Below are 144,179 nucleotides of genomic sequence, written 5' to 3' on the forward strand. Positions count from 1 at the left end.
CCTCTCCCTCTCCTCCTCCCTCCTCTTCCTCCCTTCTCCTCCTCCCTCTTCCTCCTCCTTCTCCCTCCTCCTCCTCCTCCTCCCTTCTCCTCCTCCCTCCTCCTCCTCCTCCCTCCTCTCTCTTCTTTCCCCCATGCTCTTACACCTTCTTCCTCTCCCACTCCTATGCTTCTCCTAAACCCTTAGTTCCTCAACCCTTAATCTCCATGATCTACAAGGGAGACGAGTTCTCCACCATGTACTCTACTCTAAACCTTGGAACCTCCTCTAAACTTTGGAACCTCCTTCTAACCCTGGAACCTCTTCTAAACTCTAGAACCTCCTTCTAAACCTTGGAATCTCCTTCTAAACCTTGAACCTCCTTCTAAACCTTGGAACTCCTTCTAACCCTGGAACCTCTTCTAAATCCTGGAACCTCCTCCTAACGCTTAAACTCCTCCTAAACCTGCAACCTCCAATGAAGATGAAAGCCTTCATTACCTCAATCATGATGGTACACGTTTCTTTTACACATACATGCACTATGTTTGCTTACCATACTTAAGCCTACGTCTCTCACTGGAATACGACTCGAGGTCCTAAGCTACACATATACTACAAACAACAACCTTGATATATCTGTAGGTGACAAAAAGCCTCAGAACCCTACATATTGAGAATACCCTGCTCTTCCTACGGAAGCCATGGAAAAGAGCCAAAAAAATATGAAGCTTTGGTATGTTCTATTTAAAATCTTTATGCACAGGTAGAAGCCACTATATGTAAGAAACCTGAACATCTAGAAATCCAATTGTAATGGATTGCCCCTCATAGGCTACAAGGTACAAAATCCTCCATTGCGAACATTGACATAGTAACAAGGGCAAGCTACTAAAACCTCCATAAAAAACCTTGAAACAACTCTTCACCCAAGTGAAGGAGATTGTGTTACCAAACTTAGAATCACTTTCCTCTAGTTGGCAATCTCCATTGTGGATTAGTGTTTAATCATTTACATTCAATGAAGTAAATAAAGGTATACGGTAAATTTCTTAAATTGATGGGCTAGATATAATTATGTGAAGACATGTACATAATAGCTGAGATAATACCTTGAGGGGTCACTCATAAATATGTAACATAGCACGGTCATGCACGGAGGGGTATTTATTCAATAGGGACACTTACATGCCGTTTATATACATGAGGAAATTTGTACAATAGCAATTTAGTGTAAATTATACGTGTAGATTTATGGAGGGGTGTCTAAATTCCCAAATTGAAAAATGTTTACACGCAAGAACGGGTTAATCATAATAGTGATCCTTGTGAATAATACACCTTACCCTCTTTTGAAGGCGAATGATAGTCTTATACGAGTATGAGTAAAAGTTAGTATTTTTAATAGTGGGTTGAAATCTTATTGGCTCTACTACTAAATTGTTATCAATTGATACATTGACGACATCATATAAATATAAAGGTATATCGCATCTCTCCCATTGTCCTTGTTAATTCATTAATACATTTATGAATTGTCGAGCTTTGGGTTCGCTATTCTAATGGATAGAAAGGAAGATAAGCTTTGGATTTTATTTGAATCGGTTTGGTTACTTTTATATACTTAGTTTGCCTTTCTTGGGCAATAAAGACTCAACCTTAGAGAGCATTCCCACGACTTTTAGTTTTCTTTGCATGCTTTCATGGCTCCAAAATTTGCAAGACAACAGGGGAACAACACGAAGGTTGGTCTGGAGAAAATTCAATGGCTTTCATGCACCGATCAGATGCTACTCATAGCTTGAAGGCTTAATCGATTGGCTCCAATGTGTCCGAAAATCTCTCCCTTCCAATGTGTTTGAAAATCTCTCCCTTCCTATCTTCACTGAAATGTCCGATTTTAATGGAAGCCTAGATACAATCGATGAAGAAAGCGCATTGAGTGGAGAATTTCTATTCTTTGGCTTGCCGAAAAAATAGCTCAGAGAATTCCCCTACATGGGAATGTCCTCTTAGTGTGTGAAGGCTTAATGTTGCGAAGACAAGGGGACTTGGTGCTATTTGAGATTTTCAAGGGAGATTTTAAAAAAAACTTCAAAATAAAAATAGAAGAGAAAGCATCTAACATGTGGTAGGAGATTCAATATTAGAAACCCATTTAAACTCTCCCACTTCATTGGAGAGTGTTGACAAATGAGTCAATTGTAAAGATTCTTATTGCACATTGGTGTGGTGCCTTAAAGGCTTTTGGAGAAATTTTTAGCCAGAAAAGTGGAGCAAACGTGGGAAAAAGGCTTGGATGCGAGTTCTTGGAGTCCCCTCTGGACATTGAGGTCTTAGGTTTGATTGGTGGAGACGACGCGACAAAACCTGCAACTCGAGGCTAATGTTGCCGAGAAGCAAGCTTTGATGCTAGCTCTGAAAGTAGGGAGTCCTTAAAATGTGCCATAATTTATAATTCTCCTACTTTGGGAATTGCACTTGGTTAGCTAGTTTTTGCTTAACCACGATTTGATTAAAGGTAATTGCTTGAGTTAAGGCACGAGTATTTCGTTTGTTAGAAGGAGAGGAGAAGGCTGGCTATGGCGGGAAAGAGACAGGCACACAGTGTGCAAGGCGTGTGAGCCGCCATCCCGCACAGGTGTCTCCGTCTAACGACTCTTCGAATGTGCGCGCGGTGAGACAGAGTGCCCTATTCGTGAGAGAGGGAGGGAGAGCGGTGAAGGATAGAAGACTCTGAGAGAGAGAGAGAGAGACAGAGTCGCTACGTCTACGGGGGATACGAATAAGAGAGACGGAGAGGGGAAGGGGGAGAGAGAGAGAGTGGCGCTGAGGATACGAATAACAGAGAGAGAGAGAGAGAGTGTGGCGCCGAGGATACGCATGAGAGAGAGAGAGAGAGAGAGAGAGAGACAGTGTGGCGCTGAGGATACGAATAAGAGAGAGAGAGAGAGAATTGGCGCTGAGGGTACGCATAAGAGAGAGAGAGAGAGAGAGTGGCGCTGAGGGAGAGGGAGAGGGAGAGGGAGAGAGAGAGAGAGAGAGAGCGAGAGGGAGGGAGAGAGTGGAGTGGAGGAGCGGTGAAGCAGGGGGAAACGCAGAGAGAATCGCAGTGCGCACCCTTTGGTCTCCGCATGCTCAAGGACATTCGGCCACACAGCAGCTTTCAAGGCTCCCTTCTATCAGAATATATCCTCACTGCCCTACAACGCCTGCACCAGCTGAGAGGAAAAGCTGTAACAATGGACGGACAAAGCTCCATGCAGAAAAGCTTTTCTAAGCTGTAGAGCGCCGTTTCTGCTCAGCATTTGAGTATCCCGTCGCCAGCAAACAACAGAACTTGGAAGTGTGCTGAAAAAAATATACAAAAATAATCCAACGAGCACAAAGACAGTGGGCTCGGTCAGGTCAGGTCCTACCATGGCCGTTGCTTCGCTGGTGAAGACGTCGGCTGCTTGGGTAGCGCGCCATGCTTCGCACGTTTCCATCAATCAATCATGCATGACATACTCCTTCCCCCCTTTCTTGTCTGGAGTGTCTCGGCAGCTCAATATTTTAACGCTTTCTTACCGAGGTAGCCGCACCCACATGCAAAATTGCGAATCTTAGCGCGTCAAGGATGAAAACAAAGCCGTCTTGTCATTGTACGACGTCCAAATTCCACTCTCATCTCAAAAGAATCCTAGCACGATACACCATTTAAAGCTTCAAGCTCCAGCTTTCTAGTCCGGACATAACAGTATAAGAAATGAAGCGTTTAGGTGCGCTTTCGATCTTGACCCCCGACCTCTGAATCGCTGGCTGCTAAGGGCCTGATCATGCGGAAGGGGGCAGTTTGCAGACCGGTTTTTGAGGGAAAACCTTGAGCCCTGCTTTGAAGTAGGGGCAGCAGAAGTTGCTGGTCAGCTTTGACACGGATAAGGTGGTTTTCAAACCACCTTCCCGCATAAACAGCTCTAATTGAAAGTTTAGAGCGCCTCTATGGAGGACTTTGATGACTTTGGATGACTTTGTGGGAAGTCATATTAGCTAGTCTATAGTTTTACCTATCCTCGCTAGTCGACACTTTCCGGAATGAATACAAGGCTACCTCAAGGGAGAGGGGTAGCATGTACTATGGATCCTCTAACTCCCAACTAGGTTGCCCTCCTAACACAATGCACCAAAGATTGTGGGCTTCATTCCATTATGGGGTATTTATACAAGTGGGAGAGATTATCCCTCTGTATGTAAGAGTTTTAAGACATTTTCTCTCTACATGTAGAAGTTGCATCTAGAAGTTGCATGTAGGAGTTGCATGTTGCATGTAGGACTTTCATGTAAAACATGCATGTAGGAGTTGCATGTATGATTTGCTATAGGCTTTGCATGTAGGAGTTACATGTAGGAAACATATGTAGAACTTGCATGTAGAACATGCATGTTGGAGTTGCATGTGGGACTTGCATGTAGGAATCATATGTGGAACTTGCATGTAGAACATGCATGTTGGATTCTTAATAGAGATTATTTCTAGCCTTATGTAGATACAAGCAGAGATTCGTCGCTACTTTACACACACATTCTATGCTACTTAAGTCCATGTTGACACCAACATACTCCCGGATCCATTTTATTACCCATCCTTGGGTTATGGTCTAATGTGATCAATGAATTGGAATACCATGCATGTAACCCAGTGGCGATGGATCTTATGGCATGTAAGTTTATCATCTTGTAATGTCACTCATGTCTTACAATGTCACTCATGTCATATAATGTCGACTCTATTTTTAGGAAGCTTGTATCCACTTGAGGAGAGGTAGACATCTGTGAATTTTGGAGAGGATCTTATTGCTAAGGCTGTAGAATCGGTCACTGAATCTTCTTGAGAAGAGGTTGGTGGGTGGGGGTCTCGTTGGTGAGTCTATTGAATCTTTTTTATCTTTGGCATTTCTTGCTATCTTTCATTCATGATAGATTGGATTGCACCCAAATCATTGAACTTGTAGATCAGTTTGTAAGGGGCCTTAGCAATTTGTGAGTTTTTTTTCTGTGAGTTTTCAACTTACAAATATATAGCTTGTGGCTAGCTATACATTTTCCCTAAATATAATCTACCCTTATTCAACTCTTTAGCTCAATAAATAGCAAGATTTTATAAATATGTATTGTGACTCCTGCATTAATTATTTCCAAACGATGGCAGGACATGTCAAAAGCAATACACTTGCAAAGAAGAATTCTACAGCACTATTTGACACCACATTATTGGCTTGCACATCATGGGCCTACACCTCCTTTGTTCAATGCATCCACTTCCTCTTGGCTCATGTTAGTTCCATTGTCAAGTGGCCATTGTTGAAGTGGCACTTTGGGTGGATTCACATCATGGGCCTACACCTCCTTTGTTCAATGCATCCACTTCCTCTTGGCTCATGTTCGTTCCATTGTCAGCTGGCCATTGTTGAAGTGGAACTATGGGTGGGTTCACAATGTTCTTGTTTAGTTGCCACGTATGAGTCACATCATCAAGGCAAAACCACATGAATTGCATTGTCTCACCCTCCACTATAATCCCACCTTCCAAAGAATCCTAGGGCCTTAATGTTTTCCATTGCCTTACCCAAGGGGATAGCCTTCCCACATTTGTTCTTGCCATCGCTTGTGCCCATGCAGATGACTTTACTACCACTAGGAATGCACCTAATTTCCTGGAATATTTTGTAAATCTTTCTTTTCACCATAGATTGTACCAGCTAGACATGATTCCTTAGCATTGTAGATCTTCGAGCATGCCAATGTCCAATTCTAGTGCCATTTTCATGTTTACGTCTGGTCCATGTGAAATGCTTGGAGAAGCCTTAAGGTAGTCTTTTTCTCCCTATGGTGATCCCATCCCCATCCAAATCCTTTTTTTTGGCACGCAAGAAAGCTTTGTCATCAAGAACATCATGAACAATATTTACAAGATTAATCCTTAATCTGTAATCACATTAGGTTTTCCAGAGACCACTCACTATTCCAAGTTTCTACAAGCTCAATCCCATCCCAATATGCCTACCCTTTATGTGAGATGCATAATGGGAAGTTTGTAGAATTGAACCAATGATGTCACCAACACAAGCTTCATATAGTCCTATCTAAGCATGGTTTGACATAACAGCCAACCAACTCCCATATTTGGATTCAAACATGTTTATAGTAGGCATGTTTGCCTACTCTTCTTCTCCCAAGGTCTACAAGCTTGAGTTGATACTGACAGCATTCATATATAGTCTCTAATGATAATATCTCACATGCCACCATGACAGCCAACTATCCAAGGCATGCAACTCTTGGGGGTATGTGACACCACTTCACCAGAAGGGTTAAAATGATAATATTATATTTTGCCTTTGCATCTTCTTCATGTTCTACATTTCCCCATGCTTTGGTATAGTTGCCAGCATCCATTCAAAGACTCTATTACTCCAATTTTATCCCCCCCTCCATAAACGTAGTTCTATATGCCTATCTCTCTATACATTGTTTGGTATGCTTTATTAAAATATCTTTTTAAAATGAAACAAGCAGCTTATTTCCCTACCCAGTAGTGGTGTAGATTGGTCTTTTCCATAAACTTGCTACATTGCATTCCAATTTGCCATTGTCTCATCTTCCATCAAGCCATGGCACTAAACGTCCATCACACACTGATTTCTTATCCACAAGAGTTAATGTTTCCTGAAAATTTTGTCTATGCTATTACATCTTCTACTTTCATTTCACAAATGGCTACTATCTATAAACTTTAAGTATTGTAGCAACAAAAAGTAAATAGTTTATATTCAAATGAAAGAAGGGTGTTCAATTTGCATACCTTAGGTCATAGACATGTGCTACCATTGTAGACCAACCATGCACCCTTCACACATGATCAAAGCACACCCACGAATGTTCCAAATCCCCTTCTTTTTGCATCCTCCTCACACACCTCATGCTAGTTCAATAGTAGACATTTTAAAAATACAACATCTTTCATTGGCAGTATCCTTTAGTTGCCCAAGAAATAGGGAAGCATGGAAGTATCCATATTGAGGCTTTGCTTTGAGCTTCAAAATAGAATCAATTGAATCATCAACTGGATTTGAAGCCACTTTGAAAGTCTCTATCCATCTTCGAAGTCTAAACAAAGAAAATTGTTATCAATCATTTTTATGTGACATTGATAATGAAATGTTGCAAGGAGATGAAAGACCCACATACCTACTTTGATTATTCAAGGGCTCCAAATGTGATAGCAACTCAGCAAAGGTTCCATTGTCCATCAACTTTGTGGCATTGTCACCCACATATATTATGCTATTGAATATTATATCCCTAGCCATCTCTTTCTCAAGCCTTTTTCCTCTTGCTCTAAGGATCTTTTCGACATAATCGGCCTCCAAGTTTCTCACGACATTGACATGCTCACTGCATTCTCATCTTTTCAACTTCATGACTATAGCTACCGAAATGAACAATCAATCTTATACCTCACATCAGATGGAATAACATAATATATCCTAGATGCACCTTGCAATTAACATAGTGGCCTTTGGGTGCAATGAAATCAACAAATTCCTCCATATTTCCTTTCCACCCTACTCTCAAGGCAAGGAATATTCAATCTCCCTTTGGTTTATCTTCTTTCTCTCTCTATTCCCTTTCCTCATCCCTATTCCTCTTAAATGTCTCTACCTTTCTCTCCCTTCTCTCAACATCTTTCCCACGTCTCCATTTCTCTCTCACTTCTCTCTTCCTATTTCTCTCCTTCTCGTCTTTCTCTCTCTTCTCTCTTTCTTCCTTCTCTCATCTAGTCCTCGCTGCCTCTCTCTATCTCTTTCCTCTCCCTTTGCTCTACCTTTCTCTTCATTTCTCCCTCTTCTCTCTTTTACTTCCTCTCTGATGGATTTCTGACTAACCAACTCGCCAATCCGAAGTGACAAGACCTCCTTAAAGTTTTTTGGCACTCTTCAAGGCATTGCCAATGAACAACAAATGTAAGCTTCCATCCATTTCCCAAGCCATCTAAGTAACTCTTGGAAATTTTTCATAAGCACCAACAAGCTCATAAGAATGCACAATGAGAAAAGTTATCTATGTACTTAGCCTTGTTCACACAATAGCTATGGAGTTTCCTATCATGATATCGTCTCTCCATAAGGCCAAATAAGTTACGAAATCAAATAGGGCAACTACAAGTTCTTAAAGACTTCCAAGACAAAAAGTTTAACGAGGGGAAATGAGAATTCTAACTCTCCCATATTTTTTGCAAGAATTATCAATTCGTCTTCAAACTTGCCATTAAGGTATTTGCCACCACCACGTTTGGGGTCTTTTTTGACAGGCCGTAGGCAAAGCAGTTGTGGAGTAACATGTTTTCACAGCCAAGTCAACAAGAAGCTGAGTTGAGGGAGCAGAATAGGGATGGCACGGCAATAGCAAGTACCAGAAGTAGAATAGCCAATCCTAAAATGATCAACACACCACAGAACCAACACCAAGGCTTTGAAATTCGAGATGGCTGATTCAGCACGACTGAATTTTTTGGACCCTCAATCAAGCTACCTAGCTTCTCTACTTACTTTTATGGCTCAACGTAGGTCCTTTCAATGTGAAATATTTCGGTTTCAACATCAAAATTTTCATTTCATGTATAACGAGAAAAGGAGACGTGAGAGTAGAAGTGGGATATATGCATAATACTCTATGCGATGCAATGGAATGACTAGCAAGAATTTGCCGCATTGCCAATGCGCACTTGAATGAAATAATCTATGGTTGAATTGCTCACGGAATAAGCAGCATAGCAAACCCATTGAGGAAGTCTTTGAGCAACTAAATGCGCAAGGTAGGCCTTACTACTACCGAGATGAAGATTCATCTATAGACCTTTGGATTGAACAAGCTTGTGGAGAAATCAGTAAGTAATCGTTATCCCACAAATTACAGGTTTTTTGCCTTATGGTGAGGGATTGTTGGAAGACTTACAAGTTGGCCAGGTAGACGACAAACAGAGCTTCATGCAAGAAGACTCGAGCTGGAGTAAACTAGACAAGTTGGCTGGTAGATAGTTCGTGGCATGCAAGCATCGAACAATGGCTAGATAAACTCCATGGCATCTCTTAAATGTTGAGCAGTAGCATAAAGCATGGAGCTAAAGACAGTCACGCGATGACATGGGAGCTTGGGTGGCGGCCAACAACATAAAAGCTGTGTACACATCAGAGATCTCTCCAAGCTAGAGAAAGGCTCGAAGGTGCAGCCAAAATACTAGATGAGCTAAATGGAAGCTTGGATGTAGAGAAGATATGCTACAAGTAGGGGTGTCCATCTCGCACATAAGGCGGCTATGGAAGAGAGCTAGAGATGAAGGAGAGCTTGGTTTGAAGTTGCAAACAGAGAACAAGCAAGAGACGAATTTTTATAAGGCATGCAATTCTTTTTAAGGCACCCTCTCGCATAGCTCGCTGGATGGGTGCATTATTTTTATAGAGTTATAAAAAATTCCCCCTCTCTCAGCTATGTCATGTCAGATTGATGCATTATTTTTATAGAGCTATGTCAAATGGGTGCATTATTTTTATAGAGTTATAAAAATCTAAGTGGAGAGGGAGGACTTAGATTACAGGCAAGGGAAGGTAGGAGGAAGGTAAGCACACAAAGTACAATTGTTGGATCTATTGTAATTTGTGTTGATGTTGTGGTATTGTTTGATGCATTGAGGAAAAAAGAGAAATCAAAAGGGATTGATGCTATTAAAGATTTCATGGTGTTGCATGCAGGGCATAGATCAAGGAAGGGGGTTTATAACTCTTATAGTGCAGATGTAATTCTATTGGACATGCCCACTAGCATGGTGGTTGAGGGTCTTGATGGCTTGCTTGATTGGAATAAGTGGTCCATTTTGATATGCCTGAGGCAGTGCTCAGACTGTGTAGCCATGTTGGATGACTCAGGATGGCTGCTATTGATTTCCTCTACCACTCATGGATGGGAGACAGAGCTACAGACCAAGAGACATGGCTTACATGTTCATGACCACATACATTTTCAGGGCATGGATCCTTTTGGAATGAAACTTGATGGGAGACACGTGAAGCTTACTTGTTTCCTTTCATTTTATATCTTTGTTGTAGAGACATACTATTTTTTAATCAATTTGTTGCATGGAGTACCCATATCTATTTTCCTTTCATTTTATGTCTTCATTGTAGAGGAACGCTATTCTTGCATTAGATTTGTTCCATATTGTGCATGCCATTGCTCTAGAGAAGTAGACATGTCTACGTTTCATTTCATTTTATGTCTTAAGAGACATACTATTTTGGAATTCGATTTTGGAGTGCATAGCACTCATTTATGGGATTTAATTAATCAATTTTAGACTAGCAAGTCACGGAATATATGCATTAGGTTGGCTAATTTTGGGCTTTTGTTTTCTCTAGTATAAAATTTAGGTGATCTTATGGCATTGTATTTTGGGATACATTGTTTTGTTATGGTTTGTCAAGATGCTAATAATTGGATTGCCTAGGAGAAAAATTATGCTCTTAGCTATTCATTTGAAATAGGTTTTTGCAAATTGGTGGGACGATTGCATTAGAAGTAGATATTTGTTTTGGGATTGCATGTTACACATAGATAGCCACTAGTTATATTGTTTGTGGCTGTATTTTGTTGAAAAACTCATGAAACTCGCAAAAAAGAAACTCGCAAAATATCAAAACCCGTTTGTAAGCAAGGGTGATATTTGTGCATGATGCATTTGAGAGTTTTTCTAGTTCATCATAGACCATGGTGCCATATTTTGGATTTGTTCTATATGGTCCACATACCTTGGGGTGGGCACCTTCCCTAATAGGTATCATGTGTACTACCACTTCTAGTGAAAATTCCCTTCATTTCCTTGTATGACCATGCTAGGGAGTCTCAGTATTCCGTTAGGAGTGCTTTTAGATTTGTTTCATCTTCTTGTGTGAGCTATTTCCCAATGAATACCAATTTCTCTTCCTCCCCTTCAAGGGCGAGGTTTATTGTGCAAGTTTTAGTCGCTCCCTCATAGATTGGAGTCTCTCCAATGTTATCAGTTTCTTGCACTTTAGGTTCTCATACTAATCTTGGCATTGCGATGGGGAAACTACCACTAGTGTAGTTCTTAAAGTACTTTGGTACTTCACAAAGATCATCCTCTGATTGTGTGGAACTAGCCTTACATGGGCTATGGCCACTGGGTGGCATAGTATCATTAATCTGTTTTTGAGGATCTCAGTGTAGACTTTATTTTTCTAGAGTCTCATTATCAAGCTTCACCTGAACCTGTGGCTTAAACTTCCGAAACTCTTTACATTGGGAGCTGTGGGGTAACTTTTCTCTAACTTTTCCATTGGCAAAGTATTCCCAAGTAATGGTTCATTTGTTGTGCATATACTCCTTCGAGTCCATCAAGGGACCACTCAAGAGGAGGTGGCTTGGATTTTGGGAGAGCTAGCTTGGTACGATACAACTTTACAATCCTAGCTTGGACTCATTCAAACTCATTGATGTGGTCTTTGCGGCAATGTCCTCCAGTTTTCTTGCGGGGTCTTCTGCTATTATGAGTTTTGATTTTGGGAATTCGACAGCCATTAGGGCATGGAGAATGGCTAAATCATTGTCAAATACATGGTATTTAACTGAGCATTTTCAGCCTTTGTTTCAAGGTCCCAAGGAAAATCCGCATCCTTATTGTCATATAGCATCTTCAGGTCACTATTCCATTCAAGGTCAACCATAAAGAATGGAACTTTTGGATCAATCGGTTCTTCATGTGTGAGTGGAGGGTTTACCTGCATGACCTTAGCATCAATTTGTGAGAATATTGGATCTAGTGTATGGTAGTTATCAATGGTCGCCAATACTTGGATCCAATTGTTGACATTACTTTGTGTATCTCCAGCTAAGGCATGTTGTTGTGGGAGGGCTGATTTGCTTGATATTGTCATTGAAGCTATTTCATCCAATGCACTAGGCACAATGGGTTTTATTGCTCCTATCTCTACATTGACTCTTTTGGTGGTGTCGCAATTTTGGATTGTCAATCTATCAGTTCCCCAATCATGGAGGACTGATGCTTCACGCAACCAGGGACATCCAAGGAAGAGTTGATAAGATTTCTTGGGGAGATCCAAGATTGTGAACTGAAGAGTAAAGCAGACTATTGCTATCTTTGTGGATACTCGATTCACTATTCCCAAGAGCTTTGCATGTGAATCATCTGCAAGGCATATATTGAAATTAGCTTTTTGCATTGGTGGAAGACCCCATTAATCATAGAGATCGTTGGATAAGACATTCAATCCTGGTCCACCATCCACAATGGCTTGGACTTCATCATATGCTTTATGGATCAAAGGCTTGGCGATGTTGAGTATGTCATCTCTTTCACCCCTACGCACAGGGATATCTTCTATGTCTTCCATAAGGGGAGCAGGATTTGCTAATTCAATCCATCCTTTGCAACTCTCTTAGAGATTGTGACAATTTTATAAGAGGATTCCAATGGGAATGGACACAGGAAAACTTAGAATTCTAGAGAGTGCGGCACCTTCAAGTTGGCATGGTGGTACATTATGTTGTGGTTCTTGTTGGCTAGAACATAGGCTTGAGTACAGTGTCAATACTTGGTGAGGCCAAGTCAAGGATTGGATCTTGTGCTTGGTTCTTAGCCGGTTCTTAGCCTCAAATTGAGCTTGTTCTTTTTCCACCCATTGTTGAAGTGCGTGATGAAATGGAGACTTCTCCACTTCTTCATTAGGGTATGGAACTTCTTTTATTTTAGGATCGGGAGCTGATGTTGATGAGCTGGGTTGCTCATTGCTTGGCAAAGGGATAGGCACTTGTGCTTTCTTTTGGATAGGTCTTCTAGATTGAATGGGAATAATAGCTCCATTGGTTAACTCTTTTTGCTGGCATGTAATTACATTCACAGATTGTGATAATATGCTTGCGGGCCCTAGACTTTAACTATCCACCCCAATAATGCTGATTAGGACATCAGGCTTAGCCTCATTTTGTTGTGGGACCTTATTTTTCATGGGACAATCCATACAGAGTGGTTGGAAAGTAGCAGGGTACCACGATGAGGGCATTCTACGATCTGGTGGTTCTCTCCATGACCATTACACTTGATTGGTGCTCGATATGTGTCGGGATGAACTTGATTTGCATAGACAGGGATTGAACCTTTTCCTCCTTCCCCATAGTACATTGGGTACTTAGCTTCATACTCGAATTGTGAATCCACTTTCTCGAGTTGAAGATGTTATATTGGAGCTACTGGAGGAGCTAGATTTTGCAATCTTGGATATGATCATGGATTTGGATTTCTAAGTAATTGCAGGACTTGGGTCCGGATAGGAATAGGATTCAAGCTTGGAGCTAGGGGTTTTGTGCAAGTGCTGGTTCCCTATACATTGGGATGTCGGGGCGGGTTGTTGTGCATGTTCAAGATGAAAATATTTTCATCATGCCCACCGATGATTGCGTAGATGTGGAACCACAACCTTGGCTGTGGATTGGCTTGTGCATTGATCCTAGCTCTTAGGATAGGGCATTCATATGCTTCGCAATTGACCATGCATGGTGGACATTGTACATTTTCTCACCTTGGATAAGTTTGAGGTGGCGGCTGAGACGTGAAGCTTTTGTTCCATGGCATGCATCATTTATTCTCTGAGCTTGGCCTCTAGGTGATCTTTATTAGATGTTTCTGCAGTGGACTTGCCTTTTTTCTTTCTAGAGTGCTTATCTTGCATAGTGGCTCTTCAGAGTCTATCATGCCATCCTTGATGTCAATGGTTGCCACATGAGCAACACTGAATGTTTCGTAACTGCTAATTTTTTTCATGTCTTTGTGGATTTTCTTTTCGAGGCCTGCAATGAACCAGGATGTGAGGTACTTATCATTGGGGCATGGGTCACATTTGGCAATTAAGCATTTCATCTTGCCCAGGTATGTGCATACATATTCCCAACGACCTTGTTCGAGCTTGCTTAGTTGGAGATCAGGATCATCTTATAGTCGCTCCGTTTGGAACCACCTCTTGAATTTGGTTTGCAGCAGGTCCCAGGTGGCTCATTCCTCCATTAGGAGATCTAGGTACCATTCTGAGGCTTCATTAGTTAAGGCCATGAGGAACCATGCTACCTTAGTTTCATGGGATTGATCTAACAACATAACAAGCAATACTACCTGCATGTGTCATCAAAACAATCTCGTACTCTTGTCCCACTTCCCCTTGCTCCATTCCAATGAGGTCTTTCTTCAAAGTAATTCCATGTAATAGACAAGAACTCCACGTATGTAGGATGTGGCACTAGTGTGAATGAAATAGTTTTTGGTATGGATCTTGAATCTAGTTTAATTCCTAGTCAAGTACATTCAGAGTACCTGTAATCTCCACATACTAATGGTGTAACTGGTTGGGGTTTTCATACGGTCTTCACCCATGTGTCTTTTTCTTTTGTCAACACCCATGGTGCCTTTGATAAAATCATCTTGCGATCACATTTTTCTTTTGGCCAGAAGACACTTTTGGTTTCCATCAATTTCAATTCCTCTTGTCTTTTTGGGCTATCTGTATCCCCAGTCATATGTTTCCACAAACTTTTTGACATAAACTTGAATATATGCATGGTCCAATCGATATGCGACTTTATGTTGCCTCCAATAAAGAAGTGTGTAAAATATGGAAAGATGTTGCATGCCAAGTGGAGGTGTTTTAACTTCTAGATCATGCCAAAGTTGCTCACAATTATTGAACGTCATGACTAGAGGAATAGAAGCTAGTTTTTTCTCCCAAAAGATGCATCCACACAGTATGGATAATTGATAGGAAGAAGTAGCATGTGCTTCTCATATACCATCTTTGAAATATTTTTGGAGTACCGACTGCACAAACTATCTCTACCATTTACACATGCATGGTCTCTGGACACTTGGAGACTATTAAAATGATAGGACACAGGAAGAAAGTCTTGAGAAGTGAAATAAGAACACAATAAATTGCAAAATAATTTTGGTGAATCTAGAGGAATAGAATTTCTATACTTGAGCAATCATGCAATTTGGGACAATCATGCATGATCCACATCAGAATGCATTTTACTGGAAAATGACATTCCAATGAATCAAAGAAGAGATCTTTGCCATCATATTTTATTAATTATCCCTCATTAGCATCAAGGAACTCATTCTTAGCTGTACTCAAATCAAAGTGTAGTTTAAGAGATCCTCTTGGCTCTAGGAAAATGTTTGAACTATTACCCCCCTCCTTTCCAAGCTCTTCATCAACTTAACTGCAAACCAAATCACATGCAAACACACATGGCCAATGAGGAAATCATAAATATAAATGCATCTTGCTCATACTTCATCTGCTATTCACATAACCTAAGGATTCACCCTCCATGCTCACAAAATTGTCCACCTTTGGGTCTGACTCCTTTGGTAGCAACTCACTAGGCACGTCCTACTTGATCTCTCCTTGAGACTCCCCATCACGTCGCCAAATGTGCTAGATCTTTCTTCATCAAGTCCTTGTGAACCAACTAGATCGTCCACTGGCACCAAGTATGCATTTACTTTTTCCTTGCCTGACCCTATGTCACTTGCAGTTTCACCCAACCAAAGCATGTCAATCTCACAACTATCATTCATTTCTTGAGCATATCTAAAGCTTTCTTTACTATGTTCCTCAACACAAAAGGATTCAAGTCCTCTTAGCACTTCCTCAACTTCTTCCTCCAACTCTTTGTGATCCCTAAGCTCTACTTGCCATTCATTATGACAACTTTGCACTATATCTTCCTCTTCAATCATTGGCTCTCAAGAGACCATTTTGTGAGCAGCATTCTTCTTCACAAAAGTGTAGCCATTCAACAATTCTTCTATAATGCTCACATACATCCACTATGTTCTTGTCCAAACCACATGCATTCTCATCTGCATTATCATTTTCCTCTTCTTCTTCAAAGAAGTCTTGTCCCACTAAATCCAATTGTAGTAAGAACCATATCTCATGACATGCATCCCTTCCCACATCTTCTTCTTTAAAAGAGCTAGCAAAGGTAGCTCCACTTCCTTGCATATATCCTCAAAAGCCAATGTGCTATTACCTACAACACTCTCTTTTAATTCATGGCCCAAATGCTTCTCCTCTTTTAGCATTGTCAAAACCTATTTCTCTCCATTTGGGATAAAATTCAAACAACATTTCCCTCGAAAGAAATATCCAATTGATCTATATCTCCTTGGGTATTCCATCATACCATCTTCCAAGCTTGTCCTTCCAAACCTTGGCAAACAAACATTGCTTTCCTTTTCTCTCTATGTACATCTGCTAGCTTGCACCATCTCTTGGCAAAGTTCTACATCTTCATTCCTGGTCCCATAAAAGCATCAACGCTCCAATTTTTTTGGGCTAATTCATGTGCTCATCTTGCTCTTTAAGAGAAAATCTATAGTCATTTTGGCTTGGTACTAATTTATGGACTGTGTAATGCCTCACTTCAATATCTCTGACTTCTTCATCCAATAATCCTTCTAAAACCCTATGCCGAGATGGCTCAAGTGCCTTTGTGATGGGAAGGGCAAGATGCACACTGACCCCCCTATCGGGAGATCTTGGATAAGACGACCTCGTTCCCTAGCTAGCTAGTCTGAGTAGAGGACTCCATGCCTTTGATAGAGACCCACACGATCTAGGGTGGATTTGCAAACTTGCTCTAATTCCCAACTTGTGGTGCTAGCTACAATCCCACAGTCTACCTTTTGGGTCTAGGATAACATTACCTGCAAAACATAAAAGATCAAATAAAGGAAGACACAGAAAAAAAGAAGTCACAAATAGATATTCCAAGTGCAGACTCTCCTCAAAGACATCCATGATAACCCTTTGGTCAACTCTCCAAAACTTATCATATATGAAAAAGATTCTCCTATGACATGACATTCTCCTTCTCAATCCTCATAAAGACCCCTCTTTAATCTTCCAAATAGCTTGATAGCTCTACACTTGAACACAATTTCTTTTATCATTTAACCATTCACATCTCAATGGATGCAAAATACTAAAATAAGAAAGCATGCCTCTTTCTGTATACCATAGACATATGAAATTACTAGGACATGCCCCAAACGAGCATCATGAAAATATACATAATTTGAACCAAACCTTTCCCTTGTGTCAAATATACAAGTAATAATGAGTACACCTCCATCTGTAAAACTATTCATGTCACTATAACAATAGTCTCACATGTTATTGCATACATAATGCAGAATGCCCTAAAAATTTTAGGACTTGTTTAGGTGATTACTCCATCCAAAGTTTATACAAATAGACAATACCCCTTGAGATTACTTTAGAAAGTATTCCTGGCTCTAGCCATCACCTAACATCATCTCAATCAAATCCTCATAGCCAAGTTATGACCACATGGATTACGTATCAATCAAGCTTGGAAAGACTTGCTCCCAAATATCTTTATTATCTCATTACAAAGTTGACATTTTGGGCATCATCAAGAAGAATATCATGTAAAATCAAATGAATCACACGTCGATGACAATACCTTCCCTCCGTCTTCAGGATGCAATAGCAAATTATTGCAAAATGTGACCTTACTTTTGAAGCTGTAAACAGACATAAGACTTGGTTTTTGACTATACGAATCCCTCTCATGTATGTGATCCATTGTGCCTCATTTGTCTCACGAGCATGAAGTATAATGTATAATATTATCATGTAAAGTATCTTGAATAAGAAAATTTTCTTTGAGTGCTCAACAAATGTGTGCGAGATTCCATATATGGGTATCAACAATGTATACATATCATGAGTGTTCTACATATTGTCCATGATATTTCTTCCTTGAGCTAAAGGGGACTCAAATAGAATCCATCATCATAAAATTGTGCAAGAGTAAATCTTTTTCCGACTTTATTAAATGTATGTCTCATGCTTGTGTTTGATGATAGATTCTTCAAAATGTCAAAAACTAAAATGTATTGACATTTGCTTTCCTCTCACTATGTCTTCAAGGTGCTTTCGAATGCTTCAACTTCTATTTAACATTCACTATTTGACTCCATAGTAATACAAATATCATATTTTCCCATGTTTCCTTTCTGAAGCGCAAAGCATGACATACCTTGCAACAATCAAGTCTCCAAGCTCCAAAACCCCAATTGGATAGATTTTTATTTTTTGGAAAGAATGATAGAGACATAGTCTTCCTTCTTCTCAACAACAATATATTTCAAGGTAAAAAACCCTCTTGTAGTTCTATCCAACTTGTTTCCTCTATGAACATTATATCTCCTTGAGTCATATAATCATCTTCTTCTTCTTCCCATAAAAGGATAGCACAAAACTGCTATACCTTAGCCACCAAGCCTTGGTTTTTAGAAAGAGTGACCCAATATGAGAGCCTTCATTTTGTATGCTGGACATGTGCCCATTGAAAATTTCATCATCCAATTTGAGATGCCCATCATTCAAATAGCCTTCGAATCTTGATATATAAGGCTTATAGGTATAAACCTTAGAGATGATTTATGGAATGTCATCATTCAAGGTCAATTTTGTGGATTGTGTATAGTATTGAGTAGCAAATTGATTGCTCAACCTAGTAGAAATTTTGAAAATTTTAGGTCATGATGATTACGTCAGGCATGGGGTCGAGCTTTACTAGTATGCGAGCTACAAACAAAATGCAACCAATATTTGACCTTCTCGTTGGCCTTCTAGGGGACTTGGCTCAACTAAATAGGAAGCCTGGTTTCCCTCAATGTATGAGCCCTAGCTCAGCCTTTGCACCCATGAATGGCATATCCCTTACGTTTCCCAATGAATGCATGGTAAGGCAACACTGAACATAAAGGCTAGGGAGGTGGGCTTGTCAAACTAGAAATAATGCATGGAATTGGAGAATAAGGTGCCAAATGTCAATTAACAAGGTCGATCAGTAAAACACATGGTGCTATTATAATTCCTTGCTATCAGATGGCACACTCTATGATTACCTCTAGCTCCATAGGGTCATGCCTCTAGCTATGCAATTGGAGCTCTCTCTTAAATCCCTAGTATAAGTGAATTACCAAGAAAAGGTTTGTCTAAAGTCTCATGACCTTTGGACACATACACCTATGATACATGGATATTGATGCACAATTTTTGGCACTTATGATGCATGCATGGTTAAAATTGATCAACTACACATGCCTCATCTTATAAACTCTATTGAACCCATAAGGAAATTTGTGAGTATATAAAACTATCTCAAACCAAGCTCTGTCCAAAGTTTCATAAACACATACACATATGCTATAAAAATTCCAATGCACAAATTCTTAACTTGTATGCAATGCATAGTTGAAGTATGAAACTATGCATGCGCTACCATAGAAACAATGTTTGACCCTTATGGAATTTTTTGATTACATGAAATGTACTCAAACAAAGGTATATGCAAAGTGCCATGTCCCTTAGGCCTATACACTATGGTATAAGAATACCGATGCACAAATTTTTGGCACTCATGCACATAACATCGAATTATGAGAAAATGAGCATATATCACCATATAGATGATGTTTGTTTCTTATAAAACCTTACAAGTATATGGGCTTGAATCCTTCAAAGGTTTGAGAAAATTTGGATGGAAATCCAACACATACATGTATGCATAGTTGAAAATAATAAAATGTGCAATTGCATCATAGTCTGACCCTTATGAATTGTTTTGAGTATATGGAACTTACTCATAAAAAGGACTATGTAAATTTTTCTGACCATCATACACATAGACCTATAGTATATGTATATCCTTATGTGCCATGCATGGTCAAAAATGAAAAAATATGCATGCCATACCATACGAACAATAGGTAGCTGTGCTACTTGGATTGCTCTAACACATGGGCTTATCTACCATGTGTTAATTGCAATGAGGGCTTGATTACCATGTGGCCTATATGGAGGTAGCTTACCTATGTGGAGGAAGTTGAGGCTATGGCTCATGTGGAGAAAACCAAGGCTAGGTCGTTGGGTTTCGATGATGGAGCTTCAATTGATTCATCTTCTATTTTACATTTTGCTTTGGTGTTTTTCATTGTGAGTCATTGCTATGTTTCTTACTTCTTGCATGTCTGGTCAACTATTTTTTCCCTTTTGCATTGTTGTGGCTATCACATGCATTGCTATGAGTCTTGCTAGTTGATCACACCTTGTTGCTTGTTTATGCTACTGATGATAGAGTCACCATTCTTTGTTCTAATGTGGCCGATTGCTTGTTGTCATAAAATGGGACAAAAGAAAGGATGGAAGCTTCAAGTTGAGGTTAAAGGAGGTTGCAAACTTAAAACTTTGAAGCCTTCATATGAGTCATCCACTATCAAGAGGGGGAAACGAGCTGAAAGAATGATTCTCATTACTTCTCATAAATAATGCTCGCACCTATCTCTTGTGCACCCCCCCCTTCTCTCTCTCTCTTTACCTACAACGGTGCCCAACCCTTTGTAGAAAGATCATAAGCCCTTGGTTTGTTAAGGCACAAGCCCTTACTTCCATCAAGATCAATAGGAATCCTCATTAAGTATATTCTTGAAACAAAACAACACATCTCTCTTTACCTACAACGGTGCCCAACCCTTTGTAGAAAGATCATAAGCCCTTGGTTTGTTAAGGCACAAGCCCTTACTTCCATCAAGATCAATAGGAATCCTCATTAAGTATATTCTTGAAACAAAACAACACATCCAGTATATGTGCTCCATTTGATCTACATTCACCCCACAAGGCCTTATATAGGAATTACAACAAACAAACAACACCACTTGAAAACATCATTCATATAAATAGTAAAGAAACGTTAAAAAGAGTGCCAACCCCACCATGTGGATGGCACCATGTGTGCAGTGAATAAGGTGGTTGTTACATAGTGCATGCATATAGTATATTACAAGAGCAAACCCGGATGAGGTGGCCACCATCTTTGTGCCACTTGCCCTCCTAGATACTTTGTGTTCATATTAGAATAGGGAAAGGATCCAAGGAGGTGATTCATCCACTATTGAGTTAGGGGATAGGATCTTAATTTATGTGGAAAATGAGGCTAAGGGTTGTTGCACTCCATTTGAGAAGTATTAGGCAAAGATGCTCACATGGGAGATACCACCATCCACCTTGTGCATGTGGGATGCCAATTAATGAGAAAAGAATTTTCTATAAAATGCAGGGCTCTTGAGCCTTGCTTGATGCAACATTCTCCCACATAGGCTCAACTCTTTATACATACTTTGGCCTCAATGCAATATGCCTTCCACATCTTTTCCTCATAAATTATTCTTTCCCATTCAGTCCATCCTCTCTTTCTTCTCCCTTACTTCCCCATTGTGTCTATTTCTCCTCTTGTACATTCTCGCATTATTGAATATCATCCCTTTTCTCTTTCCCTCTTTACCTTGTAAGCACACTCTCCCTCTTTATTAGCTTACACCCTTGCACCCCAATGTCCATATTATATCCTCTACCTCACTTTTGGTGCTTCTAACATGCCACCACTATGGATGTCAAAGTGATGCCACAATGCTCTACAAAAATCTCCAATAGCATATGCAAGGATGTGTCCACCTTAATGTTAATCACAAATCTAACATCTACATCATAGCTACTTGGTCAACAAAAGTTCAGACTCATATGTAAGGAACTACTCGAGCTCTATAAAGGAGGGGATTCTAGCCACGAAGAAAAAGTATCCTCTGCCCCTCGCCAACTGTTTGAGATCTGGCTTGACATCCATCACCTCAAGTTCACATGCACAAGAATGTTTTCTCCCACTCTCAAACCATCTCTTCCTCCCTGCTTCTCTTGACTGTCATGACACCTCAGCATGTAGTATCACTTTAGCCTCACCTCTTCGCCATCGAAGTCAATTCCTCTCATGCAAATGATTAAATCATTAGTCAAAACTGGTTTGTTCAAGGGGATTGCCTTCCTTCTGGCAAATAGGCTACTTGCTAGCTATTTGTGGATGATATGGTGGTGAAGACTAGCAGAATGTTAAGAACCTCTTCAATATCCTAAAGGATTCATACCTTGCTTCCATCTTGCAATACAGTATGCACAAAACCTTTGCCTTAAGGTCTGGCTTCAATGCTCCCCCTGATTGGGTAGGACTTGAGCAAAGTAATTTTTTCACCACTTGGACATGCAATGCAAAGGTAATTTTTTTCAAAAGCAAATGACCACCAACTCAAACTTTGCATTTTTGGAAGTTCCTTTTATAATACCATCTCTCCACCATGCCTAGTAACATCTCTCCACCATGCCTAGTGGCAAATCTCTTTAGTTTATCAATCTCTTTAAACCCACTAAAAGTTGATAAGATTTGCACATACCAAAAATGTCCCCACACAATAGTAACCCCAAAATTGAATTCAATGTTGTATCATTGAGCACTCCACCCAAACTCTGCAGTCATTTTCATTCCACTGACACTTTCATATAAACTAGGTATTTCATGCATTGATTTCTCAAAATATCCTCATCCCTTAGCCATGAGACTAAGCCATCTAAGTTTTGTACTTTAAGATAGTAAACTAGTAGGTCAACATGAATTGCCACTATTACTGTAAGAACTAGTGTTGCTATGTTTACAAGTGCAATAAATATGTTGTCTCTGTGCTAACATGGACTTAGGTAGAATAGAATGTGTGTGTAGAGTAGCGGCAAGCTCCACTTGTACTTGCATAAGGCTAGAAATAATCCCTCTTAGAAATCCAACTTGCATGTTCTACATGCAAGTTCTACATACGAGTTCTACATGCAACTTCTACATGCGAGTTCTACATGCAACTTCTACATGCAACTCCTACATGCGAGTTCACATGCGAGTTCTACATGCAACTTCTACATGCAACTCCTACATGCAAGTTCTACATGCAACTCCTACTTGCGAGTTCTACATGCAACTCCTACATGTAACTCCTACATGCGAGTTCTACATGCAACTCCTACATGCAACTTCTATATGCAAGTTCTACATGTAGAGAGAGAATGTCTTACAATTCCTACATGCAGAGAGAGAAGCTCTCCAACTTGTATAAATACCCCATAATGGAATGAAGCCCATACTCTTTGGGGCATTGTGTTGAGTTCTACTTTGGTATTCCAAGCAATTGTCTCACGTGTCCATGCTTCCTTGCACTCCACATCCAAAAGCATGTCCTAACCTTGCAACTCCTCCTCATCCTCTCCCTCTCCTCCTCCCTCCTCTTCCTCCCTTCTCCTCCTCCCTCTTCCTCCTTCTCCTCCCTCCTCCTCCTCCTCCTCCCTTCTCCTCCTCCCTCCTCCTCCTCCTCCCTCCTCTCTCTTCTTTCCCCCATGCTCTTACACCTTCTTCCTCTCCCACTCCTATGCTTCCCCTAAACCCTTAGTTCCTCAACCCTTAATCTCCATGATCTACAAGGGAGACGAGTTCTCCACCATGTACTCTACTCTAAACCTTGGAACCTCTTCTAAACTTTAGAACCTCCTTCTAACCCTGGAACCTCTTCTAAACACTAGAACCTCCTTCTAAACCTTGGAATCTCCTTCTAAACCTTGAACCTCCTTCTAAACCTTGGAACTCCTTCTAACCCTGGAACCTCTTCAAAACCCTGGAACCTCCTCCTAACCCTTAAACTCCTCCTAAACCCTGCAACCCCCAATGAAGATGAAAGCCTTCATTACCTCAACCATGATGATACACGTTCCTTTTACACATACATGCACTATGTTTGCTTACCATACTTAAGTCTACGTCTCTCATCGGAATACGACTCGAGGTCCTAAGCTACACATATACTACAAACGACAACCTTGATATATCTGTAGGTGACAAAAAGCCTCAGAACCCTACATATTGAGAATACTCTGCTCTTCCTACGGAAGCCATGGAAAAGAGCCAACAAAATATGAAGCTTAGGTATGTTCTATTTAAAATCTTTATGCACAGGTAGAAGCCACTATATGTAAGAAACCTGAACATCTAGAAATCCAATTGTAATGGACTGCCCCTCATAGGCTACAAGGTACAAAATCCTCCATTGCGAACATTGACATAGTAACAAGGGCAAGCTACTAAAACCTCCATAAAAAACCTTGAAACAACTCTTCACCAAAGTGAAGGAGATTGTGTTACCAAACTTAGAATCACTTTCCTCTAGTTGGCAATCTCCATTGTGGATTGGTGTTTAATCATTTACATTCAATGAAGTAAATAAAGGTATACGGTAAATTTCTTAAATTGATGGGCTAGATATAATTACGTGAAGACATGTACATAATAGCTGAGATAATACCTTGAGGGGTCACTCATAAATATGTAACATAGCACGGTCATGCACGGAGGGGTATTTATTCAATAGGGGCACTTACATGCTGTTTATATACATGAGGAAATTTGTACAATAGCAATTTAGTGTAAATTATATGTGTAGATTTATGGAGGGGTGTCTAAATTCCCAAATTGAAAAATGTTTACACGCAAGAACGGGTTAATCATAACAATGATCCCTGTGCATAATATACCTTACCCTCTTTTGAAGGCTAATGATAGTCTTGTACGACTATGAGTAAAAGTTAGTATTTTTAATAGTGGGTTGAAATCTTATTGGCTCTACTACTAAATTGTTATCAATTGATACATTGACGGCATCATATAAATATAAAGGTATATCGCATCTCTCCCATTGTCCTTGTTAATTCATTAATACATTTATGAATTGCCGAGCTTTGGGTCCACTATTCTAATGGATAGAAAGGAAGATAAGCTTTGCATTTTATTTGAATCGGTTTGGTTACTTTTATATACTTAGTTTGCCTTTCTTGGGCAACAAATGGCTCAACCTTAGAGAGCATTCCCATGACTTTCAATTTTCTTTGCATGCTTTCATGGCTCCAAAATTTGCAAGACAATAGGGGAACAACAAAATTGCAACATCTTTCATGCACCGATCAGATGCTGCTCATAGCTTGAAGGCTTAATCGATTGGCTCCAATGTGTCCGAAAATCTCTCCCTTCCAATGTGTTTGAAAATCTCTCCCTTCCTATCTTCATTGAAATGTCCGATTTTAATGGAAGCCTAGATACAATCGATGAAGAAAGCGCATTGAGTGGAGAATTTCTATTCTTTGGCTTGCCGAAAAAATAGCTTATAGAATTCCCCTACGTGGGAATGTCCTCTTAGTGTGTGAAGGCTTAATGTTGCGAAGACAAGGGGACTTGATGCTATTTGAGATTTTCAAGGGAGATTTAAAAAAAAACTTCAAAATAAAAATAGAAGAGAAAGCATCTAACATGTGGTAGGAGATTCAATATTAGAAACCCATTTAAACTCTCCCACTTCATTGGAGAGTGTTGACAAATGAGTCAATTGTAAAGATTCTTATTGCACACATTGGTGTGCTGCCTTAAAGGCTTTTGGAGAAATTTTTAGCTAGAAAAGTGGAGCAAACGTGGGAAAAAGGCTTAGATGCGAGTTCTTGGAGTCCCCTCTGGACATTGAGGTCTTAGGTTTGATTGGTGGAGACGACGCGGCAAAACCTGCAACTCGAGGCTAATGTTGCCGAGAAGCAAGCTTTGATGCTAGCTCTGAAAGTAGGGAGTCCTTAAAATGTGCCATAAATTATAATTCTCCTACTTGGGGAATTGGACTTGGTTAGCTAGTTTTTGCTTAACCACGATTTGATTAAAGGTAAACGCTTGACTTAAGGCATGAGGATTTCGTTTGTTAGAAGGAGAGGAGAAGGCTGGCTATGGCGGGAAAGAGACAGGCACACAGTGTGCAAGGCGTGTGAGCCGCCATCCCGCACAGGTGTCTCCGTCTAACGACTCTTCGAATGTGCGCGCGGTGAGACAGAGTGCCCTATTCGTGAGAGAGGGAGGGAGAGCGGTGAAGGATAGAAGACTCTGAGAGAGAGAGAGAGACAGAGTCGCTACGTCTACGGGGGATACGATTGAGAGAGACGGAGAGGGGAAGGGGGAGAGAGAGAGAGTGGCGCTGAGGATACGAATAACAGAGAGAGAGAGAGAGAGGCGCTGAGGATACGAATAAGAGAGAGAGAGAGAGAGAGAGAGAGAGAGAGAGTTGGCGCTGAGGATACGCATAAGAGAGAGAGAGAGAGAGAGAGAGAGAGAGAGAGAGTGGCGCTGAGGGAGGGAGGGAGAGAGAGAGAGAGAGAGAGAGAGAGAGAGTGGCGCTGAGGGAGGGAGGGAGAGAGAGAGAGAGAGAGAGAGAGAGAGAGAGCGAGAGGGAGGGAGAGAGTGGAGTGGAGGAGCGGTGAAGCAGGGGGAAACGCAGAGAGAGTCGCAGTGCGCACCCTTTGGTCTCCGCATGCTCAAAGACATTCGGCCACACAGCAGCTTTCAAGGCTCCCTTCTATCAGAAAATATCCTCACTGCCCCACAACGCCTGCACCAGCTGAGAGGAAAAGCTGTAACAACGGACGGACAAAGCTCCATGCAGAAAAGCTTTTCTAAGCTGTAGAGCGCTGTTTCTGCTCAGCATTTGAGTATCCCGTCGCCAGCAAACAACAGAACTTGGAAGTGTGCTGAAAAAAATATACAAAAACAATCCAACGAGCACAAAGACAGTGGGCTCGGTCAGGTCAGGTCCTGCCATGGCCGTTGCTTCGCTGGTGAAGACGTCGGCTGCTTGGGTAGCGCGCCATGCTTCGCACGTTTCCATCAATCAATCAGGCATGACATATTCCTTCCCCCCTTTCTCGTCTGCAGTGTCTCTGCAGCTCAATATTTTAACGCTGTGTGTGTTTCCCCCTCGATTTGAACGCTTCCTTACTGAGGTAGCGCACCCACATGCAAAATTGCGAATATTAGCGCGTCAAGGATGAAAACAAAGCCGTCTTGTCATTGTACGACGTCCAAATTCCACTCTCATCTCAAAAGAATCCTAGCACGATACACCATTTAAAGCTTCAAGCTCCAGCTTTCTAGTCCGGACATAACAGTATAAGAAATGAAGCGTTTAGGTGCGCTTTCGATCTTGACCCCCGACCTCTGAATCGCACTGTACTGGCTTTTGGGTCTCAGACGATATCTCTAAGCATGGTTGCGCCACGTTTCCTAAGGACAGAAATACGTGATCAAAATCCCTGGCTGCTAAGGGCCTGATCATGCGGAAGGGGGCAGTTTGCAGACCGGTTTTGGAGGGAAAACCTTGAGCCCTGCTTTGGAGTAGGGGCAGCAGAAGTTGCTGGTCAGCTTTGACACGGATAGGGTGGTTTTCAAACCTCCTTCCTGCATAAACAGCTCTAATTGAAAGTTTGGAGCGCCTCTAGCCCTGCTTTGGAGTAGGGGCAGCAGAAATTGCTGGTCAGCTTTGACACGGATAGGGTGGTTTTCAAACCACCTTCCCGCATAAACAGCTCTAATTGAAAGTTTGGAGCGCCTCTATGGAGGACTTTGGATGACTTTGTGGGAAGTCATATTAGCTAGTCTATAGTTTTACCTTGCAGGTGCATATCATGAGGTTAGATGAAAGGAAGAGAAGTTTGAAAGGAAGGAGAGAGAGAGAGAGAGAGAGAGAGAGAGAGAGAGAGAGATGCACTAACATTTGCGGGAGGTCTCGCGGGCATATGACACAAACCATCTCAATTGAGGTTTCACCTATTTGTTCTTTGCTTCATATTGGCCCTAAAAAGGGAAAATTCAGAATCTCGCCATCCGGGGACGGATCCATCTTGGGTGGCAGGCGTGTACTGCATCCGCGATTTAAGCAACACTTGAAGTCATTGCTCCCCATGTAAAACCCAAAACCAAAAGGTAACTCATACAAGCCACTTAGGGCTGAAGCAAAGGGCTCAATAAGGCCCTTGCTGAAAGCTAAAGTGCTAAGCTAGTGAACAAAATAGTAGAGTAGCAAAATATCATAAGAGTGTCAGGTGCTCAGAGCTAACGCTCCTAGTACATGCCCAGGGTTCCATATATCCAGGTAACCTAGTGGCTCTTTGCTGAGATGTGAGAAGCTCTCGTATCTGTGTGTGTCAAGCTGTCTCTCGATGCGGTGGAGGGCATGGTCTCCTCGATCTATGTATTTGAAGAGCTACATCAAGGGTGACTTGTCGTCTCTGGTGGTCATCTCCGGGGAGGGCTGAAATGGACCGGACCTCGATCGTGCGTGTCCCTCTCCGTGTCGCATGTGGAGCGCGTGTCTCTCGTCTGGCAACATCGTGGTGGAGACTCCCATTGCTAGTCCATGATGCTTTCATCTCATCAAGCTCCTCTCCCTGAGCCTTGTCGGAATTGACTCAGATGCATAGAAATCTGTAACAAGTGTCTGTGCTTTGTTGATTTCGGTGCCCTGTGGCCTCAATCCCTGCCGCTCTTTGGTCTGTCACATCAGTATATCTCTTTGTTGTTGCATCTCAATTAGATAGAGCCCAACACAAAAAATGGATCAGCCGTGTAAGTGGACTAAAGCTATGCGCCTCTTGGAAGAGGCAGTGATATCGTTCTTAGATCTCATCATAGATTGGGCAGATGCATAGAAAGTGCTTCTTTGTCTCGATCTCCTCCATTTGGCATAGTGTGCAAATCCTTTGCTCTCCTTGCCTCAATCCTTAGCTGATGTGATGAGACTCGCAATTGACCGATGGCGATCCTCAATGCATGTGAGACTCTCTAGTCCTTGAGGTATTGGGTTCTGATGACAAGACCATGCTCCGAGACCCTTAGGAAGTGGTCATGGTAGAACTGGATCTTGGTAGGGAACTCCTCTCCCCCCCAAGCCCTAGATGTATGGAGCTGGAGGAGGTCCAACTGTATGATACAATTGATCTCATCTCGTGGTATCATCTCGGGTGGTGCATCCAAGCTATATTGAAAGGGGGAAGTCTGTCCATCTGAATGCTGTGACTACCAAACCATGTGGATACGCGTGCATACCATGTTGTATCAACACCGCTTTCTGCTAGTTGCCTTGAGGACTCCAATGCTAACCTCGGTAATCTCCACTGGGGTAAGGCCCAAACTTTGTGGAGGAACATCACTGTCTGAGAGATGGCATCAACTTGGATAGGGTCATGGCGAACTCTGCCTATATATTTTGATGGGGGACTGAGGGCTTGCTCTGAATCATCTTGGATCCCATAATCACTTGTAGCCTCTCAAATCTCCTCCACTCTGTCGCTGAAATATCACTCCCTCAGAAAGGTGCTGCATACACGTTAGTCGTTCTCACCAGCTTGTCAAAAAGCTAGCCCTTCGTCGGAGGGTCTTGGAAGTGTGCTTGGAAGCATCACCTCTCTAGTCAGGTTAGAGCACCTCGTCCTCGTGTGAGTCATGTTGTACCTGCATGGATCATCGTGAAACCTGGTCCGGTGAACACTACCCCCAAATATGTGTAAGAATGCATTATCTCCACCTAGCTCATCATGGTATGTGAAGCTATGGCGACGGGACACTGCTCGCGAGGTGTTGAAGATCATAACCTTGGTTTTTCCAATGTTAACTGTCAAGTCTCTCTCTCTCTGTAGAACATCTCCAGAGCAGCTAGATGTTTCTGCAGTCCCTTTGCTGAGGATGATATGAGGACTATGTCATCTGTGTACAACATATCTGCACCATCAGGTCAGCCGAAAGTGAATTCTCTCCATCGTCAAAGGAAGTGATCTCGTCGATATAGAGACCGAACAGAATTGGTGAGAGGGGGCAGCCTTGTCACACTCCGATAGTGCTCTCAACCCAGTCTGATAGGCCTCTTGGGGCATGTACCTTCCCTCTAACGGACTCATATAGACTCATGACCCCCAGATCATGATCTCTGGGAGCTGCAACTCCTATAACCTCCTGATTAGGCGAGAACGTGGGACACTATCAAATGCCTTACAAAAGTCTACGAAGAAAGTGTAGACTTTCTGATGCCTCGACTTTGCCTCCTCAATAATAGCCCTAAAGGTGAATATGTGGTCTAGTGTGGAGTGCTTTCTCCTAAAACTTGCTTGCCCAAGAGCTCGCTGCCCGTGACCCTCTGTGTGGCTGTTGATCTTTCTCTCTAGATTCGACCCATATATCTTAGCCAGAGTGTGGCCAATCTTAAGAGTGCGGTAGTTCCCAATGTCCATGGGATCACTACTGGTATGATGGTTGTGCTCCAGGTAGGCGGGAAGCCATGGCATATGGCATGGTTGAACAGCTGTGCTAGGATGGTCAAGATCTCCTGTCCATGTGCAAAGTGCTCAGTGCATAGTCCCTCATGATTTGGTGATCTCCAATTATGAAGTTGGAGGAGGGCAGCCCGTACATTCTGCACAGTAAACAAGTGACACGTAGTGGGTCTGGGCAAAGAGGACATAGCAGGTGGTGCCTGACTTGGGACATCATATAGAGAGCATGCATGTGTATGCTAGACTGTTGGATCTGTGATGGGGATGGGCGACTTCCCCTCCGACAAGAGTCCCCATCCTGTAGTAGGATCTCCCTTGCGAAAGGATCTGATCACCTCATCCGTCCTATGTATGAGGAAAGCCTGCTTCTTATGTCGTGTCACTCGGCGTGAGATCCGTTGTGCCTCTGTAAGTCAAATGTCCAAGTGCTCATCCACGTGTGAGGTGGGCTCTCATCTCTCTGCACTCATTGTAAAACCAAGGGTTTTGGGGCATCTTCCCATATGGGACACTTTAGGATCTATGGGTTGGACACCACTATCAAATAGATAGTGACTTGTACATCCAAAAATTTTGAGAAAAAAAAACATACAAAACTTGCGAGAGAGAGAGAGAGAGAGAGAGAGAGAGAGAGAGAGAGAGAGAGAGAGAGACTAACGTCCTTGGAAGGTCTCACGGGCCGATGGTACGAAGTACATCAAGAGAAGAAACTAGCCTCTGTGGGCGACCACGCTAGGGCCCTTGTTGAGTGCCATGCTAAGCTAAAGAGCTCAAGAGCTCAAACTCAAAACTCAAAACTGTAACTCAAAATTCAAAACCTGGTGCCGTGGTTGCTCTTTCGCTAGGCAGCAAAGATGTCTCGGATCTTTTGTCTGTTGGATTGTGTCTCTTGTTGTGGTGGCGGAAGACGTGGTCTCGAGGACCTTTATGCCCGATGGGCCATGTCAAGAGCGATGCCTCGACTCTAACGGTCTCCTCTAAGAAGGTCTTAGATAGACCATACCTCCATCGTGTGTGCTCTGGTCACTTTCTGTATCATGTGTGGTCTCTGCATCTCTCCTGTTGTCCACACTGCCCTCATTTTAGCTAGCTCCTCCACACCACTATGTCTTAGAGTTGACTCAAATGCATAGAAGTCTGTGACATGTTACTTTGCTCGGTCTATGTCAGCCACCTGCAGCGCGGTCATTCTTGCTGTTGTCTAATCTGTCTCAATAATGTCTCTCTGTGCCGTCACATCTCAATCAGATAGAGCCCAATGCGGACCTAGTCATGGAATTGGATCAACCATGAGAGTGGACCAAAGCCGTGCCCCTCTTCAAAGAGGCAGTGGTATCGTCCCCAGACCCCATAGTAGGTTGGGCAGGCATACAAGAAATGCTCCTTTGTCTTGACCTCCCCCAGTGTGCATAACCTATAGATTTGCTGCTCTTTGGGTGTGCTTGCAGCTCTCCCTGCCTCAATCCTTAGGTGATGGGATGAGACCCGCATCTGCCCAATGGCAACCCTTAGTGCATGTTAGACTCCTTTGTCCTCTGGGTATTGTTGTTTGATGAGGAGTCCATCCTTCGATTGATGAGGAACTCTTGGTCCCCCCAAGTTAGAGACGTATGGAGTGAGAGGAGACCTAACCGTATGATATGGTTGATCTCATCATGTGGAATCAAGTGGGGCGGTTCATCCATGCTGTATTGAAAATGGGGGAGCCGGTTCATCTGAAACCTTGATTGGCAAACCATGTGGATATGCACGCATACCATGCTGAGCTGATCCCACCATTTGCTAACCGTCTGCAGAACTCTAGGGCCAGCATTGGCAGTCTCTAGCTAGGTAAGGTCCAAACCCATTATTTGAAGGATGGCACTTTGGAGTGGTGTCAAGGCGAACTCTGCCTGTACTATCTGTTTGGGGACCGAGGGCTTACTCCGAATCATCCTAGACCACATAATCACTTGCATTTGCTCAAATCTTCTTTAGTCTGCTGTCAAGTGATCACTCTCTCAAAAGGGTGATGCATACATCGCATTCGGCCTCACTAGGGTGTCGGAAAACCAGCCATTCGTTAGTGGATCCTCGAAGTGCACCCAAAAGCATTGCCTTTCCAGTCGGGCCAAAGTTCCTTATACTTGTGTGAGTCGCGCCCTGGCTGCGTGGACCATCGTTAAAACTGGCCGTATAAAGACTATCCCCAAGTATATGTAAGACTGCACCATCTCTACTAGCTCACATCGGTAAGTGAGGCTATGTCGGTGGAGTGGTGCATGTGAGGTGTTCAAGATCATAACCTTGGTCTTCCGGGGTGGGCGAACCCACATCTCTCTCTCTCTCTCTGTGTGTGTGTGTGTGCCTCTCCAGGGTGGGCAAACCCACAAACATGGCCCTCACTCCTCACATGGGCAGGCAGATCCACAAGCAAGGTCCTCACTCAGTGAACTTGGAGATGACACCTCTAACAGTATGGATATCCTTTGTGGATTTTGAGAAATACACAGTTGGAGTTAAGTGCAAAGGTTCGTCTCAAAAAGCAAAGAAGAGCAAAAAGGTTTATTGCATGCATTTTCGACCAAATTGTGTAAGGTCAGCTTGACATTGGACGAAGTGGATTCAGAGATGTTATGGGCAGTTTGGTCATGAAAAGCAAAAAGATGCTTTTGTGAGAGTGAAATGTGCGGAAGCATGTAGGAGAGAGAGAGAGAGAGAGAGAGAGAGAGAGAGAGGCACACAAAACAGGGAAGAAGTACAGCTCCAAGTGATAGTCTGAAGGGAGTGGAGCAGCCCTATAAATAGGGCAAAGGGTGAGGCTGGGACAGTCAATTGGAGGCCTGACATCAGCCCCAGTCCTCTATAAAAGAGGCTCGAAGGCACAAGTGAGCAGCCTACTGGCTGGCCCACAAGCCTCTCCAGAAACCACACCCCGCTTCTCGGCCCTTTCATTGACCAGGCCGTGTGCGCACCACCCAGCCAACGTGGACCTCCTTGCCAAGCAACACTCTGAACCTCGTCCTTGGGCTAGAGCTCCTCAAAACAGTGTAAAGAAGGGTGCTGAAGAAGCTCGGGGAAAGGACATACCAAATCGCAGCATAGATGTGTGGAATTACCCCTCTAAAACACGTCACAAAGCCTCGGAGCCGATTGCATCTATTGTTGCCCTCTCTGGCTCTGTGCAAACCTGAAGTCTGAGTGTGAAATGTGCGGAAGCATGCACACACACTTTTTTTTTTTTTTTGGGGTGAAACTAAGAAAATTATATTATGAAACATCCATTTTACAACAGGGCAGTGCTCGAGAAAAGAGCCAATGCCCTATCCATCAGAAACAGTAAAAGAAAAGCTGAATGCAAGAAACATCCAAATCTTCCTCATGCAAGGCATCATATAAGGACTGCCGCAATGAGGCCCGGAAGAACTCATAAGGGTGCTGAAGGGGTGAATTCAGAAGTGCATGATTTCGTTGTAGCCAGAGGGTCCATAAGGCCCAGTATCTGGTCCAATGGAAGAAAAGAGAATACTGTGACAAAGAAGCTGATAATCTGCCAAACATCCAGAAAAACCTCAAGAACCTGTGTGCAGGAAATCTGAGAGAGAAAAAATAGGAGATCTTGTCCAGAAGGTCTCTGGAATATGAACAAAACCACAATAAGTGCTGAATACTCTCAGGAGTATGATGACATACATCTTGGACAAAGAGGAGAGGCAATCCTTCTTTGAGCCAATTTCACTCCCACTGAAAAAATACCAACAATACGTCTCCAGAGAAGGAGTCTCTGCTTCAATGGCATTTTCAACTTCCATATCAATTTCAATTTTCCTTTTCACCAAGTTAAAGACTTATTCAGATGCTAAAGAGAATTTGCATGATGAGCAATCCATGGAGGAGGTAATATCAATCGATAAGCCTGTATGGAAGTCCATAGATGCAAAGGTTGAGAGGATAATCCTGGACTTGAAGAATGAAGATGCCAATCTTGAAGCCTGTCTGTTACTTCAATGTTGGAATCGGAACCAAAGGAAGTAAGAGATCTGCAATAGCTTTCCATATGGGTCTATGATGCATCCCAAGATTGTAGTGTTGGCATGTTGCCGGAAAAGAGAGAATATGCTCCTGAGTATCTACCACATCATCAATGAACCGGATGCCCAACTTCATGAGATTGTGAGCTCTGATTGGTTGTTGTACAGCAAGAGGAGAGTAAAAAACAGCACTCCAATGAAGGCTTTCCATTCGAAGCGAGGAAGCTGTAGAAGCAAGATGGGCAGACCATTTGATGCGAGAGAGCACTTTCTTCCAATCTTGAATCAAGGCAGTAGAAAAAGGATAACCAGGGATTTTACCTTGAAACTTGCCAAGTACTACTTCCGATGGATCAACTAGCCAATGTCCATAAGCATTTGTGCGCATCTGGCCACACAAAAATGCCAACATGATAGACCAAGGCTGCTCTTGCTGAAAAAAAGTCTTGAGCATAGTGATCTTTCTTGCCAACACATGAAATTTGATGTTTATAATATTCAAACCACCATGCATTCTTGGTGAGCAAAGCAGGTCCATTTTGAGCAACCTTAAAGCTTTTTTATGAAGCTTAGTTTTCCAAAAAATCTCCATGGCTTGAGACATAAAAGAAGAGAGATCTCGAGATGACCAATGTAATAAAGGAAGGTAAAACTGGACATAAGCTAAAACAATGGACTGGACAATTCGAAGCCGAACATGCAAAGGCCTAGTGGAGATCTTCCAATATTCTAATTTGTCTTGAATTTTGTTAAATACCCAAGACATTTGTTGCTTATTTCTGATTTTCCAGCCAATTGGATAACCCAAATGTCTTACTATGTTTTCCGGATGAATAATCTGGCCGGGCCAAAGGATAGCATGCTAGTCGCAATGCTTGAGAGGCAAGAGTTTTGATTTCTGAAAATTAATTTTTAGACCAGCTGCCAACCCAAAATCAGAAAGGGTATCCATCAATAAGCGAAGCTCCAGAGGACTATTCTTTGGCATGAAGAATGAATCATCTACATAGGCTTGTGCAATGAAAGGTCATGAGCCAGGAATCTGAAGCCCTACTAACTGTCCAGTATCAACCAGATGATCCATATAAAGAAGCAAAGGATGTGAAGCAATAGCATAGAGCAAAGCATTGAGTGCTGTCGAACTGATCATTCAAGAGTCCAAGACTCAGACAAATGGTTCCCCATAAAGCATTGAGCAGTGGAATCTGAGTAAAGCCAATCTATGACATTAACTAGCTTTGGCCCAAAACCAAGTTTAGACATGATTTGAGAGACATAATCCCACTGTACGGTATCAAATGCCTTTGCCACATCCACCTGCATGACCAAAACATCTTGAGTTGAATATTTAGCATATTCCATTGCGATGAGGGTATTGGAGATATTATCATGTATATTCCTTCTTGGAACAAAACCATATTGCCTGGGATGAAGTCCATCATGAAGGATATTCTTTATCCGATGAACCAACATTTTAGCAATAAGTTTATATATAACATGCATCAAAGTGATGGGCCTCCAGTCATCCATAGTCTCACATAGGAGTTTTTTGGGCACAAGCTTAACCAGACCGTGCTTCCAAGCTGAAGGAAGATGTTGATGCTGCTAGGCTACATTAATGAGCTTCAAGATTGGACCCTTCAATTCAGCCCAGAAGGCTATCAAAAATTCAACCGTCAAACCATCCTAGCCAGGGGATTTATGTTTACCCAAATGTTTGAGGGCTTCATCCAATTCAATATCTGAAAAAGACATTTCCAGCATTGAAGCTTTTTGCAAAGAAAAAATAGGAGAAACAAGCTCAATAAATTTGCTCCGAGCCAATTCAACCTGAGGAGTAGAAGAAGATGGTTGAGAGAAAAGAAGCTGAAAATGATCCAGACATTGTTTTTCTAGCTGAGATAAAGTCTAGGTCCAAAGATCATCAGGTTTTCTGACTCTCATGATAGATTGACTTTGTTTATATGCATGTAAATTCCGAAAGAAAGATTTTGAGAAACAACCCTTATCTAGCATAGGCTTAACTCGAGCCCTTGTCTGCCATTTGGAAAGCTTGCGTTTATCATTAGCATCAATTATGGAAGAAGCACAAGACAATGAACTCTGCTCAGAAGCAGAAAGGGACCTTTGATGGCTAATCTGTACCAAGGACTGCTTCTATGATTTTTCCCACTGGATATGCTGCCTGGTTTTTGCCATGTACCATCTTCCATATTCCTTGATGACATTCTGAATACGATGTACAAAAGAGTTCCAAGCAAAGTCAAGATCCTCTTGAGCATGAGATAACAATGGCTTGCAAGCCAATCGAATCATTAGCTGGAATTTTTCATGAGAAAGATATAATTGATTGACTTGTAAGTGTCTTGACTGAAGAGAGCTGCATGTCATCCAGAGGCATGCCAAATGAAAAGTTCAGCCAAAGTGGAGTGTGATCAGATAGTTGTTGAGAATAGTCAGTCCACATTTGACATGTATAATCATCATATTTCTGAGCATGAATAAGATGCCATCTATCAAGCCTGGCCCAATATTCTGTAAAAGCATTATGATGATATGTAAATCCCAAAACTGAAGGGTGAGTTGCTGTCCATAAATCTGCGGTATGAAGTGATGAAATCATATGTACCCATTGCTGAATTTTAGAGGGCAGCATATGGGATTTATGTGTGGTATTGTCTTGCCAGTGAGGAGAATTATTGAAGTCACCACAAAGTATAGCATTTGTGGACCAAGGATATTGCTTTATGGAGTCCCACATTCGAGCTCTAGAAGCTGAAGTTTGAGAGGCATACAAGAAACCAATTTCAAAAATCTCTCCATTAATCATACATTGGATAATCATCCATCGGCCACAAAGATCATTATATGCTACCCAGGGCTGCAAATCATGTCTGGCTAGAATACGCCGAGCCTTGGACTTATCCAACGTGCCATCGGACTTGTACTTGGTCTTGTACACCCACTTGGTACTGATTAAAATATGCTGGCCAGCAAAAGAATGCTGATTATGCTCTTGCAGACACACAACATCTAGATGAGTTTTATTTATATAGTGCCAAAGGAGCCTCCATTTATTCGGGTTGCAGAGGCCTTGTATATTATAAGAAACACATTTAAGAGAAGCACGCATGAAAATATGTACAAGAAATGAGTAGTCCTTAAAAAGAAAGAGAGGCATCAGGCCTTTGCCATTGCCTCAGGGTCTTGCTGACCCTCAGAATCCAATTCCCTGACTAGATCATCTTCTTCACAAAGCGGAATACCCTTATTGATTGCATTAACCCATGCCTTTGAGATGGGGCTGTCCGAAGAGGTAGATGGTTGACCAGGAGAAGGAGCAGAAGCATGCCAATTACGAGATTGGAGAGGTCTTTGTTTGAGAGGCATTGTCTTCTTTGCAGTCTGCCAACCCTCGTGAGAAGATGAATTATTTTCCACTAGCTTGCTTTTTCCTTTATCCTTGTTTTGAGCTGAACTGGCTTGGCTCCCTGTATGAACTGAAGGCTTTGCTCCTTTGGCTTCAGTCTTTTCCACATATGTCTACTGACCTCCTTTATTAGATGGCGGAGGAATGGCAGCTGGAGGAGGTAGATGAAGGATAGAGGGACACTCAGAAGCTAGGTGCCCAAACTTGTGACAAGAGAAACAAGCTCCAGCAAAAATGCCCCTTTTCAAAGTGAAATATTTCTTTCCCAAATTAACACCCTCAATCTCAATTGCAATAGGAGGGGGGGTTGGTCTATCAGTATCCCATAAGATGCAAAAACGATTTTTATTACCTGTAGGATGAGGGGGACAGATCACTTGTCCCAATGTCATCGCTAAGCCAGGAAGCTGTGTTCTCATGTAATCTGGAAAATCAACTACTTCAACCCATGCATGGCAATGATGCTTGATGAGATTCTGATAGTCCTTATTAGGAGACCAAGGCATGATGTGCACCATTTGACGACCAAAATATAAGGGGACATTTTCAGCATCTTTTGTTTTGTCAAGGCATCCAAGAGATGAACTTCATAAAATCCTTGGGAGGCAAAATAAACTCGTTCCACATAGCATCCACCTAGGAGGGAATTCACCCATTGTCCCACATCATTGGCTGAGGGTATTTTCCCTGGGAAAAAGATGATGACTGCAGTCTGAGAGAGCTTCTTCAAAGGATGCAGAAGAGAGGGCAACTTCATTTTGTCAATGAGTTCCGGAGCAGGTAGCATCCATCCTCTTCTACTTTGTTGAAATTCCTCATTCAACATGTCAAACACATAGGAAGCATCTTCAGATGAAGGAGCTATGGGGGGCAAAGTCTCCCTTGTTGACTATCTTTTAGGTTCTGGAGAGAGGGCTCTCTTGACATAATACTTATTTGTTTCTGCCATTGAAGCTAGTCGATTTAGTAGGAAGATTCAAATCAGAAAAAAGGCGGCGACACTATATCAGTTGGGCACGGGATTTGGATAGAAGGGCACGAGACCTGGACAAGAGGACACGGGAACCTGTTGCGACAGAAAGCTTGCAGGAATACTGCCTTACACACAACTAACTAATCCAACGCACTGGAAAGGTGGACAAAATCTGAGAGGAAACCAATAACGAGGCGCTTAAGGTGGCACGAGAGGGCACACAGGATGGCGAAACAGGGACGGAATTTCTCGCGAGCAGAGGTAAGGGCTGCGAACAGGCTGCACACAGTCCAAATGAAACGTGGAGCAGATCGTGTTGCTCACAGACACACAAACGGAGAGCTGCAGGGAACACACGCACACAAACGGGGAGCTGCAGGAGGCTGAAACAAAGTGGAAAAGCGACCAGATGGAGCTCTAGAAAGGTGGCTGATAGCAGCGAGCAAGCTCAGGAGGATGAACGGATCGTAGGAAGCAATAGGGACAGGTCGGGATCACCAACAGGGCCGAGAGTCTCTGTGTGTGTGTGCGTGTGCGCGCGCGCGTGCTCGAGAGGGCGCACACACACACACACACACAGACTCTCTCTCTTATTTAAAACGTAGAATAAGAGAGAGAGAGAGAGAGAGAGAGAGAGAGAGAGAGAGAGAGAGAGAGAGAGAGATGTTATTCCTGTTTTTTTGGAAGTTTTTGTTTCTTGACTTGCTTGTTTATTTTTGCTTAGTCGAGAGAGAGAGAGAGAGAGAGACTCTCTCTCTCTCTCTCTCTCTCTTATTTAAAACATAGAATAAGATAGAGAGAGAGATGTTATTCCGGTTTTTTGGGAAGTTTTTGTTTCTTGACTTGCTTGTTTATTTTTGCTTAGTCACCTTCTTCCTTTCTTCTTTATTTCTTGTTTTCTCTCTCTTTTGTTTATTTGAGGTATTTTAGTAAGCACTGGGTTTGCCCAAGAGACTCTGCGTGTCTTTAGAAACCCAGTATAGCTGCTTATGCTTGGGCACTGATGCGACATAAGTGTTCCTTTCTTGCTAAGTATGTCTTCCTTTTCGTTTTTCATAAAAGTTTTTGTTTGCCTCTTTTTTCTTCTCTTTCATTTTCTCTTTTATTTTCTGTGTAGATTTTTGGTCTTTAGAACAACAAAAAATCTAAATTTGTATGATTGGACATATTCTAGTTTTACAAAGGTATACAAATGATAGAGGCAAAGAAAATCGTGTATATAGCAAGGGAGCACACCCAAAAAAGGGGAAGAATTACAGCTCCAAGTGATAATCTTAGGGGGAGTGGAGGAGCTCTATAAATAGGGCAAGGGGGGAAGCTGGTACAGCCGACTGGTGGGCGGACATCTAAGTTGGCTCAGCCTCAGCCCAGAGGGCACAAGTAGGCAGCCCCTCTCCAGAAACCACACCCTGCTCCTTGCCCCTTTCATTGACCACGCCGTGTGCACACCGTGCAGCCTGACGTGGACCTCCTTGTCAAGCAACACTCCAAACCTCCTGCTGATTGCGTGGGCTAGAGCTCCTCAAAACCGCCCAAGCAAGGTTGCTGAAGCATATCAGGGAAGGAACAGACTGAATAGCATAGATCTGAAACATGCTTGTAGGAACAGACCGAATCGCAGCATAGATCTGAAACATGCCACAAAGCCTCGGAGCAGATCGGGTCTGTTGCTGCCCTCCCTGGCTCCATGCAGACCTGAAGTTTGATACCATGTGAGAGTGTGAAATGCGCGAAAGGATGCAGCAGAGAAAGAGACAGAGAATAGACACTGATAGAGGCAAATAAAACTGTGTATATAGCAAGGGAGAACACCCAAAAGAGGGAAGCCGTACACCTCCAAGTGATAATCTGAAGGGGAGTGGAGGAGCCGTATAAATAGGGCAAAGGGGAAGGCTGGTACAGCTGACTGGAGGGCTGACATGAGGCGACTCCAAACGACTGAGTTGGAGCAGCCCCAGCCCTCTATAAAAGAGGCTAAAGGGCACAACTAGGCAGCCTTATGGCTGGCCCACAAGCCCCTCCATCTGGCCTACATGGCCCTGCCTCTAGCCCTATACTCTATCTATCTCCTCTCCCTAATCTAGCCTGAAAGGGGGTGGGCACACCACATAGAAGCCTAGATCTACGCTTGAGATGCCCTCAACTCTATCAGCTTTTGTGGTCTAGAGTCGAAAGCAAGCTGTTTTTAAAGTTCCAATGTTAGAAAACGTTTTATAAAAGATTTGCTAAGATTAGCAGAGACTATGTGATTGACATCTAAGGCTAACTATCTCTTTCATGTTTATTAAGTAGGTTTATGTTATTTGAAGACCTAACCCTTGTATGGAATGCAAGGAGAAAACATGGGTTGCTTTCATGAGTTTGTTTTAGGAGACACTATTCATGAGTCAGAAGCTCAAGGAGCATGAGATGCTCAAGAATTGGTTATATGGCAGTGGTTTATATATTGATCATTGGCCAAGTCTTCTGCAAATCTATGGCTCCCTTTCTTTGGGACTTGATAATTGGCTTTAATGATCGTTCATACGGTTGATATGGACAAGTAGAAAGAACTTTAAATAAGGCGTGGGGGAGGGAGACCTAGGGCAGGATGTGCCCAAGAGAGAAGAAAGAGAGGGGGCTGCCACATGGGCGGCACCTCACAGAGACAAGCATGGCTGCAAAGGACGGAACCTGTGGAAGGAGCAGAAGGTGGGGACAGCAAGCCGTAGATCTGACCTGGCAGGGTGCGATGACATCAGCAGCAGTACAGTTCAGTACAGCACTGCACACGTGGCTGGAGAAGAGCCTGGCAGAGGGCAGAACCAGCAGCAGCAGGGTGAACAGGCGCTGACATGGCTGTGGGGCCTGGTGGAGCAGCAAATGGGGCTGCCAGTGGGCAGTGGCATGCCTTATATAGGGCTGGGCCCTTGCCTAGATTGGAGGGCCAAAGGCCCTAGAAGTGTGGGCCAAAAGGCCCCGGGTTGTGAGCCCTTAAAGGGCTGGACCAGCCACAGTCTGGTCGGCCAGATTAGGGCAGGCTGGTCGGTTTTTTGACAGGCCCCTAGGGCCTATATAAGGAGAGGCTCTTGGTCTCATTTAACATCCAGCAGCCAGCAGTTCCAGGGCAGAAAGGACCAACAGGAAGCCTACTCTCTGGGCCTATCTACAAGAGGTGAGAGAGTGCAACAGGTGCTGCAGACTTAGCTCTAGGGAGAGGCTGGACCTTGGCTGCCTTCTAGGGGAGCAAGGTGCTGAGATCATCACACCTTCTAGAGCAGCTATTCACAAGCAGGTTGGAGCAGTGGAACAGCTATCTTGGGGCCTACATTCAGGAGGACCAAGGGGACCTGTGTGCTGCAGACAAAGCTTGGCAGGGGCTGCCCACCTAGGCTGATTCACAGGCAGTAAGGTGGAGAAGAACACACTGGACGGAAACTCTACAGACGCTCGAGGTGGAGAACGCGGGCTCGAGTCTAGAGATATCCAGCAGATAGGAGAAGGACCTCGTGGTAAGATCGGAGGACCACACCATTGGTGGGACTCTGGATCTATCTCTTTTGTATTGTGTCCATAGTTTTGGACGGAAATATATATTTTGGTGGTTTCTCTATCTGGCTGGTTCATTGTCTATTGATGAGTCTGCACACCTATTTTATGCACATTAAGTAAAGAAGTTTGTGATTCCACACCCCACACGCACACTGTGTGAGCTCTTGGGCATTACTATTAGTCTTCTGCTGTGCTACCCTCTGTTGGGTAATTTTCTAACATGCAAGACAACTTGACTTTCCTGAGTATCAATGCTCAAGTCTTAACAAATGATCTCAAACTTGCTATTCTTAAAAGATGGTTAGGATCAAAAGGCCTTAGACCGGATTTTCTAGCTTTACAGGAGGTTAAAGTCTCAGGGACTAAGTTGCGTTGGCAGCTCAGTCAAATTGATGGGTATTGCACTAACCATGAAGAAGGGGGAGGCGGCACAGTCCTCAGAGTAGCAGCTATCTCCCCCAGGCAATCACTCGTCCTCTCGTCACTTTTGAAACTTTCAGGAGAGGAGTTGATTTTTGCCATCCTCAGTTGAATTGTTAGATCTTCTCTGTCTACGTCCCTAACTCCGCAAGGGAAAGTGCTCTTCTGTGGGACGGCAAGTTCCTGCAAAACAACACTATACTTCTAGGTGATTTCAACATGGTAGAGTCTCGGAGAGACAGATGGAATGGACTAGGAAACGCTATCCAGGGTAGTGAATTGTCTTTGTGGAATGCTCTTAAGGACTCCGTGGTGCTTGTTGATATCTCGACATATATCTCTTTCACCCGGTCTAACAATCAAATTGGTCATCTCCACAGAAAAGCAAGGATAGATAGGGCCTACTTCTGAAGAGACATTGTAGAGTTAGCTCTTTGTTATAAGAGCGAAGCACTTGTTTCTCTTTCTTTTTCTGACCATAAACCAATCATGATCTCTTTGGATAAGAGTCAGGGTAAGAGAAGGAAATCTTGGTTCAAAGCTAACCCGTTTTTCTTTCGCTTACCCTATGTGCAACAAAAGGTAATCAGGATTTGGGATAAAGCTTTTGAGGACACGCCAATGTTACTAAGAAATGGATCAGGCTACAGAAAGAACATGTATTTTTCTTAAAGCCATCAAAAAGCGAGTAGATATTGCTAGATTTGAAAGACACAACCGACTCGAGGAACAAATCAAGCACTTGGAGGAGGACGAGTGACCCCATGGTTAAGAAAAGATTAAGGCTTTCAGGGACAAGTTGAGAATATAATCGGTCATTGAGGCTGCGCAATCCAAAATATACACAAGAGAATGGTGGGCAGGAAAAGGCGACAGACCCAATGAAGATATGTTTTGTAGCCTCAGGAAAAAACAGGCACTGGAATCTATTGAGTCTTTTCGACACGAGGATCGCTTAGTCCACGATCTGGAAGAGATTGGGAAAATCGTCGCAGATCATTTCAAGAGCATACTTGGGGACCTAGAGATCCTCACCACTGAGAAAAGCAGAGCTAGAGAAAAGTGTGGTCTCGAAGGTTTGACTCCATCTTTTTGGACAGGGACTTGTCCCTGAAGGAACTAAAAGGTGCTGTGTTAGGTTGGTTGACTTGACCTGGTTGGGTGCTCTAATTGAGCCCCAGCCCTACCTATTCCGAGGGCCTATTTGGTCTCTATCAGCCATCCTTTGATAGGCCTCCAATTAGCTTGGATGCTCTTGTCTACTCTCTCTTTGGGCGAGCACACCCACGAAGAAGCTCTCTCTCACTATGAGATGCCATAACTTTAACACCACCTCTACAACTCTTGGTGAGCAAAATTATCTGAAGAAGCAAGCTGATGAAGATGCAACCATGGACCCTTCAGCAGCGCGCCTACTGGATTCACTTGGATGACAGTCGCTAGAGCTTGGATTGTCGAACTAGAATGCTACCTTGAGCAGCAAATGAGATATCCTCAGCTTTGATTCCCCATACTATTTTGCACTGAGTTCCAAGTGTGGAATGATGAGCTGTGGAACAAACCATGCCCAATATTCCCTGCTGAACACATTAGGTCCAAGAACCTCAAACAACAAATGTCGGTACACACCATGACCATAGTCTTTGCAATGTCAAGCAATGAACTTTTGAACATATCTGGTCCATAGCTCCACAGCCTTGTTTTGCTTGCCATACTTGCGAATGACTGGAGTTGTAATCACCTCGATTTTGTGTCAACGCACCCTCTGTGGCTATGACAGGTTGGGGATGGTTGGTACTATCCAACATTCCTTGGCAGTAGTCGCTGCCTTGGAAGCACTTGACTGGTCAGAGGATGAGTCAGATTCCATGTTCTGGTCCTTAGCTTTGCCTTTGTTCTTGGACTGGCAATCCTTGGTCAAATTCCCTCTTTTCCCACAAGAATAGAACTTAATCCACTTTTTATTGTGCGTTGAAGAAAGTGCCTCAACACCACCTTGAGTAATCCATAACTTTCCTTGAGAGAACTGTTTCCTTCTCTAGGAGAAGGGAGCATAGGTCATCAAAGTCTAATTGACTAAGAATGTCCTTAGCTACTCATCAAGAATGGCTGCATGGTACTCCCTGTGGGGAACTCAATATTGTATGATTGTCCGTGCAAAGTGACAGCTCGCATAGTAGAGTCTTTCGCATACAGATCCTCCAATTTAGACCATAATCAATGTTTGCTTTGCGGGAGAGACCTCCTTTGTGATCGTCCAGACCAATGCTGAATGTGCCTTGGAGTCCGGGCTTCCCAATCTTGTAGCTCCTTTTGGAACGCATCCTCTTGGATAGCATCCCAATTGATGGAGCTCTTGGGACATTGAGACTAATGCTCGTAGCCCTGAACTATCTCCCATAATCCCTTGTGAATAAACCAAATCTTCATGTTCAGCTTCCAGTCATAGTTTGTGCTGTTGAGCTTGTCCTCCTTAATTGTAGATGGTAGTCCCATGGAACTATTCTGGGCTCCCACTCCTCGCTGATGCTGAAAAGACACCCTTAAGGGTGGAGAAGAAGAAAGGGAAAGTGGGATGGAGGTGTGGGATAGAGAGGGAAAAAAACTGCCATGTTGACTTCTTCAACAGGATCCCTACCAGCCTCCCTTGCTACTGTATACTACAAGCTTCCTTGCTGCCTTGTTGTGGACACCATTGCTGTTCTCACTCAATTGTCTACCTTCTCTGCCTCAGGTAGGCTGTCCAAACAAATGCCGATCAATATGATGGGACCATGGTTTGGAAAGGCTGCTCAAAACAGAGTGCCGACCCACAGAAGGTGTCCATGCCTAGGGTAGGCACCTTTGAGCAGCTCCCTGATACCTTTGCTTCAACTTGCCTTGAGTTGGAAGCAGCTAGCACAGATCGGCCCTTCGAAATGCCTCAAATCCATGTACTAATGCCCTTTGATTTGTATCTGTTCTTGTGCTCTCCTGGTCCCTCACCGCCCATGACATCTGATACCATGTGGAAGTATAGCTTGAGTGGAAGCATGCAAGGAAGAGAGAGAGAAAAGTAGACACAGAAGTAGGTAATAGCAACTGTATAGATCCTGGTAACCAACCTTAGCCTAAGTAATACAACAGTGGAAAGATGCTCTAATCCCTGTGTGAGGTAGGGAAGAGTGTGAGGAAGGGTGCCTCTTATAGGCCCCTACCCAATCTGGTCGGCTCGCAAGAAGTTGACTGATTGGCCGACCTATAGGTCAGGTTGACTTGACCATCAGGTCGGGTTGACACGACCTAAACAAGCTAGGGCTAAGTCAATTGGCCCGGCGTGGCTGGGTGCCCTAATTGGGCCCCAACCTTGCCCAATCCTAGGACATGTGTGGCCTCTGTCAGCTAGCCTTTGGTAGGCCTCCAATTAACCTGGATGCTCTCCTCTACTCCTCTATCTCCTAACAAACACCGCCACAAAGAAGCCCTCTCTTATTATGATATGCCATAACTTTAACTGGAACAGGATGATGGGGGTTGGCCATCACACTGTTAGCTGGGCACTCGAATGTAGCAAGTTGATGCAAGAGGCAATGATTGGGCAGTAGTAGATGGCGATGATGAGAGAGGCAGCCAGTCAGGCAGAGGCCTAACTAGGCTTTGCTATCAATTTTGAAGAAAATGTGAGCAATGAAAGGAGGCAAATGCTGCGGAGGATGAAGACGAATATGACTTCATAGTGAGAGCATCAAGTATACACTAAGAACGACATACTTTATTCATGAAAGAAAGCTCGCAGTTAGGCTAAGGATTACAACAAATTACATCGTTGCTTTGATCAGCAAAGCATGTCATGATCCACCAACTTCTCCTTGATTCTCTCTCTATCACCCCTTGATTCAAGCTCTCACCCCTCAATAAAGTCATGACCTACTCCTACCTCGTGGCTTACCTCACTTGGAGATACACACCTTAATCACATGAATTGTTGGGGACATTTGGTTATTGATATCCCACAATCATATGGTTGCCATCATTGATAGGACAAAATCTTTGACAAGGGTCCACATTTTTGTGCACATGATCATGTAAATATGACCACTCCACTTTCATGGAATGTAATTTCACGATTTTTACACTAACATTAAGCTACATGTTTTATAGAATTTCAAGGTCAAGTTATATTTTGATGTGAAGTTGGAAATGATGTTTGACTCCCTTCGCTAATTAAATGATAATTTGTGCTTCAAATGCAGGGATAGAGAGAGTGGCGGAGGAGTTGGATGGGAACTTACGTGTAGATATATGGGATTTTGAAGGCATTCACTATTTTGATAATGGCCCATTAACCGTCCAATACTTGCTTGTCTTGGATGCATTGAATTTTTGTTTTTGGCCTGGTTTGTTTACTGGACCTCTTGCTCATTATTTTCAAAAAGAGTGATGAATTCATAATTAAGAAAATATGTGGTGATCAAGAATATGATGTCAACATACAAAAGACACTAAATTTGGACTCCAACTTTTAGGACCTTTTTAAGATATTATCTTGGGATTTTTTAAAATCATATATAAATATAACAACAATAATACACAAGAAAGGGTGATTCTATTGTGAATCATTGCATTGTGATAGGAGTGTGCGAAACCAAAGTAAAATAATCCATGATTGATATTAAGTTGTGTGCAATTACATGTTTGGACATTCAATGTTTGCAAGGAAATACTATCAAGTTTACCTTTTAAATAAGGGCTAGTCAAGGTTGGCTTCTAAAGGGTAAAGAAAAGAAAAATAGCTCCTGGAGCTGTTCCCGTTGCCCCTGGCTGTCCCGCTGCCCCGCCATCTCCGCCCTTCTGCAGCCCTCTCCGCCTCCCCCCCGCCCTCCTCCTACACATCCCCCCGTTGTCTCACCCACCCCGTCGCCTTCTCTGTCGCCTGCTCCCGGCTCCCTTTTGCCATCTCGGCTCTGCCCTGCTTGCTCTTCTGTCCCCCTCGCCACTTCTTTCACCTCTCCCCGCCTTCTCTTCTTCCTCCCGTCGCAATCCCCTCTTCCATCTCCCGTTGTCCCCCCTGCTCCTCCTTCCGTTACCCCCCTACCGCCTTCTCGCCTTCCTTGCCTCCCCCTTGCTCTCTCCACCTCTCTCCCCCCATCTCTTCGCCTCCTCTTCCCCGCCATCCCCCGCTGCCTCTCTTCCTTTTCCCGCCTCCTTTCCTCAGTTTGCCCTCGTTTGCTCCCCGCCTCGCCTCATCTCTGACTCCTCCACTGACATCTTTTTGTCTCACGCTCCCTTATTTATCTTCTTCCTCCTTGCAGCGGGAGTGTTTGTGCTTGTTCGGTGAAGGAAAATCTTGGTGGTGACCCTTGGTTTGGCTAGGGAAGCTCTCATTCGCTCCCCGCCTTGCCTCATCGCCGCCGCCTCCTCTGACATCTTTCCGTCTCACCCTCCCTTTTTTATCAAATTCAGTGGGTCCTTGGAAATAGTGAATGTGCGTCCAGTTACTAGGTAATTAATTCTTAGGGCCAAAGTGTGCAACAGGAGGGCTAAAAGAGTGGTGCAATAAAAAACTGCTATTTTTAGCATAGGACTACAAAAGGGGCCCAGAGCCCTTATTTTGGGTTCAGTTGGCAAAATCAGTTTCATATCATCAGTTGTGAGCTACCTGAGTTGGCTAGGAGTTGATAGAGCAAAATCGCAGATTACTAGGAGCTTCAAGAGCCTGCCAGGGGAAAACGTCACCAGTTAGGGCTTGTACCAGCACATCCGGGGCTTGCGAGAGGAAAACGCACAAGATCTAGGGCCTGTTGCAGATTGCAATTTTTGCCAGGGGTGTCGGTTGCAAATTGCGATCCAGTTTCAAGGTCCTCCGGGTTATGCCAGGTGACTGTGTCTTGTTCCAGGTATTTCCGGGCTGCTACAGGGATTGCAATTTGTTTCGAGGAGTTTCCAAGCTGTCCAGGCTGTGCAGGGAAATTGCGATTCAGTTTTTGGGCTGTCCAGGCTTTCCAGGAAGATTGCGATTTGATTGTGGAGGCTTCCGGGCTGTGCTACCTGACTTTGGCAACTTTCCAGGCAGGGGTGTTCACTTCTAAGCTGTGTTTGGGGCTGTGCTAGAGCAAAATCAGCTTATCTCCGCAAGATCTTAGGTTTTCTAGCCAGGGTGACCTTTCTTCTGTGGATTCCAGGTAGAAGAAGGCTTGTCTTTGCCTGTTTTTGCCGTTCCCAGGTTGGTTGTTGGCTTGTTATTGCGTTTTGGTTTCTTTCCTCGCAAAGAAGGGTTGATTTATGTTGTTGGGCAGTGGCCAGGGAGGCTGTAGATTGAGGCAACAATGGGAATTGGCTGGTTGGACACTTGGATGTGCGATTGCAGGAGTGGTTCAGATAGTGGATGCTATTGGGGTCTCTATTGCATGTTTTGGTTGGCTGAGGATACAGGATTGTCTAGTGATTGGATGTTGTTCACCGTCTAAAGTTGAGCAGGGAATTACAGGAAGGCTGAGGGCGTTGGTTTGCCTGTGGAGCAACTTCCCAGAGACCTTTGTAATCAGCCTCTTGGCTTCAAATGAATGTTAAATAAATATTGCAAGGGGCGCCAGCGTTTGGGGCCAATCGGTGTCTTTGTTTCTGAGTAGGAGTGCTCTAGCTCCCCTGTGATTTGTGGTGTGCTGCAAATTTACTTCTCTATTTATTCTATATGCTGTATTTACGCGGATCCTACCACCCTTTATGTTGTTGAGGCTGGTTTCGGGGAAGAGGCTCGTCCTCCCGGTCAATTGCTCCCAATTTTCAGCGTGGGCATCCCTTAACACGGGACTTCTGGAGAGTGGGACCGTGGAATTATCTAGAGATTCCAGAATGTACCCTCTACCCCTGGAGGTAACGCTTGTGATCTTGCAGCCTCGTAAAGGGGCTTTGTTCAGCGTAGTGGGTTCCCAGACACACCCAGTTTGTAGATTCTAGTTCGCCTCCATAGGGTTGGAGAAGTGGTCCCCAGAGGTGTTTGATGCTATACTAGGAGATCAAATCTCACACATGATCAAATCACATAAGGCAGTCTTTCTGGAGTAGGCACCCACTCACAGAAGAGCCTTGTTTTCTGCATCCTCGTCCTCATGAGCTGGACCTTAGTGAGTTGGAACGTGCACGGGCTTCATGACCGTGCTCGTAGCCAACCATAGTACCCGATCCTTCGGCAGGAACTGCAGAGGGCAGTGGTAGGGCGGACAGTGGACATTCTTTTGATTCAAGAGCATATGTTCTCAGCATATCAAACATTAGGTGGCGACACCACCTCCTCCTTGGGAGAGGCTTAGAGGTGTGGTCCCCCGCAGTAGGACGGAGCGGAGAGGTCTGCATCTCGGTCTCACAGATAGTGGCTCTAGAGGTTTATGATTATTTTTTGCCGAAAAAACAGTGCTAATTATATTACAAGATACAAGAGGTCAGCTTATAGCTGACGGGCTGCGTTCACAAACCGGACACAGCCCTAAAAGGTAGCATAATAAATCATACTCTCACGGAGGGATATGCTGAGTGTGAATGAACAGCCATCGGGGTGGTGAGTAGTGCCACCGAAGGCCCTGCGTAGTCTGCTCGAAGAAGAGGCTCTGTGTGTCCCAAGCCTGGAGGAAGCGTCTCCGCTTCTCCTGACCAGCCCGGGAGTCTCCCTGAATCTGGTCCCACTGGCCTCTGAGGGTATGAATAATCTCACTCCAAATCTCCGCCATGATCTGGGCAGTCGATAAGGAGGTGCCACCGAGGATCTGCGCGCAGCGCGAGGTCCAGATGTGCCATCCTGTAATGCTGCTGATAATCTCCCAGACTGGTTGCCTCTCCCGAACTCCTGTATCAGCCTCTGCTAGGTGCTGTGGGATACCCTCGAGCGGCCCCCACGTCCCCTGTGTGATAAGGAAAGTGGGGTCCTGCTGGCATGCCTCGAACAAGTGATGAAGGCCAGGTGCGGTGCTGCACCAACAAAACGCGCCCCAAGTGATCACTCCTAGCTCTGGTGCTGCGCGAGTAAGAAGCCCGAAAGTCCACCTCCACACTTCCTGGGCGCGCGTGCAGCTCCACAGGTAGTGTTTTGGTGACTCCTCATCCGCATGGCAAATCTGACAGCAACCGTCCTGGCCTATCTGCCTCAACCAGCTCCCCACTGGAAGACCTTTGTGGGCAAGAAGCCACAGGAAGTATGAGATCTTCCGCGGCCGCCAGCTCTCCCACAAGGCCTTCCAGAATGCCTGCAAAAAGAACCTGGAAATACCCTGTGCGTACCAGCTAGGTCGCTGGGTGGGGGGGCGGCTCTGCATCCTCCCGAGAACTCGCCTGCCCAGAGTCGTGCTGTAAGCGAAGAAGGAAGTCGGCCCCTGTCCTGTCACAATCTCTGGCCACCACCACTCTCCTGGGTCCCACTCAAGCTCTGACAAGGCCCGCCCCTCCCAGAGCCAAAGACGCCAAAGCTGCAACTGGTCCTGCTCAATACTAGGGTCGGTACGCCAGACCTTCCCCAGAAGGCCTACGACCCTAACCCTCTGCCACTGGAGTAGGGGGTCGATGAGCGCATCCTCTCTCCTGAGTCGTCCATCCCCTGAAACCGCGAAGAAGGCGATAGAGGAGTCATCCAAACGTCCTGCGACCACCAGTGGGATGCCACGGGGGGTGAACTGTCCCAGCCAGCGGGTGTCTCTAGGCATGAGGACCTGAGGCTCAGGTGGAGCCAACCAAGCGGCTGGGATCGCACCGTCGATCTCCGTGCGTCTCGCCTGGACTCCGCGTGCACCTCCAGCTGCGTCTGCAAGATCGGCCATCTCCAGATGTCTGTACGTATCCCTCCAAACTCGAAGGGACCGGGCTGGCCCCCTCATCCAGCCGTCCCACTTGATATGTGATCTCTCCCCCAACTGAAGGCCCTCGGCGTCTCTGACCTGCCCATTCCAGACGAGCGGCTGGCGATCGATCTCCTCCTGACAGCTGGGCTGGGACTGAATGAGACTGAGACGGAGCCGCCTCCAAACCATGAGGAGGCTACGAACGAGTGGGGAATGGGGCGGAAGTGAAGATCCACCTGAGGGACGGTAGCCACTCTCCACCTCGGCGCGGGACACAAGAGCCGACTCCCTGCTGAAGTAACATCTTCCACGTCTGCCCCCTCGGGGTCAAACCGCGGATGACAAGCTTGCCTAACAAGGCCTGACTCTGAAGCTCTGGATCGATAACCCCCAGACCACCCTCAGCCTGCGGAAGAATGACTGTCTGCCAAGCAACCCTGGCTTTGGTATCTCTAAGGCCATCCTCCTCAGACCAAAGGAAGTTCCGAACCAACCTCCTGAGCTGTGCCACGCTGGATCTCGAGAAGCACCAGCAGGAAGCCACATACCAAGCCGTGGCTAGAAGGACTTGGTTAACTACCAGGGCACGACCTGCAAGAGACAGCTTAGCAGTGCTCCAGAAAGCCAGCTTCCGTCGGATGGAGTCTAGCACCGAGAGAAACTGCTGAGCTGGCGTGATGGCTAGGCCAACCTGGAAGCCAAGGTACCTAGCTGTCTGTCCCCGTGGAATCCATCTGAAACCCAGAAATCGCCCCCACTGAGAACACGCCCCAGGGTCTATGAGAAAACCAACTGACTTGTTCCAGTTGATTTTCGCACCAGCGGCCGAGCAGAAGACCTCGAGGGCCATCCGCACCCTCTCTAGCATCCTCTCATCGTCCTGGACATAAAGGGCTGTATCATCTGCGTACTCCGAGTCCAGAAGCTCCGTGTCCTCTCGAAAAGGAAGGCGAACCCCCCTGATCCCGGTAGACCTCGCCCGAAGGTAGTTAGTCATGGCCTCGGCGAAGAAAAGAAACAGGTAAGGAGCAAGGGGGCAACCCTGACGCACTGATCTCTCCAAGCTAAAGCGCTCACCCATCCTACCTCCAATGATGACCCTGCTAGACGCTGTCCTGTACAAAGCTGAGATACCCTGAATCCAACCTGCCGGGAAACCTAGCCGCTCCAGAGTCCCCTCCAAAAAGGACCAGTCCACGCGATCGTAGGCCTTCTCAAAGTCGAGAAGTAGAATGGCAAGGTGTGATCCACTGTGCTGAGCCCACTCCGCCGCCTCTGAAAAGGTGAAGACATTATCCAGGATACTGCGATCCTGGACAAAGCCTGTCTGAGTGTCATGAATGAGGTCTGGGAGTAGAGGCCGAACTCTGGCACTGATCATCTTGGCGAGGATTTTGTAGGCGGTAGTAAGGAGAGTGATCGGACGCCACTGGCGGATCTCCTGTCTATCTCCTCCCTTCGGGATGAGGCAAATGAGTCCCGAAGAGAGGCTCTCTGGCATCTGACCGCTGCTGAAAATCCCCTGCAGAGCTGCAAGGAGGGGTTGATGGATCTGGTCCCAGAAGGAGGTGAAGAATGCTCGGGGAAGCCCATCCTCTCCTGGGCATTTCTGTCCGTCGATAGCCATCAAGGCCTCCAGCATCTCATCCGAGGTAAACGGCGCCAACGTCGCCTGCATGCTAGGCTGGACCAGGGATGGAATGTGCCTCCACACCTCCTCACGGGCACGACTAGCACGAGGGGCAAGCAGCTCCTGCTGGAAGAGGGTCCTGTAGAAGTCAGTGGCCAACCCCAGGACCTCCCCCGGATCCGTAACGATGTGACCATCCGCTGTCCTGAGACTCCGAAGCTGATCACCTGCAGCTCTCTGGCCATGCGTCCTGAAGAACTCCCTGCACATCCGGTCACCCTTCCGGGCCCAGAAGGAGAGAGAGGCGTGATAGGAAAACTCTGAGCGGCGCTGGAGTGTCTCCTCCAGGAGGGCTCTGGCTCGAAGGACCTGGATCCGAAGCTCCTCCGAGCCCGGGGAAGCCTGCTGGAGTCGCTGAATGGAGGCGAGGTCCCTCCGAAGAGCTCTCTCTCTACTCCACCAATCCTGTCGAACTTGTAGGGCTGCTAGCTGGCAGATCTGGCTGGACTCCTGCAGAGCCTGCGCAACTGAGTCCACCAAATCCGTGCACTCCCCCCAATCTCTGTCCCAAAGACTGCAAATACTGCTGCGCACGTCCTCCCTCGAGAAAATGGAGTCGGGAATCTTGCATGACCGGGGGGGAAGGGTCTGGGCTGCCGAATCTAATGAGAGGAGTACCGGCGCATGGTCGGAAAGTGTCGTCCCTGGAACTATACCCGCCAGACCGCCTCTACTGATGGCCCAATCACTGACATAGAATCTATCAAGCCTGTCCAGGAGTCTGCCTCCTTCCCTGCGGAAGCCCCAAGAGAAGTCCAGGCTCCCGTGCCAACGCCGGAAGGACGGGTCTCTCCAACTGTCCCCACCTCCTGTCGCGAAGATGAAGGAGTCCCAAGCTGACTGCTCTGCCTGAGCCATACCTGTGAACTCCGGACCTCTGCCCTGCTGGTCCTCCAATGTCTCCAGATTGTTGAAACAATCCAGGAATCCATGTCTGGAAGAATCCCTGTAAGTGTCCTCCAGAAGGTGGCTCTGCATCGGAGGTCTGTAGGAGCGTAAATGTTGAGTATTCCAATTTTGGATCCCTCCAAATCCAGGCCTACCCAAAGGGCTCGGCCTGGGATCAACGTGCCATGACCGAAAACTCCCTGGGCTAACTGCTCGCACACGGAGGTACAGACACCCCCACTCCTCCCCTGTGCGCCGATCGAGGGCTCCCAGTAAGTGTAGGAACGTCCAGGGAGAACCTTCCCGCAGCTACGGGAATGAGCCGCAGAGAGCTTGTGCTCCTGGAGCAGAAGTACATCCAAACGACCAATCACTGCAGGCTGAAGTTCCTGTCGCAAAATGAGCTTCCTGGGACCACGGGTGCCAGAAGAGTGAAACCCGTTCACATTCCAGGATACGAGGTGTAGGCTCATGGAGAGGGATGGGGAGCTGTGAACAACTGTCTGCTCGCGGTCGAAGTCGATGAAGAATCAGACATGTCGGAATGGAGGCGCTGCCGCTTATGAGAAGGTTTGGAGGGGGAGACGGGGTCGTCCTGCCCGTCCTTCAACACCTTCAGCAAAGGCGAGAGGCCTTTGGTGCCATGAACAAATGCTTTCTCGAGCCAGCTCGAGATCTCTGAAGTGGTCATCCCATAGAAGGTTCGGAGTTTCTGATGGGACCAAGCTCTGACATCCTGGGGGAGAGGCCATGACAGGGTAGGTCTGAGGATCACAATCAGTCGGAAGCGTTTGGCGGCGCAACGCCACCGCAGGCGCACATCGCCCTCGGAGCACTGCGTCTCGAGAAGCTGCCCACCGGACGGGCCTATCCAGGAACAGACCTGGGCGTGTGTCTGCTCTCTGAGCGCCTCCCAAACCGAGTCGTCTGTCCAAGTCTCGGTGCCATCGCTGAGGAACGTGAAGGCGAAGCTAGGGCCATCCCTAGGGGCCAAGGCGACAATCTTCCCATCCGCCCCTTTGCGGAGCAGGAAGATGCTGATGTCGAGATAAGCCGGGAAGGTCCCAAGGTCGGCCACGTCCAAGTAGTCCCAGGGGCCAGATCTGTAAAAGTCTCGAGGAAGCGCTCTCTCTTGAAGCTGAGACCCATCAGAGTCTGCCACTGAGGGGCTAGCGGCCATGGAAGCCTGCTCCAGTGGTGGTGTAGACTCCGGGTGTCCTGCCAGCGGGGGGGAGGGGGAGGAGGCTGAGGGGTAGGCGACTCGGACTCCACGGAGGCGACTGGCGGAGCAAGTGGAGGAGGCGGAGCGGGGGCTGCCCTCGGCTGGGAAGCCGACGGTGCAGCTAACACTGTAGAGGAGTCGAGGGGAGCGGAGGGAGGGAGGGGATGGGGACGCCTCTGGAACTGGGGCTGAGAGGGAGGAGGAGGAGACTGAGGAGGAAGAGACGGGGGCTGAGGCTGTGGGTCGGGCGAAGGGAGGGGAAACTGGGGAAGGGACTGGGACTGAGTGGAGAGGGGCGGGGGAGCGGGAGAGAGGGGGATCTGAGGCTGTGAAGGGCGGGCTGCCGTCGACGAAGAAGCTCTCCCAGGTCCTTGGGGCGGCTGCCTGTCAGGTCTCCGGGGTGCTGCTGTCGGAAGGGTAACCACTGTCTCCTTGCCTTTATCCGAGATCTTCTTGTTCTTTCCTCTTTTCCTTCTAACCTCGGTCCAACCACCCACTAACTCTGGACCGGGCTCCGACTGCCTCGGCTCCTCCTGACGTGACTGTCCGGGGGGGGCGGGGGCGGGGGGGGTCGAGATGAGCTGGCGAAGCGTGGGCACGCAACCGCCAAGTGCCCAAAGCCGTGGCACCTCAGGCACTGACCTGGCTGTCCGGTGACTATCATGCTCTGGGTGATGCTGCCGGCATCTGTCACAATCTCGATCACTGCAGGGAGGGTCGCAGGGTCTGCCACAGCCACGCGGACTCGGGGGGCTCCTGCCGTGGTCACCGCATCGGCGAAAGTGTCGTGCATAACCCATCCAAAATGGGAGCCCAAGTCCCTGACAATCGGCCGCAGCTCAGCAGCAAGCCCTGGAAAAACTAGTGTCACTGGGTGGCGAGGTATACGGAACCGAACATCAAAATCTGCTGCGCTGAATCCACGGTACCACGGGACTATCATGATAATCTTTCCATCCACCGATGTGGGGGAACCGGCAATCAGGTTGCTCGCAGCTTTCTCATTGGAGAGTTTGAGCCAGAAGATGCCCCTTCCCATAAGGGCCACCTCCTCAATATGGCCATCCTCTAGCAGGAGAGTGGACTGGAGCCAGTCCCTGATGGCTGATCTGGAGGGAGAGTGTCCAATGACTCTACCGTAAACAGAGGTACGGGCAAAGTCAATGGCAACCTCCTGAACACGAGATGATTGTTGCTCTGTTAGGATAACGCGGTAGGCATCTGGAGAGGGAGGGTCCGACTGGGCCTCCGGATCTGGGCAGGGGGCCGCCATACCGCCAAGACTAACTGCAAGCTTCCGATGAAGAACAGGCTGCCACCCCAAAAGGGGAGACGAAGCGGGAGGGTGGCGCCTGGGTGTGGAGGGGATGGTGGCGGAGGCGGAGGGTGGAGGCGGGGTGGAGAAGTGAAGCAGAAGGGCGGGCGAAGCGAAGTGAGGGGACGGGGGGGGGTCGGGGCGAGGCGGGGTGAAGGGTGCGGGGAAGGCGGGTGGCACGGAAGGGCGGGGGGGGGGCTGAAACGGAGGGCGGGGGAGCGGAGGGGTGAAACGGAGGGCGGGGGAGCGGAGTGGAGGCGGGGGGGGCGGAATGGGCGAGTGGAGCGGAAGGAGGCGGGGGGGAGCGGAATGGAGGCGGGGGGGGCGGAATGGCGGAGTGGGCGGAGTGGCGAGCGGAGGCGCGGAGGACGGGGGGAGCGGGATGGAAGGCGGGAGAGCGAGGGGGTCGGGTGGGGTGAGCGAGGCGGGTGAGCGAGGGGGTCGGGTCGGGTGAGCGAGGCGGGTGAGCGAGGGGGGCGGGTGAGCGAGGGCGGGCGGGGGGCGAGGGCGGAGAGGCAGGGGGCGGGGGCTGGGAGGTGGGCGAGCGAGGCGGCTGGGGATGGGAGGCGGGTGAGCGAGGCGACGGGTGAGGGGGAGAGCGAGCGGGAGGCGAGGGCGGAGAGGCAGGGGGCGGGGGTGGTCGCGGCGGGGGGGGGGGCTAGGGAGTGGAGGTAGCGATAGCGATGGGGGGGAGGGAAGCTCGCAGGAGCTCAATCCCCTTGATACGAGGACTGAAGCAAAGCCACAATCTTAGAGGTTTATGATTAGGGCGAGCTTATCCCAAGATGGGCAGTTTGGATGGGAGAGTCCAGGATTGGGATCCTGAATGTGTATGCCCCATTGTGTAGATAGCACCATCCGGCCATTGGAGGACGCTGGCCGAGTGTCTTCTGGATGTAGATTTCTGGATTGTTGGAGGGGACTTCAACAACCTGGAGTTTGGGGAGGACAAGTAGGGCGATGCCCCCTTCTCTGAGATGCTAGCAGCAGAGCGGAGCAGTTCATTTTCATGATTAGTGGCAGAGACCCGTGGCGAGAGTAAGAGTTCAGCAGAATAGTTGGCAGCCTTCTCTTCTCTTTTGGACAGAGGAGACATAATGGATTGCTTGAGAGGCTAGACCGCTTCTACATTGGGGGCACTGCACAGAGGTGGCTCTACCGGAATTCTGGCAGGCACCACGATGTCAGACTACTCTCCAGTAGTACTCCACTTAGAACAGCCCTGCAGAGGTCTTCCCCAAAAGGGGGTCCACATCCCAGAGGACCTCCTGCAAGACGAGGAGATTCAGCAAGTCATGGCAGAGATTTGGTAGCAATTAGAGACGGCACCTTGCAAGGGTTGGGCTTCCGATGCGATCTAGAGGAGCAATGAGGAGTTGCGGGCTCATGCCCTTAGGCGGAGGAGGGCTCTTCAAGAGTGCGAGCGGGTATTGCGGAGAGACCTCGCCTCCATAGGGAGGCTCAAGGAGCAGGACCTAGGATCCCAGTGGCTTAGTGGCAGGTGTTAGAGCGCGCGCCTTGAGCTCCTAGACACGGAGAGTCGGCGGGTCGAGTTCTCCTATCACTCCTCCCGGGCCCGGTGGGTACAAGAGAGAGAGAGGATGACTAAGCAGTTCTTTCAGACCATTGGGCCCCGATCGGCAGGCATGTAGTTACAGTGTCTTCGTGATCCGCAGGCCATCATGCACACTGATTAGAAGGAGATTTTAGACTTGACCATAGGTTTTTACAGCCAGCTCTACCAGACAGAGAGGACGACTCCAGCTTGTTTTGTGGCCCACGAGGTAGTTTGGGATCACGTTCTGACAGTAGTCTTGCAGGATTTGAGCAACAGTCTGGAGGAGCCCTTCACGGATGAGGAGCTTTGGGAAGCCCTCAAGGCTCTCCTGACCCAGAAGTATCCTAGCGAGGATGGCTTGACTCCGACCTTCTTCCAAAACTTCTGGGAGATCATCTCCACCTCTTTCCGCCTAACTTGCCAGGAGATCTTTGACACCGGCTCCCTTCCCCAGTCCTCCCTGAGCAAGGGGTGGATATGTTTGATCTCGAAGGGGGGAGATAGGTTAGACATCCGGCAGTGGAGATCGATCACTTTGCTCGATACTGCATACAAGATCCTTGCCAAGTTCTTTAATTTGCGGTTATTACAGCCCCATCTTATTGACATCATTCACGACACATAGACCGGGTTCGTTTAGCAGCGTAGCATCGTGGACAACATCTTCACGTTCTGGGAGGCAGTGGATTGGTCCAAGGAGGAGTCACAGCCGTTGGCCGTCCTCTTAGATTTTGAGAAGGCTTACAACATGGTGGAGTGGTCTTTCTTGGAGGGTACTTTGCTCGATAGTGCACACAAGATCCTCGCCAAGGTCTTCAATTTGCGGTTATTACGGCTTCATCTTATTGACATCATTCACGACACACAGACCGAGTTCGTTTAGGAGCGCAGCATCTTGGACAACACCTTCACGTTCTGGGAGGCAGCGGATTGATCAAGGGAGGAGTCACAGCCGTTGGCCGTGCTTCTCTTGGATTTTGAGAAGGCTTACGACATGGTGGAGTGGTCTTTCTTAGAGGGTACAATGCGGAGATTGGGTTTCTCAGACAGATGGATTAGAGGAGTTTCTACGCTTTATGCGGGGAGCTCTAGTTAGATGCTTATCGGAGGACACACAGGCAAGGTCTTTCCTCTCTCTCGTTCGGTCCGCCAAGGCTGCCCCCTCGCTCCCTTTCTCTTCTTGTTCTTGGCGGAGGCTTTGGGCTACTACTTGAGATCACAGGTGGCGGGCCTCACAGGGTTGAGGCCCCCAATCAGACAGGAGGAGCTGTTGGACTCTGAGTTTGTCGATGACACGGCCTTGTATGTAGAGGTCACCACGATGAGTTTTGAGAGACTCAGGGGAGCCCTGCTATCTACTGTGAGGCCTCGGGTGCGCGGATCAACTTGACAAAATCCATAGGTTTCTTCACAGGCTTTGAGGGAGAGACAGGAGATTCGAGAGTGGGGGAGAAACTTTGGCTTCTGATGGATACTGCGGGGCTCGGCAGCGAGATACCTCGGATGCGAGGTTGGTATTGATATCATGGCAGAGCAGCAAATCACTCCTGTCTTTGAGAGTGTTCACCGCAGGCTTCTCTACTGGAGCTCGGCCAAACTCTTCCTAGTGGGCCATGCCTTAGTGGCAAACTAGGTTCTTGCCACGGCTTGGTATATCGCCTCCTGCTGGTGTTTTCATAGAGGGTGCATTGGGCAGCTCCGACGGTTGGTTCGGAACTTCCTTTGGGCAAGATCGGACGGCACGAGGAATACTAGAGTCCGGGTCGCTTGGCAGACGGTGATCATGCCGCAGGCACTGGGAGGCATAGGTATCATTGATCCGGAGATGCAGAGCAGAGCCGAGGCCTTTTGGGTAAGTTGGTTGTTTGCGGCCTCACCCCAGGTGTAGAGCCTTGGAAGCTCCTCTTACAGCGAGGGCTTCTCCGGAACATCCCACGCACCGAGGGGTAGTGGTAGCAGTCACACATATGGATCTTCTCAGAGGTCCCCCTTACAGGGAAGGATTCCCCCTTGATGAGGAGCCTCCATAGGGTCTGGCAGAGATTAGCAAGGGGGCTCATTCGTGCTCAGCCCAGATGCAGAGAGTAGTTCGAGCGTCAACCTCTTGTTTGGCACCTAGACATAAGAGATCAGGAGGGGCATATGCTTGGGCAGTGGACTCGCATTGGTTGGGCACAGTGGGACAGTGGATTGGTCGGCTCCTTTGGTAGATGGAGTAGATTACCCATGGAGGTAGAGGCGAAACTTGGCGCTTTAGCGGTTTTGCGAGGGACAGGGTAGCGGATGTGAGAGATTGACCTAGCCATCCCTGAGTCTTGATGGGAGGGAGCAGCAGTTGGTTGGGCCAGTTTTCTCGGACTAGTGTTCCCTTGCGGATGATGATGCAGTGATGTAGCATGCCGCCTGATTTTTCCCATTTAGGACCTGGAGGCCTACTCCAAGGCACATTGATCCTCCTAGTATCTCAAAGCAAGATGCCCCCAGATGGTGCCTTTGGCTTTGGGAGAGTAGGCCCTTGAGGGAGGTCCAATGGGATCCGGGAGAGTGGTTCTGGCCCTCCAGGGGCAGCCTTGTTGAGCATGTGGACGAGGTGCCCTTCTTTTCCTACATCACATGGATTGATAGGAGGCTTCAGATAAACTCCTTGATGTGGACCCCTTTGAGGGAGAGGCATTGGGTGACTCAGAGAGTGCCCCGGGAGGTCCATTCCAGGTTTTGGATGCGGTTATGGTCCAGTTTGCGGCCGAGGAAGATCTCCTACTTTTGGCTGACCATCAATAAGAACCTAGCTAGAGCTCCCTGCATAGAGAGTTGAGACACCCCACTTCCATTGGTTTGAGAAGCCCATTCTGTGCATAGTGCCTTCCAAGAAGAACCACTCCACCCTATCATATGCCTTCTCGAAATCCAGGAGAAGGATAGCTAGGGGTTGTGACTCCTCCCTAGCCCAGTCTACGGCTTCCCAAAAAGGGAAGATATTGTCTAGGATGCTACGCTCTTGAACAAAGCTGGTCTGTGAGTCGTGAATGATGTTGGAGAGGTGGGGGACTAACCACAAGCTCAAGACCTTAGCTAAGATCTTGTATGCGACGTTTCAAAGGTTGATCGGTCTCCACTGTCGAATGCTTGACTTGTCTCCTCCCTTCAGGATCAGGCAAATCCAGCCTTGGCTCAGTGAGTGAGGGAGTGAACCGGAGTCAAAGATCTCCTGGCAAACTTGCCTCAACGTTGTGACTATAAGCTCCCAAAAACTCTGAAAGGAGACTGGAGTTAGGCTGTCCTCCCTGTTGTTGCAACGATCCTATCCAATGTGATTGTAGGCTCCCAAAGTCTCTCCTTCTTTACAAAATGCCATAGCAATGGTAGTCCCTGGTTGCCTTGGGATAAGCTTGGATGTAGATGCCTCCAAGCCCCCATCAAGCTTGTGACCATGAGTTGAACCCTTCCATTTCCTGGGGGTGTCTAGAAAGATGCACTTGAATGAGATTTAAAAGGAAGCCCCATACCAATCTCTTGAGCTGTCTTAACCACCCTGATGAAAGCACCAACAGATACCAGGCTGTAGCCATAAGACTTAGTTGACCATTACAGCTCTCCAAGCAAGAGCTTTGCAGAGATCCAGTAGGTGGCGGAGGCATCTTGATACTATGGTCTTATATTAATCTTCAGTTGGCATCCTAGTTATATCACGAACTATTCTCTAGGACTCGAGGGCTCTGTGCTCTCAAGAAAATGAATAACTTTTAAACAATCGATCCTGGTGCTCAAAGCCAGACTGTATTGACCAGAAGAATGTGAATCTGGCAAGGCTGCTACCTTCACATACAGTGTCAATTACTGGCAACTCTGGCACTTACTTTGCTGGAAGTTTTTGAGGAGGATTTAGGCTCTCCTTGTCTTCAATGCATCCATGCCTCAGCATCATAGAACGGCCTGGTGTTGCGTCTATATTAGCATATACATACTGTGTGTGTGCGTGCATACGCCTGCATGCATTTTTACTTCTTTTATTGTTGTTGGTGATAGGAGCGCTGTAAAAGTTTTAACGTCACCAGGTCTGACCAAATCGATTGCATATCCGTAATTGCAATCTTGCAATGGAAAATTGACTCGCAGTGCTGCATAACCTTCACAGATGCGGATTTACAATATGAGCATCTGGCAGCTGGACTGAAATCAGCTTTATTGGAGGATAAATCTGTCTTTGATGCAGATCGGCTGGAACACTTCACAGGTTTGTATCAGAATTCCTCTCTTCAGCATACGTTTTTGACTATAAGAGGATGCATGTTGTCTAAGTGATTTTAAATGTGGACAAAGCACATTGATCTGCTCTATTGGATGCAGGGCCTGACTTGCGAAAAGTTCTTAAATGGTCCAGAGAGCTCCCTTTAGAAGATGAGCGAGCTCGTCTTCTTCAAGAGGTCAGGAGTATCTCACCAAGGGCTCAAAATTCAGTGAGAGGATTTATATAGTATCATTAAAAATGGGCATAAATTGGATTTACTGCCAGAATTGCTCCTCAAAGAGAAAACTGGATTTACAGTATATTAATAGTATGATTTCTATGCAAGTTAAAGCTTATTTTTAAACTCGAAAAGCTAAGCCAAAGTGAGGACCTTATAAAGTAGAGATTCTGTAGGATCAATTTGGGTGTTACAAATTTCCAAGAGGTGTCTCGCATTGAGAGAACCCTTTTTTGTAATAGGTTTTCTCTCAGTACTTTCAGTACTAGCGACTATCCAAAACAGGTGATAAATGTTGGTTTCTGTTGGGCTGAGAACTAATCAATAATTTTAAAAATAAAGGATGTTGGTGTTCGCATTTAGGTTTATGGACTCTGTTTAACTTGTTTCTAATCATCTAGGGAAATGGCAGGTTGGGGTGGAATTGAAGCGGAGTTTTGGTGGCCAAGCAGCAAATCTTGTGGCTGCTGCAAATGGTTCTGCAGTTGTGCTCATGAATATGGTTGCAAGCCATTTTCCTGGTAACTCATCAGTCAGAGTTCAAGCAGTACAGTAGTATAAAATGTAGGGTTAAGAGAGGTATTGAAGTGTAATGCAGGCAGTTCTCGGTATTGAATTAATTCTTGGCTGATGATCAAGGTGTAATGCAGGCAGTTCACCTACCGACCTGTGGGGCTCTATAAAGTTGGGCCTTTGACCCTCCATTACATGCAGGGGCCCAGCCTTTTGGTCTGCTCCATCCTGGGCCTGGTTGGCTGGCTCCAACCAGCCCAACCAGCCCTCCTTTCTGGCCGAATCCTGTTCTGCTTGCCCTGTTCCTGGGTGTGTTGCAGGCCATAAGCCTTTCCACAATCCTCACCACAAAGGTGCCTGGGCTAACCCCACGAGGTGCTGCCCATGTGGCAACCCCCCCTCTCTCTTCTCTTGTCTTCCTCAACAGAGGGGCTTCAGAGACACCTAGACACACTACAGTCCTTTTGTGAGTCTCATGATTTGAAGGTCAACCTGGGTAAAACCAAATGCGTCAAGAGAAGTTCACATTTGAGGGGTCATCTGTTGAGATAGTTTCATCATACACTTATCTTGGGGTTATTTTCTCCAGACCCACCTTCACTATGAGACCCGCGATGTAGGTAGGCACGCTTGAGTAGAGGGTATGCTTCATTGGCCAGACTAGAGAGGCAGTGCTTCTGCTCGCACTTTCAGGATCCATGCACCGAGGGGTTGCTTTTTGACTCCTTGGTTCGCCCAGCGAGAATGTACGGCAGCCCTTGTTGGGGGCCAAACTTGTTGGATATAGAGTGGGCCCGTGTGAAGCGGCTACAGGTTCTCATGTTATCATGGATGATTGGTGGTAAGTCATCCGTTCCTCACCAGATCATTCAGGCTGAGTTTGGGTTACCCCCTTTACAACTAGATGCTGCATTTCAGGTCATCATGTATCTGTACCGAGTTAGGGAATATGGGGATTATACCTCGGGGCGTAGCAGGCTGCCATGGATAGCTCTATCCTCTTCTATGGCACTTGCAGCGGGAGGGGGACGAGCATTTTCTGAGCGAAATCTTTCGAGCGTCCGAGCGAAGGAAAAAAAAAGCTTCCAACTATGCATAAATATGGCAAAAATCGATCAGAAGAAAACATAGTTTCACTTAGAAATATGCAAAGTATTATAGCAATGCCTATTTTATACAAAAATCTTTAGGTGAATCTGTAGGAATGGTGAGAGCATAATGGGATGGCTTTTGAAGAAACCCACATGTAGAGCAGACTTCTCTATGAAAATTCCCTTATGATCCTTCTTACAACTTTTACTTAATAGGGGGTGACATTGAAAACCCTCTCTCAACCTATCTTCATGAAAGAGTTTGTTCAAAGAAAACTCATTGAAGCAAGCCATCCAGGTAGTTTCGCCAGCGAAACCCCTTTCAAGCAAGTCTCCCAAGGTAGTTTCGCTGGCGAAACTACCTTGGACAGCACTTTTAAAAGTGACATAACTTTCATATCCAATGTCCAAATATAGTCATTCAACCACTCAAATTGATCGGAACACTTCATTTGAGCACATCTATGAAGTTATATTTTGGAAAATCTTCCATATATAGTATTAAATATTACATGTATTTTATGAGAGTGATATATAAGCCCAAGTTAATACTTATTTATAGTAATTTAAACTTCTTTAGAAACATGTCCATAAATATGCTATAAAAACACTAAAAAGATATTTCCATATGATATAAATGTGTTAATAAGTAATTATATATGCATAGTATTATTACATTGAGAGTGATTATGAGGAATGTTTCTTAAAGGAATCAACACTTTTTTAAGGTAATAACAGGGGTACAAAGGGATGTCTCTAAATAAGAAAATTATGTTGTGTAAAAATGAATGAGTGACTAGTCTGTATATTTTTATGATAAAGGGATCTAGTTCTAGTGAAAATAAAAGTGTAAAAACCATGTTTCCTAAAGAAAAACATTTTTAAAAATCTCTTGAAAAACACGCTCGGATAAACCTGCTCATAGGTTTTTGCTCGTAAAATTGACGCATCCCAGCGGGAGGAGACCAGAGGTGCTAGTATGCACGTACAGAGAGATGGTTTGAGCGACTGGGGCTCCACATGGATAGACTACCTCCCTTCCAGTACAACATAGATGCTCTGTTTTCTCTCCTCCTATCACACGAGGTCAACCAGGTTATCCGCGAGGATCTACCATAGCTACACACATTTCGGACCTGGTTGGGAACGAGTGAACTCCTAGTGAAGCTTAGCTTCTACAGAGATCACTTCTTACATATCACAGCGGAGGGTTTCATTGACCCACCAGGATACACGCAGATTCACCTACCCCACTCGCTAAGGATCTCTCTTGGGCAGTTCCGGGTCTCTTCGCATCGAGAGTGGCAGAGTAGAGCGACTACCCAAGGAGAGGCGCATATGCACACTGTGTGACATGGAGGAGGTTGAGACAGAGGAGCATTTCATCTTCAGGTGTCCTGTGTCTATGAGATCTGAGGGTGTTTCCACTGCCTCTTCATGGATAGTTATGGGATCTTGGCCTGCTTCCTCTCCTACCCAGACGAGTGGTGTTTGGGAGGTTTCATTCATGAGGCACTTAGACACCGCGAGAGGATACTCCGAGCACGGAGACAGTAGCAGACTTCTTCCTCAGTTGATTTCTCTTAGAGCTCTACCACAGAGTTCTTTCAGCTAGATCACATGGACCCCTTTCAGCTAGATCACAGGGATCCCCACGAGACGAGGCCTCGACATGACCGTGACTCGGAGCCTGTGACGCGACAGCTCAGACAGAGGATCGACACACAGATCACACTTGGGGACATTCCCTTCTTGTTTAGAGTCGGAGCCTTACCGATGGGGGTCACAGTAGCCCTGGTCAGATGCAGAGCTACGGCTAGGAGATGTGCCAGGACCGCACCTTTGAGTGGTTGATAACACTCTATTGTCGACTTCATGCCTCCACTGCCTCATCCATCCTGATATCTTGCTGCTGCCGATAATGATGATGATATATTACTGATGACGATGCTGAGATTGATATATAGTCGACCATCGACATGACTATGTTGTACTTAGGACTTAGTACTGCCAATCTGCATTTTTGCATTTTGCATTGGTATGGACGCTCGTTTAGTAGCTCCACTACCATAGCTTGTTGTATCAGGATTTTCACAGTCTCATAGACCCATCGGTCTTCCGAAGACTTTAATAAACTTTCTTTCTTTCTTTCTTTCTGGGTAGGTCTTGACCTAGGTTTCCCTCCCCTATGCTCTCCTCATTTGGGGGCTTACAGATGGGGAGGTGACCTTTCCAACACCCCCTCACTGACGCATCTTGTCCCAATGCCTACTTGTTGATGAAGTTGCTCCAACAGTTTTATTATGAAACCCTTTGAAACAATCTGGTGTCGATTCCGATTCTTGGCTTTTCAATAGTGGCTCCTCCTCCTCCAGGTCCGGTCGTGCATAAGCAAACCATCTTGGTACAAAGGGTACTAGATGGCACCACCAGCTTCAATCATGTTCCCGCCTTCAAAATTGAGCAATCCTAATGCCACCATCTTTCAGCTGTCTCTCTTATAATGAGTGAACAACTTGGAGTCTTCTAGGCACCATGCTCTCAGGGCCCGTTTCAACCCGTCCTTCCTTTGGCAAGCTTCACAACAAAAGAACCATCTTGAGAAATGAAATCCCAAGAATATCTCCAGATAACTTGGACCATGAAGTCTCACTGAGTTCTCAAGCAAATACTCTTTTGGCTTCAGTGCACCCTGTCCATAATCATATTCGAACAATCTGCTTTCGAGATTTGAAGAAGCACTCACACGTCTCTTCTGCCTTTCAGGAAGGCATATTCCTTCCAATCTCACATTTCTTGAGACACATTAAGAGCAGATTCTCTCCACTGTATAATATAAATGATCAAACCAATGACATCAAGTACATACCAAAATGTCGTCTTGCCTGTGTGCTTGTTGTTAAGCAAACCATGCACCTCATGGAGGCGCATCCCCATGACCTTGTGTAGTCCTGTAATGCCCCCTTCTGATCATAGCATCCATCTGAACTTGAAGCCCTAGGGCACTCGATGGAATCCACCCTCATGTTAGTATCAACAACCAAGCACATGGAAGAGTCCAAGCACTCCTTGCTGTCCTTCACCTTCACAAACGTCTTTAACTCGTGTTAGTCCACATCTCAATATCAGACATCTTCACTGTGACTTCTAGGTCTTCATATTTGACCTCAATAACACATGGTGATGTCACCAGAATAACTCTCTGAGTACCACACTAGCCAAAGCTTTAGTATCACCATCTGAATTTGAGTCAGATGACTCCTTGTTCTTTTGATCGGCCTTCTTCTTTGTGCAATCCTTCGCAAAATGGCTTGGCTGATTGCAATAGAAGCACTTCTTCTTTTGCTTTCTTTTCTTACTTGAACTTTCCTCTTCATCCCTAGAATTATCTTTCTTGGGCTTGCCACCGTTAGGCTTGCCCTATCCTTTGATGGCTTTGTCCTTTGCTAGCAATGCCTTGTCGTCATCGTCTTTGTTATAGAGCTTCTCACGAGCCTCTTCCTATAGCAATAAAGAACCCAACTCCTCAAAGGTTGGAGGTTTGGTCCTGTGTCCTGTTGTAACAGTCATAACGAAGCTCTTGAAACTTCGTGGTAGCATCCCAAGTACCATCAAGGCCGAGTCTACCTTCTAAACAACCAATGCTAATTGATCTCTCACCATCTTGCCTTTCATCAAGTCGTCATGAATCGAATCTCCCTCATCCATATCCATGTTGTAGAGTTGATGCTGAAGAGTTAGGATCTCGGGATGTACTATTTGTCTCATACAGATCCTTCAAGATGGCCTACGTCTCTACTGATGTGGTAGTCATCTGGATATGAGGAATTACTGAGTCTGCTGTTGCTCCTATGATCAAGGCTAGGGCTCCTCTGACACTTCGAGCTCATCTCCATCTACTAGTACAAGCATATATATATATATATATATATACCCCTTGTTTGTCCAGCACATCCTCCGCCTTTGCCTCTGTTCCCGTTGTCAGCTTCCACAATTTCCAAGCTACTAAATGACTACTGATCTTCATCTTCCAGATAGGATAATTGGTCCCATCCAATTTCCCCGACTCACCAAAGTTAGGGATAGTGAAAGAAGGAACTCAACTGGAGGAGGAAGGAAGAGCAATGGCTGAAGAGGCTTCTGCTTCTGAAATGACATTTCTGCTGCTATACCACACAGAAACATCACAAAAACAAGCACCTCTAGTCATGGAAGTCGATTCCCTAGAGCCTTGAATCAAGGTCGTCCTCAGCAAGGTGCTGGCCGCCTTCAAGCTCCTACACTTGTGAGCTGATGACCTCAACCCTAGTAGTAGTCCATGGGAAACTTCATGGCTTGCCCACCTCTAGTGGCAACACACATGATCCACAACCTAGCACTCACTCTAGTTGCATCAGCAGTAGACTCATTAGGGCATCCTCATCCAACATGATCTCACTCTGACTTTGGCTTGTTGGTTTACAATTGGGAGATAGACAATGACAATGCATGTGAATACCCTTAGATCCAACAAGGTAACACATAAGACTAACAATCATTTGAGGGGAACATCCCAAGGCAGAGAACCCTTATTGACCACACACACATAAATAAATCTACTTTGAAGATGTGGAGAAATACCCCCCTTTGATGGCATATCTTGTCCTTTTCCTCCTTCTCTTCCAAGCTACCATAGTGTGAGGTTCATTGTCATTGGACAGGTTCTTGGTGTAGCTAATCTTGTAACTCCTTTGCTCTTTGTCCTTCTCCACACTCTTTAATGTATCTTGTCCATATTCTGCAATACAAGATCCTTGTAGTACTTCACGTGCTTAGAGTGTCCAAGCTTTAAGACCATTTTGTGAATTATATGGACTGAAGAGGGTCTTACCACTTGTCATGCAATGGCAGTGTCTACTCTTGTACAAGAGGTGGTCATGATTGTATGGCAAGGTATAGTCAACCAAATGCAAGTACATTTCATACATCATGAAAGATATTGAAACCATAAATAAGGCATCTTCAAAATAAGAATCATAATGGTTGTAGTTGAAACCTTTGTTCCAATCATATCCATTGGAAATCATCATGCAAGTCATGATTTATTCTTCCTTTATGTAAGCTCTCGTCATGGTCAATCCACACTAGTCAAGTAGTCAACTAGTCAACAAGATAGTATGACTTGAAATCCACTTCAAAGTATCATAACCTCAATCCTCAATATAAAAGATGAAAAATGCATTCAACTGAACTTCAAAGAGCATTCTCAGAACTGAAAAAACAATCTTTGAATCTCTGAATTGTGCTTTAACTCCTCAAGCATCACCTTAGCATTTAGTGTAGCATCAAACTTCAAAAATAGTCTAGAAATGCTTGCAGAAAACAGAGGAACCTTGGAGGGTTGCTACCTCACTCGACAAAGCATTAAATAGAGGGCATTTGCTGCGCAATCAAAGGTACTTGGAAGTAGAAGACTCGGTGCAAGTCTCAGACCAAATGAAGCTTCACACCACCAGGGGCAGCAGCATTTTCTCCACCTCCAAAAACATGTCTTCTTCAAAACCCGACTGGTTTTTCCTTAGTTTCTCCTCATTCCCTTGACCATTTGTCCTCAAAATTCACCAGTAGGTAGCCCATAGGGTTGCCTAAGTGCACCTCAGTCCATTTTTGAAATGGTGGCTCCAGCAAGCTGAATTTACAAAAATGGCGCGGGATGAAGCTAGTATCAGTTTGGGCTGTAGAAGGACAATTTCCAGAAACCCTCTGGAGTAGAAATGTGCCTATATGAGGGGAATCTATGGTTGAAAGGGTTTGGAGAATGGTCGCCTACATTGGGAGAACAAGCGCTTGGAAATTCTGCTCAAAAGAGGAAAAAATGGAGAAGAAGAGAGTGTGAGGAAGAAGATGATGACATGGCACTCAAGGAGGTCTCAAGGAGAGTGAACCAAGGCTGTGATACCACATGTTGGAGTAGCAAGAAAGGTTCAGCAAGTGAAGCAAAAGAGAGTATTCTATTCAAGAGAGACATGCTCAATATATAGGCTCCAGTTACATCCATTAGTGACATCACATATGAGCTCAGTAGAGCATCTAGATCCACAAATCTCTCAATCAGCTCCATGATTCTCTCAATCACACACCACACACCTAGATTCACTCAATCACACCTACTGACACCTATCCAGGCACACCATGTGTTTACACACTCACAACCTTAGACCTTAGGACTCTAGATCCCATTACATCAATTTGTCCTTTAATCAGGACCTATGGTATAGCTAAAGGGTAGTGGTTTACTGTCTTGTTTTATATGGGCAGTTGCGAAAATGCCATCTCCTCGTAGCTGGCCAAGAAGATGAGCTGGAAACTTGTACCTCATTAGCTTGCCATGAACGGGTTCACGCTAGGTTTACATACACAACTCAGTTCTCATTTATAGTACAAAAGGCCTCATTTAGCATTTGCTTGGTTGCAACATGATTTTAGGGATTCAGTGCTTCAGTTGTAGGATACCTTCAAGGTCTTCTTGAGTCTGCCATCATTTGAGAAGATAGGAGCATTCTCGAGATTTCATTAGGGATTCCATTGATCATATTTAGGTTCGTCGTGCCATCGTAAGGGCACTGTCTGTGCGCTTATCTATGTGCGGTGCTAGTAGGCCACAATTCAGCCAGTTCCATCACTGGGACAGAGCATGATCGAGATCTAAAGAGTTCTAGGATATATTATGTTCTGAGATGATCTTCCACTCAGCTTCCGCCCAGTAGGCCTGAGGATCGTCATATTGAGTTGGTTTTAGGGTCCACTCCAAATAAGTTTCCCTACCAGCTTTCCAAGTCTATAGAGGGAGAATTGGAGCAGCAGTTGTCTCTATTACTGCGTGCAGCGTTTATCCAACCATCTTCTTTGCCATTTGCAGCTTCGATACTTTCTTCGTTTAGATGCTAGAGCCATTGTCAAGGTGATTGAGGATGCAGAAGTCACTGAGCTAGGGCACATTCTTCTCCACAAGTGGAAGCATGGGTTAGGACGACACATCCGATAGTTTTACACAAAGTTCTGAGATCGATGAAGCCATGAGGCGGTTTGGTTAGATGAATATTTCTTCCAGAAATTTCCAGATTTGGTGGATTACTTGGAGGTGATGATTTTACCACCAACCTAAGGAGGGAATGTCACATGCACCCTTGCACTAGGGTGTATTGTGACACACTGGACTCACCATCAAGTGCATATTGTACATCAGTAGATCCCTATGACGTGGCCCCATTGTGAGCCCTAGTTTGGAGGCGAGTTAGGCATGAGCTAAGTATGTCAGTCTTTGAGCCTTAGGGTCAGTCAAAGTCCTTTGGTACCTGCCGAAGAACTAGCTAGGTCAGCTAAAAGTCACCCTAGGTTAGTTAGGAACAGTTAGAGTTAGTGTAGGTTAAATGGCCAGCCTTAGGGCTGCCACTCAAGGACCTTCCAACAGCAGATATATGGCCAGCTGGGTCTCCCAAGAGCAGCCATAAAGGCTGACCAGGCCAGGTGAAAAGTAGGTTGGTCAACCAGGGCTGCAGGTCCGGCAGCCAGTTGGCCAATCTGCAGCGTATGTAAGGGGTTTTCCAGCCCCTTGTTTCCCATTCAGTCCAGCTGTCCTCCAGCCTCAGCTCCTGCCTTTTGCTGCACCAGTTCAGGACCAGATCCAGCCCTGAATCCCCTCCAAGAACCTCCATGCAACAAAGCAGCCAGGTTGAGGTGATGTGGCAGTCTGTTTCAGCAGTTGTAGTTCAGTTTGCAGTTCAGAGCTTCATTTCAGTTTCACTCAGTTCATCTCTCAATTCTCAGCCCCATCTCTTAGCTTTCTCAGTCCATTCACATCTCAGCTCATCTCTCTCACTCACGCAGTAACCTTGTATGCCCGTCGACAGCACAAAGGGAGAGGAGTTAACAGAGTCCGACTTCCAAGAAGACAAAGACAGCCAGAAAACTTCACTTCCACAAAGCACTCAAGAAATCATGGAGAAGCTTATGGAGCAAAATTGACTCCTCGTGACCGAGCTTGAAGAAACCCCGTGGCAGCTAACTTAAGACAGCTGGACCAAACTAAAAAGCAGTTGGAAGAAAATGTTCAAGAAACTTCTCTTGCTGATGCGAGATGAATACAAAAATGAGGAGGCACTTTAACCCACTGAGTTCACCCAGACAGTGAGGCAATACAGACTTGACTGAGAGGCCATGCTGCTTCAACACCAACAAATTGAGACCTAATCGTCAAAAGACTTCTGCTCACACCAAGACAGCCCATCGGTGGATGGACAAAAGCAGTAGAGCCTAATCTGCCTTCACAGCCACCCTCATCCACATTTAAAACAAGTGAACAACTCAATCACCAGGTAAAAAGCATTAATTCAACATCCTTCTCTCTACACACCTTCTGATACAACTCATACTTTGGCCACAACCATTACTTCCCCATAGCCTATGAGCAAAGAAATGAACAACATGCTATGTCAGAACCCACCACAATTCTGTGAAAGAACCCACACCGAGAACAACATAAAGCAGTCAACAAACTTCACACAGGCACCACATATGGGATCCATGATAAATATAGCGACAATCACAAGAGCTCCTTCGACCAACAGTATGTCATCTTCATTTGGAATTGAACCTTTGAACTGCATGAGCCCACTGTCTAAAACCATATGTTGCCCATAGTTCTGTCACCATAAACATGATCTCTTTCCATAATTGATAATAGGTACGAGGCTCCTACAACCGGTTGGGCATACACTGTGTCCTTCAAACCATTATATGGAATTATTCACATACAAAACTCTCTTCATTCAAGGACCCATGAAGTTGAAGCCTTTTAACCTTCAACCTTGTAGATCACTCTGCGCTTATACGATGACCAACCAGCCTTGCATGTTCTTGCACTCCCGTTATTTTCCTTCTTAAAGCTTCTTTTCGCGCAGTCATCATTCAAGATTCACCAGCTCTCCACACCTTTCAAACCTCCCCTCAGATTCTCGACTCCTTCCTTCTGAATCCATGACCCCAGCTCGCAGAACAAAACGAGCCCCATTGTCTCTCTGAGCTCGCATCGGTCCCCTCTCAACTCAGCTCTTCATCACTGGCCATCCTTCCACCATGAGCTCAAGTTCTCCCTTGTTCTCAGAGCTCACGATGCTCTCGTCTCTTCCCAGGTCCTCGAGCTTCCTTGTAGCGATGCTCTAGCCACATCCGGTAGCACTCAGTCTCCCCAGCAGAACCTTCACTCCTGGGAACTCCCCGGCTCTAGAATAGACGACCCCCAGTGCTCCCTTTGAGCTCGCATGCGCCCCTACGCAGCTTGTCTCTGCTTACTTGATGATATTCCGCCTCCAACTTCTCTCCATTCCCCGTCCAAACTCACTGACTCCTTCTCTTCCTTTCAGGCCTCCTGTGGCCAGAGTTACGGGAAACGGGGAAACGGAAACGGAAATGGAAACGTTTTGGAATTTTGGAGAGGGGCTGAAATGGGGAAACGCCACGTCATCAAGGGGTTTTACAAAAGGGGGTTTAGAGTAATGCATACACACATTTAGAAGTTTCGGGTCTGAAACGGCGTTGTCTGAGTGGCATTTTAGAATGCCAAATGTATCTCAATCTTTTGCGCCACCACTTTGCCGTGCGAGTCATTCGCCAAAGCTGATTGAGCTTGTGAGAAACTCATGGCGGAGATAAAAGGACTTTGTATAATGAAGAAACAATGATACATGACAGCCGTAAAGGTTTCAAGAATGACCCTAGAGAGGTAATAATCCAATCATCAAGACGTTCTTGAAGCTCCAATGGTGGAATGGGCTGAAAAGGTTGAAGCATAGCTGTAATCTTTTGCCCAATGGATTTGTAATGCATACCAAGGTCAAATTTTGTAGTAGCCAATGGAAAAGAAAGAGGAAACCCATCATCTTGGATGACATCTGCCACTGAGTGGATGCCTTTTAAATTGAGGTCTGAAACGTTTCAAACCCCAGAAACGGCGCGTTTTGGGTCTAAAATGGTGTTTCAGATGCCGTTTTCGCGTTTCGGATCGGCGTTTCAGCCTGCGTTTCGGGTTTCAAGGCCGTTCCACATTTCCGGTGGTTTGGCACGGGGGAAACGCCGTTTCGGGCCTTCGTTGCGCCGTTTCAGCGTTTCAGCGTAACTATGCCTGTGGCGACGTGCGCTCTCAGAGCTCTCTTCCTCTTATCTCCCCGCCAGCCTGTCGGATTCCGCCTCCCCTCCTAGAGCTCTCTCTTTCCTCCTCCTCTCAGCAGTCACGACCCCCCTCTTTCAACAACAGTCACGTTCCCCAGCTCCCAGCCGCCACCTTGCCATCCAAAAGCGTCTCCTTCAACCTCACGTAGCCACAATTCATGCATGCCTTTTTTATTATAGCCATGTCATCACCTTATTTTCCAGCACTCTTCCACCCTTCCTTCAAACTTTATACCAAGGCCCTTAATGCTCAAATCATTGACTATGTGCACACAAATGCGTGCCACCAGCATTTAGTGCCATATTGCCCATACTACCACATATGGTGAACACCATCCCGACACAATGGATTTTCAAGACAACCATGACAAAAAAATGCTCATGCCCTCATATAAAAAGGATTCGGGACAACCATGAAGAGTACATGTCATCCCACAACAAAACTACGCCACACTTTGGATACCATGCTCTGAATTGTCTGGTGCACCCACATTGCTTTTCATCATCTCTCAGAAGTCCCCGCAAAGTATCTACCTTCTCAAGAAAGTATATCATCAATGTGGAGTCTTTTATGAGAGTATTCATAGCTCATTTCCACTACCAACTAGCTATGTACATAGCTATGCACTCACCCAGCAACATGCAACAAGTGAAAAACATTTTTCCATTTTTATCGACACATCTCTAGGAACCCCTTCTCTTCTGCTGTGACATTCATGTCCAGTAGCTAAAGAAAAACATCAGCAAACCCCTTGGATAAAAAACAAAGCAAGCTTATACTCTATGCCTCTGCCCTTCTTTTCCCGGATCAAAAGGAAAACTTTGAACCCTCCATTGCCAGATATGCATAATCCACCATCCTCCTGGATCAAACATTGCCAACCACACATGCAAAATCCACAAGGGTATCATCAAGTAAAGCATCTAGCTGATCATCAACCACACTGTCACTACCATCCTGCTCAACATGCATGTTGGTGTTTACATTCTTTTTCGAAGAGATCAATGGTAACATATCATCCAGTGCATCATCAAGAACACAATCCAGCTCATCATCTGAATCACCATCATCCTGTAAACACTGAATCTTAACCTCATCATCCACATCAAAGTTTACATGCACACAATCAACACTTGCTGGTCCCACCCAAACTAAGTGTTTTAACTGTAGGTCTTTTACTTTATCAGTAATAGCCACATCAGCTTCATCACTGTCAGACACGATTGAGCTCTCATCTTCACTGCTAGTTTCACCTCTTTCTTCCTCACTTGCTGAACCTGAAATCTCAGCCTCTTCGGTATGCACAATCACAGTGTCAACCACGAATTGATTGCATACAACCATGATAGGCATATCATCACATAACACTGGAGCATGACCATCATCTACACACACAGACTTATCCTTAGCTGCCTTTAATGGGCTCTCAACCTTTCTGCCATCTATGGCAGCAACCCCTTCTCTTGGGCTCTCCTCTGCCACCTCACACAGATCTGGCTGAGCAACACCCTCCTCTATAGCAACCGACAAGCCTCCGTTCATAAGTGTAATGATTTCCAGCTCCCCTACATCATCAACTTCCGGTTTCTTCAACAGTGAAGACAACTGACTCTCTTCCTCCGATAAGATGCTCTCTTCCTCTGTCTCACTCTCTGTCTCTTCGTCTGTGACTGTCTCCTCAGGTTCCTCTTCCAATTCCAGCCTACAGCTCATATTGCACTGCATGGGTATAGACATAATCGCTGGTGTGGTCTCCATTCTGATAATGCTAATTGCCTTTCCTTTTCCCTTATCCTCCCATTTCATACCACTGGTACAGAGTTGATTCAGATCTTTCACCTCCATACTGTAATCACTATCATTTGTTCTTTGTTGCACAGAATAGGCATCTCCTCCTACCTCGGTTGGCTTATCACGATGAGGGCTGATATGTCCCCACTCCCCACAATTCAAGCATTGCACATTACTCCGATACCCTCTCCCTCTTTCTGTAGACTCTATCCAATTCAAGCTTAAAGACTTCATGAGCTCCACTGCTTCATGAATATCTTTCTTCAATGAATCCTCCTGTTTAGGAATTGCTATAGCTTCTTTCTCAGGATGTACATTCATCATCTCTGGAACATTTACTACTTCTTCGGTTCTTCCTATATTTCCAACTGCCTCAGACGCTTCACCTTCCACTCCTTCTCATGAGCAACTCCGAAAGCCTCCTCAAAGCTATCCAGATTCTTCAGCTCCACCTTCAGATGGAGGGTAGGCTCTAGACTAGCCACAAACCGGTCTCTCTTTATCATCTGCGGGGGTACTTGAGGAATCAAAGCCTCATACCATAGACTCCACAGTCTACCAAACTCTATCAGATACTGATTCACATCCTAACTATCCTTTTGCTGAATTTTGCACAACTCCCTCCATACTTCATTAGGGCTCCTGGATTGTGCAAACCGTGCAAGAAAAGCTGCTCTCACCACTGTATACTCTAGATTTTGTTGTTGAGGATGAGCAGTCCTGAAGATAGCAACTTGAGTCTAGAACCATGCTTTTGCATCTCCCTGCAAACAATAATTCAAGATCTGAAACAAAATCTGAGGGGTTGCCCTATCTTTCATAAGTGCTGTAAATTCCATCTTTTCCAGGAATCTCACTGCATTCTCATATGGCATCCACCAAACCTCTGGAAAGTCCTTGTGCCATCTCTCTCAGCTCTTCAACACTACAACTGATTGCACAACTTCACACTTGTAAACTGAAGTGCACAAGCCTCCGTGGAGGCACCAAAACGTGGATGGACAAAAGCAGTAGAGCCTAATGCGCCTTCACAGCCACCCTCATCCACATTTAAAACAAGTGAACAACTCAATCACCAGATAAAAAGCATTAATTCAACATCCTTCTCTCTATACACCTTCTGATACAACTCATACTCTGGCCACAACCACTACTTCCCCATAGCGTATGAGCAAAGAAATGAACAACACGCTATGTCAGAATCCACCACAATTCTGTGAAAGAACCCACACCGAGAACAACATAAAGCAGTCAACAAACTTCACACAGGCACCACATATGGGATCCATGATAAATATAGCGACAATCACAAGAGCTCCTTCTTCGACCAACAGTATGTCATCTTCATTTGGAATTGAACCTTTGAACTGCATGAAGCCCATTGTCTAAAACCATCTGTTGCCCATAGTTCTGTCACCATAAACATGATCTCTTTCCATAATTGATAATAGGTACGAGGCTCCTACAACCGGCTGGGCATACACTGTGTCCTTCAAACCATTATATGGAATTATTCACATACAACACTCTCTTTATTCAAGGACCCACGAAGTTGAAGCCTTTCAACCTTCAACCTTGTAGATCACTCTGCGCTTATCGACGACTAACCAGCCCTGCATGCTCTTGCACTCCCGTTATTTTCCTTCTTCAAGCTTCTTTTCGCGCAGTCATCATTCAAGATTCACTAGCTCTCCACACCTTTCAAACCTCCCCTCAGATTCTCGACTCCTTCTGAATCCATGACTCCAAGCTCGTAGAACAAAACGAGCCCCACTGTCTCTCTGAGCTCGCATCGGTCCCCTCTCAACTCAACTCTTCATCACTTGCCATCCTTCCACCATGAGCTCAAGTTCTCCCTTGTTCTCAGACCTCACGATGCTCTCGTCTCTTCCCAGGTCCTTGTAGCGATGCTCTAGCCACATCCGGTAGCACTCAGTCTCCCCAGCAGAACCTTCACTCCTGGGAACTCCCCGGCTCTAGAATAGATGACCCCGAGCGCTCCCTTTGAGCTCGCATGCTCCCCTACGCAGCTTGTCTCTGCTTACCTGATGATATTCTGCCTCCAACTGCTCTCCATTCCCCGTTCAAACTCACAGACTCCTTCTCTTCCCCTTCAGGCCTCCTGTGGCGACGTGCGCTCTCAGAGCTCTCTTCCTCTATCTCCCCGCCAGCCCGTCGGATTCCGCCTCCCCTCCGAGAGCTCTCTATTTCCTCCTCCTCTCAGCAGTCACGACCCCCCTCTTTCAGGTACAGTCACGTTCCCCAGCTCCCAGCTACCACCTTGCCATCCAGAAGCGTCTCCTTCAACCTCACGTAGCCACAATTCATGCATGCCTTTTTGATTATAGCCACGTCATCACCTTATTTTCCACCACTCTTCCACCCTTCCTTCAAACTTTATACCAAGGTCCTTAATGCTCAAATCATTGACTATGTGCACACAAATGCATGCCACTAGCATTTAGTGCCATATTGCCCATACTACCACATATGGTGAACACCATCGCGACACAATGGATTTTCAAGACAACCACGACAAAAAAATGCTCATGTCCTCATACAAAAAGGATTCGGGACAACCATGAAGAGTACATGTCATCCCACAATGAAACTCCGCCACACTCGGGATACCATGCTCTGAATTGTCTGGTGCACCCACACTGCTTTTCATCATCTCCCAGAAGTCCCTGCAAAGTATCTACCTTCTCAAGAAAGTATATCATCAATGTGGAGTCTTTTATGAGAGTATCCATAGCTCATTTCCACTACCAACTAGCTATGTACATAGCTATGCACTCACCCAGCAACATGCAACAAGTGAAAAACATTTTTTCATTTTTATCCACACATCGGTTTGGTGTATGTTGGCCATACCTCCTAGTGGTAGTAGCTGGGAAATGGGAAAAAGCCATAGAGGGTGGTTGTTGAGGGTCGACCAGTGGGGATGCTAGAGGGGTGGTAGTTGGTGTTGGGCACATGGTAGGGGTGCTAGTCATACTTACATGGGGTTTGGGAGAGGTGACTAGTTGGAGCTGAGAAGGGAACCAAATTAGGGGTGAGTAAAATCCATTGCACTCTTGATGGCTGGAATGAGGCAAGCATCCTTGGAGAGGAAAACAAAAGGTTGGTGGTGTGAAGGCCATTCCTGATGGCTGCCACAAAGGAATCATGGGAAAAGAAAAAGCTCCTAATGGTGGAAGAGGCATGTGGAAATGACAAAGGGTTTTTAAAAGAGGGTGGAAGCAAAAGTGTCTCCAAGAACACCAAAGTTGTCTGGACTGTTAGAGGAAGGTGGCAATGTTGATACAGTGTTTAGCAAAGCTGTTGAGAAAGAAAGGTAGTTGGAAACAAGGCTGGGATGGAGGAAGATTGTGAGGCTCCCAAGTTGAAGACAAGGATGTTTATGGCTCAGGGGAAGGGGGCAGTCCTGATGAAAGAAGAGATGTTGGACAAACCAAAGGTGGAGGGGAATTCGTTGGAAATGAAGGCCAATGTGTGGTCCAAAAACCCCCTCATGGGTGCTAGGTTAATGAAGCACTAGATGCGTGATTGACACGTGGACAGATTATTGGGGAGAAAATCCCATAAGCATGGGATACATATATGATCCTTGCTATATATAAGCAAATAGATGGACCCTCCTTCAGTCCTGCCGGCTTTTTGCTAGGGGCTGAAGGAGGTTATGCGTGGCTAGGAGGCGGGGGATTGGGACAACCCCCCCCCTTCCCCTCCCCCCCCCCCCCCCCCCCCCCCGCGGTACTCGGTGCTACCAATGGTAATGGGAAGATGTTTCTTGATCAATACCTTCTCTCTTCTGGTTGCCACTTCCTCTTTTCCTTTCTATGGGGAGGCTATTTATTTTTTTGTTGTCACTTTGCTCGCATAGGAGTCCTTCCCAAATCCTTCTGCTTGCTTCTGTGTGGATTGGTGTAACCTTGTTGGCGGAGTCTTGCGAGTCTTTGTTACTACCGCCATGTCCCTTGCTAAGGCTTTTGCATAGTTTGCTCACTTGTACCACTATGGCTGCCACCCATTGTCTTGGTCTCTGCATAATCTGATGTCTTCTTTCCTCTTAAAAAATCCATAGCACAAGAGTCGTCCCACTATGACCACTAAATCTGTAGCCCTGTAAAAAATGCAGGAAACTCCCAGGGGTTGAGGGGGACCCATTGGCATTACATCCAGATATTAAAGGTATAATGTCATCCATAGGGTAAGGATGGAGTGCAATGCTGTTGCATTGAGTTTGCAGACTAAACTACCAACAAGACCTCCATCAGTCTGTCAGTATGAGTAAGCAGCTCAAAAGCATTTATCTTGTTTAGAACTGGTCCCTGGGTGAGAACATCTTTTACACCAGAGGTGCCATGCAATACACAACTATCTTTGATTGAATTTGATAGCCTAACGTCATTATGAGGTCTGAAGAGAACTGCAATGTGCCATTGTAAATGTCTAATTTTTTTTTGTATTTCTAAATTCTGGTCCATGGGTTTAAAGGAAAGCTAGCAAGATGTTGGAAAGAACTGCTAGTGTCTTCCTGCTTTGGAAACAGGTTAAAGTGCAACCATTGCAATAAATGACATGTAAACATTAATATACACATTTTGAAAATACATCAATCAGCTATGACATTCCTCTTCTATAGGGTTTTAACGTAAGCAATGTTTTCTGCAATGTCGTCCTCTAATTATCATTTTCATTGCTCTATGCGATTATGAAGACTATATTATCTGTTGAGCTTTCTGACACTCCATCACTGTTTTCATTTTCCAGGTTTCCGTGACCACTGTGTTTATAAAGGGCACCAGGTTTTCCTTTATAAAAGGGCACAAATATTTGTTGCAGACCTTTGGGGTGCTTTTAAAGGAAAAGGACTCGGGACTTTTGATGACATTGAGGGTATCACCATGTTTGCAGATTATGTAGTGCCAGCAATCCTGCGAGACCTGGGAATACTTTCTTACAGCCCAGCGCTAGCTGACATAGTTGATAACTTGAAGGAGATTTCCCCTGGTACAGAAGAAGAGGTTGAGATACGAGCTTGCACCATTACTGCAGTAGAGAAATTGGGAGAGCTACTGCGAGCCAAGATTGGGAGAAAGGTAAATTGTAATCCAAATGCCAGTTTCTTATCTATATTGCATGAATATGATGCTCTAACATACCAAGACAATCTGTGCTTCGCATTGCAGATCTTGAGTGTGCAGCTAGATTGGTGGCTGTGGTCTGCAGGCATCTCTGTTCAGTCAAAGCTTTCATTTCACAGAACACAAACTATTTACTACTGAGTTGCACATGGCGAATTTTCGCAGTATTTGTCATGTGCTAAATTTTGGTTGTCAAGTTTAAATTTTGGCTATTTGAGTTGTTGTATCTGGAGAAGTTTTAGCATTGCTAAACAAATCTTTTTGAAGGGCATTTAGTCACGGCAGATCGTGGTTCTTTGTTAGAAAGCACTGAGCATTGGACGAACTGAATTAAGCGTTGCTCCGGCACGCGACTCAAACTGTCATTGTTGAAATATGACAGAAGACCTTTACTTCCTTGCAGGAATATATCTTTATTTGGCTTGACAGGATGATATAGAGTTCTGACTACAAGTGGTCATGGTCATTCCTTTCTTTTCTGTGGAATTTAAGCTATTATATTTAAAGTAGCCGTAGCCTTATTTCTGTGGGAACATATTTTCGTTTAGAGCTTGACAGGCTGCTTGTTAGGTTGATTGAATTGTATTGATGCACTCAGTCACATCTAAAGGATGATTGTAGTAGGTGCTAGCATCTAGTGGTTAATATATAAAGTTCTGACTACAGGCGCATATGCATCGGTCATTTGTTTGTGTGGAATTTAGACTGTTTTTGAATTAGCTGGAAGGCAAAGAAAACCATTTCAAAGCTCTCCAGTATCTTAATGCCATGAACTAACACCCTGGTGAAGTTTTAAGATGTGCCTGCCAGGACTCAAATAATTACACACCTTGGGGCTGGATGCATTAATTAAACTCATTGCATATTTTCAAAGTGTATATTTTCATTTCGCATGTTAAACAAGTTCATAATGATACTTGTGTTTACTCTTATATAATTCCATGTTCTCTTGACTAAATATACTCTCAATTCTCCAATTTAAATTATCACATTCATTGCATTTAAAATTTTTTGATCTTTTTGGGAGTTTAATATGAAGTTATTTTGCAAAAGAGTATACAAACTAGAAAGGAAATACTAAGCAAGCCAATGATACATATACACCTACATTTATGGCACTTAAATTCCAATGCATTGACCTCATTCATCATTCTCATCCTCTTTGGTTGCTTGGGTGGACTTGGTTAGATGCACTTTCTCTTCATGCATCTATATGTTTGTTTTGGTTGTTATGTATATCTTTCTTTGGATTTGCTCCCTCATAGTTGTTTGTCACATTCCATCCATTGCATATTGCACCCTTGATCATGTCTATCACAAAGTCAAATACTGCTTACCCTTTGGTGATTCCATCCTTAAGTTTTGATGTAATCAAAGAGCCATTTTGAACGTTCGGATACTAAGTTTTTGCTTTAATTTTGTAATTACATCCTTTTGCATCAAACATGCTTTGAGAGGGTTTGCATTCTTACTAAGCTTGGTTTGTGGGATGAAAATCCAAGCTTGGATTTAAACCCAAGCTCGGCTTGTCATCCTCTAACCTCCACCAAGCTGAAGGCACCAAGCTTAGTTTTTAGATCGGGCTATCTTGAAACTTTTCTACTCCTGAGTGAACATCACCATATCTTACTTGGTTTTCACAACACCACAACTTTGATTCACCAAGTTTTGTAGTATCAATGAACTCATCCACGTCTGATAATACATCACTAATGATATCTTTTCTTTTCAAAATGTGCACGAATTTATTCCACGTAAGAGATCACTTTTAAACCTTTCACTTTCTCAATATAATGAGATGATTCACTCTTGATAAGGTATCACTTTTATATTAGGCTACAAAAGATTCAACATTGAAATCATCCATGTTTGAAAGAGAAGAGCATCTATAAATTGGGAAGAAACTCAATCTAGTATTTTGATTAATTTGTAAGATGATCCGAGCATGTGGCTCTATGCATTACTTGAAGATTATATAAGCTTGGCGTGTAGGTAAGTTTGTTTTATCCTTCGATATTGTAGTACATCTTATCTTTGTGATTGAAAACCTCATGCTTTATTCTAGTCTTCAAAAATTGTATACTCGATCTCATAACTTTGCCTATCTTATAGTGGGGACCATTAAAGGAGGTTATGTTATCATCCATGCCATGATGAATGACTTTCATTATCCTCATCTATGCAAATTAAAACTACTCCACTTGTTCAAATTCCAATACTTTTGCTTGTACATAACAAATGACTTCATTTGTAAAATATCGCCTACTCTAACATCCAAAGAGATGTGCTTTGTATTCCTAATGACGTCTTTTAGATAAGTCTCATCTCTATACCATGTGATAAAATATTTTTGGATGAATTATAGGGCATAAAATCTCCAAGTGCTTTCATACCTCCATGATATGCGGGCTAACAATCTTTGATACAATAACTGTCAACTTCACTTTGCCAAGTCTTCTAAATTAGCACATAAAATTTGGATCTATCATGGATCATAGTAACTATAACTATTTCTCTTTTACAACATAAAATAACATCTGTCCTAGAAATCCTATCTATTTCCATTTCCTTTGTGGGATTCCTTTGCAACTTGCATCAATAATGATGAAACATTACCTTGACTCAATATATCTACTTGTTTATTACATATTGTTTTATAAGTTCTACCCTTAGCTTGCAATGCCATGTTAATAGAACCTTAAAAGGGCCTTATTTAGAGCCAGTTAAACTTCACAGTTTCTCAAATATTTTCTACATAAAAATTTCCTTTGAATTTTCAACCATGCATTCCACATGACTATATAAAAATTATGTGTTGGGATGCTTATATCATAGGTATATGTGTTCAATTCTCATGAAGATTTAAGAAGACCTTTAAATGATTAAGTACCTTATACATGCAAAAGTTTCATAAATAATCAGACATCATTTGTTTGGTGGGACATGCACGCTTTCTCATTTTCAACCATACATTTTGCACAACTATTAAAAATCATGAATTGGCATGCTTACACCATACATGTATGGATGATCTGCCCATAAAACTTTGTATGGACCTTCCAATGAGTAAGAAACTTATACTCACAAAAACTCATAGGGATTGACATCATTTTTATGGTAGGAAAGCATAATTGCTCATTTTGAAGCATGCACGGTACGTAAGCGCCAAATAATTGTGCATTAAGATGTTATTTAGTGCTGTTTGTAGTTAATCCTGAAACCAAGAAAAATGTGTTTCCTTGTGCATCAATTGCTTGTGCAATGTGTTCAACCAGGAACGACCGCTGCTAGCAACGACTGCTATATTAGTATTATGTATATTAAAGTTGAAACTTAAAAGAGATTACATCTAATAAGTATAATAACTCAACCATTATTGAGAGTAAAAAAATAAACAAAGAGATTATATCCAAAGAAAATTTATATCAACTCAACAAAATAACTCAACCATTATTGAGAGTAAAAGAATCAACAAAGAGATTACATCCAAAGAAAATTTATATCAACTCAACTATTACTGAGAGCCTCATCGAGTAAAAGTTGAACACAAGAGATTACATCTACATCTAAAGACAATTTATAAAAGTTAACAACTCAACAATTACTGAGAGCCTCATGAAGCAAAAATTGAGCAAAAGAGATTACATTTACAAAAGCTCAACAATTTCTAAGACCATTAGAGCCCCCCCAACAACATGAGAAGGAAATTGAGCCAAAGTGATGGTGTGGCAGTCCACACATGGGATAATCTAAGAGATCAAATCTCCTGCCTATCAAACAATGCATACCTTTGCCATTGACTTTTAACAAAACCAAGAACATGAGGAAGGACATTAGTTGTAGTGGCAGGACGAGCCAACCGAGAGAGATCAATCCTTGAATCACTAATCCACCCATGTACCACATTGCTCATAGGCCAATCCGGCTTAGGTTGAGCAAAAGTGGCAGCAACAAATATGGCCTCTCTTTAAGTCAATAGCCCACATATCAATGGAATTGTAAACTCTTGACTATTCGCGATCTCTCTAAAGTAGGCCGATGATAGATCTCGTGGCCAGTCTCTTGCAATGTTGCAAACCTCTCCACATAGTCTCACCACCTTTTTATAAAATTTTGCCTCCTTATAGGCACATAATAACTCCCCCTTGTGCGTCTAGCTTTCCTCATCTTCACCTTCTCTTTTAATACACCTTCGAGCTTACATCATGTCCTGGACACAAACTTATATCATAAGCTGGCTTAACAGTGATAATGAGGCAGATTCACCAAAGAAGAACAAGCTCGAGTCTACTGTAAAAAAGGCTTTGAAGGAAATGGATTACCAAGAAAAGCCAAGTTGCAATGAAAAGTGGTATAATAAATGTTCCAAGAAGGGCATACAGAAGACAATTTCCGTACAAAGTACTGTAATGTATGCACCAAGTGGGGCCATGATGAGGCCGAGTGTTGGTTTGTCAAGAAATGAACTACAGATGTGAATCAAGTTACAACTGATACCAAGCCCAAGGAAGGACAACCACCCAAGCCCGAGCACCTGAGCAAAACATCAACAAATGATAAATTTAAAAGTCCTATCAAATGTTTTTGTTGTGGAGAGAATCATACCTAGGTCGAATGTAAAATGTGGTAGAAGCATCTCAAGATGCTCAAAGGCACTCTTGAGAGATAATAAGTGGATCCCAATTGTTGAGCCATACTTCTCGATGTTAATGACTTGGTTAGTACTAATGCATTTACTTGGCCAAAAGGTCTGATCATAACTCTAGAGGACCCACTGTTAGATGTAGATCTAGGATGGAGTTCACAAAAATGATTAAGCATCCAAATTGGACTGGGAGTTAAGGGGTAAAGCATCAGATATTGATTGGCGACCCAATTCGAGTCACAAGTACGTGCAACAAAACTTGGTGAAGCTTCCACAAGCACAACATGAGATGTAGCTCATATTGAGGAATGCCCAGCACGGGACATGGCTAAGGCATAGGAAATTTTTTGGGACATGAGCAAGCTCCGACTTTGTGTGGACTACCAAAAGCTTAATTGCCCAAACAATACCAGATCCATTTCCAATATCTTCTATAGATGGGATTCTAAACCAAGTTATAGGACATGAGATGTACTCATTCATGGATGGATACAGTAGATATAACCAAATATCTATTGCACCTGTAGATCAATCCAAGACAACATTTATTTCAAAATGGGGAGCTTATGCCATAAAATTTTCCTTTTGGATTACGGAATGTGCCTTCTACTTTATGGTTGACACTTTTTGAGACTATCTCATCGAGTTCATTGCTATCTACTTAATGATTTTATGTGTATTCAGAAAAGCCAATCGGCATCTCATGTACGTGGGCAATGTCTTTGCTAGATGTACACAACCGGGCATATCTCTTTACCTAGCCAAAAGTGTCTTTTATATGCACGTGAGCATAGCCAAGTGATCTCTAAAGATGGCATTCACATTGAGCCAGATAGGATTAAGGCTATTGAGAAGATGCTTGAACCCAAGAACCCTACTCAACTTAGATCATTTGTAAGTGCACCACTCTTCACAATTTGCATTCTCATCTTGTCTTAATTTGCCATGTGATTCATTATGAGAAGAACACTATGGATAATCTGTTGAGATATCAAGCTCTACCCCCGATATATCTCCTGGATGACTATCACTTATGTCATCGCCTATGTTAGTTGTACTCGTGGTGTAGTTAGACTACCACGTATGTTTTTGGTTTGGGTTCACATATGAACCACGTATTCTAGGTTTTGACATATAGGGTATTTCCCTCTCCTATTGTATTGTTGTTGTGTGCAAAAGTGAAGAAAGGCTTCACCCTCCAACCTTGTGTCCTCTCTCTTTTTGTGTGTTGTGAAGAAAGCTGAACTTGAGTCTCCTATCTCTCTCCCTCATTCTTTACATGGTATCAGAGCCTTGTTCGTGGTAAGGAGCTCAAGAAAGCAAGCCAAGTTTGTGGTGTCCTGGTAAGAGGACCAGTGTTGCTTTCCTATTTCGAGTTTGGGAGCAAATCTCTATAGGTAGCACAACCAGAAGTGCAGGAGTGCACTATTTCAGATTGAGAGGCCCTTCGCGGTGTGGCGAGAGCGCAGTATATGTTGTGGCGAGAGTGCAGTATATGTTGCGGGAAAGGGCAAAGCCCTTGGTGACTTTATTTTTCTGATTTGAGGCCGTTTCGAAGCCCGTTTTGGAGGCGGAAGTTCTTCGCAGGCACTCAGAAATAGGCCCTGTTTTTGCTGTGCGACCACCGCGCGGCTAGTCGGTGGAAAGGTGCCACAGAAATTGCATCGTATGCCTATGTGCAGAGATATTGGGAGTTGCAGATTCATGCCTGTTGCCTGTTGATGCAAAATCGTCACGAGGAAGTGACTGTGTGGTGAAATACCACTTTCGTCAGTGTTGCAGATCTGCCCCTGTGAGGCTTTTCGCAGAAGTTTTGCTATTTGCCCTTGTGAGGCATTTGCTGTGTTTACAGGTTGCTGTTGCAATTCGTGATTTGTAAAATGTCTGAGAATCTGTCTACCATTGTCAGTGAGAAGCTTGACAAGAACAACTTCCAAGCATGGAAGTTCAGGATGACAAACTTCCTTATGGGAAAGGGAGTTTGGGATTACATCAGTGGTGAAACTGCAGAACCAGTTTTGGGTACTGCTCCCACTCCTGCTGAATTGAAGGCCTTTAAGGAATGGCATGAAAAAGCCAGAAAATGCTTGTATTGGCTATCTGTTAGCATTTCAGATTCTATGATTGTGCATATACAGGATGTAGAGATGCCTAAGGAGGCATGGGATACATTGGTGAAGCTGTATAGCACAAATACCAAAGCACGAAAGATGCAGCTAAAGCAGGAGTTGTACAATGTGCAAAGGAAAAATCTGAATATAAATGAGTATTCCTTGAAGGTGAAAGGCCTTGCAGATTCTCTTGCCTCCATTGGAGCACCTGTTGATGATGAGGACTTAGTGTCCGTGACCTTGAATGGTCTTGGGAAAGATTATGCACAGTTTCGGACATCCATTGGAGTCCTTGAAACATTTCCAGATTTTCAGGAACTTATTGCTCTCTTGCTGAGTGAAGAGCAAAGGAATGGTGGTTCAGTCACCTCAACTTCTCAAGAGACTGCTTTCTACTCGAATACAGGTAGAGGCAGAGGTAGAGGAAGAGGCCGTTTTGGTGGCCGTGCAGGAAATCAGAACCAACAGCAACAACAGGAAAACCAGTCCTATGGAGGAGGACGTGGTAGTTCTAGAGGCAGGGGGAGCCAAAGAGGCCGTGGTTCATGGCAAAGGAACCAGCAAGTAAATAGCAGCACAGAATGCTATTATTGTGGAAAGCCTGGACACAAGGAGAATACATGCTATAAAAAACAGAATGACATCAAAAGTGGGAAGTTGCAGCAAAGCAACTATGCATCATCAAGTGGGCATGGTGACGACAGAAATGAGCACCTTTTTGTGATGCAGCATATGGTTAACTCCATGTCAGGAGATGCTGCAGCTTGCAATGATGTTTGGTATGTTGATTCAGGTGCCTCTAACCACATGACCAGTCATGGTGAGTGGTTTCATGATGTTAGAAATTTGGATAAGCCAGGTTATGTTGAAACAGGTGATGATACTGCGCACCCAATTACGCAGGTTGGTAAAGTGCCATTGGCTATGCAGGATGGCAAAACGAAGTACTTGGCAGATGTACTTCATGTTCCAAAAATCACTAAGAACCTGGTTTCAGTAGGCCAGATGGTTGAGCAAGGTCTGCAGGTTAGATTTAATCCTGATGGATGCTTTGTTGAGGACTTGAAAAATAAGTGCCGCTTGGTTGCGAAAGGCAACAAAAATGGCAGAATGTTCACCTTGGATGTTGATATGCCTGAGGTGAAAGCTGCTATGTTTGCGCATGGGAGAGGTGTCATTGCAGATATTGAGATATGGCACAAGCGCATTGGGCACGTGAATATACAAAGGCTGAAATCTATGCAAACAAAAAACATTGTTGCAGGTTTGCCTAAATTCAGAGTTGAGGGAATGCAAAAGGTATGTGAAGCATGCCAAATGGGTAAGCAGGCCAGACATGCATTTCCCAAAAATGCTAAGGTGAGCAGAAGACCTTTGGAAGTGATCCATTCAGATGTTTGGACAACCAAAACTGCTTCTATTGGTGGATGCCATTATTATGTGACGTTTATTGATGACTACACTAGGAAGGTGTGGATTTATTTTATGAAGCACAAAAGTGAAGTGTTCAGCCATTTCAAGGCTTTTAAGGCCATGGTTGAAAAAGAGAAAGGTGTGCATATTAAAGTGCTAAGATCTGATGGAGGGGGAGAGTACTTTTCAGAAGAATTTTGTGAATATCTGAAAGAACAGGGAATTCAAAGGAAGTACTCATGCAGGTCTACCCCTCAGCAGAATGGGGTTGCAGAAAGGAAGAACAGGCATATTGCAGAAGTAGGACGGGCGATCCTAAATGAGAAAAACATGCCTGATTATTTTTGGGCTGAAGCAGTAGCAACTGCTGTTTATATTATGAACAGAACCCCCACTGCAGCTGTCCATGGCATGACGCCTGAAGAAATGTATACAGGCCAAAAACCAGATATTTCTCACTTGAAGGTATTTGGTTGCATAGCTTATGTTCATGTTCCTGATGAGAAGAGAACAAAGCTGGATCCAAAGGCAGAAAAATGCATCTTTATTGGATATACTCAGCACCAGAAAGGGTATCGCTGTTATAACCCTTCCACCCGCAAAATGCAAGTGAGCAGAGATGTTGTTTTTGATGAAATGAGCAGCTGGTATGCACCAACTGTTATGGTAGGAGATGCAGATGCAGGAAATGGGAATGCTGCAATAAATGCAGAGCAGCAATCTGAAGCCTTGAGTGGACCCAGAGAGTCCTCTACTAGTGGATCTGATGCATGGACAGGGAGATTGAGATCTAGTGAATCGTCACATGGCAGTCCTGATAGTGTTGTGCAGGTATCACATAAGGGAAAAGAAAAAGTGGACCATGCTCCAATGTTTGATGTGTCTGCTGGTAGCTCTCATGTTGATGGAGAGTCAAGTGGCTCTGAAATGAGCCTTGATGAGGAACTTGGGATTCCTTCTGTTGTTACACCTGGTGCAAGGAAAAGCAGGCATGATTTAAAGACTCCTGCAACTGATCCAGTTGTACGGAGGTCCACTCGTATTAAGTATCCAGTTGATAGGCTGAGATATGATGGGTATACAGCACATCACTATGCTTATATGGTCAAGGTTCTAGAGGAGCCAGAGCCCACATGTTTTGAGGATGCAGCAGGGCATAAAAATTGGGAAGCAGCTATGGATGAAGAGATGGCTGCCTTGGATGCAAACCACACTTGGGATTTGATGCCTTTGCCTCATGATAAGAAGGCTATTGGCTGCAAGTGGGTTTACAAAGTAAAGCACAATGCTGATGGGTCTGTTAGCAGGTACAAGGCAAGATTGGTTGCCAAAGGTTTTGCGCAGACATATGGAATTGACTATGAGGAAACTTTCAGCCCAGTTGTAAGGATGGCAACCATGAGAGCAGTAATTGCTATGGCTGCTGCAAAGGGATGGTCTTTGCATCAGATGGATGTGAAAAATGCCTTCTTGCATGGTGATTTGCAGGAAGAGGTTTATATGATGTAGCCAGAAGGTTATGAGGATAACTCACACCCCGATTTTGTATGCAGGTTGCGCAAAGCCTTGTATGGCTTAAAACAGGCGCCGAGGGCATGGTCAGACAAGATAGGGCAATATCTTGTCACTATTGGATTTCATATTTCCAATTCAGATTTTTCACTTTATGTGAAAAGGACAAACAGAGGGATTGTGCTTATAGTCATCTATGTTGATGACTTGATTATTACAGGTGATAGTGATGCAGACATTAATGAAGTGAAGCTGCTGTTGAAGCAGAAATTTGAGATGAAGGATTTGGGAGAGCTGCGTTACTTCTTGGGCATTGAGGTTATTAGATCCCCGAGTGGGATATGGCTGTTGCAAAGGCAATACGGTTTGGACATGCTGTCCAAATATGGGATGACAGGCTGTAAGCCTATCTCTGTTCCATTGGAGCAGAATGTGAAGCTCAATGCAGAGTCAGGTGAGCTTCTTGAAGATATTACTATGTACAGGCGCATAGTAGGTAGCTTGATTTACATGACTATAACCAGACCAGATTTGAGCTATGCTGTGGTATGTGAAGTCCACATTTGGATGCGGCTAGGCGCATACTGCGGTATGTGAAGTCCACATTGCATTATGGACTGTTTTATGAAGCTGGGGGTGCATTACAGGTACATGGATACACAGATGCTGACTAGGCTGGTAGTGTCTCAGACAGGAGATCTACTAGTGGTTTTATGTTTTCCCTTGGGAGTGGTGCCATCAGTTGGAGCAGCAAGAAGCAGCCAACAGTTGCCTTGTCGAGCACAGAGGCTGAGTACAGGGGTGCAGCAATGGCTGCATGTGAGGTAGCTTGGTTACGGAAGCTACTTGGAGATATGGGACAGTCAGTTCATGCAGCAGTTGTCATTCATTGTGACAACATTAGCAGCATCATGCTTGCTAATAACCCAGTTTATCATGCTAGAACGAAGCACATTGAGGTGCATTATCACTTTGTGAGAGAGAAGGTTCTAGCTGGTGAGATTGATCTTGTCTATGTCAGCACTGAGGAGCAGGTGGCTGATATATTTACGAAGGCATTGGGTACCGAGAAGCTTCGCAGATTTAGGAGCTTGCTTGGTGTACGTGAGATGGATTTGAGCTTGGTGCACCACTCTTCACAATTTGCATTCTCATCTTGTCTTAATTTGCCATGTGATTCATTATGAGAAGAACACTATGGATAATCTGTTGAGATATCAAGCTCTACCCCCGATATATCTCCTGGATGACTATCACTTATGTCATCGCCTATGTTAGTTGTACTCGTGGTGTAGTTAGACTACCACGTATGTTTTTGGTTTGGGTTCACATATGAACCACGTATTCTAGGTTTTGACATATAGGGTATTTCCCTCTCCTATTGTATTGTTGTTGTGTGCAAAAGTGAAGAAAGGCTTCACCCTCCAACCTTGTGTCCTCTCTCTTTTTGTGTGTTGTGAAGAAAGCTGAACTTGAGTCTCCTATCTCTCTCCCTCATTCTTTACATAATCATCAAAAAGCACATACTAGATCACTAAGAGATACACTCACATGGAATGGAAATACACAAAGAGAATAGAGGACTAGAATATGCAAGAGAAAGATGCATAAATCTGTGAAGAATGGAATGATGATATAATGTCCGCATACCCTAGTTTTATGAACACAACAACCGTCTACTTGTTTTGGTAGTTGCCCATGCCTTACACCCCTTTCCATCCTTTCTTGAACCCGTGAGATTATTAATGCCTTAACACATGGCACTCACGGTGTACAGTGTGAATCCACAGTTCTCAATTGACACTTGATAGAAGTCAGATGTCTTTTGATTGATTTTTTTGGGATCCTCACTATCCACATCAGTGAGGGTAACAATGCCTGCATCACATGGCTAGAACTAGGACCAAAAACTTATTTGTGCTCACTCCCTCAGATCCACACAATAGATGTCTTTGCTGATGCTCCTCAACTTCTCATTTGTGCCTTCAAATTATCCACTCCTAGCACAGTGTCATCTCTATATCTATTAGCCCTTGCATCAGATGTGGCTGCATGTAGTCCACATAGCCCTAATCTGGCCACTACTCATGTTCCATGCATTGCTAGATCATCACACCGCAAGGAAGGTTCAGTGCAATGCGCCCTCGATGCATTGGTGGGCACTCATAAAACTATGGCAATAGGGTTGGGGGATCCATCATGGCACAAAAGGGGTGTGGTACTTGGAGTAGCACCTGCTCAAAGACTAATTAGCTTCACACCACCATGGTGGGCGAGCTGGCATATGCAATGCTAAGGAATGGACACTTAGCTCTAGCACAAAACACACCCATCCAGGACTAAGATGTAATTGTTAAAGATAGTGTAAATTGCACTATCCACATAGGGCACATGGGCAAACCTTAACCCTAGCTCTAAGGGGTTCACATGTATATCTTCATGTTCATTGTCAATACACTTAGTGTATAGGTAGCTATATCGTGTGCACTCCTCTCTCTCTCCCTCTCTCACCTCCACTATCATGGTATCAGAGCACGAGGTGCTCCCACTCCGTTCATGAGTGTCAAGCCCCCCTTTCGCAAGGCATCTCCCATTGAGAGAGTTTTCATGAAAGAGAGCACAAGACCTTGCTCCACCAAGGCATTAAGCCCTTGCTTCCATCAAGGCACAAGCCCTCTCATTGAGGCACTTTACGATTTCTTCAGCTGTTCACGTAGAGCTCATCCTCATCTTTAATTTGAGACAAAAATCTCCAATTCCGTCATTTTGATCTTCCGTTATCTCAGTTTGAAGTTCTTGACTTCATTCTTTGAGAAGATTCTTTGAGTGATGTTCTTGAGCTTTGTAAGGTCTCGCTTGTAAGGTCTATTCATTGTGAGAGTTTAGCATTGGAGGGAGTAAGGTTCAAAGGCAACAGGCGGCCATCTCCATGCTGTGTATCAAAGCATCAGCTGACTCCACTTCGACTAAGCCTCAGCTAGCCCTTCAACATCTCTGGCAAGCTCACATGTATTGGCTCCCTCAACGGCCAAAGGCATAGTATGCCTCAACGGCCACCTAACTGCAACGACCTCCTACAAGAGCAACAGACTAGGCAGCAAAGCAGCTCCTGGCATCTTCAACCCTAGCCGACTATCAAAAAGCCAACGGAAAAAAACAAAGATTACATATACTTGCAAGAGCTTAGAATTGGATGGCCTACCGGAATTATTTGACAATGGATGGACAACAAGAACATGTCATAGTGAAGACTTGGTATAATGTTGACTGAACACTTTAGATGTGACATTCCGGTAAGCATGTCTAAAAATTATTGTTTGTATAAAAAATTATAATGAGTATGTATTGACAGATTCCAATTTCTGTAGGTATTTCATTGGAAGGCTAAATCTTTGCATGTCTTTCACATATAGAAGATTTAGATGGAAAAATCTTCAATGGGAAGCGATGGATGATGATTTGTATGATGGGACTCATAGTCCCATTATTGAAGTATTTATTACTCGACAAGGACAACCTGATCTAATGTTGGAATTGGAGGAGGAGTGGACCATGCAATTCATCAGAGAAGAAATGCAGCTGGCAACAACAAACCCTCCCCAAAACTACTATTTTAGACTTGACAATCGCAAAGTTAGATATAGGGATGAAACAAACATCCTTTTTAAGAATTGTTGTCCCCCACATACTCTCGAAATAGTAGAGACATGATGGTCGGGGATCATATTTTTTGTCCCAAATATTTGAGATCAAGCGTTTGGATTCTCAGTGCTTCAACAAAGCACTTGATTATGGGGCATTGTTAGATGTATGAATAGAACAAATAATACAAAGCGATGTATCATTCATCATTTGGACCTTTGAATTGATGGCTCTCTATGGTGTTTGAAGGACAAATTTATAAATATTTGTGATTTTAAATCTATGCCACCTAGTATGCTTCCAACATCATGCTGCATAATATGATGGATACTGTCAAAATTACAATTCAAGTGGAGGGTCTCAACAAACATCAGAAAGAGAGGAAGAGGGAGAGGGAGATAAGGAGAGGGCGAGGGATAGAAAGAGAGGAACAGGGAGGGGTAGAGGGAGACAAAAAGAGAGGGAGAGGGACAAAAAGAGAGGAAGAGGGAGGGGTAGAGGGAGACAAAAAGAGAGGGAGAGGGAGACAAAAAAAGAGGAGAGAAAGAGGGTGGGGTAGAGGGAGATAGAAAGGGATGGGTAGAGAACGAGAGGGAGAGGCAAAGGCAGAGGGAGAGGAAGAGGGAGGGGTAGAGGGAGACAAAATGAGAGAGAGAGAGAGGTAGAGGGTGAGGGAGAGGGAGACAGAAAGAGAGGGAGAGGAAGAGGGTGGGGTAGAGGGAGACAGAAAGGGACAGGGAGAGGGAGAGGGAGAAGCAAAGGGAGAGAGAGAGAGAGAGGGAGAGACAAAAAGAGAGAGGAAGGGGCCGGGGAAGAGAGTGGAGGGGAGAAATTTATTTTTATTGTTTTTATTTTTAGGGCAATGGCCCCTTTATATAAAGTGCATTACTAAATGTCATTTTCAATTCATTGTTCATGCTCCTATTTCTCATAGCCTTCTTTTTCATCTTCCCAAGCATCCTTCTTTTTCGTCTTCCTAAACATCCTCCCACGGGTTCCCCTAGAGAAGCCTATGATCATTGAGATCTTTCATTCCTGCTAATAATCCCTCTCTTGAGTTTATAGATAGACTTCTCCATGGGCAATTTGTCATGATTGCTACTGTGACATGAAGTTGGGGGTAATAAACTTCACGCACTTCTTCACTTCCTGCAGCATTCGAACTGACTGCCAAAGATACTTATCATTGAGAATGAGACATTAGAAAGAAGCTTTTATGCCAAGATACCACACCATACTTTCCTCCCTTAGATGAGAATGAAGATGGTAACATCCCAAGTGATGTTGTAGTCAAGCATAGGGAGAAGGAAAGGATCAGCAGAGGCCATAATCTCAGTGAGCCGGTCAAAGAGAAGAGCGATACATTGTTGAAAGAAGATCTTGCGGCTCAACATGACATGAGCTGATATATATCGAGGAGTTTGAAGGGGCTGATTAGGTCGGATGGGTAGATTCCGAGGAAACATTGCACCTCCTTCATAGACACCTTTATACTTAGCTCAAAACACTCTACAAACTGTCATTAGACACAGAGGCCTATAACTTTCAGTAGAGACATGATATCAAAAATTCAAGTACAAAAAGAGATGCGCTTGAGATGGGCTTCGCGTTGATATAAGTTTCATTGAAAACAGACAGACGGTTGAAGAGATATGGACAGTTTACTGGAAGGGGGTAAAAACTGTCATGAAAACAGACTGTCAAACACAGAGACTCATAACTTTTTGCAGCAGTATTTGATTCAAGATCTGATTATATAGCAACATGCGCCTTGAAGAGAGCTTCGTGCTGATATAAATTTCATTATAATCGAACTAACGAGCAGAAAGTTATGAGCAAAACACTAATAGGGGGTCAAACTGTCATGAAAACTACCCTCCACCCAGGCTAATTTCGCCTGAGTAGGATGCTCCCTCAAGACTCCACCTTCATCAACGATCCACCCCTCATAGATTTCTCCTAGAAGAGGGGAAGAAGTTTGCATAGTGGCTCGGGAAACAAATGGACCATGTGTGCACAGTGAGCAGCCGAATAGAAAGAACTTTTAAGGCTTTGAAAGAAAGAAAAGGGAAGAGACACTCAAGAGAGAGAGAACTTGAAGTGACCTTCATTACAAATAGAGTGAGAATCCACCTCAACACTACAAACACAAGGGAGAAGAAGAGGTTTCATACATACAAGAGGGAGCGGAAGCTCCAAGACTACTCATAGAGAGAGAATAAACTAGAGAGAGAAGGACTCAAGAGTCTACATAAGAGAATATCTACAAGAGGAAGAGAAGGCTCATGGAAGAGGCTTGGGGAGACTAGAACTTCAGCAACATAAGGCCCAATGGTAGAAGAGAGATTGATGAACAAGGGAGAGGAGGGCTCCTTTTATAGAGATTTTGTTATCCTCCTTCACCCATTTACAATTGCTGCCTGTAGATTCCTTTCCCCATCAATCACATAAGCACGTATGTCACCATCCATGTCCTTTTTGGCTACTCTTGCCATGTGTCCCATCAAAAGATGCTCAAGACTCTTAAAATATTGAGAAAGTCCAGAGTCTCCCCACATGGAGCCCATAGGGACCCTCTCTTTTCCACCTGTCCACATCCTCCTTATTCCACATAGGAGTTCTAGAAGGATTCCTCTTGACTTCACACTCCTCCACATGCCTTCCACATGCTTGGCATGTGGCCTCTCTTATATTATTGGAACACATGGACATGAGTCCACCTCTTTATATGACTCACTCTTCCTATTTTCTAAAAAACTCATAATATCCCATACACAAATAACTCTCACCCCATACCAAGGTATTTATAATTCATACCTATGGTATTTACAATGAGCTATTCCACTCATCCTCTCAATCCCATACAATATCATAGAAAATAGAAATAAGTGAGAGCTGCTAGGCTATCACTTGATACTCAAACTCTTATCAAACATAGAGAAAAACAATAACAATGCCAAGTTAAAAATATCAATTTTTGGCGTCACATCTTTCCCCCCCCAGCAGATCCTCTCTAATACAAAGAGGGTTTGCTAGCCCTCAAGGTGGTCGAGCATAGAAGAATTTCAGGTGATACTCATTGGTGCATCCGGGTATCACCATGCCATCAACATCCTCAAGCTGATAGGTTCCATTCGTGACATTCATATACATCCTTATGGGGGCATGGCCAAAAGTAACCACTCTCTGCTTCTGTTGTGGAGTTAACCCTCGAGGAAACATGCCTTCTTCCACATATTGCTGAACATCTTGTAGTTTTGGCCATCCAGTGTCTACCCAAGAAACCACCCCCCGGTCTTGTACTACAATGGCTTGAGTAGCTAACTCATCTGCCTTTTGATTTTCTTTTCTGTTTATATGAACAAACTTGCAAAAATCAAACTGACTACATAGTGCCATAGCCTTTTGATTAAGCTCCTTCAAATGAGGACTTCGTGTCTGGTAATGCCCTTGCATTTGCTTTATAATAAGCTGAGAATCTCCTCTTACTTCCAATTCTTTCACTTGACTTTGAAGACAACCCTCCAAACCAAGAATCAAAGCATTATACTCAGCTGCATTGTTAGTTGTGATACCTCGAAGCTCTTGTCCTCTTGCCCATACCTCTTGACCTTCAGGATTCATCAAGACTATCCCCCCGGCTCCTTGTTGGCATCAAAATACAAAACAAAAGCTGTTGGTGGTGTATCCCTTTCATCTTTAATGTTCTCCTTACATTTCTTTTCTTCTCCTAGATCCTCCCGTCCTGTGAGCAAATCTGCCATAGTGGACCTAGTGGTATTTTCAGTGACAAAAGAGAAAGAGAACTCTTGAAGCTCTGACAACGATTTTGCAAATCTCCCCCCAGGATTAGGCTTGTGAACTAGATATGCTAATACAGACTGAGAGGTAAGGAAGAAAAATGGTCGAGGTAATAAATAGGAGCGAAACTTTCTGACAGAAAACACCAAAGAGAGAGCTTGTTGCTCCATTTCTTCATACCTTGTTTCCACATCCGTAAGCTATCGGCTGGCATAATAGATGGGTTGCATTCTACTTGCCTCTCCTTTTTGTAGCAATACAGCACCAACTGAATGCAAAGATACACTTGGATTTACATAAAAGTCTTGAGACCAATCAGGGGGCTTCAATATTGGGCCCTTACTCATGGCCTCCTTAAGTAGCTGGAAAGACTCTTGTTGCTCCACACCCCATTGGAAAGAAATTCCTTTGACACTCTCAGAACTTGGCAATGCCATGATTGCTTGAACCTTGTCAGGATCCATTTGCAGGCCTTCTTGAGACACAATATGCCCCAACAAGACTACTTTTGTTTGAGCCAAATGACACTTGCTAGGATTTAGACACCCTTTTGCTTCATCAATCCTAGCTAAGGCCATCTTTAACTTCTCCATGTGATCTATGTGCCGAGAATAAATGCAAAAATCATCCAAAAACACTCGTATGAACTTTCCCAAGTAAGGCTCCAGGACTTGACTCATGAACCTTTGAAATGTAGCTGGTGCATTGGTCAACCCAAAAGGCATCACTATGTAAGCAAAAACTCCCCAAGGTGTGACAAATGATGTTTTCTTTTGATCTTCCTCCCGAATACGAATTTGAAAGTACCCAGAATACCCATCACATACAGAATACATCTCATGCCCTGCTACTTGGTCTAGTATTTCATCTTGGAATGGCAAAGGAAAATGATCCCTCTTAGTGCATGCATTCAAAGGACGAAAGTCCACACAAACTCGCCACTTATTTCCTTTCTTTGGTGTGACAACTACAGGAGATATCCATTCTAAATCATCAACAAGAAAGATGAATCCCGCCTCAAGTAGTTGTGTTACCTCTTTCTTTAGTGCCTCAGCTTGGATCACCCCCAATCGCCTTAAGCGTTGCACAACTAGCTTGCTTTCTGGCTTCAACTCAATCTTGTGCTCCACAAGAGAGACTGGCCGAACCTGTGAATAGCTTGTTGCAAAGAGACATGGAAAATCATCTAGCATATCTAAGTACTGGAGCTTCTCACTACCTGATAGAGAATCACCAAGAAGCTCTTCATTGCGTTGGCGTCGTTTAATGTGCTCCACATCCTCCACATGAAGTGTCTCTACAGGATCTTCTTGCACCACCACCTTATTCCTTCCTGACTCATCCCGATCAGCACCAAGACAAAGACCAAAGGCCACTCCTTCCACCTCATCCTCTGAGTTGGACTCCTCAGAGCTACACCCTGTCTCTTCTTCTTCATCGGTTAAGTCAGAGCTTGAACTCTCTGATGTTGAAGACTCCTCCTTGACAACTTCCTTTTTGCGGCTTCTGATGTTGTGTTCTGATGTTGTAGCGCACCTTCTTATCATTTCCCTGCAAAATCAATTCTCCAGTATCCCACTTTTGAACAGCCTTCACCTTACATAGCCAAGGCCTTCCCAAAATCAATGGATAGGCACGTGCATCTGGCTTGGTAGGGATCACCTGAAAAGTAGTCGGCACAGAAATTCCACATACATCCACTTCTAGATTCTTCACAACTCCCAAGGTCTTAACCCTAGTGTTGTCAGCCAATTTGATGCGATAAGGAGAGGTAGTACTAGAGTATTTTAAATCAGCATCAATCATGGTCTTCTCACTCATGACATTAATCGATGCACCTCCATCAATGTACACATTAGAAATCACTTGACCATCAATGATCACATCAACCACAGGTACATCATCACCAACATCTATATCTACCTTTTGAACAACAAGATTGGCACTTTTCTTCTTTTTCTTCTTTGACACCCTTGTGCTTGCTAGTTTTCCCCATTCCTTCCGTAGTTTTGGAGACAAAGCAAGTAATTGACCAAAGGTGATATGAGCTTCCTTTTCTTTAAGGTCGGACAACAAGTCATAGCTTCCAATTCCTTGTCCCAAAGGAAAGTCTGACTGGCTAATTCTCCTTGTAGATGCCTTCTTTTTCTTACTACGGTGTTCCTCTTCCTGATGTTCCTCATCTACTTCTTCCTTGCTTTCTTCTTCTTCTTTTGGTTTACCACGCCCCCGTTTAGCCATCATTACCTCTCTTTCCTCATCCCCTGAAGAAGCTTCTAACAAGGATACTTGTTTTTCTTCTTTCTTTCTCAATCTAGGACACTCGGGGCGATAGTGACCTTTTTCATTACATTCATAGCAAGTGACCCCACTCCTATCTCGAGGCCTATCGTGCTCTAGGTTGTCGTGCATTAACCAAATGCAATTTCAAATCAGCAAACTCTGCCATCAATTGGGAGATATTATGATCTAACTCAGAGGATTTTGGTACCTGAGGAGTGCCCATTACCTCCACCTTAGAAGTTGAAGCTGTTGAAGACACAAAAGAGGATTCGATCTTTAGAGAAGCTTCTTTCTTGGTCGCAATGCGAAGTGCCTCCACGTATGTTGTTGGATCTTTACTCATTACATTTGAGCGAAGACGAGGCTCCAAAGCCATAACAAATTTGCTCATCTTTAAGTGCTCCATCCCTGAGAGACTTTGAGGGGCCGATGATGCAGATGCCACAGCTCGCAAAGCTGCCCTTTCATACTTTGTCCATAAAGTTTCATATCGGATTGCCAACGCAGAGACCAACTCACCCTCTCCTTGATAGAACCGGTCCAACTGTAACATCAAAGCATTTGGCGACTCCACTGCCCCAAATCTCTGCTTCATTGCTGCCACCACTTGGTCCCAGTCCTCCTTGGTAGAGTCTGGCAAGGTCTCATGCCAACTCAAGGCTACACCTTCAAGAAAATTAGGCCAAATCTCCGCCCGATCCTTCATGGACCATCCAAAAAGCCGGCATCCTCGAACAAAATCCCGAAGATAAGACTTCGGGACTTCCCCTTGGGTCCCTCGAAACACTGGAATCTTCACCATGATGAAACAAAAAAAGAAAACACCAAGATCCAAATAATATCCCAAACAAGATCCGAACAAGATCCCACAGAGCCTTAGTATACCAAGATCAACTTATTATGCATAACCACTTGTTGAAAACCCTCCACAATGTGATCCTCAACAAATCTTCAAAAATAAGTGACCAACCAGCACCATGAAAACATTATGTATACATGCATTCTAGAATCACCCTTCTCACAATAGGAAGTGTACATAAAAGTGTCAAGATATTGTAATCTTCATCATTTGCATAGCAAAAGAAGTCGAAAGCATTAAGAATCACCACTCCACTGTTATAGTCGAAAACTACCCAAAGACTCAACTCTTCTTCACACCAAGCTGCCAGTGCATGGATCAATCCCCAATTTATCATTGTGCCTGCTGCCGGCGTTGTCGATTCACCAACATATTCAACAATGCAAACATAAAGGATATGATCATGGTGACTGTGCGAATAGCTTGAGCATCACCTTCACAATCTTCAAGTTCTCTTAAACGGGTTGCAATCTCTTCTAACGGAGTTCTTCCAGGCATCTTCTTTATTTCATACAAACACATGCCTCTTCTAGGCATAACATGCAATCAAGTACACCCGAGACCGTTTAGTAAGGTGGGATGAATCCAATACCAAATGTACCTGGCGTCTCCACCAAAAGATGTGACATGAAGTTGGGGGTAATAAACTTCATGCACCTCTTCACTTCCTACAGCATTCAAACTGACTACCAAGGATACTTATCATTGAGAATGAGACATTAGAAAGAAGCTTTTATGCCAAGATACCACACCATACTTTCCTCCCTTAGATGAGAATGAAGATGGTAACATCCCAAGTGATGTTGTAGTCAAGCATAGGGAGAAGGAAAGGATCAGCAGAGGCCATAATCTCAGTGAGCCGGTCTGCACCAAAGAGAAGAGTGATACGTTGTTCAAAGAAGATCTTGCGGCTCAACATGACATGAACTGATATATATCGAGGAGTTTGAAGGGGCTGATTAGGTCGGATGGGTAGATTCCGAGGAAACATTGCACATCCTTCATAGACACCTTTATACTTAGCTCAAAACACTCTACAAACTGTCATTAGACACAGAGGCCTATAACTTTCAGTAGAGACATGATATCAAAAATTCAAGTACAAAAAGAGATGCGCTTGAGATGGGCTTCGCGTTGATATAAGTTTCATTGAAAACAGACAGACGGTTGAAGAGATATGGACAGTTTACTGGAAGGGGATAAAAATTGTCATGAAAACAGACTGTTAAACATAAGAGACTCATAACTTTTTGCAGTAGTATCTGATACAAGATCTGATTATATAGAAACATGCGGCTTGAAGAGAGCTTTGCGCTGATATAAATTTCATAACAATCGAACTAACGAGCAGAAAGTTATGAGCAAAACACTAACAGGGGGTTAAACTGTCATGAAAACTACCCTCCACCTAGGCTAATTTCGCCTGAGTAGGATGCTCCCTCAAGACTCCACCTTCATCAACGATCCACCCCTCATAGATTTTGCCTAGAAGAGGGGAAGAAGTTTGCATAGTGGCTCGGGAAACAAATGGACCATGTGTGCACAGTGATGAGCAGCTGAATAGAAAGAACTTTTAAGGCTTTGAAAGAAAGAAAAGGGAAGAGACACTCAAGAGAGAGAGAACCTGAAGTGACCTTCATTACAAATAGAGTGAGAATCCACATCAACACTACAAACACAAGGGAGAAGAAGAGGTTTCATACATACAAGAGGGAGCGGAAGCTCCAAGACTACTCATAGAGAGAGAATAAACTAGAGAGAGAAGGACTCAAGAGTCTACATAAGAGAATATCTACAAGAGGAAGAGAAGGCTCATGGAAGAGGCTTGGGGAGACTAGAACTACAGCAACATAAGGCCCAACGGTGGAAGAGAGATTGATGAACAAGGGAGAGGAGGGCTCCTTTTATAGAGATTTTGTTACCCTCCTTCACCCATTTACAATTGCTGCCTGTAGATTCCTTTCCCCATCAATCACATAAGCATGTATGTCACCATCCATGTCCTTTTTGGCTACTCTTGCCATGTGTCCCATCAAAAGATGCTCAAGACTCTTAAAATATTGAGAAAGTCAAGAGTCTCCCCACATGGAGCCCATAGGGACCCTCTCTTTTCCACATGTCCACATCCTCCTTATTCCACATAGGAGTTCTAGAAGGATTCCTCTTGACTTCACACTCCTCCACATGCCTTCCACATGCTTGGCATGTGGCCTCTCTTATATTATTGGAACACATGGACATGAGTCCACCTCTTTATATGACTCACTCTTCCTATTTTCTAAAAAACTCATAATATCCCATACACAAATAACTCTCACCCCATACCAAGGTATTTATAATTCATACCTATGGTATTTACAATGAGCCATTCCACTCATCCTCTCAATCCCATACAATATCATAGAAAATAGAAATAAGTGAGAGCCGCTAGGCTATCACTTGATACTCAAACTCTTATCAAACATAGAGAAAAACAATATCAATGCCAAGTTAAAAATATCAATTTTTGGTGTCACACTACCTCCGCTCAACCATGGGTCCCATTGGACATTCTAAGGTCTCTTGATGAAAGCCCTAACTTCAAGAAGACTGTTGCTAGGGCCATGGAGAATGTCCCTCTCTCTCTTTGTGAGTTTGCTATTCCCCTCGGGTACGCTTTAGATTCTCCCATTGATTTGATAGAGAGAGTGCAACCATTACCGTTCTCCTCACAACTTGCAAGTTTGATGAGGATGTGGAACAACAGCCTGAGGGTCCTTCTGCATCCATAAGTGGTGGAGCAGGTCCCCATCCACAAGTGGTGGAGCGGATGAGGTGAAGCTAGACATAGAACCTGAGGAGCATGCAATAGACCTAGCCAAAGAGCAAGCTGAGAGCCAGGTCATCCTATCAGCTTAACCAAGACGTGCATACCTAGCCTCCACATATAATCCTAACGAGGCAAAGCTAAGCCACACCTCGCATCGGTCGATCCAATGTCTATTGAGGGTGAGGAATACCTTACCCTCTTAGAATTGATGGAAGAAACCATCTTCGTGAGGATGAGGTGATATGCCAACTTGCAAATGATGCCTCCGATGATTCCATTGACTTCAATGCTCCCATCGATCCAAAGGTCAATGAGATAGCACGCTATGACGACTCCAGCCTTAGCGATTTAGAGGCAATCCACCTCACACAAAAAGCGATTGAGGATGCCGAGCCAAAGTACCACATGTCTGACGAAGAATTCCTAGATTTGCAGAGAAAGCTGTTCGGGGACAAAGAGGAAGAAGCCGGCACCTCAAGTCAACATGAAGTGCAAGATGGACCACAAAAGGGATTCTAGCTAGACATTGTGGCTGATACCCTTGGCGATGAGGTAAAAAAGGTATGTACTTTTAATAGCTTAGGGTTTAGGGTTTATTTTTATTATTTGATTCATATCACTTATTCTCTTCTAGTTTTCCATGATTATATTCTTCTAGCATATAGAATGCATTAGTGTTTAGGGTATTTGTGCAATATTGATAAAAAACATGCAAAAAACTCAATGTTCATTAGGGAATCAAACAAGGGTTTAGGGTTTAACAAAAATTAATTCTTTTAAATCTATGTGATCATACAAAACATCTGAAGCATATTGTGAGTTTTTAGGTCCAAAAATACAAGATAATATTCCCACTTGAAAATTTTAGGGTTTGAACAGATCATTTCTTTTTTAGATTTTATGGGATTCCATGTACTCCAAATGATCCCAAACTTCACCATATGACTCATCATGCCCACCAGGACCATGATTAGTCATATGATGAAGTTTGGGGTCATTTGGAGTACATGGGATCCCATAAAATCCAAAAAAGAAATGATATGTTCAAACCCTAAAATTTTCAGGTGATTTTTCAAACTAGGATTTATCCTGCCATAAATATGCTTTCATGTAATCACAAATCAAGGTTTAGGTTGTTGATGTGATATGTTTATTCCAGGATATTTTGTGGGTTGATGAATATGTGGGGCGCAAGGGTGGAAGCAGAGGACCTTCTGCAAGAGGATTGAGTTCAATTGGTCACTATATTGACCAAGTTCGAAAGCACATTTTGATCTTTCATTGACAATTATCACCTGAAGGAAAATTGAATATTATGTAGTTTAGGGTCCTTAGTCGGATGGTGAAGATGAACCCTATCTGTCACCCGGTAGATCGTGTTGTTTTGATAAAGCATAGCATTGCTTTGTTTTTGTTCTCAGACACACAATCTGGACCCCTCCATAGCATCATAGCCATTGCAGGAGTAGCGGGTGTCAGTGATCCCCAAGATATTGATAAAGAAATCATTCAACCCACTCTTCTTAGACAAGCCAAAGAGGGTGCAGGAACTAGCCAAAAGAAGTGTAGCTAGAGTGAAGCATGCCCTAAAGAGTTGATCTTTGTAAACTCTTTCTGAATTAATAAAGTGTGCCCTGATCCTTGAAAATCTTTTTGAATTAATAAAGACTACAATTATCAGTTGATTTCTTTCTTTGTTATTATTTCCTTTCTTCAAGTTGTATGTAAGTTAAATAGAGAAAGACAAAATATTATTATTATTTTCATATTACATGTAAAGAAATTGGAGATTGCAATGAAAAAGACATAGACTACAAAGAATATAAAAAAGGACACTTTATTATATTCATAGGAGCAAAATACAACATTGAGAATCTGATCCGCCCAAGGCGCAATACATACAACATCTCTAGTCATCATCCAAGGTGTAGTAAATAAAATAACCCTATCATCCATGAGGTTTGTCAAGTAGGCCTCAGCTACATGCTACAAACCAAGAAGGGCATCTGCCAAAATACGCCAAGGGGCCTCCACTATCCCTGCCCTATACCACCTAGACATTGCGCTCTGGTTGAGGTCCTGTATGACCTCGTGCACTACCCTCGCACTACCCTCACACTATTCTTGCAGAGCTCACCTTTGGGATGAGTTTCATAGACTTTTGGTACTTTTGTATCTCTCGAAGTGCCATGCTGCCTAGTTTAAACCTATACCTCTTCACTGGAGGAGGACCTCTTTGGCTTGGATGTACTAGTGGATGTTGTCCTCTCTTCGGGGCTAGAAGGTGCTGTGGCTATTGTGCTCTCCTTGGGACTGGACGACGAGTGGCTATTGCTCCGTGTGCTTCTTTGACCTCTGCTCCTCACATCTTTTTCGGGTGTCTTCATTCTCTAATTTCGTCTCCTCTATATCTTCTTGGGGCTTCTGTGGCTTCCGCACTGGAAGCTTTTGAGGGGGGTGTTCTGAGGGGGGGGTTGAATCGTTGTCGTTAGAGGAGCTCCAATCGGAAGAGGAAACTACTAGAGTAGTGAGCTTCTTCGACTTCTACTTTGTCCTAGCCATGGGGGATGGACAAAGAGGGAGAGAGGGTGCGAGAGTGAGAGAGGAGGATGGGGGGCCAGGGGTGTTGGAGTGTGGGAGGGGAGAACTCTTAAAACAATGAAATGAAAATGAGACCCAATTCCTTTATATAGGGCCCAAAACCCTGATTTTTGAAAAAACTTGTTTTCAACATAAACTCATAGAACATGAACTTGGCATAACCTTGAGCTCAACATAACCTCCAAAATCATAGAATTGGCGCAACCTAGATCTAGAAACCTACAATTAACATGGAACAACTTAAAACTTTTCTTTATTTTTGGCATTGATACGCTGACTTTATTGCATATCACCTAACTAAAATTACAAATAAATTCTGAAATTTATGATTGGGCATCCACATTGGAAGAGTCTACACCATCAATTTCATTAGACTCCACCCATATGCACCCTTCTCCGTGATGGGTTGCATGCCACCTTGCATTTGATGAATTGTATATTCTTCTTCTATGTTCAGCATTAACATCTCACGCTGCATGGGACACTAAGGACTCTTTGAATGCTAGTGTTGCAGCTACTCTTATTTTGATACACCTGTACTACCATTGAACCAATTGAACCATCGGCCTTGACTTAATTCTACCACCCCCATGTTGGGTCACCCTGTTATATGCACAACATGCTTGCCAATGTGCGAGTTTACTCTGCCTAGTGTGCGGTGGTATTCATGGTCTATGCCTCTGATGTGGGTCCTTTTAATGGATGGTGAGTGAACCATCCTCATCATATGGGAGGAAGACTTCTTTAGTTGCCCTAGGCTTGTTTGCAGTCCCAACTTTGGGTGTCATTTTGGTAGCGGGTGTCGTACCAATTGCGTCTATGGTGTGACGATGGCAACAGTCCATGAGAAGAACATGAAGTTCTCTGAAAAGTTTAGGGAGGCTCCAGATGCCCATGTCTCTAGCAACCCCATAAAGTGTATGCACTAAACAATCTAGGAGCAGCAGTTCAACTATAGAAGGAGGCAGTATACGGGGGGGTAAAGCATCAAGATGGTTGGCAAAGCTCCATCGGCAGGACTCGGTATTCATGAGATGATGAACTATTTAATGGTATGGATTCCTCGGGTGTTGTCCTAGCCGCTCCCATGTAGATCCCCTCAACTAGAAGTGAGTATGTTCTCCTCTAGCTCATTTTCCTCTTCATTTATTAGCTTTTCTTCACTGTCCATATGTTCCTTGTCATCAAATCTCACTTGACCCATTTGTTCTATTTGCACTACGGGATTGATTGGTGCTGATGGGGGTATGGTGGATAAGGGTAAAAATGGTGTAGTGGCAGAGCAAGAGAATTGGGAGGTAAAGTATATAATACAATGGCAAACACTTTTGGGGAGACTGTCACTACACAAACAATAGTAATTAATCAATTACTGATAGCAAAAGTGAGAGAGGGAGAGAGAGAGCCAGAGAGAGAGAGGAGTGCACGTGATATAGCTACCGATATACTAAGTGTATTGACAATGAACATGAAGACATACATGTGAACCCCTTAGGGTTAGGGTTTGCCCCTATGCCCTATGTGGATAGTGCAATATCTTTAACACTCCCTCTTCAATTGCACTAGGTTAGTAGAGGGTGCATGTACAATTCCTGTTCATGAATTTTGTTTGGTGCATATGCTAGCATCCAAAATTGAAAAGAAATCAGAGTAGTTTTTGTGTATGTGAGCACATTGACTATGTAGCGAAAGCATGTACAATGAGAACAACTTATGATCCTATACATAATGTGGATTTCCCCCTCTTAAGTTGTGGGTCATCCTTCGCCTTTGGGAATAAAACCCAAAAGAAACAGTGTAACATCTAATTCGAGAACTGTAACCTGAAAAAGAGAACTTTTTCATGTGAATTTTACATTTATTTGAAAAAGATGGCCTTTTTGCAGGACGGTTTTTGAAAAAATACATAAAAACCATGCTTTTATGAAATTTTGCCGATAAAGTTTTTTTGGAAAATGGGCACAAACACCTACACTTGGAATATCAAAATTGTTAAAAATACATTAATTTTTTAAAACCAATACAATTAGGGCCTATGCATCCAATGCACATAAAAGGACCATGGCATAACACATTTCAAAATCCTAAAAAGATACAAATCACATTGTTGCACAAACATACATGCCATTGATCCTACAAAGAACAGTACTCATCCTCTGATCCTACACCTTCAAATGCACTGGAGCCTAAGCTTTGTGCGATAGAAGTTGAAGATCCTTCCTCCTCTAGGCTATCCACTAGAACATTCTCCGAGTCAACCTGGGGAAGTTTAGCTGCCACCCTCTTTTTTGCATGGTGTGTCTTGGCTTCCATTTGTTCACTACATCTGATTAATGTCTTTGGAATTTTTTGGGATATTATGTATTGTGTATGCCTGGCTTGTGTTAATTGAAATGCCTGGCTTGTGTTAATTGAAATGCATATACCAAAATATCTACCTCATCCAATTGTAGAGTATCAATTCTTGGACAATTCTTTGCCATCCTCTTCTCTTTTTGGCCACACTTCCTTGTTACCACCATCTCTGGGTTATATCGACCCGTGAAAGCATCCATGGACTTGATGAAAAACCAATGCACCTCTATTGACTTGGTGTTTGAACCTTCCTTTTCGACTTTCACAACTTTAGCAATCCAAAAAGAAAATCCACTAGGATCATCTGTTGCTAACATAGCAACCATCATACCCATTGCCAAGTCCTCGATGCTCTACCACTCCACATTTCTTGAACCCTTTCCTTGGCTTTTTTGGACTTTCTTGCTCCAAGGTACATTTCTCTCTCCTCCCTAAGATAGTTCTTCTTTGAAGGTGCATGTAAATGTGCACTTGAAGAAGCATTCATATGCGCATTTACAAAATCTTGTTCAATGCATTGTGGCCAACTAAAATCTAACACATCTTGGGGGTCATTTAGTTGGTGATTGATAAGTATTTTGGATGTAAAGAATGGATTCCACCATGTCCACACCACATCTTCAAAATACATTGCAACATGTTGGATTGTTTCTTTAATCTCATTGACTGAACTTATAGGGTTTACATCTTCCTTCATGCCTCGTTGCACTTGCCTCACTGATTTTGTTGGTGAAGGCTCACAAGGATACTCGAATACTATAGATGCCTTTCAAAATCATATCATAGGTCATTATGCTAGATTTTAGATGCTTTGTGTTTGGTGACGAGCAAATTGATCGATGTATTGAGAAGCTCAACGAGTTAAGCTTTCAACACCAATTTCAAATGAAGAAAGATTAAGAAGGCACGATGTTGTTGTGGGGGAAGTTCTATTCCACATCACCGACTTGGGTTCTAGTCAAAGGATTGAAGTTCTTGAAGTGTGTTCTTGAGCGTGAGTTGTATGTGGCACCCTTACAACCTTTGGACAAATGCCAAGGGTCTGAGAAGAGGGAAAGATAATGGTCAATGCCACGTGATATGTGATGAAGTTCTCCTCTTTCAAATCCTTGGGCACTCATTTGAAGTGTGGAAGATTGGTCTTCTTTTGATCTAGCCCATCAATGATGATGGTTATGTACTTATCAGGCTATTGGTAGCTCTTCTTGTGATGCTTCACTAACTTCTTCCTTTCTAGAGCTTGCATTTCTCAATGCATTTGCAACTCTATGATTGCTTCTTCTGCAAATATAGAAAACGATTAGATGTTGCAAGCAAACGATTTTTGTCAAAGAGAAACAAAATTTCACGGCATCATTACACACACCTCTCTTGTCCTTGACTTTGATTACACAAGGCCTTCAAGTCCATGCATGTGGCACACACACCAAAGTGACAAAGCTTTGATATCTTCAAGTTGTTGAATTCATTTTTCCAAATCCTACAAAAATGCTGGTATGTCACATACTCGTCACCTATAGTAACCATGGCATCCTTGTACATGGAATGGATCTCATGCTTGGAGGAATTATCCGGTTACTGCGACTGGTCACTATTTGGAAGAGCCTTGGCATGTTTTTGCACAAAGTCTTGCAACCAAGAGCATACCATATTCCCATGTGGTCCAGGCACTCTCATTTGTCTTGCTAAACAAATGTGGGGGTCTTTATAGAGGTAGGCCTGTAATCTTTTTAGCCTTTTGTTGCCAAGACAATGTGCAAGTTTATATGCTTTGCGACAAACAATCCTTGAACCAAATGAGTACTCAAACATAATTTTGTTCATATTTTTTTCCATAGGTCTTACAAACCATGCTAAATAAAAATTTTGATCATCTTTATTCATTTCAACATAATTTTGCCATAAGACCCTTAATTTTGCAACCCCAAAAGTGACCAGGCACATTCTGCTACAACAAAGAGTATTGTAGGTCTCTTTCAAATGTGCGGTGTCTAGCATTATATGAGCTCTCCCTCTTATGTAGCTAGACTTTTTGAGGTCCACATTCATTGCTCTTCCCTTTAGTCTCTCCTCAATAGACGATATTGGATTCCGCTTCCCATTTTGTGATAACCGAGACAGTCGTTGAGATCCTTGGATTAGATGTACCTTCTAAGAAATAATTTCTAGCTTCAAAAATAAAACAGAGCCATTGAATGAACTTAGACATGGACCACATACCTGATAACACTTGTTGACCTCTCGTGCTTGCTTCGACATCTATTATTTCATTTTCTTCAATGGGAATATCAGGTCCATGGATTTGAGTACCTAGGCTTCTATGTCCACCATCATGCTTAGGTAAAGGGGTAGGAGACACATCCAAGGTGGCAAAAGAGGTTCCACCACTAGTACAAGATACATCCAATGTAGCAAAGGAAGCACCCTTGGAACTATGAGAAGAAGAAATTGAGATAGACGTAGTGTTGAACGAACCTCCTATGCAAAACCTTGGCAATCTTCGAAGGGGACGCCCCAAAAGTGCCATGCAACAATGAAAGGTGGAAATTATATGCCTGACCATAAAAGTCAAGGTTAGGTTTAGGGTTTTGAGCATAAAGACATTTCTAAAAGTAGAAAATTTTCTCTATAAACATGAGATTCCCACATTTGTTTCTCATTATTTCCAGAATATGCCCAAGAGTTCAAAGAATCACCATGTATGTGCAATTTTATTATGGTTAAGTGTTTTTATTTTTTATTCGGTCGTGAAATCAAATTTTATGGCGTGCTTCAATATAATTTACCATATTTTGAAAATGGGGGTGGTGTGCTTGAATATGATTTAAAGTACTTTATGTTTGCTTTTTTGAAAACACATTGCTTTGATTGCTAGTCTATCGTATTTACTAAAAATAGTAAGAAACATTTCTAACCCTAAGGTATGTGGACCATATAGGAAAAATCCAAAATATGGTACCATGGTCTATGGTGAACTAGAAAAACTCTTAGATGCAAGATTCATCTATGAGATAGAGCACACTATTGGGTTTCACCCATTGTCATCTTACCTAAATGCAACAAGAAGTTAAGGATATGTGTTAACTTAAAGAATGTGAATGCCACCACAATCAGGGATCAATAACCCCTATCCCTAATAGAAACAATGTTCGAAAAGGTGGCTGGATCATATGGATCATAGACATACAACTTCTTGGATGGCTTTAGCGGCTATAATCAAGTGTAAATTGCTCCTGATGACTAATCCAAAATAGCATTTTCTACAAAAAGGGGCATATTTTCCTATAGAGTCATGCCCTACGGCCTATGTAATGCCCCGGCCACATTCCAACAAAGAGTCATGCTCACCGCTTTCAAGTCATTTTTGAATAAGTTTCTATAGGTATTCTTGGATGATTTGTGCATCCACTCCAACAAGCAAGACCACTTAAAATGTCTTGAAGTAGTTCTAATAAAATGCATTGGGGGGTGTACTACTAAGAAACCTTATGTATCATGTGCATTTAGGGGGTCTTTAAAAAACCCCTCAACTAAAATCTTTACCCCAATAAAACCACCGCTCTTTACTTGTAAACTAATAGATCTTTCCCCAAAATTTAATTAAAAAACCCCTCTCGTTATTGTAAACCTCATAAAGGCCTCATAAGGAATGGATTAGGGAATGCTTAGTGGGCTAATGCAAGGGGCTTGGAGGGTCCCAAAGAGGCCTACCCAGCCCAACCTAGGTGGGTTAAGCCCACATTTGAGCCCATCTCTCCCCCCATCAATGAGGGGAGGGGGCCACTTTTTGAAATTTAAATTTCAAAATTTGAATCTCCCTCCCTCCCTCCCTCTCTCTCTCTCTCCCTCCCTCTCTCTCCCTCCCTCCCTTTCTCTCCCTCCCTCCCTCCCTCCCTCCCTCCTCCTCCTCCCTCTCCCTCTCCCTCCCTCCCCCTCCCTCCTCCTCTCCCCTCCTCTGTCTTACTCCTCCTCCTCCCTCCTCCCTCCTCCCTCTCCCCTCCTCCTCCTCCTTTTGGCTCCTCCTCCTCCTCCTTATGGCTCCTCCTCCCTCCTTCCTCTCCCCTTCTTCTCTAGCCGCCTAGGCTCCCTCTCCTCTGCTCCTCCCTCCTGTAGAATCTCTCCCCTCCTCCTCCCTCTTGTAGCATCTCTCCCCTCCTCCTGCCTTCTACAGCAGCTCCTTCCCTCCCTTCTACACCTATCACCCTACTCTCCTCCTTCCTCTTCCTTGCTACTCTCTCCCTCTCACTGCTCCATCTTTGCCAGCTCTCCCCTACATTTTAGCATGCATCATTGATACCTCTCTTTGAGTACTCATGGCACCATTCGAGAACATATCCAACAAGTACCATGTGAACCTACAACTAGAGGCAGAATATGCAAGCACACACTCTTTGGGATATAGTGGAACTCCTCAAACTCTGGAAAGTCAAAGGTATAGCTCACATTGGAGCCTAATCATCTAGGACCTTGAACTCAACCGTTTATGGTTTGTGAATTCAATGGAAGGCTATCATGCCAACTCCCCAAGGTAATTATTCTCTTAATATTTTTGATACTTTCTTATTTTGTATCTTATGATCATGACATATTAATATATTTAATATGTCATGATGGACAGTGCTGCATATCGGCTAGTATCTGCTATCAGAACAACCACAGAGCAACAAGATCAAGTAGAATAATTCAAAAGACGTCTGCCAATGGAGCAAAAAGATGGGCACAGCTGTGGGTGGAGAGTTGCCTACAACTGCATGTTGTTTCTTAGAGAGATTTTTGATTTGGAGTTACAAGTCAAAATGGAATCATATACAAAAGCCGATCTGCTAGCATTTCAGGCTAAGAATATTCAGCGTCTAATTACTATCATTAGGAAACAACCTGAAAATATGACTACATTGCAGCATGTATAAAACCTTATCTTTATACTTGTATGCTTGTTCAAGCCTTTAATTGGGATGTGTAAATCTCATAACTTTTTTATATTTTCCTCCAAGAGGAGAAGAGACTGAGTCTAATGAAAGCATGCTATCTTTATACTTCTATGATTATTTAAACCTTTATTTTTATTTGGGATGTGTAAATCTCATAACTTTTTAAAATTTTCCTCCAAGAGGAGGAGAGACTCACTCTAATGAAAGCATGTATGAAACCTTACTTTTTAAATTTTTGCTCCAAGCGGAGGAGAGACTCACTCTAATGAAAGCATGTATGAAACCTTATCTGCTTGTTTAAGCCTTTATTTGGGATGTGTACATCACATAACTTTTTTATATTTTTATAGCAGAAGGAGGATGTAGAAGACATAGCAAGTGAAGAAGAATACGATGTAGACTACTCTCTCAATAAGATGAGTCATGAAAATATGAATCTATTGGAGCAAATTCGAAGTTCATTCACCGCTATGTTGTTAATTCGACAACAACCTCATTTTTTTGAATTTGGTGAAGAAGAGATTTCAATCCTCTTGAATCCTAAGAAAGAAGTTAATGTCAAAGTCATTACAACCATCCTCAAGTTTGATGCAGCCTTTTCCTTGGCTTTATACTTTGCTTATTTTGATTAAACCCAAGAAGCTAATACTTTTTTTTTAAATATAGTAATGTTATAGCAAATTTTCTGCAAAATATACAAAGCGTTTCATATATGCTCGATCCTCGTATTTCGGAAGTGCTTAGCAACAAAGAAGAAACCATAGAGGATGTTTGCAAGTGGTTGAAGCATGTTCCTATGAATGATGCACGAGTTATTTTTACAGCATATTATGAGAAGTAAGCATCAAACCCTACTTGTTTTTTCTATTGCATTGCTAGAATTGTCTCAAACACAGTAATTATTCTTTATTGATAATGCAGCTCACATTGGAGTCTGGTAGTCGTGGACATCCTTGTGAAGAAGTGCTTCTTTGCCAACTCAATGACATCCGTCCATGGCATTGCATTAGAGTAAGTATAGACTACACTTGTTGTCACTTCTTGACATGTAGATTGATATGCAATGCACATATTCAGTGTTGTTATATGTTTTGATGTTCATATCAGCTTGAAAGCTAGTAGGTGCTTTCGACACAGTAATGTGGCAATGTGACTTGGCACAACAAATAGAGTATATAACATGTCAGGTATCACATCAAGAGAATAGCCACATCTATAATTGTGGATGGAGGGTGGGCTATAATTGCTTTTTGGTACTTGGTCAAATTTTTGAGATACAAAATGACACCACACTGTCAACATATACGGATTTGCATCTCTATGCATTTATAACATGTACCATTCGAGCAATCATTGAGGGTGACATTATGGACCCTCCCACAAGGCAAATAGATAATGGCTCAGAGGAGTGCGAAATGAATGCCGTCAAAGAGTCAAAGGGGATAGAAGACCTCAACTCTATAAACATGGCTTCATTGGAAGAATTGGGAAGCTCTTTTAATGTTAGGATTATGATTCAACATAGACCTCAGTATCTTGAATTTGGGGGAGAGGAGATTTCAATCCTCTCTAGAGCTTCGAATGAGGTCAATAACAATGTTATGATGGCCATTCTCAGGTTTGATACAAACTTTTTCTCTACTTGATAATTCAATATTTTGATTAAATCTAATAAGCTAATATTAATTTATTTGTTGGTGCAGTATAGTTATCTCACGATTTGGTAGAGCCGTACAAAACCGTGTGTATATGTTGGATTCCCTCCTTTCTCCTATACTTAGCGATAGCAGAAAGACAATAGCCGATGTTTGTAAATGGTTACAGCCTTTACATTTACATGGTGTGCGAGTCCTATTTATTGCATATCACGAGATGTAAGTATCATGGCAACCTTTAGTTTCATCTTATACTGGTAACATTGTGTTAAATAATAATGGTTCTTAATTATTCGTGTAGGGAACATTGGAGTCTGGTGGTTTGGGACCTTGAAGACAACTATTGTTGGTTTGTTAACTCGATTGCAGGCTTTCATGGCTCAGTACAAATGTAAGTATTCTATTAATCTATTGTTACTTCTATATTATGTACCTTATGTAATAGACACACTAAGTCTTTTAAATATGTCATGATGAGCAGGTCGATTGAGAAGTTGGTATCTACTATCAGAGAAATAGGACAGTACAAAGACTCAATAGACTTCCAAAAGCATTTAGTAGTAGAGCAGGAAGATGGGCATAGTTGTGGGTGGAGAGTTGCCTACAACTGCATGTTGATTTTCAAAGAAATTTTCTCACTTAAGCCACAGATCTCATCGGAAGACTCTTTGGAGCTCAAATATTCAAAGGAGGATATACAATTGTTTAGGGCGGAAATCATTCGAGACCTAATTGCTGCCATTAGAATACAACATGCAACTGAAGCAATATCAGAGCTTGCATTTAAGGAAGAGGAGACTGAGTCTACTATGAAAGCACTGCACACTATAGAAGAAGTAGAGACCTAGTGTACACCTACAGCACCACAGCCTCCACTGGAAGCATCAAAAGAGTTGCCACAGCCTCCGCTTGCATTTTAGGAAGAGGATACTGAGTCTATTCTGAAAGCACTACATACGCTTGCATTTTAGGAAGAGGATACTGAGTCTACTCCGAAAGCACTACATACTACAGAAGAAGTAGAGACTGAGTGTACATCTAGAGCACCACAGCCTCCATTGGAAGCATCAAAAGAGTTGCCACAGTCTCCACTAGAAGCATCAGAAGAGTTGTGATGCATGTATGATGTTGTGTTTGTATATATGCATGAGGAGCATATTCTCATGATGTTGTTTACTCCATGAATATTATGGTTGACATTTATTTGTTGCAATGTATGAATCATGATGTAGTTTTTGTTGATTATACACCAATTTCTGACTTATTACTTAAGTGGCATTTAGTCATGATATTTATATATTTATTTCATGCACACAATTTTATGATATGAATGTGTGATGATGTGATTATTAGGAAATATAAACTTCTGTGATGAGAATTTTGATATGAATATGTGATGATGTAATATTTGTAATATATTTCATGGCAAAGTATCAATTCCCAATGCTCCACTCACTTAAAGTACAGCATTCCCAATGCTCTACAAAATTTTATTCAGTTGGACAGTCTCCACTCACTTAAAGTAGAGCATTTCCAATGCTTCTCTCACTTTATTCCAACCCTTATCCTTATCATAGCGAACACATCGTGCCTTAGTGCACTTGTAATCTTCCATCGTAGTCCTTCCACAAACACTCTCTTATTTCTTACATCCTAGTCCTTCTGATTAACTTGTTCATCTTTCACTTTACGTCTTCCCTCACTTTCTATCACTCTTGAAGGAGGGGCAGCTCACTGTGCATCCCTCGCTATTGCTCCCTCACTGTCCTTCTCCCACTTTCCCTCTAAGACAATGACTACTTACTACCCAACTTCATTTACTGAACTCAAATTCTATCTTAGATCTCTTTTGTATGGACCAATGAAGGGAAAATCATTCGAGGAGGATATGTTACGCACATGGCTGCTTGATTTGAACTCAGCAGAAGAGGTGAATATCCTTAGCTTTCTTTTTTGCTTCTTTTAATCACGTACTTCTTATGCGAACGAGTTAAATTTTCGTACAGGATATGGCGGTGGCTAGAAGCTGTATTGAAAAAAATGGTGAAGATGAGAAAAGCCAAGAGAGAAAAGAAGAATTGTTGAATGCTTACAAGTCGGCGGAAGATATGAAACAAGTTGTGAGGAGATTTGCGATGCCAGCCCTGGTTACGCATGGCCTGCAAGTTTAAAGTCTGCTTGTTTTCATGAAGCCAATGCCATAGTAGGCACTTTTGAGGACATATGCTCTCTCTAATGACTTAATAGTCAAGTGATGGAAATTTAATTCCATAGAAATTTAAAGTAACTATGAAATTTAATTTCATAGACTTATGTGTTTTCTAAAGTAACTATAATAGACAAGAAATGAAACTACAGTTCCACAAAGACTTTTTAGTTCTCTAATGTAAAGTTGTAATCGACAAGAGAGACAAAGATGACATCTTCTAGGCTGAGCTAATGGAAGGTGTTTTTTAACACCATATGGCTTTGAGTTATATGATCTACTTCTTGTACAAATGTGTCATGCTTTTTTTTAAATGTACTCTAGTTTTTTTTCTAATTTGATTTTTCAAAATCTTACTTTTTGTCTCTTTTAACAACATGAAGTCCTCTTTTGTTAATGTACTCTAGTTTTAATAACATGTCACGTCAATTTTTCTAATTTGCTTTTTTAAAATCTTACTTTTTGACTCAAAGTTTTGCTTTATAAGAGCCTCTTTTTTTGAAATGCTTTATCCAAAATTATCTCACAAAACGAATTTGGATAGTGCACTAGTCCAAAATTAATGAAATAGGTGTTTCCTACAAGGACCTTCACAACCAAAGGCTCTAAAGCATAGGCCAAGCTCTCGACTACTAGCCATCTCCATTGACTCACCTTTCTAGTGCTCTTCAACTAGCTATAGCAGTGCCTACAACCTACATTGACCGACGGACTCCACATGCAAGCTCCATCTATAGATGTGACTTTCTATGACTACCTACTTTCGACTCTTCAGCAACGCTCCTTCTCCAGCGCTCCTATAGTGATCTCCATCCCTCGACCAAAAGCTTCAGCTGATTTGCTCTAGTAGCACATTGTCGTGAGCTAGTTTCTCTGGCATTCTAGGAGTGATGGGCTATTTTGACCGTCTCCACAAAGAGACCCTGCTCATCCGTGACGCTCCAAGTGACTACCTCATACTATTTCTCGGATCGTCCGTCCAACAGAAGCACCAGCAAACGGCTCTCCTCGAGCTCCAGCAATGAAATCGACAGCCTAGGTTTCCAAGCTTGGGTTTGGTTAGCTAGGCAATGTGGTCAAAGTTTTGCCATGTGGTAGATAAGACTTAACTATGGTCAATTTAACCACAGTAACCATGGTTAAGTTATGTGGCTAGTTAAATATGCCACCTCAGCCCACTAAGCACACAGTCCCTTCATAAGCACACTTTGCATGCAGCATGTGAATTTTTGTGCCACATCATCAAAGGCCACCTCTTCTTTATAAAACTTTGACAAGCCGTAACTTCCAATCCAGGAAGAATTCGCACGCACTCCAAAAAGAAAAAGTGATTGCCTTTTTGAGCTCCACACGCTTGTCAATTTGGAATCATTGTATGCAATTAGACATTGCCAAATTTGAAAGTTTCCTCAACTGGTAAGACCTTTGCAATGGCAATACGCACCCCAACTGTTGAGAAGTTCACTGGGGAAGGATTTTACACCTGGTCTACATAAATGAGGTATCCTTTGATGCATCGAAAAATTTGGAAGACTGTAAAAGAAGACATACCCACTGCACAAAATGATGCTTGGAAGGAAAAGACAAAGCAACACTATCACTCATTGGTTTGGACTTGGGTCCAAACGTAATTCAGCATATAGACTCCAAGGATCATGCTTGCAAAGATGCATGGGATGAGTTGAACACTATGTTTGGTGCAAAAGCCAAAAACTAAGAAATTCATCTTAAGATTGAATTCTATGGTTTGCACATGAGCTTCAATGAATCCATGGCACAATTCGTCAACAAAATCAAAAGCATTATGACCCAACTAGAAGGTATGAATGCAAAAGACATAGGGGAAAAGGATGCACTTGCAATCATTCTTAAAAGCATGATTACAGAGTACAGTGCACAGACAACCACGTTGAAGAATCTTCCAGATCCAAAGTTTGAGGAATGTATATCCTCTCTTCTTGAAAAAGAAAGAGAGTTGAAGGCATCAACATCGACATCGACATCGACATCAACACATAACGACAATAATAAAGAACAAGCATTGTTCAATAAAACATCAACGAAGTGTTACCATTGCGGAAGGATGGGTCACTATCAAAGTGACTGCATCTTAAAGAACAAACCAAATTATTGTCACCATTGCAAGAAGCTAGGACACAAGGAAGAAGATTATAGATTGAAGAACCAGCAAGTCAACTATGTGGAGTCATCATCAAACCATGAGCAGAATGACAAGAACAACATGTATATTTGAGAAGCAACAACCTTACCACTTGTAGCCCACATGTTTGTAAATCAAGCGTGACCACCTGAGAGTAGCTATGAAAGCACCCACGGGATGATTTGATCTTGTAACTCACATCTAACCACCTTGTAGTAGCCAAAGGATCATGGCACTAAGGGGAGGTGTTAAAATATGGTGCCATGAGCACATATTAGAGGCTAAGGTATCGTATATGAATGTATTAAAGTAGCCATCCTAGGATGTGGACTACATGATGTGAGGATGTGGATCAAGGATATCCACAAAGAGAAATGTGGACGAGAGGATTCGACATGTGTTGACTATTCAAAGGGCTCTCTCTCTATATAAGAAGCCTATTATTGAGAGAGATACTGCAATTGAGTTTACTTATATCTCTCATGGAGTGTCTTGTACATGTGCGATTGCACCCACCATAGCTAGTACATTCATCATTGCTGCACTAGACTTAACATGATCATTGCTCATCTTTTTACATGCTTTGTATTCCCACTGTATGGATGCAATTCTTAAATGCAATACAACCAACAGTGAAGGAAAGAAGGAAACTTATTCAACCAAATCTAACACCAGAGGTGATGAGCATGAAAAGCGTATGATGTACGATTCTGAAGCTCCATCGAACACAAAATCCCCATCCATAGGTATTTTTTATTATCCACCTATTTACTTAAGTACCTCACAAGTTTTAATGTTGAAAGAATTACTTGTCTGTCTATTGTAAAAGACATGGAGGCCATGCAATTGCTCATCAATTGGGATATGATAAACCATTTGTTAATGGTGCTATAGCTGCAAAGTGTTATATACAACAACTTCAAATCTTTTATCTATAAAAATGATCAATGTAATATATCATATTATGGTCCATATTCAATGCACCATGGACGATTTTTTCCTATTAGTTTCATTAAGAAGCAAAACTTTTATATTGGTGTCAAATCTTGGGGGGCGGGGAGAGTCTCTCTCTCAGAATCTAGAAATTTCCAGATCTCTCTCGAGCTGGCTACAGCCTGCTCACTCTAGCCTCTCGACGAGTCTCGAGTCTACTGTCTCCCTCAGCCCTACTCAGTGCTCAGTCTCTCAACTTCCATGATCCATTTGCAATTCTTTCCCGCCACTGGCCAGAGGCTAGCCTCAGCCTTCTACTACACCACGGTGAATCGTGATGCTCAGTCCTTCCGACTCCTCCAGCCTCCAGGCTCCAAGAAAACGCTCAGAAAACGCCAGTCGGGCAGTGGGCTATCCGACTCAGAAGTGAGGAGTCGGCCATGGAATCTTGTATTACCTAAGGATATAAATATAATGAGTTTACAAGTTCTGTGAAGAGAAAGCGTACTCCCACTGACTCGTGAGCATTTGGTTCAGGAAGATTCTGCCGACTGCCTGCGATGGCCGGATAAACATGATCGTGCTTCAGTCCTCTACATCTCCTTCGGTAGCCTCACTTCTTTGAAGATAGATCTTGCTTCAGTCCTCTACATCTCCTTCGGTAGCCTCGCTTCTTTGAAGATAGAACAATTATTGATGTTTTAGTTATATGTATGATTTATTCTATAGACTATAACTCTGAGTTTATAAAACTGAAGCCTAACTTAAGATTAAAAGCTTCATTTTGAAGCTTAATTTTTTGAAAAAAACTTCATGGAAAATTTTGTGAAGCCCAAAGTTGTGCAGCAAATTTAAGCACTGGTGACAAAGGCAAAAGACAGCTCGACCAGCACTGAAGGTGACTAGCTGAGCAGAACGACGGGCTTGGCGTGAAGGTTAGCGAAACTCGAGAACTGAGTCCCTAGTTCTATATCTAGTGATACGTGCCACAAAACACGGGACAATCAGTACGGTCGACAATGCTCGACAAGATATCGATGATATTTGCATAAAGTGGTAATTGTAAAGAGATATCTGGTTATGGTCGACAATAAGATCGCTGCGCAGTAAACCTGTTTTGATGGTCTTAGATATTCGAGATCATGATCACATCTTGCAAGCAATCTTTTAACCTCTCGAGTCTGCACAATGATCGATCAATACTTATTGATCAAAGATTATAATCGTCAAATGCTGGTAAGGTGCGTGATTAAGAAGAGAGCTGCAACGCTGTCTTTTCTACATCAAGATTATCGTCAAATTATGCTATTACGATGTGTGGAAGCGGACTATAATGAATTTTAGTCGTTCGAGTAGATGATTCGTAAGAGAATTTTAGGGGTGTTAGTACTTGGGTTAGCAAAGGTTGGCTATGGCGTGGGGCTGGCCGTCCTGCCGGCTTGCAAACAGTTCGGAGATCCCACCCCTAAGTTGCATGGCTATGGCGGTGTTTGTCTGATATCTTAAAGACAACCACGGTGCAGGATCACTAAGCGTTCCCGCTTGATTTAGCATATGGCCAATTCCGCCCTTCTGCCGCCCAGACCGTTATTCAGGAATTATCATCGTTGTCTGGCTTAGGAAGGACCTTTTCCATCTCCTCCAGCTCTCTTTCTCTGGAGCTGATTGGGCATTGAGTCGTTTCATCATCTTCTCCACTATCATCTGGCCTCCTGTCTTCGCTCCAGTCGATCAACCGACCTCACGAAATTAGTGTAATCTTGTGATATACAGTACACAGCCTTGCCTCGTCCAACCTAGGATCCTGGCAGTTTATACACAAATTGCTATACAAGTTGCCTGGAGAAAAACCGTAGCCGGCCCCTGACAATCCTTTGGTTAGAGGCAGCACTTGAAGAGCAACTTGTAACTCACAATCGGTGGGGTTTCCGCAAGTCTGAACAGCATCCACCTTCACCTTGCCAGTTTCCATACGGGACTACACACAAATCGTAACTCGAAGCTCTTTGTGAATTCCGTGATCGGAATTCGGAAAGCTTAGCGTACTCCAGTGAGACTTTGGCTTTCAAATCTTGAGGAGCATGGGAACTCCTGCACGCATGCTGCTACAAGCAGGCGGATCCGTCGTGCGCCACTGGCTCCCAGCGTACAAGTGGATTCCTATTATCGGAGGCTTCGCAGCATTTGCATTGGCTTGCGCAGCAGGTGCAAACGATCTTCCCATATCGGTGTGTGCTCATATGGCTCTTCCCCATTCTGTAATCCAGGCATCTTCTCTTAGAATCAACTGAGTTGTTCGATGATTTAACAAAGAGCCTCACGGGGACGGACTTTTCAATCCTGGGTTTCCTGGTACCGCAGGTTGCAACATCGGTTGGCGCAGGAACCTTGACCATGCTACAGGCTGTAATGATTGCAAGTGCGATGGAGTTCAGCGGCGCAGTGGCCGTGGGAAACCTAACGGCAGACGTCCGATATCTAAATGTACGTTGTAGATATCTCAAGGATTTTCAATGTCAGACGCGTGAGTTTTAGAAACCACCGTTCATGTCGACTAGGGTTTCTAATCTTCATATTGCTGCAGTTTGTCCCGTCTAAAGCTAACTTCCGACTCTGCCGGCCCTTGTGCTTTAGCTTTGGAGAGAGACACCTCCGGATCGGGGATTGTTGATGTGGGGATTCTTCGTTGTCATCATTGCCGCAGGTATGATTATAAGTTCTCGGCGCTAGAAATATCTCTCTTCATCCGAAGCCATAGGTTCAATCATCAAGCAGACGAGTAATGTTCTTGTATAACCTAACAGGCAATGGGATTGACACTGACACTAATCTTTTAGCAGCAATCTGGCTTTCAATCGCAACCTATTGCGAATGGCCTGTGTCCTCCTCTTCGTCCATCCAAGGAGCACTCGTGGGTATAGGCCTTACAACTGAAGGTGTGGACGGAATCTACTGGTACAAGGTATCTACCGAAGCCACAAAAATTATTCTCCGTTTTGTAACCCAGTGGACTACAATCTGTTCCGGCCTCCAGAGTTCAGCAGCTTTGCAATAACCTGCACACAGCCCATGATCTTAGATCTTACGATTTTTGGCTTGCAGCATGATGGGTCTTCGCTTCTCAATATCGGAGGCGTTGCAGGCATTCTTCTATCATGGACTGTCGTTCCCTCGATCGCTGCAGCTATCGGTTTTCTCTTCTTTGGGTTCATCAAGTTCGCGTTGCTGCGATCGCAGAATGCAGAGAAGAGGACGCTCAGGGCTATGCCCTTTTATTACGGGGTAACAGTGGTAGCCATAATCTTCTTGATCATCGTGAAAGTAAGTTGACGACTAGTAACAAAAGCGTTACTGGTTCTATAACAAGCTGAGCATCCGTTTCTGTGAGATGTCCGTTTCTGTGATAAATTAGTTGCACTGTTATGAAACAGGGTGCCCCGCGGACGAGTTTGCGTGAATTGGAGCAGTTCAAAGTAGCAATCATAACAAGCTTATCGGGTGTTCTTGCGGCGGTTCTTGCTTATGTAGGTGCATTTCTTGGATTTGTAAACGCCTCCAGATTGATCGATCCGCACATGATGATATCCCAGCTAACCAGCTTTCACGGCGCAGACCATTGTTGTGCCCTTGGCCGAGAAGCGATTGGGCTGCTTTCGGGATGGTGGAGCGAAGGGTGACGGAGAGAGTACAGGTACAAGTGCTGCAGACCTGCTCGGAGGGGAGAAGAAAGGGGAAGAGCACTCCCTGCAAGATGAGAATGTAATTACGGCAGAGGAACTCCTCCGACAATTTACACAGCTTCGGATTTTGGATACCGTCTACGAGGGTGACGAGGAGCTGGGAGATCAATCGCCTCAGATACTCTCTATAAAATGCAGCCCAGTGCGCCAATCCGCCGGCACTACTCCAGCGCGCGCCAAGGTAGGAATGTCATTCGGGCAGCTTCTGGCGGGCACACCCAACAGGATTGTTCCAACTTACAAGCGGTTGCATCGTCCTCCGCCGAAGCTGACCAGAAGGCAAAAGATCACGCGATGGCTGAGGCATCTGAAGGCGCGAACAATTGGGCATGTAAGCAGGAGATCATCGAAATCTAATTCTCAGTTCGTTTGCGAACGACGACTCGTTCTTGTTTTGGTTCCGATCACGTCGATTGTTTTGGTGAATCGAGTGAGCAGTTTGGACGATTGTTTGTTCGTGCAGAAGTTAGAATACGGCCGCGAGACGCTCGTTAGGCATGCGCTGGCGGAGAAGTTCGACGACAAAGCGGAGGAGCTCTTCAGCTTCCTGCAGATCCTCACGGCCATGGCTACTGCGTAAGTGAAGGGTATAAGATTATTTGAATCTGTGTAGCTACTCCCTACGTACTTCATGAGAGACGATGCGCGTTGGCTCGTCAATTTGCACTTCAATGTCCTACAATGCTGCGCCTTACTTTCCTGGCATTTCGTCTCATGACATTGATTCGATACCGGTAGTGGGATAGAACTATGGATGGTTGCATCGATGTAGCTCGATGATTTAGCTTTCTATCTCCTTCGTTGCTGCGCGTTACTTTCCTGGCCATTTCGTCTCATGACATTGATTGCGTACCGATAGTGAGAATTATCGATGGTTGCATCTATGTAGCTCGATGCTTCAGTTTTCTGTCGCACTTGCTTTGATTCGATACCGATAGTGAGATAGAATCGATGGTTGCATCTATGTAGCAGGATAATTAGCTTTCTGCGACAGCTGCATTTTATCCAGCACGATTTGCATTTGCATTTCCCGACACATGCACGCAGAGCTGATGTGGGGAGGGTGGCGGATGTTGTGGGGGGCAGGTTTGTGCAAGGGGCGACGGACATAGCGGGGTGCATGGTGCCATACGCAGCGCTGAGGGAGCTATACAAGGACAAGGCGATATTCATGGGGATAACGGGCCAACAGGTGATGATAATAATAAGCAGAAGGAAGGAGAGGAATTGGGAGGAAAGTCGAAGAGAAAGGAGGTTGAAGGGACGGGTGGTGTGTTGATGTTGTGGTGGTGGTGCAGGGAAGCGTGGAAGGAAGCAGCAGCAGCAGCTGGGTGGGGATGGAGGAGTGGGTGGTGGTGGTGGGAGGGGCAGGGGCGGCGCTGGGGTTTGCGGTGTGGGGATGGAAGGTGGTGAGGTCGCTAGGCGGGCGCTTTGTGTTCTTCAGTCCGGCCCGCGGCTTCAGTGCCCAGATCAGCCTCATCGTGGCCGCCGTTGTCGCTGACCGCGTGGCGCTTCCTTTCTCCGCCACGTATACCCTCGTCGGCGCCATCGCCGGCGTTGCCGCTGCCGACAACTCCAAGGTTTAAGTTCTTTTCTCGTCATATAATCTCTCTCTCTTTGCGCGCCAAAGAATTATATCCTTCTTTGAATAACACGCCGGACAGACTAGCTCAGCTTTAACCAATAAATAAAGACTGCCTTTGAAACATTAACGTAAACGTAAAATGGGAGACGAGATTTACAAAATTAAAGTAAGCTTAGACAAGATTAATATTTTATCCCCCTCCCTCTCCTTCGACCCCTCGCCATCATGATTCATCACCCCGTGCCTTCCCCTTCCAGCCATCCCCTTTGCCTTGTGTCCCTTGTCTGCCTCCTCACTCACAAAAAACAAAAAAAGAATTCTCTTTCTTTCTCTCTCTCTCTCTCTCTCACACACACACACACACACACACACATGAAAAAAAGCATTAAAAATAAGTCTATAGAAATAATGTCTAGGAAAGGAATAAAGACCAATTCCAAAACTTGGCTTAGTAATTACAATACTTAAGTTTTATGATTGGTTAGTCAAACTTTTAGACAACTCCAAGGCAAGTTCACACACTTTCTTTTTGGTTGAGCAAAATAATATATGTGCCCCTAACTCAACTTTAATTTAAAATCCCAATTAATTAGTCTGTCCCTACTCAACTTATATTCAAAATCCCAATTAATTAGCCTTCCATCCCTGGAAAGTTCGAGGCAAGTTCACACACTTTCGAGCAACATATTGTGGGTGGCTTGAGACCCCGCCCGCTCGCCAGCCCATGGAGGAAATAGAATTGCACACCAACCAACAGTCATCAGGTTGCTATTTTATGTCACAACCATGTAATTGGTGTAATAGTTGGACGAGATAGAATGGGTCAATCATGTAGCTATGGAGGAGTTGGCCATGGAGTGGGCAACCTTCATGGACCGGACACAAATTTTTTGTGTCAATGCCCATGCCTGCCCCTCATATTAGGCCAGCCAGGACGGCAATCCCTCACACCACTGGGACACCACCTTTTGGAGGATGGCGGGAGGTGTGAATTCAGTCTGTATTTATCCCTACTCAACTTCAATTCAAAATCCCAATTACCTCCATCCCTTGATTCAACATTAAAGTAACTTAAAAGGCCCCTTCTCATGAAATTTCAAGATAAGCCTTAAAATTTTAAAGTAAGGTTCATAGAAAACATTGTATCCCCCCTCGCTCCCCCTAAATCCCTTCGACCTCCCTCGTCATCATCACCACCTACCTCACCTCCCCCTTCCCCTTCCCACCACCCCCCCCTTGTCTAACCTCCTCACTCATTAACTCACACACACTTTTCAAAAAGAACACACGTACACGTGCGCGCGCACACACACACACATGTGTGCACGCACGCGCACACGCACACACACACACACACACACAAACAAAACACCAACAAATAAGTCTACAACAAATAAAAAAGCATTGTGCTCTATCATCATGGTTCGGGGTTCAAATCGATAATTTGGACTCATCCCCTCCCTCACATCCCCTTAGGCTTGCACCAACTTAAATTAATGACAAAGGAAAAAGGTCCAAGAAACAAAAGAAACACCCATTACAAAGTTTTGCTAGCCAATTACAAAACGTGGCTAACTTAAGTTTTGTAATTCATTAGCAAAGTTTTATAGTTGGTCTTTTGTTTTGGGCTTACCACCTTGTCAATTCACAACTGTAATTTATTATTTTTTCTTTAAAAAAACGTCCAAGAAACATCATTTTCACACACTTTAATTTTCTTGTTGACCTTCCTTGACAAACACCACTTCAATCACACTTCACCCTCATGCTCCCCATCTCAACAACTCTTTACACTCAATGCCAAAAAACATTTACGGTGGGCATGTGTGGGCACATCACTACCACAACTAATTTGTTAAGATGAGGTTTGGTCATTTTTTTATGTCTATGTGTGTTTTTGTGTGTGTGTGTGCATGTGTGTGTGCACGTGCGTGCGTGTGTATGTGGACATAGACGCAGGTCATAACCATGACTCTACTACTTCAGTCATGATTATATAACCTCTCATGAGGTGGATGGAAACCACCTTGTACAACCATCCATCTTGGAAAGGTAGGACATCACAATATAGGCTCACCTTTGGCAACCTAATCACACTTTAAAGTGCTAAAAAAGGATTTAAGGTGGTCAAACTCTCTTAGCAAATTGTAGGTTTATTATAGTTTATTGTTCTTTTAGGGAATGAAATAATGCTATCAATAATTTAGAGATGATACTCACATTACTGAACAACATAACAATAAGCAGCCAATATTGAGCATCTTCTGGCTATCACCTTCCAAATACTGCAAGCTTGAGCCTTATAGCTGATTTGACAGAGCACCATGTTCCCACATACACAAGTACGACCTAGTGCTACTATAGTGAAGTTAGCATTTGTTCCCTTACTTGCTAACCTTCTAGTCTACATGCTTATCATAGTGCGATTAACGATCCTTTCAATGAAATAAGAGCCTTTTCCACCCATGTCATCCTTCAAATCTTGTTGGTCTTGAAGAGAAGACCATTGTGAGCATTGAGTACATCTTAAACTTTATGGGAAGCCTAGTGTTAATTCTCACCATTTCCTAAGTGCATTAAAATTTACTTGGTAAAATTCCATGCATGCAAAGAAGTTGAGGCCAATTCATGAAATGTAAGAGAGACAATGAGTGTGTGTGCACGCTGCATGTATGCATGTGTGCACATGTGCACATGTGCATGCGCATGCATGTGTTTATGCATGCACTTTTCTAAAGAAGGACTTAGTGATTATCACAAGTTTTTGCTTTATTTCTTTGCTCTTTGCCTTTCTACTTTTCTTGAAGGTGATGTTTTCAATTTTTCATTTTAACTTATGAATCTTACTTAGGACTAAATGTAGAACATAGATGATGCTAATCATTTTACTTTCATGATCTCTAAGACATGAAACTAGTCGTTGTTCCCATGGATGTTGAGGTGCTTAGAGAGTTGTCCTCATACTCTATTATTATTTATGAAGGCCCTCCCCTTGACCTTCAATTAATAGGCAAAAAGGCACCATAGGATGTTGCTAGAACAAGAGTTATTTGGGATGGGTGAGTTGTAGCTATTTACTAACATGACGGCTCTTGGGGGAGACCGGAAAAACTAATAACAATTGGTTGTGAGGTCCTTGCATAACAATTTCCAAACTTGGAGCCTTGATGTGTAGGATGACCTGCTTAAAGACTCCCCCAATTATCCATGATTAAAAGAGCATGAATGAGGCATAATTAATGCGCATGGAACAAATAATAGAAAGCATCTTATAAATGTGCATCTAGTCTTTACATTTTCCCTCATAGCTCACCCACATGGCTTCCTTGAGCCCTGAGCACCCATAAGTATATGGTCTCCAAGAAAGGGCCAGCAAGATGGTTTACCCTCTCCCTCCTTATATTTGTCACCCCAAGGGCATCCATAGACTCTTGCTAGAACTAAGGTAGCCTTCAAGTCGAAGGACTTGAATCAACAGAGCAATGTGTGAAGACATCCTTGAGCTTTTAGCCTAAGTGGCTAAAATCCTTTGCCTCTCTTTGGGAGGCCTTGGGTTCAAGTCTCAATGGATACCTAATATGTGTTGCAAGTTATGTGGACATTTGTAGCCCATAGGATAGATCTTCATTAACAATTACACAATGCTTTATCTTAGCCACCTTGATGATACGCCAATCGCTTGATGACTTCCAAGCTCCATATGCATTCAACCATAGCCAACTAATATGTTTTGCGAGTTATGTGGACAGTTGTAGCCATAGGATATGTCTTCATCAACAATTACGCAATGCTTCATCGCAGCCACCTTGATGATACGCTAATCGCTTGATGACTTCCAAGCTCCATATGCATTCAACCATAGCCAACCGATCTCCCAAAGGACATTGGACTTTGACTTTAAACCTCTACAAGCATGAACTTTTGATTGGGACATGAGTAACATGTTATGAAGGGTGTTGTCTAATATAAATTTTTAGTAAATATTTGGATGACTAGTATCATGATGATGGGCATATGAGTATGTATGAGTGAGTGTAGGAAGAGCTAGCCACGAAGATGCTTGGGAGAAAAAAACTAATGTGTGAAGCCCATTTTTCTCATGACTACGGTGATAAGCCTGATATCAAGATTAGGCTTTAGGTTTTTTACCTTATAAGGTCTATAGACGTCTATTCACTTAGAAAGTAAAGATTGCTCTTACAAGGTAATGCTACATTCGACCGAGTAGCCTTTTAAAAGTGATCATCGGTCTCCACAGATTTCCATTCCAGGCGATCGAACGTTTTTCAAGAATATATTTCACCTCTATCTTGTCGCTGCATCGTTGCACACAAGACTTATGTTCATAGTTTCATCGCGCCTTCCCACTCAACTGTTTAAGATATAGATTTTGCGTTCATGTTTAAGTTAAATTAAGTTGAGGCTCATTTCTGTCGTGAGATTAAACGAAAATTTTCAATGTTGCAGAACGTGAACTGGCGCCTGTTGCTCATCTTCATGGGCGGCTGGGTATTGACATTAGTTGGTTCATGCGCACTCGCGGCTGCGTTATACTCCTTCACCATCTTCTCGCCTGCCTACCTGGTCGTCTAAGAAGAGTCTTCTATCGCAGAACTGCTGGTCCAAGAATGGCTCGGGCGCCTTCTTCCTCCGCAACAGAATATAGAGCGATTTAAATACTTGCAGGCCGCGACTACGCTGGTTTGCCGCCGCATACATATCCATATATTATTGCTTCTGCCGGCCCCCATGGCTACCTTCCTTCCGGCTGCCGACCAACCAAATGGGAATGCACACTCACCGATTTTCAAAATACACGAGTCGACAACAACAACAGTTGGATTGCCTTCTACAGATCACAACAGTACCACAACAAAGTATCACCTTTGCGACTGCATGACAATCTGAATTTGTACAGAGATTTTTATCAGACTGGCGGACCATCCAAGGGATTTCGACACGGCGCACTCTGCAATCTGGGAAAGCGCTAATTTCAGACTCATTTTGCATTCTGGTATTTCTTCTTTCTTGAAAATTATATGAATAATTTTTACACAGATATGCACGTAGAAACTGAAGTTTTCCAGAATTTTCTCGAACATAGAATTAGACTTTCTCATTAATTTTTCTACGCACCACTAGCCTCCCATTTTTAAAAGAAAGATGCAACATGCCTTCTTGGATTCAATGGGTGGTCACCCCAAAAGACCATAATACAAAAATGTCTTTTCTAGATGAAATTGCTACAAGGCTTTTCATGGAAATCAAGATGGCAAGTGGTGCAACTCCAACCATCTTGATTTCTCTGAAAGGCTAACCTCGAAAAGGATACCTTGAAGACATTGGAAGCAACCAAAATTCCTCTTTTTGTCTCCAAAGTGAAAAAAAGTCCTATTCTTACGGTCAAAATATGGAAAATGCATTTGATGTGATGGTCAATATTAAATGCTAGCTGCCCTTTGCCCTTAATCAACATCCTCTCATATAGATCAACAAGGGATAGACTCTTGTTAAAATAAGTATGGGACTCTAGACAATTGCTACCACCTAGATAAAATTAAGCCCCTTGGCACTAGAGATTCACCTTGTTATGTCAACAAGTCTTCAGGTTCCCTTCATTAGTTAAAATGATAAGAATTTTGCACATAATAACAACTTCATCAATTACAAAACCCAAGGGTGCACTTGAAAATGTAACTGTACAAAGTGGTCAACATGAGGGATCCTAAATCCTATAAATCCAAAGAATCTACATACAAATCGAGTTTTCTAATTAAAGTCATAGACTTTAATTTTTTATAAAGGGAAAAGAATTTAGACCCATTCTTAGGTAGGGTTTCAAGATTACCCCTTATCTGCATGTTGTTTGCAAGATACAGTTGATGCGAGTTCAAAAGATTCATGTGGCTAAACACATGAAGGATGTACATATCGCAGCTAGTGTACCACACCAAAAACTCTTACAAGCCCTCTTGGAAACACAATTGTCAAGACACAAACTAGAACATGAATTTTCAATTGAAGAATGTGATGATATATAATCAAATTAGTTGGTGTGAAGATAACTAAAGATACCTTTTAGAAAGTAACAACGAGTCTAATTAAAGGAAAGTTAAGTATGACATAGCTAAATACTGTTTACAAGATTAATAGTGCCCATTTTTAAACTTAGGTCTTATTGATAAAGGCCTAAGGGGTGCACTATTACAAAACCTTGGGTACGAAAGGCATTCCAGGGGTATTTAAAAATTCCCCTATCTCTAAGTTTTGCATGGATTTCTCTATACTTTTTTTTTTCAAGATTCAAGAAATAAACCCCATATGTAAATACATTCCTATAAATGTACCTTAAAGTTTTGAATTAAAAATTAGCCCTTCCATTTGAACACACATAGTATAGTTACAGCTAATTTGTTCCCCCCCCCCCTCTTATCCCAAATGATAGAGAGCATATCATGATAAAACCATTAATTTAACTATTTTTGCAAATATTGAATCCCTTCCTTTCCAGGCATGTGGATTTTATTTTCATTTTATTCTCATACTTTGAGCACTTTCTTTACTTAAATATGGTTTGTGATTGGCTTTGTCCCTATTGGGTGCATATGATTTAAATTTCCATTAATATCTCATATAACTCCACTCCAAACTTCAAAGGGTAATAATTTCAAAAACATAGTGGGCTTACCTTTAGAATTCCCATGATCATGGTCTAAAATATTACAAATGGGAACTCTTAATTTAGTTCTCTTACATGCTAGATATTATAACTGAGCTTTAAGTAAAGGGATTATATTTTATCATCTTATTTCTTTACATTTTTATGGTGGTAGTGTGTCAATGTAGCCTATGTTTTTGTATGATTATCATTGCTTTTAAAATCTCTAGCTAGCATAATTTTTTTTACAATGAATTTTTAAACAACTGAAGTTTTGCATGATACATTTCTTCTTCATTATTCGCTAGAGAAGGACCCATGAAGCACATGTGAGTAAGAAAACAATAAAAATTCCCCTATATGTAAAATTTTATCTATTTTGGCATAATTGTATGTATGCATGTTGTACTTTTGAATTTTAAAGTGGCCCCCATGGATCTATGTATTAGAATTATACTAGATAAAGATTATTTTAACCCCTCAACCATAAATGGCCCATAAGTTTTCTAAATTAAAAACTCCCCTTCGAATAATGAGACTACTATGTTACATGTTGTATAGGTAACCACCTAGGTTCATCTCCCCTCCTCCTCCTTTCTTATCCTTCTTCTACTCCACCTCATTCTCCTTATTATTGGGGGATCTATTTTGGTGATGTTTTTAAGCAAGCATGGTGAAAAATGGCATGGTAAGTGCTCTCTCTCTCTCTCTCTCTCTCTCTCTCTCTATATATATATATATATATATATATATATATATATATATATATATATATATATATATGTATGTATGTATGTATGTATGTATGTATGTATGTATGTATGTATGCATGGATATATGATGTATGTATGTATGTATGTATATGTGTGTGTGTGTGTGTGGTTTCTCTTCAATATTTCCCCCCTATTGTCATGACTCTCTCTCTCTCTCTCTCTCTCTCACACACACACACACACACACACACACACGAGTGCACACCACAAGTTTACTAATTGTACACTACTTGGCAATGATGGAAAAGTTGAATATATATATAGATCTCACTCCTTGGGATTAGGGTTAAGGATCATTCCATGAACAGTATCTAGATGTTCTATGGATAAGTGAAACTTATATTGTTCTCATGCCCCTCTTAAATTGCACTATATGAAAGTATCTAATTATATTTTTTGAGTTTTTTATATAAAAGTGACACATTATGGCAAGAAATGTGATCAAGAACAAAAATGAGTATAAGTGTAGAGCATATAAAAAAGTATGTACAATTCAATCATCACTCCCCCTCTTAAGGTCTAAATGGTTTTGGATAATACTAGTTGATGGCAAAAAGTAGCTAATTTGTAGAACAAATGTTGATGTTATCCAACTATTTATCCTTCTTTATAAATGAAGCTTGAATGGAATAATTTTGAAAGGAAGAAGCCTATGAAATGTGCAAGGAACACTTAATGGTAGACTATCTTCACTTGTAGGGAATGTATGAGGACCACCATATAAATTTTCATCCTTTGTAGTCCATATATATATCTTGCTCTTTCCATTCATGCAACAAACCTCAAATTCCTCATTCACTACAAAAGGGTGGATGCTTTTTGACACACATACTGACATAAAATACGTTAGAATATTTTTTTTCTACACATGAAAGAATCGGTAACTAAGTTGGCATGTCAATCAAAACAAAATATGTTGGTATGTCCATCGATATATTTGTTGGTATGTACATTTGTATGCTCCAGTAGCTGTAACGTCGATATGAGTGTAGGTAAATATCGACACTATTATATATATATATATATATATATATTTTTTTTTTTCAAATTGTGGAGTAGAATAGGGATTGTTTTAGCCCTATTCTACACCACAATAAATGAAAAATAAGACATCATAGTTCCCTTCTAAAGCAGGTATTACAAAAATGAATGCATACATGATGAGAAAGAGCTACACAATGCCAAATCATGTAGTATAGAAAATGCCTAAAAGGATGGCCATGTACAAGATCATAGATATAGTGAGCTAATAGATGTACTAATCCACTACAAGGCATAGGCCCTTTTCCGACGAAAATACCGACGTTTTTTACACTAAAATTTTTTTTTAAAACAAGTGCAAACATCGTTATTAACGTCGTTATAAGCGTCGAAAAAGAATGGTCGCTATATAGCGACATTGGTAAACGTCGCTATATAGCGACATTGGTAAATGTCCTATATAGTGATGATTAACAGAACTTTAAAAAAAGCATTAGTGGGGCTAAACAAGGCCATAGCAAGCCCTATTTTGCCTCACTAATGTTTTTCTTTTTGTAATTACCAAAAAAAAAAAATTATTACAAAATTTCCCTTGCGAAAAGGGTGATACAAAATTTCTCAAATGAAATGATCGAGCAACAAAAGCATATACATGTCGAAGATATACAACATTGTTCGTTACAAATTACCCTTTTGAAAAGGGTGATACAAAATCTCTCAAACGAGCCGATATACAAAATGATATACATGGCGAAGTATATGCAAACTACTACTACTCATTCGAATTGTTGTCGTCCTCCTCCTCGTCCTCGTCTTGCTGCGCCTACTCCCTGACCCTCGTCAAGTGCGCCTGATCCCTGGCCCTTGTGATCGCTCTGCCTCCGGTGATGGGATGCTCAAGCTTTGGCCCTAAGAGTGAAACCATATTAATTGAAAATTAGATTGGAACTTAAAATTGAAAGAAGGAAAGGAGAAGGAGAAGGAGACATATGCTCATGCTCATGCTTATGCTTATGCTTATGCATGAGCATAAGAGAAGGAGACATATGCTTATGCTTATGCATAAGCAAATACATATGCTTATGAAAAGAGATTGAAAGAGGGGAAAGAGGGGGGGAAAGAGAGAGGAAAGGAGAAAAAGAGAAGAAGGAGAAGGAGAAGGAGACATATGCTCATGCATAAGCATAAGCATAAGAGAAGGAGACATATGCTCATGCTTATGCTTATGCTTATGCACGAGCATAAGAGAAGGGGATATATGCTTATGCTTATGCATAGACAAATACATATGCTTATGAAAAGAGATTGAAAGAGGGGAAAGAGGGGGGAAAAGAGAGAGGAAAGGAGGAAAAGAGGAGAAGGAGAAGGAGAAGGAGAAGGAAACATATGCTCATGCATAAGCATAAGCATAAGAGAAGGAGACATATGCTCATGCTTATGCTTATGCTTATGCATGAGCATAAGAGAAGGAGACATATGCTTATGCTTATGCATAGGCAAATACATATGCTTATGAAAAGAGATTGAAAGAGGGGAAAGAGGGGGGGAAAGAGAGAGGAAAGGAGGAAAAGAGGAGAAGGAGAAGGAGAAGGAGACATATGCTCATGCATATGCATAAGCATAAGAGAAGGAGACATATGCTCATGCTTATGCTTATGCATGAGCATAAGAGAAGGAGACATATGCTTATGCTTATGCATAAGAGGAAGAAGAGGGAAAGGAAACAAAGCATATGCTTATGCTTATGCATGAGCATATAAGCATAAAAGAAAAAGAGGGAAAGCTTAAGCATAAAAGAAAAAGAGAGAAAAAGAGATTGAAAGAGGGGAAAGAGGGGGGGAAAGAGAGAGGAAAAGAGGAAAAGATTGAAAGAGGGGAAAAGAGCATAAACATAAGAGAAGGAAGAGGGGAAAAGAGATTGAAAGAGGGAAAATAGAAGAGAAGGAAAGGAGGGAAAAAGAGATTGAAAGAGGGGAAAAAAGAAGATGGGAAAAGAAGAGAAGGAAAGGAGGGAAAAAGAGATTAAAAGAGGGGAAAAAAGAAGAGGGGAAAAGAGATTGAAAAAGGGGAAAAAGAAGAGGTAAAAAGAAGAGAAGGAAGAGGAGAAAAGAGGGAGAGAAGAGGGAATAGGGGAAGAGAGGGTTCCTACACCCATATGCAAATAACAAAAAAAACAAAAGAAAAAAAGAGGAAGCACTTTCTTACTTGGAATAGTCCCGCTCGGTGTTTTGTGGACTAGTCCTACAAAAGAGAGGAAACATACCATTTTTCAAATAACTAGTTAGAGGAAGAAGGAGTTTAAAGAAGCAACTTCTCAAAGGGATTGGATTGAGGAGACAAGGAGAAAGAGGAGGAAGAGAAATACAAAAAAGACTAGAAGAGGTGAGTCTTCTTTCTTTCACAAAATCTCGTTTTTTGTCTTTAACCCTTGAAAATCAAGCATGAAAACTAGCACATAGCCTTAGCAATACAAGGAGAAACATGCTTCAACACACAAAATGAAATCTCACAAAAAACGAACCTACATTGCGCAAAGAGACTCACCTTTTTGAAAAACTTCTTTTCATACAAGCAAAGAGGGAGAAGGGTGGAGAGGGAGCACAAATGTTAGGAGAGGGGTTGAGTAGTGGTGAGGAGTGGAGAATAGAGAGGAGGAAAGCGAGGTCATCGGATATGAGGTGGAAGGAGAGATTACTTTTTCCATAATAGAGATGCTAAAGAAAGCGCCGCGTCACGGGGTTTCAGGTTTTAACCCACAACGTCACTATATAGCGATGCTAGTTAATCGCTATATAGCGACGCTTATAATAAAAGCGTCGCTATATAGCGATGAAACGGAGCAAATCGTCGCTATATAGCGACTGAATAGAGCAAAAGGTCACTATAGAGGACACTTCAGAACACTTATTATTTAAAGTAAAAAAGAAGCTCATAGATGCTATTTTATTACTGTTAATATATTTCTTTGTAACTTATGTTGTGATTTTAGAAGTGTGCACTCATTGCAAGCGAGAAGTACGACATCAACGTCGTATTGGATGACGAACCTTTAAGCAGTAATAAATGAAAAGCTCAATATCAAATCTTTACCCTACTCCAGATCAAATACAATGGATGGCCTATAGGCATGCTTGATTAACAAAATATGAAAGATAACCTGCTTTCAAAATCATAAGATAATCGAAAGTAACTCTCATCTTCAAAATAACACAAAACATTTAGGAAATCAAAAGTAAATGATTATATAATCGAAGAACATCTAGCCTTAAGAACAATACAAAACATTTTGGAAGCTCGCTTCAATCAATCAACTCATGCTAAAAGTAAAGCTTCACATAGAATATTTGGCAAGTCTCTTTAACCAAGATTCATGGAAACTTGAAGTTGTAGCTAAACACGGTCAGCAAAACATGATAATACATGTATTATCATTGCGAATAAAACACTAAGCATATGAATGTAGTGGAATACAAATAACATAACCTTTCAAGTGGAATATCAAGAATAAAGCATGGTACTGAACTACGCTGATATCATGGTTCCCAATCATGTACAACATTAAAGAAAGTTGATTTATCTCTATACCACTAGGCACAGAAAAGCTCCAACACATAGATGTATGTCATAGTGGTTGCTGAAGAGCAATCAAGTTTTGTGAGGCACCTGAGTATAGATATTGACAGAGCTCTTTAGTTGAAAGACATTCTATGAATGTTGTGTAGCAAAGCACTTACACAAAGACTCAACAAGCAATGCACTAAATAAGAAGCTGGTCAATAAAGGATGCACTAAATAAAAACTAGCTTAATAGATGTGAAGCATCATTGGAATTTACTTTCCAAAAGTAGCATGAAACCAGAAGTGCTGAAGCGCTAAACTCTTGTTTTCAGTGATGACCTAATAGAAAGCAAAAATTGCTTTCATATGGTAGATTACCTTTTTTCCAAGTGATTTTCTTAATCAACTTTTTGGTCTGTTGAATGTACATAATTCTCACTGCAAAAGCATGTAGATTGGACTGCCTTACTCTTAACAATAAGATTGAGACTCTACTTGGCATCGATTAGATAAGATCTTCATCCCTAGAGATTGACTACGCTTGCAACAACGATCCTGCGCTCTTGTCTTTTATGGATATGATCGACGGGCATTAGGTCTCCTCTTCATCTAAATTTTTGTGGAGTCATCTAGCTAAAGAAGTTTGCTTTATGTGATTGAGCCTCTTATTGCTCCATATGGGAACGTGAAAGCATGATATGCCAATGTGTTAAATCCAAGGGAACATAAATACTGAGTGCAAGATGGTGCGATCAACTGGGGGAGATTGAAAGTGGGAGGGCGACATGGTATCAGGAAGCTTCTTATCATTAAGTCTATTTTTTCATTGCCTTTGCTTTTGCTTCAAATATTATTGATACTATAAAAGTATGAACCTTTTCCATCCTCATGTCCTAGATCAAGTCCTCTCTACTTATGGGTGTTCATCTTCTTGTCCAAACACTCTTCTACTAGTTTGTAGCAAAAATAAATAAACTAACTTTCTTACCTGAAATCGGAATATAGTGATCTAGCCAATCAAAATAACCAGTGCATATGCTTTGAACAAGTCATCGTGGGCCATTTTCATCAATCATGATCACAGCGCTAATTTGTGATGCATATTTGATAGCTTTTGTATATCAACTCAAAACCTAGCGATCAAGTAGTTGAACTGATAAGAAAGAACGTTCTGTGAATGATTGTGTTGTCAGATTGACAAAAATAATGTTGCCTTCTTCTCGTAGTCACACTAGATCATAGCCAAGCTCTGATACCATGTTGAGAGGAAGAGAAAGAGGAGAGAGATGGACACAAGAGTTGTGTTGAGAGGAAGAGAAAGAGGAGAGAGACAGACACAAGAGTTGCTCCCAAGGAAGTGATTCTATTCATGGATCATAAGCATATATATAGTTGAGGACTAGGCAAAATGTGTTTCCTTGTGCAACCATCGCACTGGCTCTATTTTACTAGGATTTGTAGTTAATTCTAAATCAAGAAAAATGTATTTTCTTGCAACCACCACGCTAGTTCTCAAAACTATTTTAGTGGTGCTTGCCATTAATCCTAAATCCAAGGAAAATGTATTTCCATGTGTATCCACCATGCTGGTTCTATTTTAGTGCGGGTTATAGCAAATCCTAAACCAAGGAAAATGTATTTCCTTGCAACCACCATGCTGGTTCTTGGAACTATTTTAGTGCTACTTGTAGTTAATCCTAAAAGCAATGCACCAATTGCTTGTTAAACAATTGCAACCATCGATGATAATAGTATTATTAATATTAAAGTTGAAACTTAAAGGAGATTACACCTGACAAGTATCATAACTCGGCCATTCCTGAGAGCAAAAGTTGAACAAAGAGATTACATCCAAAGACAACATTTAACAACTCAACAACAATTACTGAGAGCCTCATCCACTACAAGGCATAGGCCCTTTTCCGACGAAAATACCGACGCTTTTTACATTAAAATTTTTTTTTTTCACGGGCGCAAACGTCGTTATAAAAGTCGCTAAAAGCGTCGGAAAAGAACCGTCGCTATAAAGCGTCGCTATATAGCGACGTTGTTAAACGTCGCTATATAGCGACACTACTAATCGTCGCTATATAGCGACACTGGTAAACGTCGCTATATAGCGACGATTAACAGAAGTAAAAAAAACAGCATTAGTGGGGCCTAACAGGGCCATAGCAAGCCCTGTTTTGCCCCACTAATGCTTTTTTTTTTTAAATTACAAAAGAAAGTTTGTTATTACAAAAAGTAAAGAGGGGAAAAGAGACATATGCTCATGCTTATGCATGAGCATATGTCTCCTTCTCTTATGCTCATGCGTAAGCATAAGCATGAGCATATGTCTCCTTCTCTTATGCTTATGCTTATGCTTATGCATAAGAGAAGAGAAGAAGAGGGAACGGAAAGAGAGATTGGAAAGGGGGAAAGAGGGAAAGAAAGAGAGAAGAAGAGGGAAAGTAAAGAGGGAAAAAGAGACATATGCTCATGCTTATGCATGAGCATATGTCTACTTCTCTTATGCTCATGCATAAGCATAAGCATGAGCATATGTCTCCTTCTCTTATGCTTATGCTTATGCATATGCATAAGAGGAGTCTTATGCATATGCATAAGCATAAGCATAAGAGAAGGAGACATATGCTCATGCTTATGCTTATGATTATGTATGAGCATAAGAACATGAGCATGAAAGAGGGAAAAGAGGGTGGAAAAGAGGAGAAGAGAGAAGAAGAGGGAACGGAAAGAGGGATTGGAAAGGGGGAAAGAGGGAAAGAAAGAGAGAAGAAGAGGGAAAGTAAAGAGGGAAAAAGAGACATATGCTCATGCATGAGCATATGTCTCCTTCTCTTATGCTCATGCATAAGCATAAGCATGAGCATATGTCTCCTTCTCTTATGCTTATGCATAAGCATAAGCATTATGCTCATGCTTATGCGTATGCATGAGCATAAGAGAATGAGCATGAAAGAGGGAAAAGAGGGGGCAAAAGAGAGGAAGAAAGAAGAAGAGGGAAAGTAAAGAGGGAAAAAGAGACATATGCTCATTCTCTTATGCTCATGCATATGTCTCCTTCTCTTATGAGCATATGTCTCCTTCTCTTATGCTCATGCATAAGCATAAGCATAAGCATGAGCATATGTCTCCTTTTCTTATGCTTATGCTTATGCTTATGCATGAGCATAATAGCATGAGCATGAAAGAGGGGGGGAAAGAGGAGAAGAGAGAAGAAGAGGGAAAGGAAAGAGAAATTGAAAAAGGGGAAAGAGGGAAAGAAAGAGAGAAGAAGAGGGAAAGGAAAGAGGGAAAAAGAGACATATGCTCATGCTTATGCATGAGCATATGTCTCCTTCTCTTATGCTCATGCATAAGCATGAGCATGAGCATATGTCTCCTTCTCTTATGCTCATGCATAAGAGGAGTCTTATGCATAAGCTTCTCTCTTCTCCTCTTTCCCCTCCTCTTTTCCCTCTTTCATGCTCATGCTATAAGAGCATGAGCATGAAAGAGGGAAAAGAGGAGGGGAAAGAGGAGAAGAGAGAAGAAGAGGGAAAGAAAAGAGAGATTGGAAAAGGGGAAAGAGGGAAAGAAAGAGAGAAGAAGAGGAAAAGGAAAGAGGGAAAAAGAGACATATGTCTCCTTCTTTTATGCTCATGCTTATGCTTATCCTTATGCATGAGCATAAGAGCATGAGCATGAAAGAGGGAAAAGAGGGGGGGAAAGAGGAGAAGAAGAGGGAAACGAAAGAGGAAAAAAGAGGGGGAAAGAGATTGAAAGATTGAAGGAGAAGGAGAAGGAGAAGGAGAGGAGGGAAAGAAGAGGAGAGAAGAGGGAAGAGAAGGTTTATACGCCCATCACTGCAGCTAGCACTTAAGGCGCTAGCTGCAAGCCAATGCAAATTAGAAAAATAACAAATGGAAAAAAGAGGAAGCACTTACTTGGAATAGTACGTCCCGCTCGGTGTTTTGTGGACTGGCCCTACAAAAGAGAAGAGTCTTCTTTCTTTCTTAAAATCTCGTTTTTTGTTTCAATCCTTTGAAATCAAGCATGAAAACTAGTAATCAAGCATGAAAACTAGTAAGGAGCTTTAGCAATACAAGGAGAAGCACTCACAAAACGAAATCTCACAGAAAACCTACCTACATTGTTCAAAGAGACTCACCTCTTCAAAAACTTCCTTTCAAGAAACCAAAGAGGGAGAAGGGTGGAGGGGGAGCACAAGAGCTAGGAGAGGGGTGAGTAGTGGTGAGGAGTGGAGAATGGAGTGGGAGGTCGTCGGAAATAGGTGGGAGGAGAGATCGCTTTGCTTACAATAGAAATTAGAGAGTGCAAAAGAAAGCGCCGCGCATCGCGACGGGTTTTGGTTTAAATCCACAGTGTCGCTATATAGCGACGCTTTTTCGTCGCTATATAGCGACTCTTTAGTGTCGCTATATAGCGACCTTTAACATTAAAAATATCAAACCCTAAAAGTCGCTATATAGCGACGTTTAACCCTAAAAGTCGCTATATAGCGACTTTTAACCCTAAAAGTGGCTATATAACGACCTTTAACCCTAAGTGTCGCTATATAGCGACACTTATACCTTAAAAGTATCAATTCAAGGCACTTGATCTAAGAAGAGAGGGAAGGAGCTCATGGGTGGCTAATTTTTGGATCTTAAAGGATTTCCTTGCATTTTGTATTGTGACTTTAGAGGTGTGCAGATAGAAGGGACATGGTGGTGCACATGGTGATGGATCATCAAAAAGTCATTGCTATTTGAGTTCATGATTAATATTGCATGCGTACACGACACGAAATCTTGAGACAGGATGAGGAGGGTGGTGTGCATATTCCTTCACACTACCAATGTGGATATGAAGATAGAGATCATGTGGATATGGAGATGCCACTACCAATGCCGGATCCAATTGATCCAAATGGATTTAGAGAAGAAGATGAAGATCACAATATGAGCCAAGACGAAGATGTGCATAATGACATCATATGGGAGGAAGATGGAGATCATGATATTGAGGAAGAAGATGACAATCATCAAGAATCACCCGACTTTATTGAAGAAGATGATCAAGTCTATGGTGAACGTACGATGATGATATAGGAGATCAACTCAATATAGAGTTGGAGATAGACTTGTTTGGCACACTAGACTTGGTTCAAGATGAAACCAACTCTCAAACGTAGACATGAATATATGAGCTTCGAACTTGATGTACATGTTCTTGTACTTTTATTCTTTTAAAGGATCAAACATGTACATGCTCTCGTATTTTTATTCTCTATGAGATTAAACATGTATGAAAATTTAAAAAATTTTGTCATTGGAAAAAACTAACTTTTAAGGCCTATATGAGTAAAAAACATCTCTGAAAAACGTTGCTATAACATAGTATCTTAGTGTCGCTATATAGCGACTCTTAAATGTCGCTATATAGCGACTCTTAAAAGTCGCTATATAGCGACCTTTATAACCGTCGCTATATAGCGACGTTTGCTTAACGTCGCTATATAGCGACGCTTTACGGGACGCGCTTTTCATACCGACGATTAGTGCCCCGTCCGCGCTAAGCGTCGGTACGTAAACGTCGCAATAGGATCCGTGTGTAGTAGTGATCACATCCAAAGACAACTTATAACAACTCAACAATTGCTAAGAGCCTCATCGAGTAAAAATTAAACAAAAGAGATTACGTCTACATCCAAAGATAGTTTATAA

General features: G+C 43.3%; 2 protein-coding genes across 3 annotated transcripts; both read left to right on the forward strand.

Moving 5' to 3' along the window:
* Positions 1-26,305: 26,305 nt before the first annotated feature.
* On the forward strand, positions 26,306-81,724 carry LOC147895386 (uncharacterized). 2 transcript variants are annotated; one of them, XM_087383973.1, is made up of 8 exons: positions 26,306-26,769; positions 46,791-46,934; positions 62,171-62,269; positions 62,383-62,459; positions 62,914-63,022; positions 80,880-81,208; positions 81,299-81,321; positions 81,373-81,724. In XM_087383973.1, coding segments are annotated over exons 1-8 (861 nt in total). In that variant the 5' UTR covers positions 26,306-26,690; the 3' UTR covers positions 81,374-81,724. The 2 variants fall into 2 exon arrangements, with proteins under 2 accessions (XP_087240099.1, XP_087240098.1); XM_087383972.1 differs by having other exon boundaries at positions 81,299-81,724.
* Positions 81,725-123,251: 41,527 nt separating this feature from the next.
* LOC147895387 (phosphate-repressible phosphate permease pho-4-like) lies at positions 123,252-131,088 on the forward strand. The gene is made up of 11 exons (XM_087383315.1): positions 123,252-123,398; positions 123,532-123,654; positions 123,805-123,874; positions 124,011-124,132; positions 124,273-124,491; positions 124,602-124,694; positions 124,783-125,241; positions 125,374-125,486; positions 125,997-126,102; positions 126,209-126,490; positions 130,963-131,088. The coding sequence occupies exons 1-11, from the start codon at positions 123,252-123,254 to the stop codon at positions 131,086-131,088; spliced, it is 1,860 nt and encodes a 619-aa protein (XP_087239441.1).
* The last annotated feature ends 13,091 nt before the right edge of the window (positions 131,089-144,179 follow it).

The sequence above is a fragment of the Dipteris shenzhenensis genome, chromosome 13 (assembly GCF_047967505.1).
Source record: "Dipteris shenzhenensis isolate YYH24624 ecotype China chromosome 13, Dip_SZ_1.0, whole genome shotgun sequence".
In the NCBI taxonomy this organism is placed as follows: domain Eukaryota; kingdom Viridiplantae; phylum Streptophyta; class Polypodiopsida; order Gleicheniales; family Dipteridaceae; genus Dipteris; species Dipteris shenzhenensis.

Coding starts and splice junctions, on each gene's coding strand:
- LOC147895386 (XM_087383972.1), top strand. CDS start 26,691: ATGGCCGTTGCTTCGCTGGTGAAGACGTCGGCTGCTTGGGTAGCGCGC. Junction 46,935..62,170: donor GAATTTTTGTTTTTGGCCTG/GTTTGTTTACTG, acceptor TAACCTTCACAG/ATGCGGATTTACAATATGAG. Junction 81,209..81,298: donor GAGCCAAGATTGGGAGAAAG/GTAAATTGTAAT, acceptor TTCGCATTGCAG/ATCTTGAGTGTGCAGCTAGA.
- LOC147895387 (XM_087383315.1), top strand. CDS start 123,252: ATGGGAACTCCTGCACGCATGCTGCTACAAGCAGGCGGATCCGTCGTG. Junction 124,492..124,601: donor TCTTCTTGATCATCGTGAAA/GTAAGTTGACGA, acceptor GTTATGAAACAG/GGTGCCCCGCGGACGAGTTT. Junction 125,487..125,996: donor CTCACGGCCATGGCTACTGC/GTAAGTGAAGGG, acceptor TGTGGGGGGCAG/GTTTGTGCAAGGGGCGACGG.